The sequence below is a fragment of the Oryx dammah genome, unplaced genomic scaffold, assembly GCF_014754425.2.
Source record: "Oryx dammah isolate SB20612 unplaced genomic scaffold, SCBI_Odam_1.1 HiC_scaffold_3, whole genome shotgun sequence".
In the NCBI taxonomy this organism is placed as follows: domain Eukaryota; kingdom Metazoa; phylum Chordata; class Mammalia; order Artiodactyla; family Bovidae; genus Oryx; species Oryx dammah.
This window is the reverse complement of record NW_024070187.1, coordinates 36060622-36204800: the sequence shown is the minus strand read 5'-3', so window position 1 is coordinate 36204800 and position 144179 is coordinate 36060622. Positions and strand designations below refer to the sequence as shown.

The window sequence follows — 144179 nt, the reverse complement described above, 5'->3', positions numbered from 1 at the left end:
TCTTTAATAGAGGTCTCCTCTTTATCTTTTGGGATTCCTACTATTTTTTTTTCAAATAAAATTTTTTATTAGTTCAACAGTATATACAATCCACATTTTAAAATTCTATTGACTAAATTAGTGTTTTTAAGCATTTAGTACTATGTTATGTTGCTTCAAGACAACTAAAATTAATATGTATAAAACCACATTTTCTCATTTTCTATTTTTCTGCTAAATTTACTCAAACATCTGTAAGTTTTATTAATTTCATAGCATTTTCCCCAGATCTCTCAAATATTTATTATATATTTTTATGTTTCATGGATTTTTGTTTAAAAAAGGAAAAAGACTCCAATCCTTCCTATGAAAGAGCTACACACAGATAGCTTTATGTTCACACATACCTGGTACAGTGGAATAAAACTTAACTGAATTTATTTCCCAATCCTAGTTCTCTTGCTCATGTGGTTAACACTCAGGAGAGAAGATAGGACCACCAGAAATAAATCAGTTGCCCAATTTAATGAAAAACTATGAAAGTAAAATATATTTTAGGAAAATAGACTTCCTGTGTGTATGATTCTTATCTTTTTCCTTAAAAAGAAGTTAAATGCTTTCATTAATTTACATCCCCAAGCATTCAAAGATTATGAGGTTTAAATGAAAGTGTGTCTCTTCCATCTTTCTAAATTCAGAATACTATCACCTCTAAAATACAAACCAGATCCTTAAGTGACCAAGCTTGATGAAGCAAGATATAAGTCTGAAATCTTACTAGAGGTTAAGACACCACAGTTTTACTTGTGTCTGAACCAACTCCACATAAACAAAAATAAAGTGAAACCCCAGCCTGAGACATTCTGGCACTGTCTAAAAGCGGGAAAGGGCTGCTCTCCTGACCCCAGCCTCCACTTCCTCCCAACCTAGACGAGTGGGTGTACCAGCTCTGCTGAGATGCCATATGCCACTTCTTTCTCTGCCTCACTAAGAATTCTGGCTCACCTCCTGGTTAAGCTATGATCCACAGACCAAAAGACCACTACGGTTTGGGGAATATCAGTGAAATATACAGGAAAGTGTCAAAACTCCAGCTCCCAACCATAGACAGTTTCAAACTTAATCTACCGTTTCCTCTAATTATGGTCATCTCTATAGTGGGAACCATGGTAAAATGTTTTAAAACTCTTCAAGTTTCCTCGAATTTACCACTTACACAATATTTAATCTGGTAAAGGCAACTGAAACTAAAATTAATCTATAAATACATTCCTAGCAGTGAAGAGAAGTCATCCAAAACCTTCAGAGGATATGACTTCAAGTCCTCAAATATAACTAGATAAATTGATTTCAATTTCATCCCCACTTGCCCACCCAGCCCTTGATGAACACAAGGCCCAAAAGCAAAAGGTACCCAAACAACACTAATTAGTCATCTAATTAAGAAGTAAAAGCAAATGATACTGTGCAAATAGTCAGAAGTTCCAATATCAATTTATTATTTATTGGGAGATAACTGTAGCCTCTCTCTTTTCACAGGCAAACTAACTGAATATTTAATAGAGCTTGCGGTATAGTTAACAAAGACCTCAGGTTCCCTGGTTTCCAACATCAGACTCTATTCACTAAAACCTGTACCAAGGCTAATCCGCCTCTGTTAAAAGTGGGAAAAACAAAAATAGACAATCAAGAGAAACCTGTTAACCTAATCACTTAAAATATCTACTGATACTACACATCATTTCCTTTTAGAATTGATGTACTTAATGTATAAAGTAATTAACTCCAATTTTAATAGATGAGAATTTCACAAGGACTTATTCAGTGTTTTAGAAATGGGGAATCAAAAATGAATAGAAAATTAAATAAATAGAAATTATAAAATAGAAATCATATATAGATATATATGTATAATATATACATGTGAGTCATGGTATCACAATTTAAATCCAAACTCATGTGTCTAATGATCTGTTAGCATTCAAAAACTATGGACTGAGAATTATGATGTGTACAGAGTTGCATTAATCTGTTACACCTATTATTGTAACAGATAACAGGGATATATGGTAACAGAAACATGTTTTTCCTTCATACAGTATCCAATACCAGGGTCCCTAGTCAACAGACAGTTCAAGCTATCTCCTCCTTGGATTTCTGCCCTCCAAAAATGCTTCATAGTTCTTTCCATTCAGCCAAATAGTGAAGAAGACTATGGAGGAGACATACTTAGTTTTGAGGCACTTCAGCTTGAATGTGAAACACAACTTTGTTTCACATTTCATTGGCAACAGCTAGTCACTCAGCCACACTCAGTTGCAAGGAAGGCTGGGAAGTATAGTTTCAGCTGGTCAGCTGCTTCCCAGCAACTACTTGAAGATTATGAATCTTCAGTGTACAGCCAGCAGTTACTTACCACAACTATTATGGTAGGTATATAAGTGCTTAGTCATTCAGTCACACTGGACTCTGCAACTGTAGCCTTCCAGGTTTCCAGTCCATGAGGATTCTCCAGGCAAGAATAGCAGAGTGGGTTGCCATGCTCTCCTCAGGTATCAGTTCAATTCGGTCGCTCAGTTGTATCTGGCTCTTTGTGACCCCATGGACCACAGCACACCAGGCTTCCCTGTCCATCACCAACTTCCAGAGCTTGCTCAAACTTATGTCCATTCAGTCAGTGATGCCATCCAACCATCTCATCCTCTGTAGTCCCTTTTCTCCTCTTGCCTTCAATCTTTCCCAGCATTAGGGTCTTTTAGAATTAGTCAGTTCTTCGCATCAGGTGGCCAATTTATTGCAGTTTCAGCTGCAGCATCAGTCCTTCCAATGAATATTCAGGACTGATTTCCTTTAGGATTGACTGGTTTGATCTTGCTGTCCAAGGGACTCTCAAGAGTCTTCTCCAACAACACAGTTCTAGAGCATCAATTCCTCAGCACTCAGCTTTCTCTATGGTCCAACTCTCACATCTATACATGACTATTAGAAAAACCATCACTTTGACAATATGGACTTGGTCAGTAAAATAATGTCTCTGCTTTTTAATATGCTGTCTAGATTTGTCATAGCTTTTCTTCCAAGGAGCAAGCATCTTTTAATTTCATGGCTGCAGTCACCATCTGCAGATTTTGGAGCCCAAGAAAATAAAGTCTCTCACTGTTTCCATTGTTTCCCCATCTGTTTGCCATGAAGTGATGGAATTGGATGCCATGATCTTAGTTTTTTGAATGCTGAGTATAAAAGTACTAAATGTAGTAAAACATAAGGCTAACTATGAAATATGCCTTTGTCTAGATTCTTGGTCCCTGTCAAAATATGATGAGTGATTCACTCAAAATTTAGCTAATCAAAACAACTAATATTTAAAGTCATCATATGTATTAAGTATGGGATTCCCAGGTGGCACTGGTGGTAAAGAACCCGCCAGGAGATGTAAGAGATGTGGGTTCAATCTCTGGGTCAGAAAGATCCCCTGGAGAAGTGGGTTGCCTGGCAACCCACTCCATTATTCTTGCCTGGAGAATCCCACGGACAGAGAAGTACAGTCCATAGGGTCAAAAGAGTCAGACACAACTGAAGCAACTTAGCACACACACATGTAATGATATTAACCCACAATCAGTAATCACTGAATTGCTGATTCACAACAGCATGAGATTAGGAGAGATATACTAACCTCCCATCACACTGTGTGGCTCATGACTATACCATGACATTAGCTGCACAGCATATGTGGAAAAATAAAGCTTTACATTTTTATTAGATTTGAGCCTATTAACGAAAATGTTATTCACCCTCTAAAGGACTTCTCATCAATATCATTGTAACTTACAACTTTTGCTGTATGCTTGTTTTTTTTTTTCAAGAAAGATTGGTCAAAGTAGAATGCTTCTAATTATGATTTACATCTTAGAAGTTAGTTTCTCAAAACTACAATTCACAAAGATACATATATACCTATGTTCACAGCAACACTATTCACAATAGACAAAACATGGAAACAGCCTAAATGTCCATCTGTAGATGAGTGGATAAAGATGTGGTACATATATACAACGGAATACTACCTAGCCATAAAAAATGAACAATGCCATTTGAAGCAACATGAATGGACTTAGAGATTATCACACTAAGTAAATTAGAACCAGAAAGATGAATACCATATGATATCACTTATAAGTAGAATATAAAATATGACACAAATGAACCTACCTATGAAACAGAAACAGACTCACAGAGAAAGGCTTGTTGTTGCCAAGGGGGAGGGGGGCAGGGGCGATTGGGAGTTTGGGGTTAGCAGATAAAAACCATTACGCAGAGAATGGATAAACAAGGTCCTACTGTATAGCACAGGGAATAATATTCAATACGCTGTGATAAGCCATAATGAAAAAGAATTTTTAAAAAAGAATGCATAAATATATGTATAACTGAATCACTTTGCAGTACAAGAAAATTAATACATTTTGTAAATCAACCATGTTTTTTTTCTTTAATAAAAAGATGCCTGATGAACTATGGACAGAGGTTCGTGACATTGTACAGGACACAGGGATCAAGACCATCCCCATGGAAAAGAAATGCAAAAAAGCAAAATGGCTGTCTGAGGAGGCCTTCCAAATAGCTGTGAAAAGAAGAGAGGCAAAAAGCAAAGGAGAGAAGGAAAGATACAAGCATCTGAATGCAGAGTTCCAAAGAATAGCAAGAAGAGATAACAAAGCCTTCTTCAGCAATCAATGCAAAGAAATAGAGGAAATCAATAGAACGGGAAAGACTAGAGATCTCTTCAAGAAAATCAGAGATACCAAAGGAACATTTCATGCAAAGATGGGCTCGATAAAGGACAGAAATGGTATGGACCTAACAGAAGCAGAAAATATTAAGAAGAGGTGGCAAGAATACACAAAAGAACTGTACAAAAAGGATCTTCATGACCCAGATAATCACAATGGTGTAATCACTCACCTAGAGCCAGACATCCTGGAATGTGAAGTCAAGTGGGCCTTAGAAAGCATCACTACAAACAAAGCTAGTGGAGGTGATGGAATTCCAGTGGAGCTATTTCAAATCCTAAAAGATGATGCTGTAAAAGTATTGCACTCAATATGCCAGCAAATTTGGAAAACTCAGCAGTGGCCACAGGACTGGAAAAGGTCAGTTTTCATTCCAATCCCAAAGAAAGGCAATGCCAAAGAATGCTCAAATTACCGCACAATTGCACTCATCTCACACGCTAGTAAAGTAATGCTCAAAATTCTCCAAGCCAGGCTTCAGCAATACGTGAACCGTGAACTTCCAGATGTTCAAGCTAGTTTTAGAAAAGGCAGAGGAACCAGAGATCATATTGCCAACATCTGCTGGATCATGGAAAAAGCAAGAGAGTTCCAGAAAAACATCAATTTCTGCTTTATTGACTATGCCAAAGCCTTTGACTGTGTGGATCACAATAAACTATGGAAAATTCTGTAAGAGATGAGAATACCAGACCACCTCACCTGCCTCTTGAGAAACTTATATGCAGGTCAGGAAGCAACAGTTAGAACTGGACATGGAACAACAGACTGGTTCCAAATAGGAAAAGGACTACGTCAAGGCTATATATTGTCACTCTGCTTATTTAACTTCTATGCAGAGTACATCATGAGAAACGCTGGGCTGGAAGAAGCACAAGCTGGAATCAAGATTGCCGGGAGAAATATCAATAACCTCAGATATGCAGATGACACCACCCTTATGGCAGAAAGTGAAGAGGAACTAAAAAGCCTCTTGATAAAAGTGAAGGAGGAGAGTGAAAAAGTTGGCTTAAAGCTCAATGTTCAGAAAACTAAGATCATGGCATCTGGTCCTATCACTTCATGGGAAATAGATGGGGAAATAGTGGAAACTGTCAAACTTTTTTTTGGCAGGGGGGGGCGGGGGGCAGCTCCAAAATCACTGCAGATGGTGATTGCAGCCAGGAAATTAAAAGAAGCTTACTGCTTGAAAGGAAAGTTATGACCAACCTAGACAGCATATTGAAAAGCAGAGACATTACTTTGCCAACAAATGTCCGTGTAGTCAATGCTATAGTTTTTCCAGTGGTCATGTATGGATGTGAGAGTTGGACTGTGAAGAAAGCTGAGTGCCGAAGAATTGAACTGTGGTGTTGGAGAAGACTCTTGAGAGTCCCTTGGACTGCAAGGAAATCTAACCAGTCCATTCTAAAGGAGCAGTCCTGGGTGTTCATTGGAAGGACTGATGCTGAAGCTGAAACTCCAACACTTTGGCCACCTCATGCGAAGAGTTGACTCATTGGAAAAGACCCTGATGATGGGAGGGATTGGGGACAAGAGAAGGGGATGACAGAGGATGAGATGGCTGGATGGCATCACTGACTCGATGGACATGAGTTTAGGCGGACTCTGAGAGTTGGTGATGGATAGGGAGGCCTGGCGTGCTGCGATTCATGGGGTCGCAAAGAGTTGGATACGACTGAGCAACTGAACTGAACTGAAACATCAATTCCTCCTCTGTATTGTATTCCAGAGTCCTTTAGGAAGCCTTCCTACCCAGAATGGTAGAACTAACCATTCCCTCCTCTGGGCCTTTACTTACCCTAAACATATCACATTCAAAGTTTTTGTAAAGAGTGAATATAATCATGTATATAGAAGTGACAACACAGTAGATGTCTTCTATTATAATTATGTGAAAAATTAAGGTTATAATACTGAATTCATAGATTGTTAAGCATATTAGACTTAATATATACTTTCAAATCTAGTACATTATAGGTGTTCCATCAAAATCTATATAATTCCCATTCTAATTATTTTGAATAGCTCTCCTTTTAATGAACAAAGGCAGAAACTCTGGAATTACTCTTTGTTACTACAGAAAAGATAAATTACAGGGAAGTATTTCTCAGAGAAAAAACAAGCAGAAATTTGCTAAGCATGAAATGGGTGAAAAGAGGAGAGGAATAGATCACAAACTTTGATTCTCGAATAATTTCATCATGTACAAAGTGAAATTAGTAGGTTTCTAAACCATTCTCATCCACAGATGCTTGAAAATGAAGAGGATATGAGTGTGGGAAAGGAAAATCTAAAAACATCACTAGATTATGCAGAAGCCTGATGTCCCTGATCTATTTGGCAACGAAATTGCCTCCTAAAACCACAGAGGGCATCTTCCAGGAAAGAAACAAGACAACCTTTTCAGTTACTTTGTCCTTGATCTCCTACTCTTGGTGTAAAAGAATCTGAAAAAAATTCACATAACCCATATTGAGAAAAACGTCTCTAGAAAACTCATTTTGGGGGAGGTAAGAATATAAAATTCTCAGACCATCAAAGATTGATTTATTAGAGTCATATGTTAGGAGGTATTTCTCTACTCTTTAAAAAAACAGAAAGGTTTTACTTTTATTAATATTGTTATAAAATTATATATAAATTTTTATCCATGATTTAAAAGATAGCAAAAAACACATGATAGTTTACTAAAAAACACCTTGAAGACTCTTCAACTTTTCACATTAGGGGTTCTTTGTGTTTAAATCTTCCCTTTTTACTGATGGACCTATTTGCAGGGCAAGAATAGAGATGTAGCCATAGAGAACACACTTGTGGACACAGCAGAGGAAGCAAAGAGTGGGATGAGTTGAGAGAGTAGCACTGATATATATACCCTACAGTGAGTAAAACAAATAGCTAGTGAGAGGTTTGCTGTGTAACACAGGGAGCTCAGCCCAGTGCTCTGTGACGACCTAGAAGGGTGGGATGAGGGGCAGGGTAGGAGCGAGGCTCAAGAGGAAGCAGTATACTTATAGCTGATTCACACTGTTAAATGGCAGAAACCAACACAGCACTGTAAAGCAATTATGCTCCAATTAAAAATAAATTTTTAAAAAAATCTTCTTTTTCTGGTTTTTAACCTGAACTTCTCTTACAAGCTTGACATCATCTCTATTTTTAAAACCTGTTTGTTTTTTCTATTGTTTTGGCAATATTTTATTACTCATGGGCCTATAAAAAAACAAAATTGCAAACTTTTAGAGCTTTTAAAAATCATCTTAATTAACTTTATCAAGAAACCTGAGACCCAGACAAGTTAAAGAGCTTGGCCAGAACCTCTTAGAGAATGAAAGAGGGGGCTGGCTCTTCAAAGTCTGCAATAGCATTTTTAAATGTATATAAAAGTTGTTCTGAGGACCCAGCAGTTGTGCAGCTCTCTGGAGCTGATAGTAAAATTAAGTGTTAGTTGCAGCCCCCATAGGTGTAAGCATTATTAAAGTCATGTTCCTTCATTCACTATTGTCCATTTACTGAGTACTGAGCGACTTCACTATGGCATCACTGACTTGATGGACATGAATCTGAGTGAACTCCAGGAATTGGTGATGGACAGGGAGGCCTGGCATGCTGCGATTCATGGGGTTGCAAAGAGTCGGACACAACTGAGCGACTGAACTGAACTGAATGTTTACCAATAGACTGTTTTTTAAGGAGCTGAATTTTGTTGCCTAATTTATTGAGCAATAGGATACAAAGTTTGGGGGATTTTGTGTGTGTGTGTATTTCTGAAATATTCTAATTTCATGTCTGAACTTTTAAAAAAAACTTCAAATGAGTTCCTTTTTATGGCTGAGTAATATTCCATTGTATGTATGTACCACAACTTCTTTATCCATTCATCTGTTGATGGACATCTAGGTTGCTTCCATGTCTTAGCTGTTGTATACAGTGCTGCAATGAACACTGGAGGACATGTGTCTTTTTCAATTATAGTTTTCTCAGGGTATATATCCAGTAAGGGATTGCTGGGTCATATGATAGCTTTATTCCTAGTTTTTAAAGTATTATCCATACTGCTCTCCATAGTGGCTGTATCAATTTACATTCCCACCAACAATGTCAGAGAGTTCCTTTTTGAGTCAGCTGTAGTGAGGTGGATGAACCTATTGCCTGTTATACAAAGCAAAGTAAATCAGAAAGAGAAAAACAAATATCATATATTAATGTATACATATGGAATCTAGAAAAATAGTACTGATGAATCTATTTGCAGGATAGGAAAGATCCAGACATAGACAACAGACTTGTGGACACAGTGGTGGAAGAGTGGGACAAATTGAGAGGGCAGCATTGAAACGCATACATGACCATATGTAAAGCAGATAGTTAATGGGAAGTTGCTGTATAACACAGGGAGTTCTACTCTGTGCTCCGTGACAGCCTAGAGGGGTAGGACGGGGGAGGGGGAAAGACCCAAGAGGGAGGGGATATATGTATACTTATGGCTTATTCATGTTGTATGGCAGAAGCCAACAAAATATCGTAAAGCAATTATCCTTCAATTAAAAATAAATTTTTAAAAAAAACCTTATCATCAACCCTTGTTTCCCTCCAATAAATAATTCCCTTCTTCCCTAGACTACATTTGAGTAAATAATTGAATAGTAGGCTTCCAATTAAATATAATTCCCAACTTCTCAATGACAGCAATAGCACAAGATCAGCTTTTTATGTGAACCTTTACTCAAGGGAAAAAATATTTACAGAGCCAAAAAGTCAAAATTGTTTTTTATACTTAGTAAAATATAATTCCAAATATCCAAATAAACTAGAAGTCAATATAATAAAGTCCACCAAACAGTTGGACACAAATTTTATTATATGAAAATTTTCATGTAATTTGTGGGAAAAAAAACATAATGTTCTTTATGCCTCCATACATTCTCTTACAGTGTTTATATTTTATGATCACAACTCACTCTTCATTTCACTTTAACACTAAACTTACTCTCTTTCTGGATACAAATTTTACAAGGAATTTGATCATGTTGACCTTTTGATTATTATCAACCAAGGATTAAACTAATTCAAGAATGGAAATAGTGTGGAAATGCTACAGATCAAGCCTTTCTGATTCAAGTCATTCAACATGCTAATTCTGACTGCTGGAAAATCTTACTCAGAAAAAAATAAGTGTCAGCAGCATGTTTGACTATGAAAAGCTGGAAGCAGGAGATTCCTCAGTGTCTTAGTGTCAAGAACCCGCCTGCCAATCTAAGTGACCCTCAGGTTCAACTAATCCTGTGAGCCACAACTATTGAGCCTGGGCTCTAGAGCGGGGGGAACTGCAAATACTGAAGCCTGGGATCTCTAGAGCCCGTGCTCCGCAACAAGAGACGCCACTGCAACGTGAAGCCCAGGCATTGCAACTAGAGAAAAGCCCAGTAGCAACAAAGACCCACCTCGGCCAAAAATAAGTAAAGTTATTCAAAACAATTAGAATGACGCACTATACATCTCATACTTTACAGAACAGTCTCTGCCACAAACCATTTTATCCTCTCATCTCTGAACATGCCAGACGTGTTCTCTAACCATGAATTTACAAGCCTTTATTCTGAGTGAGCCTTGCGATCAGTAACCTCTTGAGCGAGTGTGTTAAACAGGGAAGAGTCCATAGCTTACACCTGGGGTTGCCGAAGACAACACAGCAGAAAAGAATGTTTTTCTTCTCTTGGCCTCTGTGTCCCCTGTTAATGTGTAGCGGGTCATTGTTGGGAAATATATCCTCACCTGACATTCCAAGAAATGGAGGGCCTCACGGTTGTTTTATAGCTCAGTCATTTAAATGCATGAACGTTCCATCCTGCCGGAAATCACTGACGCAGCCAGACTGTGAAGTCCTTCTCAGAAACGCTGCCACCGTGTGGTAGTTTGGAGCTATGACCGGAAGAGCCAATGGGTCATATGGTTCATCTCAAGATGGCTGGGCTCCAGCAGAATCTATTCCTATAACTTTCTAACTTCCTATTAAATCATTCCCGTGGGCACAGAGTAAACCATAGTGAATCCTGTGGAAATCTTGGGTTTTTTTTTTTAGAATGTGTGAGCTTCCCTCCACTACATTGACAATATGACAGTTATGCGGGTAATGTGTTTAAAGGGAAACAACAGTTTTTAAGAGCAGAAATAAGAAATCTGTTTTTACAACTTTATAACCTATGTTTTCATATTTTATAGAGATAGCTGCCATTTGAGTTGTTAAAATGTGTGCTTAGAACCCACAAATCAAAAACATCAATTTATTTGAAATGCATCCAATTTAAAAGAGACATATTCCACCTGCTCCCCACCCTCAGCCTGCCACCAAATACCTACAAACCTATGGATTTAATCAATTAAATTTTGATTTTTTAAAAATTATTTTTTATTAAATAATCAAAACATTATTAATTAATATTTATATTAAAAGGAAAATTGGGGGGACTTCTCTGGTGCCCTGGCATCTAGGATTCCACACTCCCAATGCAGGGGGCCAGGGTTTGATCCCTGATAAGAGAATTAGATCCCACATGCCATAACCAAGAGATCCTACATGCACCTAGGACCTGGTGCTGCCAAATAAAAGTTTTCTAAAAAGCAATTTTGGTAAATAGGAACTGACATCTTACATAGGGCCATTTATAATAAATAGGGCCATTTATCTTTACTCTCACTTTTTACATGATTCTTACAATGGAAGTGTGAGATAAATGAATAGTGCAATCCTCATTTCACAGCTGAGAAAGATAGATGAAGAGGTTAAGTAATCTTGAAACACTATAAAATGTTTAAAATGAACTGAGAGCTCTGCTACCCCTAATTTCTGTTCCAATATTCAACCTTCATCCATAATTTTCTTTCAAACACCTTTTAAATGCCCAGTACAGTTTTATTAATATAGATTTTTATTTTCATATTCAGTAACCAATTTTGTATATCCTGAGAGAAAAATTAGAAAATGACAAGAAATCTAAGCCAGTCCTTCAGAGGCGTGCAAATTATCCTGTTGACATACAGTATAAAAATCTTACATCCGATCTCATTACAATAAACCATTCCATTTAGAGTTGATACAAATCATGACTACTTTCTTCTCCTAAAAATCTTAATAATTCTTAACATACAATTAAATATGGTTAAAATATGCAGGGTATTTGCAAATATGTGGGAGGTATTTTTACTTTTACGCATTCTAATTCACTTAAATCTCCCCCAAACCCCACGAACTCTGCATTTGACCGAGGAAGAAACAAGTATAGATATGCTAAATGATTTGCCCAAGGTCACACAGCTAATTTGTGCCGAGTAGAATTCAAAGCCACATGCTGGCTCCTGAAACAGCACTTTCAAGCAGTAACCCTGCTCTCGGTCATAAACTGCTTTACTTCTGCCACACTGAGAATAAATTACCATTCTTTTATTTTATATAGCAGTTATCAGATCCATCAGCTCCAAATAAGTCAAACCATGCAACAAATATCCATGTCCTTGAAAGTCATTGTGAATCCAATTTAATGAACGTGACTGGGGATTTTAATGTTTCTAATGCCGTTTGTCTAAATGACAAGCTGTTGCACACTTGAAACTCAAAATGAAGCTTAAGTAAAAATGGAGGAAGGGTATCTGAACTCTTTGTATGTATCTGAACGATAGCCTGGTACCTCTTAAATAAGTATAATTCCGTTGCATATATCACATTAATCTATTATTTAAACCAAAAGAAACAAGACTATTCTGTTTAATTTTATCTAGGACTGATTTAGATAATATTTTCTTCTAACTCAGAAATAAACTCTTTTCCCTCCCCCTCCGTTTTCATGGGCCCTCTAGATGCCCTTCCAGGATGCTGAGAGTCAGTGCTATGAACGAAAATGATATTGTACATAAGTAATGTTTTAACTGCTGGGTAGTGGGTGTTTGTGTGTGTGTGCGCACGTGTGTGTGCATATGTTTGTTCTATGACCACAAAACCAGAGAGGGAAGTGTGGGAGCAAGGGGGCTGGGTAGTGGCAAAAGCCTCATGACATATCTCTCCGCCTCCTGTGTAGGTGGAGAGCATCTGGAGCAGCCTTTAAATTCTGCGAGATCCTGGTTGTCAGCAGCAGGGAGAGCAGGCCAGGAGGGCAGCACTGAGCACTGCATCAGCCTCCCAGGGGACTGGACTCTTCTCTGCCGCTGCAGACCAAGGTAAGCCTGCAGTTTGCTACATGACTTCTGTCTTCTCTGGGCGCTGCCTCATTTCACTGGGAAGGTCAGTTTGTAAGGAAAAGAGTACAATGGTAAACGCTGTTAATCAGACTTGAGTTGTTCTTGTCTTTTGAATATGCATGCCAGATCCAGCGCTGATATCCTGCAGGAAAGGTGACTGGTTATTTTGAAAGACAGTCGACTATAAAACTTAAAAATATTTCCATGGAGTCCTCAAAAGAACTGAGACTACATTTTTCAGTCAGGAAATAAAAGAAAAATTCTATGCCCCTTTGGGATGATTGCATATACATCATTTTAAATGGATAGATGACCATGGGACATTGAAAAGGAAAATGCTCTTTAGTATTCATATAAGCTGATGTTAATGCTAATTTTTAATGATTTGATTTATCCCTTTTTCAAGGAAAAAAACCTTTTCTGAATATTTTCACCTCTGTATTTAGCTATTAAAATTTCACCCAAATATCTATATGATACTGTTTAGACTTACAAATAGAAAAGCTGTTGACTTCAGTGTTTTCGTTTTCATTTCAAACTTCTAGAATACCTTGACTTACTAACTTTAGAGACAGCTTCATTTCACCTAAGTAATACCTTTTAAATAATTGAAACTCACATTTGAAATGCATATTGGAAAATGGAGACAGCAAGTTTCTCTTTCTTATATTTATTATCTCACTTTGTGTTTTTCTTCTCTGAAAAATAAATATTCTCATTCTTGCTTTATTATTTTAATTCAATTACTGCTGATCTGTTTTTAGGTTTAGATAGCTGGAGATAGCAGGAAGTAATGGTGTAATCTCTGAAACTCTAAATGTTAAAGTCGAATAAATATAGACTTGTAAAATTCCTTTCTCCCTTGCCTAATAGTGAGAGATGGAAAATAGAGGTGGCAGTACAAATATTAACTCAAAAGATCATAATATTTAAAAGAAATTAGTTGAGTATTTCCACACAAAATACATATTTATTTGTGATGATTTTGTAATGTGGTAGCCTAAAAAAAAGTATCACTGTTTTAACCTTAGAAAAGATAAAATATTTCTTACAAAATATTTTGCAGGAAAAATCATGACCATGAGAATTGCAGTGATTTGCTTCTGCCTCTTGGGCATTGCCTCCGCCCTTCCAGTGAGTACAACTGAATCTTTTTTTTAAAAAAAAAGTCCTTAAAATAAATGAATTGTGTGTTTCAATGTTGCTAGGAACACATTCACACTGTAATCTTTCTTCACCTTTCTATTTCAAAGGTTAAACCGACCAGTTCTGGCAGCTCTGAGGAAAAGCAGGTAAGCATCTTTTCGGTTTATTATATAGTTATTTTTGCAACTGCTGCAAGATGTACTACAAACATATGACAATTTTACTTATTTGCACAAATAAAATAACTGAAAAGTATTTATTGGGTGCCTGCTAGGGTTCTAGTGCAGTACCAAGCATAGAATTGCTTTTAATTAATACAATCTCTTAAAACTAAACTAGATTTCTTAATACAATAAAATGATGCTTTAGGTCGATCATTTCTATCAAATGAGTTCTGTGAAGTTCTGTGACTTTTGTTTCCATGAGTCAACCTAGTTCTAGAAGTAAAAAAATCCATCTTTCACTTTACTTAATGGCAAGCTAAGTATAAAATTCACTTCACGTATTGGAGAGTTGGCATAACCATAATATTCACAGTATCTCTGAAGATATTTGCTAAGAAACCCATTATCTTAAAAAAAAAAAGTATATTTATGCTGTTTGTATCTATTTTGCTTATCAGATGACTTTAGATTTTTCTAACCAAACATAAGACCAAATCAAACTCTTCATAATTATTCCACCCAGCACCATAGATGTACCTGTCCCTCCACAATAGGTGAAACCATGCCAGCCAAACAACAAATGGGTATTGTCCCAAGGAGCTGGAACAAAAAGGCACACAGGGTTCAATTCCAGATAAACAGAATAAAGGCCAATATAGAGCTGTCTGAGGTCACTGCAGTTAGATTGCTCAATGAAGATGTTAGGAGAAGTACTGCAGTGGGTGTTTGGATATGCAAATAGGCATGTGTAAGTGTGTCTGTTTTCCAACTGATCTAAGAACACAAGTATTGAATCACAATAGTAAGCCAGAAAATTAACATTTCCAGAGAAAATAGAGGTCACACTCTTTGAGGCAAGAATTAGTGCCTTTTTAATAGAATAAAATATGGCACATGAAGCTATGGCAGTGTAAGTGGTTAAATGTTAACTAAGAGATAAGTGAAGAGCAGAATCTTCTAGAATCCTAGAAATGTAGAGCTAGTAGGAAGTATGGAAAGTCTATAAAGAGACACCCCTGAAGATGAAAACACTTGTTATCTATGAGTGATATGATTACTGAACAATTTTAGTTTGTTTTTCTTATCTGTATGTTCTTCATATTACTTTTTAAAAATTATAAATTTATCTTATAAATACAGATAAAGGATGATTACATATATCAGGAAAATGTATTAATTATATATCAATTATAACATTTCTGTAAATATTATATATATATTTATATAAATATATATTTTAAAGAAAAAACAGGGAAACTTTGAACTCATCTACAGCAATAGTTTTCACATTTTTTAGTTAAAGAAAACTCTTCTTTCAGCAAAAACCTTCATAGAAGTCCAATATAAAACTGCTCTGGTTAGAGCCAGACATGGGGAAACCCAAAGTGCTACTGACTAGTTTCCTTCCTTTCTTCCCCTCCTTGCCTGTGAAAGAATTCTTGGAACCCCTAGGGTAACTCTTCTCAGTGACAGAGATGTGAAGTGATTGCCCTGGGCCATGCAGCCCACCAGATGACACTTATTTAGAGCAATTTCCACTCCTCTGCACTAGCATCTTATTGCCATTTCCCAGATAAATAATTTGGCTGAGTGAAAGATCATTCCATTCATGTCTTTGGCAGCTTACAACAAGAGAACTTTTATGCAATGGTGTTGATATTATATTTCTGCACTGTCCACAGGTAGCCATAAACACATGTGACTGTTGGACACTCACAATGTAGCTAGTGCCAGAGAAGATAGTTTTCTTTATTAACTTAAATAGCCATGTGTTTCATGGCTAGAGGATACCATTCACGACAGCACAGCCTGGGAGAGTTTCTTGTTACATAGAGGAAGGAAAAAAGGAAGACCAGTGCTAATTAAGGGCAGCTCTGCTTTAGTTGTGTTTCATCTGAGGAATTTCAGCTATCAGACATAGAACAGGAAGGCAGTGTATCATCAGTGTGAGGAGCCATTGGATTTAAACCCTGGCTCTGCTACTTACTATCACTTAACTTTATTGTGGGCTTCCCATCTGGTGGCTCAGATGCTAAAGAATCTGCCTGCAGTGCAGGAGACTCGGGCTTGATCCCTGGATCAGTCAGGAAGATCCCCTGGAGAAAGGAATGGCTATCTACTTGCAGTATTCTTGCCTGGAGAATTCCGTGCACAGAGGCTGAAGGAATAATAATGATGATGATGATGATACTCATCTCAGGATTAAATGAATTAGTATTTATAAGTCACTTTGAAAGTGTGCCTGGCTTACATTAAGTGCTATGTAAAAGTCTGTTAAATGAATCTATCAGAAAGAATAATTATGAAAGACATCACTAGGTTCTAATTGACTAAATAATGCATATTATGCCTATCTGTCAAGATTGGGGAAGAATAGTTGTTATTTCAGCTTATCACTTAGAGACCCCTGTTTCTTTAAAAAACAATAATAATAATGACAAATATGCAACTCTCTTTTGTAGCTTAACAACAAATACCCAGATGCTGTAGCCACATGGCTAAAGCCTGACCCATCTCAGAAGCAGACTTTCCTAGCACCACAGGTATTTTTCATTTTAATTAACTCTAAATATTAAAATTCTCACAATTAAAGAACAACCACTCCAAAAAATAGCCACCAAGCAGGCCATTTGGGCTGGTTAAATGGATCCTTCCTGCCTGTTGCGCTTCCCTGATAGCTCAGTTGGTAAAGAATCCGCCTGCAGTAGCTTCCCTGGTGGCTCAGACAGTAAAGCATCTGCCTGCAAATTGGGAGACCCGGGTTCAGTCCCTGGGTCGGGAAGATTCCCTGGAGAAGGAAATGGCAACCCACTCTAGTACTCTTGCCTGGAAAATTTCCATGGACTGAGGATCCTGGTAGGCTACAGTCCACGGGGTCGCAGAGTCGGACACAACTGAGCAACTTCGCTCCACTTTCCTGCCTGTTTGTAAAAGTGAGCTTAGGACACCAATGGGTCTGTCAGGTCTTCCCGCTTAATCCTTCCAGCAGTGAGGCTAGAAAGATAAGACCTGCTTTGGATGGAAAAAGCTAACTTTTGAATAAAAAGTTAAGTTGTATGGTGTACACTGATTTGTGTCTTTTCTTCTTCAGAATTCTGTGTCCTCTGAGGAAACTGATGACAACAAACAAGATGTGAGTTTTCACTTTGATTCTGATGTCTGTTGTGCCTTAGACTCAGGAAGGCACTCTTTCTCCTAATGACATTGCCCAGGTTCAAATTCTGGCAAAACTCCGTTAGCAAATCCTCCAGGAACTAGTTTTTATTGGGACTATTCATATATTTGCTGAGCAAAGGGATAAGTTAAATTTGCTTTCCTTAAGATTCTATTTGAAGATACTGAAAATCTATAAGAGAAGTTAGAGAAATGACCCAGGATATTGGCAAATCAGAAGTGTAACAGACATTAACTGGTTAACTGAGCTATAGTTTCTACACATGGATAAGAGAGTCACCTTTTGCTTATCCAGGCTAATAGGGAGGTGATTTTAGTTTCCGGGGTGTGCATTAATACATGGATTCTCTGATCCCCTGAGAATTTTCATTTCAAATAGAAAAGGTAATCTCACAATTATGTATCTGTATTTATTGGATCATTGAATTTGGAAATTAGTGTTTAATATGAACCAGGAAAAACAGTATCATTGATATAAGTATTATAACTCATACGTTTGGCTTGAAAATATCTATGAAATTAGTTTTTATGAGAAAGCAAGAAAAATGCCTTAGAATAGGATTCCATTTACCCTTGTGTTAACGGGGAAATTGGAATAAGCTCATTTTAGCGTTTAAAAGCCATTAAGTGCTTTGTTGTGAATACAAAGATTCTAAAACTAAGTAAAGATAGTAAAATGCTAATGCAGTATAAAGACTAAGGGGCAATAAAAACCCTGACACCCATTTTTCTGGCCATCTTGATTTCCAGACCCTCCCAAGTAAGTCCAATGAAAGCCCTGAGCAAACAGACGATCTAGATGATGATGATGATGAAAACAGCCAGGAAGTCAACTCTGATGACTCCGACGACGCTAACCCTGATGACTCTGACCACTCCAACGAGTCTCACCATTCTGATGAGTCTGATGAAGCTGATTTTCCCACTGACATTCCAACAATCGCAGTTTTCACTCCACCTTTCCCTACGGAAAGCACAAATGATGGCCGAGGTGATAGTGTGGCTTATGGGCTGAAGTCAAGATCTAAGAAGTTCCGCCGATCTAACGCTGAGGTGAATCTTGAACAGACACATCAGATGGTTATGATTAGAGCCCAGTTCTAGGAAACGAGAGTCTGCATGCTCACTTTCGTATTCCTTCAGCAAGTATTATTACTTTATGATCACTGAATACAAAACCTTTCCCACTTGGTTTTTGCGTTCAAGTCCACATAATTTCTCCTTAATTTTGTCTCTCAATCACAATGCAATTTTTCCAAATCCTGCTTATAAAGCACTTATTGTATTCACTTTTTTAATTAAAAAAGACCGGAAAAGAGTTATTATTTTCACAATATAGTGGTCATATCTTGAAGTTAAACACATAAGAACTGGAGAGTTGCAAATCACACTGACTTTATAGTCAAAGGATCTGGATATGGCGTATAACCTTGCCATTTACTACTGACCTTACTTTTAACTTTCGATCCATTTTCTCTTTATGTAAAACAGATAATGAGACCTACCTCATAGATTTCCTCACATACATAATTCATGTACTTATTAAACTAAAGGAGATGACATAATGAAAGAACTTGGTTTTTTAAAAGGGAACATGCTAGTATTTTCCTTTTTTGCTTCAGCCAAATTTAGACATTTTTATAGAATACTTCGGTGTGGAAGTTAGAAGGCGTTAGAGAATTACAGTGCTTCCCTCCCTAGCTGTTCACTGAATTCTTCTCCTGTCTGTGCTGTGATTCAGAGTCCAGATACCACAGAGGAGGACTTCACATCACACACAGAGAGCGAGGAGATGCATGACGCACCTAAGAAGACGAGTCAGCTGACTGACCACAGCGAAGAGACCAACAGTAACGAGCTTTCCAAAGAACTCAAGCCAAAGGCCAAGGATGAGAACAAGCATTCCAATCTGATCGAGAGTCAGGAAAATTCCAAACTCAGCCAAGAATTCCATAGCCTTGAAGACAAGCTAGACCTAGATCATAAGAGTGAAGAAGACAAGCGCCTGAAAATCCGCATTTCTCATGAATTAGATAGTGCCTCTTCTGAGGTCAACTGAAAGGAGAAAATACAATTTCTTACTTTGCTTTTAGTAAAAAGAAAAGGATATGTTAAAGCAGGGTGGGAGACAATATGAAATGTGTATTTCTCAGCTTAGTTGGTGAATGTATATGTGTGTAGATCTGGAAACAGATCATGTTTTTGATCATTAGTTTAGTGTGTGGCTTCACGGTAACACCCTTATAAACTAAAAGCTTCAGGGTTTAGTCTATGTTCTTTCCACATAAAAAATGCAAACCATCACAGCATTTTAATGTTTGCTACCCTTTTATGAATAGAAATTCATGTAGAAGCAAACAAAATACTGTTACACACTTTTAAGAAGGAATATAAAATTTCATGTCACTATGATCTTTTGTTTTTTAAATTAGTATATATTTTGTTGTGATTATTTTTTCTGTTGTGAATAAATCTTTTATCTTGAATGTAATGAGAGTCTGGTGGTATCAGTTGTGTTTCTTATTTGGTTTCCTACAGTGGCCTAGCAATTATAAATGTAATCATTTTAATTACATTAACATGCTGGACATAATACAGAGCAATCTAAGACCTGCTGGGTCAATTATACAGACTCTGACTGAGCTAAAGTTCTTGTCGAGGAAAGAAGAGTCAAGCAGGGGCTGATATTCAATCAGGAATGCTCTAACCATGCAAGGGTCCGTGGGTCACTTCCACTCGATGAAAGCAGCCTTTTTCTAATTTTCACAAAGCTGATACAAAAGTTAATAAGGGCTTCCCTAGTGGCCTAGTGGATAAGAATCCTGCCAATGCAGGGGACATGGGTTCAATTCCTGATCCAGGAAGATCCCACATGCAGCCCGAGCACCACAACTACTGAGCCCACATGCCTAGAGCCCGTGCTCCACAACAAGAGAAGCCGCCACAAGAAGCAGTTCCTGCATTGCAACCAAGAATAGCCCCCACTCCCCACAACCAGAGATGGCCCGCGTGCAACAACAAAGACCCAGCAGCCAAAAAAATAAATAAATCTTTTTTTAAGAAAGAAAAGCTAATGAGTGCCTAGATGCAACAACAAATCAATTTTACTGTTTCTTGTCATTCTCCATCAATTCTCTCAATATTGGTTCCTTGCCCTTGGATGACAACTTGGTGGTTCCCATAACTATTCTGATCGTCTGTAGATATTGAACAAATAGTCCTTTTTTTATTGGAAAAAACCTAAATGCAGTTCCAGCTAATACTCAAAATTTTCAACTTCACTCAAAACTAAAAGTTCTGGAAACCTGAAGTGGAGCACGTGCCTTTATTTCATGCTTTGCTCCTCTGCTCTTCCTAAAACTAGAAACCCCATTGGAAAATTTTTAATTCTTTATTAAACAACTCTTGGGATAAAGTGGAAAATTTTTCATTGCAGAATTTCTTTAAAAGTGTTGTAATGAAATGTAAACTCAATAGAGTACAGTTAAACTGGTGATCACAGAAAATCCATAGCCTTAAATTCTTGCAGCAACAACAAAATAAAAGAAGGAAAATAAACATATAAATACATTGAGTTCCCATCTTAAAAATTAGAAAAGAACAACAAAGGAAAAGAAAGCATAAGGAAGGAAATAATAAAGTTAAAAGTAAAAGTAATGAGGTAGAGAACAGAAAAGCAATAGAAACTAATCAAACAAAATGCTGATCCTTTGTTAAAGGAACAAATCAACACAACAGATAAACCACTAGCTGACCCAATAAAGGAAGAAAGGGAGAAAACACAAATAAGAAATAAAAACAATGAGACAACCAAGGACATGACAAAATTTTATAAATCAAAAGCGACTCACTTTGCACAAGTCAAACAGAAAATCTAAGTGAATCGGATTATTTCCTAGGAAAATACAATTTACCAAAATTGACTTTGTTAATCATAGAAAACACAAATGGAAATTTTCTATAGTGGAAAAAGAAAAAGTTATCAAAGAACTATCTATAAAAACTAGGCCCAAATGATTTTACAGTGGAATTTTATCAAAACTTCAAAGACTAGATAATCTCAATACCATTTAAATTGTAGCAGAAAAGGAAAACTCTCAAATGACCTTTATAAAAACAAGTATTACTTTGACACAAACCTGGTAATGATTGCAAACACATACACACACACACAACTATAAATCAGTCTCACTTGTGACTGGCAATGGGAAAATCCTAAATAAAATGCCAGCAAACACAATCTAAAATCAAGTTTAAAGAATGCATCATAATCAGGGGGATTTATTTCCAGAAAATGATGCTTCAGTATTAGTAAATTCATTCCTATAATGGACCATATCATTAAATCTAGATAGAAAGATGTCATATGATTAGATCTCCGTCCGAATACTAGCATCATTATTAATGGAGAAGCATTACAGGTATTTCCATTAAGAACAAGGACCAAGTAAGCTTCTCCTTTCTCTCTGCTATTATATAACATAGCTTTGGAGACATAAGCTAGCAATCATAAGCATTTAGCGGCATAAGAAGTGAGAAATAAATTACATTTTTATGTAAACTAATACTACACCTAGAAAACTCAGAATAAGTACTAAAAATAACAACTAACAAGTTCTGTAAGGAAGCATGATATAAAATTTAGCTGAAAGCATATTTACAAAAAACACTAAGTGATCATTTAAAAGATACAATGTTATTAATATAGAAACAAATAAAGATATAATACTTAACAGAAAATGTGCTAAAACTATTTTGGAAAACTGTGAAACACTCCTGTAAACCAAAAGAAATGAGGCCTGAAACAAATGGAAAGGCTCTGTTTATTCTCACACAGGAAAATCCATCGTTAACATATCAATACTCCCTTCATAATATATAAATGCAATGTGATTCCAAATAAAATAAAAGTCACTTTTTCCCTGAAGCTATACAAGCTAATTCTATAATCCATATGGAAAAGTAAACATACAATAATATGAAGGAAAATCCTGAAAAATAAAAGCAGTAAGCGAGAACTAGCTCTAACAAATATTAAGACCATAAAGCCTTCCTAATAAAAACACTGTGGTATCAGCAAATAAATATATTTGTTGTTGTTCAATTGCTCAGTTATGGCTAACTCTTTGCAACCCCATGGACTACAGCATGCCAGGCTTCCCTGTCCATCACCATCTCCTGGAGCTTGCTCAGACTCATGTCCACTGAGTCAGCGATGCCATCCAACCATCTGTCCTCTGTCATCCCCTTCTCCTCCTGCCTTCAATCTTTCCCAGGATCAGGGTCTTTTCTAGTGAGTCAGCTCTTTGTATCAGGTGGCCAAAGTATTGGAGCTTCAGCTCCTTCCAGTGAATATTCAGGACTGATTTCCTTCAGGATTAACTGGTTTGATATCCTTGCTGTCCAAGGGACTCTCAAGAGTCTTCTCCAACACCACAATTCAAAAGCATCAATTCTTCAGCACTCAGCCTTCTTTATGGTCCAACTCTCACATCCATACATGACTACTGGGAAAACCACATTTTTGACTAGATGGACCTTTGTTGGCAAAGTAATGTCTCTGCTTTTTAATATGCTGTCTAGTTTTGTCATAGCTTTTCTTCCAAGGAGCAAGCGTCTTTTAACTTCATGGCTGCCATCACCATCTGCAGTTATGTTGGAACATAATAAGATAAAGTCTGTCACTGTTTCCATTGTTTCCCCATCTATTTGCCATGAAGTGATGGGACCGGATGCAATGACCTTCATTTTTTGAATGTTGAGTTTTAAGCCAGTTTTTTTCATTCTGCTTTTTCACCTTCATCAAGAGGCTCTTTAGTTCCTCTTTGCTTTCTGCCATAAGGGTGGTGTCATCTGCATATCTGAAGTTATTGTTATTTCTCCTGGCAATCTTGATTCCATCTTGTGCTTAGCATAACGTATTCTGCATAGAAGTTAAATAAGCAGTGTGACAATATATAGCCTTGACGTACTCTTTTCCCAATTTGGGAGCCATTCTGTTGTTCCATGTCTGATTCTAACTGTTGCTTCTTGACTGAAATAAATAGGTAGAGTGAACCAAAAAGCAAGCTATACCAAATCTACTTATGCTTTGATTTTGCACTTTCCAGCCTCCATAACTGTTGGTATTTGTAAGGCACCAGTCCATAGTAGCCCAAACAGACCAAGACACCACCATTAGTCAAGTATATTGGACTCCCAATATACTTGCTTTAATTGTCAGTTCATCACAATAAACTGCAGGTAATATCTTTATTAATTGTTATGGCATACCAAAGAAGACAAGAACTCATTTTCCATTGGTAAGTGGTTTAGCACTATACTCAAATCCAAGGACATGACCAAGTTAATCCTGAAACTGCAGTTTTGATTGCTGGTACCATTAAAGACCATCCTCTGCACTGTATCGGTTAAGATTCAGTGAGAAGACAAGGAACACATCAGTTATTTTAAGAGGGAAAATTTAATATAAAGACTTATTAACAAGAAGCTGGGGATGAACCAGAGGACATTTTTTTTAAAAAATCACCTTAGCAATACCATAGGATTACCTGCTTACTCAGTCATATCTGACTCCTTGCAACCCCATAGACTGCAGCCTGATAGGCTCCTCGGTAGATGGAATTTTCCAGGAAGAATATACTGGAGCTATAAAAAGGAACACATCTGAGTCAGTTCTAATGAAGTGGATGAACTGTTATATTATACAGAGTGAAGTAAGTCAGAAAGAGAAAGACAAATATCATATATTAATGCATATATATGGAATCTAGAAAGATAGTACTGACAATCCTGCTTGCAGGGCAGCAAAGGAGACACAGACATTTGGGGCACCGTAGGAGAAGGAGAAGGTGGCGTGACTTGGGAGAATAGCACTGAAACATATACATTATCATATACAAAATAAACAGCCAGTGGAACAATGTATGATGCAGTGAACAAAAAGCCAGTGCTCTGTGACAACATAGAGGGGGAGGATGGGCAGGGAGGTGGAAGGGTTCAAGAAGAGTGGTTCAGGGTTCAAGGGTGGGAAGAGTTCAAGAAGGAAGGTATATATGTATACCTAATGCCAATTCATGTTGATGTATGGCAAAAACCATTATAATATTGTAAAGTAATTATCTTCTAATTAAAAAATTTTTTTAATTAAAATCTAAAAAAAAGAATACTGGAGTGAGTTGCTATTTCCTCCTCCAGGGCATCTTTCCGACCCAGGGATTGAACTCATGTCTCTTGTGTCTCCCGCACTGGCAAGCAGACTTGTTTACACTGCACCACCTGGGAAGTCCACCCTAGGATTGAGAGTACTCAAGGAACAATTTGGAAAGAGGGGCCCTCTCCCCAAGGCTGAGATTCAGACTTCATTAAAGAGAGTGTAGCTGTAGCGCAGCAGATGACGGAGCAGTCTGTGGTGTTACCCTGGGCCAGACCTGGTCCATAGCTGGTGGGCTGAAGTTGTCAAACAGGGCACTTCCCACTGGAGTGTCCAGGTCTGCGCAGGAAACTGTGGGCCACGACTGAGCAGGGGACTGAGTAGGAACTGCCTGCCAGCATGACAGCAAAACCAGCTGGAGGGTGAGCTGCACTGAACGTTCTGCAAGCACATTACGACAACGGTTCCTTGGGAGCGAAAAGAGAGGACCTACACAAGCACGAGCAGCCCGTTCCTGCGGTGTCCTTCCAGTGCCCTCTGCTGACGAAGCCTGCCATCGTGCCAGCTGGCAAAGGAAACATGCTCACAAGGTCCAACTCCGTTATTACAAAGCAGAGCAGAGGCAATGGACTCAGAAGGACAGCAGTCAACTGAGAGCTGTCACAGGCCATTGGGAGGAGGAAAGGTTTATTCCTGTTCTTAAGCAAAATGAGTTAAAAATAGGCCTGGAAAATTGCTTTGATGATAAAAGCAAGGAATCATTCAAAGACATAGTGAAATCATATATAAGGGACCAAAGAGCAGACTTCAAGGAGACTTCTATTGGCCAAAACTGGAGTAATTTGAGAATAAAAAGAATAATGGAAGTAATAGATTATGACAAATTGAATTTCTTAATTCCATTAGTATACAGTGAGACTGTAAGAGAGCATGAAAGAAAGGTCTTCTTTGTAGATGAATGCCAGTTAATAATAATAAATGTAGAGGAAAGAGAAAATTACAAACTCATTTTGCAAACCACAGTGTAATATTGATTCAGGAAATGATCACTAATGAATGTTAAAAATCATTGCAGAGAAGGTTATTGGGAACAGGAAATTCAGCTTGTCTCAGAACATTACTCCACTAATTACTAATTTCAAAGGAAGAAGATGCTTTTAACTAGAAAGATTTACTACTCACTCTCTTCATCCAGTAATCAGACAGCTTCACTAATGGAACTGCTAAATATGTGTCTTCTGCCGCTGCTGCTGCTAAGTCGCTTCAGTCATGTCCGACTCTGTGCGACCCCATAGACGGCAGCCCACCAGGCTCCGCCATACCTGGGATTCTCCAGGCAAGAACACTGGAGTGGGTTGCCATTTCCTTCTCCAATGCATGAAAGTGAAAAGTGAAAGTGAAGTCACTCAGTTGTGTCCAACTCTTAGCGACCTCATGGACTGCAGCCCACTAGGCCTTCTAATGTGATCCAATAAGAAGATATACCATCACATATGAAAAAATTTTTTCAAAAACTGTTTAACTGATTCAAATCAGAAGAAAACAGAAAAAATCTAGAAACTGAACTGCTCAGTTATACAATAGGCCTCAACTTTCCAAAAAATAGAGTTGCCAGATAAAATACAGGACACTCATTTATATTTGAATTTCAGACAAACAACAAAGCATGTTTTAGTATAAGCACAGGGCATATGATAATAAAAGATGATTCATTGCTTTTCTGACTTTCAAATTAACTGAGCATCCTGAGCATATTTTTATTTTCTAAAATTGCTCAATCCTACCCCTCCAGAAAAAGTCAATATGATAAGAGAAAAAGGAGGAAGACGATGAGAGAGGATGCTAGATTAAAAGTTCAAATAGGCATAGACAAGGGTAAAACAGGAATTTTGACTGACTCTTGGATTAAAATAGAAATAAAGCTACAAAGCACATTTGAGGAACAATTATGGCAATTTGAATATACACAGTATGTTAGGTGATTTGTGGAATTATTAATAATTTTCTTAGGTGTGATCATTGCATTATATTTTTGAAAGTGGTTCAGGCTTTATTCTTAAGAGATATACAATCAAATATTTAGGGGTAGATCTAGGAAAACCTCTAAAGCAATCTTGAGAAAGAAAAGCAAAGCTGGAGGCATCATTTCCTGATTTCAAACTATTTTATGGTACTGGCATAAAAAGACACACAGACCAATGGAACAGAATTAGGAGCTGAGAAATAAATATATGGTCAACTAATCTTTGACAAAGGCACCAAGAATACTCAATAGGAAAAGGATAATCTCTTCAGAAAATGATGCTAAGAAAGCTGGATGTCTACATGCAAAAGAATGAAATCAGATCCTTATACCAAACACAAAAATTAACTCAAAATACATTATACAGTGTATTATAGTGCTGGTGGAAATGTAAATTGGCACAGCCCTTAAGGAAAAAAAAAAAGGAGGTTCTTAAAAAGTTCAAAATAGAATGAACTAAAAATAACCTGTATGAACTAACAATCCCACTTCTGGATACATATCGAAAGGAAATGGGATCAGGATCTTGAAGAGATATCTGTATTTCCATTTTCACAGCAGCACTATTCACAGTTGCCAAGATACGGATACAATATGTCTTTTGACAGATGAATGGATAAAGAAAAAAGGGTATGTACATATACAGTGGAATATTATTGTCATAAAAAAAAAAACAAGGCAATCCTGCTGTTTGCAACATGGATGAACCCAGCTTGGGGAGGGCATGACACCCCACTCCAGTAGTCTTGCCTGGAGAATCCCAGGGACAGAGGAGCCTGGCGGGCTATAGTCCCTAGGGTTGCAAAGCGTCAGACAGGACTGAAGCGACTTAACACATATGCATGCATGCAGATGAACCTAGAAGACATTATGCTAAGTGAAATAAGACAAGACCCAGAAAGACACATACTATATGATCTCACCTATACACGGAATCTAAAAAATCCAGACTCACAGAACCAGCCACTGCCAGGGCTGGGGCCTGACAGAAATGAGATGTTGGTCAATGGTACAAACTTTCAGTCACAAGGTGAATAAGTTCTGGAAATTTGATGCACAGCAAGGTGATTATAATTAATAATACTGTATTTAGTTGAAATTTGCTAAGAGAGTAGATCTTTAGTATTCTCACCATGACACACACACCTACCCACAAAGTAACTGTGTGAACTAGTGGGTTTGCTAATTAACTTGATTATAGTATAATTTCACAATAAATAGGTATATTAAATCATCATATTCTACAACTTTAAAAAAAGTCATATCATACAACCTAATTATATACAACTTTTAATTAAATCAAATCACAATAATGCTGAAAAAAATAAATGTTAATAGATGAAGCCCCTATGTTCAAAGACAGATCAATATAAGGAGAAAAAAGTAATAATCATAAAAAATGCTACATCATTTTTGTTTCTGTTTTATGTGTTTTCCTTATAAACAGATTCATTTTTTAAAAATGATTGCAATGTTATGTCAAATAAGTAGAATTAAAAAGCAAATAGCATGCAATGCAGCTATACGTTTATTCTGTATTATTAAAGGTCTAATAAAAATAAAACTATTATGAATCATTACACACCAAATAACAGGAAGACAAAATGTTCCATAATAAAAACTATTATAATCACAGTAAATAATTGATTAAAACATAATAATAGGAAAACCTAGATGACCTTGGGTATGGTGATGACTTTTTAGATAAGATACCAAAGGTGTGATCCATGAAAGAAAGGATTTGTAAGCTGGACTTTATTAAAACTTAGAAGTTCTGCTCTGCAAATGATAAAGTTAAAAAAACAAGAAGACAAGATACAGACCAGGAGAAAATATTTTTAAAAGACAAATTTGACAGAAGACTGTTATCCAAAATATAAAAAGAACTGTTGAGACTCAACAATAAGAAAACAAACAACACAATTAAAATATGGTCCAAAGACCTTAACAGATATCTTACCAAATAAGCATATAAAAACTTCCATACCACATGTCATGAATTCAGTTCAGTCACTCAGTCATGTCCGACTCTTTGTGACCCCATGGACTACAGCATGCCAGGCTTCCCTGCCCATCACCAACTCCTGGAGCTTGCTCAAACTTATGTCCGTTGAGTTCCTGATTCTATCCATTATCTCATCCTCTGTCTTTCCCTTCTCCTCCTGCCTTCAATCTTTCCCAGAACCAGGGTCTTTCCCAAGGAGTCAGTTCTTCGCATCAGGTGGCCAAAGTGTTGGAGCTTCAGCTTCAGCATCAGTCCTTCCGATGAATATTCAGGACTGATTTCCTTTAGGATTGACTGGTTTGATCTCCTTGCTATCCAAGAGACTCTCAAGAGTCTTCTCCAACACCATCAGGGAAATACAAGTTAAAACAGTGAGATACCACCACACACCTATTAGAATGGTCAAAATCCAGAACACAGATGACATCAAATGCTGGCAAGGATCACTGTTGATAAGAATGCAAAATGGTACAGCTACCTTGGAAGACAGTTTGGTAGTCTCTTACAAAACTAAACATACTACCTGCGTTTGTGCTCAGTAATGTCCAGTTCTTTGCAACCTCATGGACTGCAGCCCACCAGGATCCTCTGTCCATTGGGATTTTTCAGGGAAGAATATTGGAATGGGGTGCCATTTCCTACTCCAGGGTATCTTCCCGACCCAGGGATCAAATCCACATCTCCTGCATTGACAGATGGATTCTTTTACCACTGCGCCACCTGGGAAGGCCCAGTTATTACTCCAGGATACAGCAATAGCACTCTTTGGTATTTACCCAAATGAATTGAAAACATAACCACAAAAAACTGCACATGGATGTTTATAGCAACTTTATTCATAATTGCCAAAACTTGGAAACAACCAAAATATCATTCAGTAAATGAATGGCTAAAGAAACTGTACTTTTTCAGCACTGAAAAGGAATGAGCTATTAAAGCCATTAAAAGACATGGAGAAAAATTTAATGCATAGTACGAAGTGGAAGAAGCCAATCTGAAAAGTGTATGACTCTTAACTAGATGACATTCTGAAAAAGACCAAACTATGGACACAGTAAAAAGATTATCCCTCGTGGAGGGATGAACAGGCACCACTCCGAAGATTTTTACAGCAGGGAAACTATTCCATATATGCTAAAATAGGGATATAATACATGTCATTATGTGTTGTGCTATGCTGTGCTTAATCGCTAAATCGTGTCTGACTCTTTGCGACCTCATGGACTGTAGCCCACCAGGCTCCTCTGTCCATGGGGATTCTCCAGGCAAGAACACTGGAGTGGATTGCCATGCCCTTTCCAGGGGATCTCCCCAACCCAGGGATTGACCCCAGGTCTCCTTTATTGCAGGCAGATTCTTTACTATCTGAGCCACCAGGGAAGCCCAAGAATACTGGAGTGGGTAGCCTATCCTTTCTCCAGGGGGTCTTCCTGACCCAGGAATTGAATCAGGGTCTCCTGCACTGCAGGTGGATTCTTTACCAGCTGAGCTACCAGGGAAGTCCATATGTCATTATACACTTGCCCAAAACCATATAATGTACAACACCAAAAGTGAACCCTAATATAAACTCTAGATTTTGAGTGATAATAGTGTGCAAATATAGGTTCATTAATTGTACTTCATGCATCATTCTGATCACTGTTTATAATTGGGAAAGCTAGGCAAATGTGGAGGCAAGGGTTAGATAGGAACTCTATTTTCTTCTCAACTTTGTGTGAAACTACACTGACTTAAAAAATACAAAGTTGTTGCTGCTGCTGCTGCTAAGTTGCTTCAGTCATTTCCGACTCTGTGCAACCCCATAGATGGTAGCCCACCAGGCTCCTCTGTCCCTGGGATTCTCCAGGCAAGAACACTGGAGTGGGTTGCCATTTCCTTCTCGAAATGGCACGAAAGTGAAAATGAAAGTGAAGTCACTCAGTCGTGTCCAACTCATCACGACCCCATGGACTGCAGCCTACCAAGCTCCTCTGTCCAAGGGATTTTTCAGGCAAGAGTACTGGAGTGGGGTGCCATTGCAGGGAAAGAATATAACAGTAGTAAAAAAATTAATGTATCACTTAGATTCACTTAGAAAACAGATGACATACTCAACAGACTATTTTGACTAGATGTTCTAGGCTAATGGTTTGTAGGTTAATGAGTTGGGGCAAGTTCTGGGAGATGGAGAAAGACAGGAAAGACTGGTGTGCTGCAGTCCATGGGGTTGCAAAGAGTCAGACAGGACTGAGCAACTGAACAACGATGAATCCAGCCCCATTACTGAGACATGAGCCTTCTGAGGTTTCTACTCAACACCCGTGTATTACAAAGTTTCTCTACTCTGAACGTTTAAAGAATTTAAAAAATTCCCCATTCCATGAAAGCACTGAGAATTTTTCTACCTGCTGGTAGTTTAGTTGCTAAGTCATGTCCAACTATTGCGACCCCATGGATAGAGGAGCCTGGAAGGCTACAGTCCATGGGATTCTCCAAGCAAGAATACTGGAGTGGGTTGCCATGTCCTTCTCCAGGGGATCTTTCCAACACAGGAATCGAACCCAGTCTCCTGCTTCATAGGCAGATTCTCTACCAACTGAGCTACAAGGGAAACCCCAAATTTTTATTTATTTTTAAATTTATGTTTTTGGCCACGTGGCATGTGGGGTTAGTTCTCTGACCGGGATCACACCTGCATCCCCTGCATTGAAAGCATGGTGTCTTAACCACTGGACCACCAGGGAAGTCCTGGTAATTTTTCCTGTTGCCTCAGGCAGATTCTTCAAATGCTTTGAAGACTCAAAGGCAACACCTTGGACATCTCTGGAGCTCTTTGTGCAGCTCTCGCCTCTCTGGTACTCTGTCTGTGACTTCCATAAACCTTGGCTTCCCCAAATTCTCAACTTACTCTGCCTTTTCAACTAAGGAAGACTGTACTGTAGCCTGGAATCATGAGTTAGAAAATTACTGGGGAAACCGTAGGAATCGTGTTTGTTTTTCTTCTTTCAAGGATTACTATTCATCACTGTCTATTGTCCAGTGTTTGAAACCATTTTTCATAAGTTTTAATTGGTTATTTATTTCAGGGAAGTGGGTAAATATGCTTTTGTTGCTCCATGAGGTCCAGGAACAGAAATCCTTTAAAAATAATATTAACTTAAAAAAAAAAAGGAATGAAAAAGGTCAAATAAAATATATGGCCATGCAGAAATGAAAAGTGAGCTGGCATAATTCATGAAGAGAATTAAAGATTTAAAATAAATAGCTAAGTAACATTTAAAACTACAAAAATATGAAAGGTGGAGTAAAATGAGGGACAGGATATGTAAAAATCCTATTGAAAACAAAACCAGAAAATGATAAAAGGAGAAACCATTGGAAAGAGGATAATATGTAAATTAAATAATAGCTTCAACATATGCATAATTGGTATTCCTGGATTAATGGAACAAAACAAATGAAACAGAATATTTCAAAAGTATAAAAGTAGAAAGCCTTTCTAAAATACATGGAAATCTTGATTTACTGATTAAATTATACAGTATTTTCCAGAAAAACAGTTATGCAGAATGATTAACCCATATATATATTCTTGGAGCAGAATTATTTTAAAAACTCACTAAACAGGTAACTTTTGGACAGAAAAATCAACTCATATGAAAGTTGAGTTGAGAGAGAAAAATGTGGGTTTAATCGAACCTCCTACTTCTCCATGGCAACATTTAATGACAGAGGAAGGTGGAAGAATGTTTCCAGAATCCTGAAAACAAGAGAAAAAAAAAAAAAAAAAGATTGAGCCAAAAATATTGTGCCCTGCCCATTTGTTTTATGTTTATGGCAACAGAAAAGCAGTCTCAATTTTGTACAGATTCTGGGAACAAAGAAGCATTAATGAGTCCTTCTTTTAAAAACAAAGAAAAGTAAGAAAGAAAAGAAACTACTTAATAAAAAATCTATCCCTAAATGACTAAATTAAGAGAAGTAACCCAAAAAGGGGCAACTCATATTTTAAAAGGACTGGCAATGAGTACTAAATGAGCATATCTAAATACAAAAAATAGATATTATATTTATTATTTAAGGAAAAAATGAAAGTTTATAGACTGGCTACATAAAAGTTACTATTCATTTTAAAAAGTGTTTGTGGAGAGAATACATTTGCTAATATACTTATCTTTCAAAAAAAGAGTCAAAGGTTACTGAAAAATTGATGAATTAAAAAACAATTGCTTGCTTCATTAAAAAAAGGTGATTGACATTAAGAGTTTGTAAATAATTTCAAAATATCATTTAGACAGAAACCCAACATAGATCATTAATGCTCTGTGATAAACTGATGAGCAACAGCCCTTTATGGGTTAGACCAAAGTAGGGACTGAGAGTGTCATTCAGTAAAATTAAACTCTTAAAATTTACAACTTCAAAAGATCTTATATAGCCAGTGAGGGAAAATGTGAGGGTAGCTACCATAACCAAACTAGGAAGGAATTAGTAAAGGTTAAACACCTGAGTCAAAGGAACAGCCCATATCACCTAGAAATAAACTCACGCATATGTAGACCATTGATTTTCAGTAATGGTGCAAAGGTGATTTAATAGAGAAGGGATAGTTTTTTGCTAACAGTGCTGGAACAATTGGATATCCATATGCAAAAAATAGAAACAAACCCACCCTCCATACCTCACATCATAAACAAAAATTATCTCAAAATGGATTATATGCTGAAATGTAAAACATGAAATTATAAAACTTCTAGAAGAAAATATAGGAGAAAATGTTCATGGCCTTCAGTGAAGCAAAGATTTTTAAAATATAATATCAAAGTTTCACAATCCATAGAAAAAAGTCATAAATTGGACTTTAACAAAATTATGAAGTGATGCTATTAAAAATACGTTAAGAATGAAAGATATTTTAAAAAGGCCCTTTGGAAATTATAGCAAAGATTTCAAAGATATTAAAAAAGAAAAGTAGGGTTCAGCATCCCTTCAAGTCTCTAACCTCTTAACCCTTGCAGAGTGGTCTAGCCTACTAGCCATCCTGTATGCCCTACTTAGCCGACTTAGCTCAGATTATCAATTGTTCATATAGCATCTTACTTATATCATTACCACAACCCTTACCAGTCTGTATGATCTACTTCTATTCAAATCTATTAACTAGCACTATTTCAAGTGCAAGAGACAAAAACTCTAACCAAAAATAATCAAAAAAGAAAGTACTGGTTATTAAAGCCCAGGAATAGATCTAATTTCAGTGCAGCTTTCACGGGCTCAAAAGATGTCATGAGAACCTGGTAATTCTCCCCCTCCTAGGACCCACCCAACACACAATCAATCAGAATCCCTAGGAGCTAGACTCCAGACCCTTAAATAGCAACCAGAATAAAAACAACATCAACAACAACAGCAAAAACCTTCCATATAGCACTCACTGAATAATTGCTTTATCTGTGTATAGCTTGTCCCTGCAAGCTAATTACAAATGTTGTGGGCAAGGACAATTTCTTTTGCACTCTAATGATATATAAAATTATGCTAGATGGATATAAAGCATATATTCTGGCAAGTCTGATAAACCTGGGAAAGCTGTAAACATCATCTGTGTTGGCATCAAAAGGCTCTGGAAAAGAATCTGACATCCTTTTGGAAATCGAACTAGTCAAAACAGAGCTATATTCAAAATTTTTGAACAACTACATCCAAATTGTAATAGTGAAGAAGTTTAAACTGGTAAAGAGAAAAGCTTCACACAGTATTCCAAAGAGCTCTATTATTGATCCTATATTATTCAAAATCTTTTGACTGTGGATAAAGACATATATATATATATATATATATATATCTGCATCTGACAAAACTGGAATATAGTAAATTATAAAAATGTATTTTACAAAGTTCTTGAATAGCATGGCCACCCAAACATTATCACCAGTTCAATTTTGGTATTCTTCCAGTCTTCACATTATATATTTTTATGTATATATACTGTTGGCTTCTATTTTCCCCCTGGCATAAACATTTTGGCTGCCAACTTGTCTAGACTTACATCCTTACAACTCCAAATCTAGTGGGAAGAAAAGCTTTTCTTTTCCAAGAGCTCGAAAAAAAATTATGATGTCCTAATTTCCACTGGACAGAACCATCTCCCATGCCTGTTCTTAAATACCTTTCACAGGTGTCAAGGGGATGATATACTCTGGTTGGCCAAGCCTGAGACCCACACCCACCACTTAGGAGCTTAGTGATAGTGTCAGCCACATCTGAGGAGCTCATGGACTCAGAATGGGAGAGATGGTGGCTCCCCAGGAAAATATGATTATTGCTATAATAAGAAAGGGAACTGGCTGCTAGGCTGCTAAACTACAAATGAGCCAGGGTCTCTGCTCCCCAGGGATTACGTTTCTACCTGGAAAAACTATTGTGTTAACAGATAGTTTCAATATAAGTTGTAAATGTTGTAATAAAAGTTTGCAAGGTAGAGGGACAAGTAAACTCAAACAGCAAGGCCAAGGTTGTGCCTAAAGAAGTTTCCAAAAGAAGATGATGCCTGACTAGATTCTTAAGTCTTTACCAGGTTAGAAGAGGACTTGGGAGTGATGTAAAGATGTTTGTTTTGGGGGGGAGGGAGGTGGGAGGGAGGTTCAAGAGGGAGGGGACTTACATAGACCTATGGCTGATTCATGATGATATATGGCAGAAACCATCACAATTTTGTAATTATCCTCCAATTAAAACAAAAATAAAAAATTTTTTTAATGTTTGTTTTGTCTTTTTATTGAGGTATTGTTGATTTACAATTTTATATTAGTGTCAGGTATAAATGGCATCCTTGACTGAGAAGACTTGATCTCCTTGAAGGCAGAAATCATATCTTATCTTTGCCTCCCCAGAATTCCACATGGTGCCTGATGACTAGTCTGTGTTTGATGAATTTATTAACATTCCCTCATTATGTCTTCAACAAAAACTGCAGTAATCTGTAAGGTTGATATTTAATCTCATTATTCAAAGTCAGAAACAGAGGGAGAGATTAGATCATCAAAATCACAGTGCCAACCAACAGTGGTGCCATGGTAACCCCCTACAGAGGTAGGGACATATCCAAACCAAATTCCAGACATGAAGAAGAATACCACAAATCCCAGCCATGCACTAACAGAGGAGTAAAGTGAGAAATTAAATAAAGTAAACATTTTAGTATGCTTGGCAGTTCTTATAAAGCCCCAAACACCAAATTTTCTTCTAATGATTTCAGATGTCAAGTGATAAAATTTTATTTTAAAATGTTCTTGAATAAATAAGGACTGAGAAAAAAACTGAGAGGGAAATATGTTTGTTTGGGTGAGTTGCTAAGCAACCCCACACATGCCAGAGACTCCTTTTGGATTTCCGTCTGAAGGTGGAATCTGTGGGACCGATGGTACTTTGGCTTGTGTCTGTTTCATTGGTTCACACTGGAAAATTAAAGCAAAACAGGAAACAAACAAGCAATTCTAATAGTACTGAAGTCAGAGGTGTGGAGAATACTAAGTATTAAATTAAGCTAGACTATTTTGAAAGTTGCCTTTCAGATGGCTTCTGAGTGTCCTCGGTGGCACTAACATTAATAGGTGAGGTTTTACAAGTGTGTCCCCAGAAGAAGCAACCACACAGATGAAATACAACCAAGCTGCATTCAGGCAATTTATCTATTTATCTATTCCACACAGTGTTTTAGGTCTATATATACCTGAAATTTGTAATATGGCAATAGAACGTAGCAACCAGATGAAGAAAAATATGAGTTGTGCATTTCATTTCATTTAATAAGGGATAGCTTCTTAGAAAAACAGTTTTATACTGGGTACTAAAGGAAGAAATTCTGTGAGAAAAGAAATTTACAACCTCAAGGCCTGCTTGAGCAAAAGCTAGGGAGCTCTGAAGGGGCAAAACATGTCAAGGTAAAAGCAGAAAGAGAATATTGGTAAGCCGGAAAGAATGAATAAATATTTGAGCAGGAAATGTATTCGACAGCTGGGAAGGGTTTATAAAGACTAAGATAGAAATTAGTACTGAAATTCCTGGAATGTAAGATTTAAAGATGCTATGGATCAAATACTATCCAAGCTACATTACACAAATATTGCTGTACATTTTAAATAATCACATTTTTTTCAATGATTTGTGTTTCAAATTTCAAGTAAACACACATCTAAGTTTGAATTCTGTATGTGTGGACACATTTCCAGTCTGTATTCTTTAGAGGATGGGGGTATCATCTTAGAATATTTCAGATTATGTTTTAAATAACTGATACTGTAAAAGGGGATGTATGTTATTATTATTAATTACAGAATAAAGTCTGTACTCCTTATCATGTGTCTAAGGCTTCCCATGATTCAGCTTGCCTACCTGCCCCTCCCACGCCAGCCTGAGTAAGTTTCTCCTCTCATTCCTCCCATGTTGAAAATCTTCACTACTAACCTGATACTAAATTATATTCTCTTGTCTATTGTTATTTAGACTCAGTGTGTGTATCTCTCCAATGAGATTATAGCTCCCTGAAGGATCTGCCCAAATAGTATTTTGTTTTGTATATTCTAACTAATATAATAATGTTACTTACTATGTATAGTTAACATGCAGAATTTGAACCCACAAATATCTTCCTCCTTATGTCTCTGGACTCTAGGCCTGCTAACAGAAAATATTAATAGAAAGAGCAAACAAAAAATGAATAGGCAGAAATTTACTGTCTTCTAAACCTTGAACCCTGGAAAACCAAAATATCCTTGGGGGTCAAATATCACAAAACTGAAAACAGCGTTTTGAGCTGGGACTATGATAGCTTCATGTAGGCATAAGCTATTCCAAGGGCCCTTGGAGCCCAGAGGACAAATGGTGGTCTGCAAAAGTTAAAAAGAGATCTACATGAAGAATTAGGAACTCCCTGTCAGCAGTCTAGCTGTGTGGCTTAAATGATTGTATCTGACTAGATTCATTCATTCCTCCAACCAATCTGCAGGGAATACAAGCTCTGTAAGGGCGGGGCTTTTCACTGGTGTCATTGCTTGCACTCTCTCCTGGTGTTGTGCCTGGCACCTAGCAGATGCTCCCTTAGTATTTGTTATGGAATCCTCTGTCCTGGTCATGGAATGGCCATCCTCAAGAAGTTCACTGTCTGGTTAGGACAAAGAGTTTCAAATATGCAATTATCACAAATGAAAACATTTATCATGAATAAGCTATAAGAGTGTAGAATGCTTACACTTCAGCATTTACCCTGTGCCAGGCAGTGTTCCATATGCCCTTACATGTCTGCTGCTGCTGCTGCTAAGTCGCTTTAGTCGTGTCCGACTCTGTGCAATCCCATAGATGGCAGCCCACCAGGCTCCCCCATCCCTGGGATTCTCCGGGCAAGAACACTGGAGTGGGTTGCCATTTCCTCCTCCAATGTATGAAAGTGAAAAGTGAAATTGAAGCCGCTCAGTCCTGCCCGACTCCTGGCGACCCCATGGACCACAGCCTACCAGGCTCCTCTGTCCATGGGATTTTCCAGGCAAGAGTACTGGAGTGGGGTGCCATTGCCTTCTCCGCCTTACATATATAAATTCATCTAATCTTCGCAACAACCTTATGAGGTGAATACCATTATTATTTCCATATTCACAGACACAGTAAGGTTAAGCCACCTGCCCAAGGTCACAGCTAGGATGCGGCAGAGCAGGAACTGAAGCAGGGTTCATAATTAGCACACTGTAGGCACAAAGAGTCAGACTTAAGGACCACTGATGTTTCTTCTAGACCTGGACTGCAGATGATGGTACCACTGGTGATAACAAAGCACTAGAAATACCAGGGAAATGTTTCATGAAACCCTATCCATTCGGAACATATTGGGACTTCTCAATGTAGGGTGCTCCAGAATTCTTCAAGAAGACACGGAATTTTAGGCCTGAAATTCTGGAGCTTCTCAATCAATAAGGTTGCAGTGGGGACGTAGAATCTATATTTTTAACAAAGCATCATACCAGTGTTAATAATCATATTTTAAAAAATACTACACTAGCCCCACTCCAGTACTCTTGCCTGGAAAATCCCATGGACTGAGGAGCCTGGTAGGCTGCAGTCCATGGGGTCGCGAAGAGTCGGACACAACTGAGCAACTTCACTTTGACTTTTCACTTTCATGCACTGGAGAAGGAAATGGCAACCCACTCCAGTGTTCTTGCCTGGAGAATCCCAGGGACAGGGGAGCCTGGTAGGCTACCGTCTCTGGGGTCGCACAGAGTCGGACACGACTGAAGCGACTTAGCAGCAGCAGCAGCAGCAGACCTATTTGGACATGATTTAGCAGTTCAACAACAACAAGACCTATTCTACAGTAGAACCCTTTGGTTGAGATTCTGCCCTCTTTTTTCAGACCTGGCTCTCCTCTGGCCAGATGTCTGACTACCTGACCTGATAATGCTCTGCTAGGGGCACTGACATCTTTAGAAGCTCCTCAGATGACAGGCATCACAACCCTTACCCAAGACAATTATTTCTGATTTATTTATCTATCTTCTCTTGATGTGGCTCAGATGGTAAAGAATCTGCCTGCAATGCAGGAGACCCAGGTTCAATGCCTAGGTCAGGAAAGATCCCCTGGAGAAGGGAATGGCTACCCACTCCAGTATTCTTGCCTGAATAATTCCATGGACAGAGGATCCTGGTGGGCTACAGTCCATGGGGCTCACAAAGAGATAATTAAGTGACTAACACACTTTTCTTGAGGGCAGGGGCTGTGTCATACTCTGCTTTACATGCTAGCTCCTAATTCAGCAAGATATGTATTCTAAAGGAATTGATGGGTGGCATGAGCCAGGCCAGTAATTCACATCCACCAGGCCTACCCTTGAGACCATCATAGTTAAGTGAAGAACACAGATACCTGCAGATAAACTGCAGGATTAGATGATAAGATGGCTGTGATTATCTAAATACAAATAGCATTTGATGAGGGCACAGGGAACCAGCAAAAGGTGCTGCATAGGTGGCTGTATGGGGTGGGAAGCCACGCTGGAAGAGCAGACTGGGAGCTTTAATGGGCTGAATTGTGTCCCCCTCAGAAATTCCCATGTTGAAGTCAAACACCCTCCCCTCCCTTACCAGGGCACCTCAGAATGTGACTGTATCGGAAATTGGGTCTTTTTGAGAGGTAATTAAGTAAAAAATGAGATCATTAGAATGGGCCCTCATCCAGGAATCTGACTGGTGTCCTCATAAAAAAGAGGAAATTAGGACACAGATGCACACAGAGGTAAGGCATGTGAAGACGCAGGGAGGAGACAGCCACCTACAGCCAAGGAGAGAGGCCTCAGAAGAAACCAAACTTGTCAACACACTTCCAGCCTCTAGAATTGTGAGAAAATAAATGTCTGCTGTTTGAGACACCCGGTCTGTGGTACTTTGTTATGACGACCCTAGCAAAAAATATAGGAGCAGACTGTGAAAATTTACTAAGTCAACCTACAGAAATTAAATGCTATCCTTTAAGCTGTCAGAAGCTCCATAAAGGTCTAAGCATCAATGTGACATGAATAGGTTTGGTTCCAGAACATGATTTAGAAACAGTGGATATCAGGAAGTGGAGAAGGAAGGTGGAGTTGGCAGATCCATTGTTCCAATGAAAAACAAAACAAGCTCTAAGGGCCTGGACAAAAATCATTGACAATGGGAATGAGTATCAGAGGTCCCATCAGAGAGATATTTGTGGGGCAGAAGTAAGATAGTTTGGGGAAAATGAAGTGTAGGACAAGAGTAGGTAGATGAGGATAACATGAAGTGTAGTTTGGGGAGTTGAGGGATGCCTCAGATCTCAACCGGGGATACAGAAGGTGAAGCAGGCTTAGAGAAGATGTGAAAAGATAATAAATGTCGTTTGGGATGAATGAAGTTTGAGACAACTGCAGAGCGTCGAGCTGGACGTGTAGGATTGCGCTAGTCACGGGTGGTGGGGTGGTGGGAAGGGATCGGCGGACCTCACGCGGAGCACCAGCCATTCAGAAGCCCCGAGACCATATTCTTGGAGTCCCCACAAAGTGTGGAGAGAGAAGCCAACCAAAGAGACCATCCAAAAAGCAGCAGAATCGGGGCGAGGAGGGCCGCCCTCCAAAGGCCAAGGAAGTCAGTGCTAGGAGTTTGTCGGTATTTATAGTTTTCAGATGAAGGAAAGATTTTGCCCCTGCTGCAGACATCAGTTCAGGCTGGATCTCGTTTTCTCTCACTATCCCATAAAGTGGTTTACCTCTCTCCCCGCACTTTGGTCAATCGAGGTAGAAGTGGCTGGCGGGTAACGGGGACCCAAGCATTATCTCAAGTCACGCAGGCAGTGACAGCTCCTGAAACCCTTACCCTGCGGGCAGGCAAGCGGGCGGGTCAGCGACTCCCACCCCGCCCGCGCCCTTCCATCCGAATGGAATGCGGGCGCGCGCGCCCGGGCTCTGGCTGCACTTGGAACTGCGACCCGGACGCCGCTCCCCGAGCGCGCAGGCTGCGGGGGCGGCTTCCTCGCGCCTCCCCCTGCAGCGCGCCGCGGCCGCTGGGCGAGGCGAGGCTAGGGGGAGGCGGGCCGAGGGGGCGGGAGAGGGACGCGGGACTGCAGGGAGGTCGGGGGCGGGGACCAGGAGGCGGCGGGCCCGAGGAAGAAAGGAACATGGCTCCTGCGGCAGGCGGCGCCGAGGACAGCGCGCGGCGAGGGCGCCCCGGGCACCAGTGACCGTGATGGTGAACTCGAGCCGCGTGCAGCCGCAGCAGCCCGGGGACGCAAGGCGATCGCCGGCCCCTCGAGCGCCGGGCCCCGGGCGGCTGATGGCGGGCGGCGCGACTGCCGGCGCCGGCCTCGCTGCCCCGGGCGGCCTCCGCGAGCAGAGGGGCCTGGAGATCGAGATGGAGCGCATCCGGCAGGCGGCCGCGCGGGACCCCCCGGCCGGAGCCTCGGCCTCCCCGTCTCCTCCGCTCTCGTCGTGCTCGCGGCAGGCGTGGAGCCGCGACAACCCGGGCTTCGAGGCCGAGGAGGAAGAGGAGGAAGAGGAGGTGGAGGGAGAAGAAGGGGGAATGGTGGTTGAGATGGACGTAGAGTGGCGCCCGGGCAGCAGGAGGTCGGCCTCCTCCTCGGCCGTGAGCTCCGCGGGCGCCCGGGGCCGGGGGCTGGGGGGCTACCACGGTGCGGGCCATCCGAGCGGGAGGCGGCGTCAGCGAGAGGACCAGGGCCCGCCGAGTCCCAGCCCCGCCGGCGGCGGGGACCCGCTGCATCGCCACCTCCCCCTGGACGGGCAGCATCCCCGAGTGGCCTGGGCCGAGAGACTCGTTCGCGGGCTGCGAGGTAAGAGCGCGACCCTCAGCGGCTGATGCACAAACCAGAACTGCGGGCGCTGTCGGAGCCATCCGCGCTGAGGGCAGCTCTCTCGGGCTCCAGCTCGCATCCCCTTTGCGTCCCCGCCTCCCTTGGAAGCGTCTTCCCCACCTCTGCTAATTCTGCTCTATTTCCGGTACCTAGCGCGGAATTCCGCGGCGCCCTTGTTGGTGCAAATTTATTGGATACCTCCTTCTAAAAGAAAATCTGTCATCTTATAAGACAGCTTATAATTGTGGTTGCAACTGCATATTTGCTAATTTCACTAAATAAAAACAAAAATTCTGTGCTAGCACCCATGGTCTTCCACTGGCCTGGATGTCCTGTTGCCCCTTATCCGGTTCTGGAAAGGGTAAGCAACACAGTGTCCCAGTTGTGGGAGGAGTGTCATTGGGAGTCACTGATATTGTTTTGGTGATGTCTGTGGTTGTTTAGGGGAGAGGGAGCTGTTGAGAACGCTACGAATAGAATAAAATGTTTAGGAAAACAGTTACTTGGCCATTTCTAATTTTAGGCATTTTTTCCCCTAAATAGTTGCAAAGTAAATGTTAACATTGTTTGAAAAACTTGAAAGTATGTTTTTAAATAACTAAATTAATGTTCTTTGACATTCCAATGAAACAGTGAAGTCATCAGATACCAGCTGTGTGGAAATATGTCAGAGTTTGTTGCACCCAGCTCTCCAAAGGCAGGAAAGGAATTTTCAAAAATTGCCAGTGCCTTTTAAGAGGACACAAATTTTCCAGGAGCAGATGGGATCCTGTTTTTGCAAAGTTTTGTCAGAGGCATCCTTGGAAAAGAGTTGTATTTGCTCTTACCATCCAAATGATTTTAATCTCTACTTTTGAGAGTTTTTCCAGTCTCAGTCTTTTGAAATTCTCCCTTCCCTTCCGTTCCTGTCAGTTTTGAAAATCTTGCACAAAAAACTATCCAGGTATTTTCATAGCAACATGATTAATACCAAGTCAGGCTTATACCTGAATCCCAATTACACCACACGTTGACTGAATGACCTCTAGCAAACTCCTTAACCGCTCTGATCTCCAGTTTTTTTATTTTGTTTTAAAAAAGAGATAATCATAATACTTAGCTCTTGACATGGGAGAATTAAATGAGATGAGACATAAAATATGTAGCAAGTCTGCCATATTGTGAGTGCTTCATAAGTAGAAATTAAATCATGGATTCTAAAAGTGTACATTTTGGTGCTCTTACATAGTGATTATGCTAGTTTAATTGATTCAGGGCATGGTGGGGACCAAAAGACCCTTTTTAGTCACCTGTGTGAGAAGATTAGTGAAAAAACTCATTAATGCTTTTTTAAGGTTCCAAATTGTATTCAAACAAAGTTTATATTATTTTACTTCATATTAACTGTGCTTTTTAAAACATTCACTAAAATGAGAGGTTTCTTATAAGTTAATAAGCAATGGAAAGTCATGATCCTTTTAACTCAGCTTAAGTGTTTAATAACACATTTCATATTGTCTGAAAAAGCTCAATAATGGAATATAACTACGTGAAATATGTGAGTGCATATGTAAGTTTATTTCTTTTAAAGAAAAGTTTCAAAAAATTTACAGTGAATAAAGTAATAGTAAAACTTCTGGTCCAACCTTATCAATGGTTGATAAGATCTCCTAACCTTATCAATTAGGAGAGCAGAATCATGAGAATCTTTTTTTATAGAAAATTTTAGAAATAAATTGTATTACTTTGTGAAGAAATATAATTGATATCCTTGTCACTTATTAAATAACCTTTGTTAGATAATTAGTAGTACCTACTGTGAAAATAGACTGCTAGTTGCCACCAAAAAAAAAAAGAAAGAACTAAAATAACACATCACCATTTACCTGTGGACAGAAACCCAGAAATGTGAAATGAGTAACCATGAATGAGTTGTGATATTTTTTTCCCTCATGGGATATTGTTGTTGTTTAGTTGCTAAGTCATGTCTGACTCTTGTGACCCCATGGACTAGCCTGCCAGGCTCCTCTGTGCATGGGTTTTCCTAGGCAAGAATACTGGAGTGGGTTGTCATTTCCTTCTCCAGGGGATCTTCTCGACCCAGGGATCAAACCTGAGTCTCCTGCATTGGCAGGCAGATTCTTTACCACTGAACTATCAGTGATCGAACCCCCATCTTGGGATACAATAACAGAAATCTTTACTGCATTTTATAAGTAGCACCCAGGGTCGCAAGAGAGAGAGTGACTTGGAATTTCTAAAGATAGGAGCCAAACTCAAGTTTGGCGTTTTCAGGCACTTCCCTGGAGGTCTCACATCAGAATTCCTAGCCTTTGTTTGTCATTTATAAAATGGAAGAGTTGAACCTAATCTTCAAGATTGCTTCTAGCTTCACGTGTTTAATGACACAAATCTGAGTGGGAAAACAAATGATCATTTCTCCTTGGGCACTGAATAGATCTGTTCTCTTATCAGGAGTAAGATGGCAAAGAAGTTTGAGGCCTGATTATAGAAAGCATTGTGTCTAACCAAGGAATTAAATTATCTCTAAATATTAAGAAGCAGTTGAAAGTTTTTGGGCAGGAGCAGAACATGCCTAAAGGGAATATGAGTCAGGCCTCATGCTGCGCAGGAGCGCTTACAGAGGGAGATAGGGAGGCAGGAGGACGAGGTAGGGGGCAGCCAGTGAAGGCGAGATGATGACCTGGACCAGAGGCAAGAAAAGAAGCCTAAAAGATTGAAAGACTGCTCCAAGCTTAAAAGCATCTCCAACCCAATGATCTTGTTTACTTTTTTCTTAGCAAACACTTTTTAACGCAGAGATAAAATTTGGGAATCTATATGAGTTATCAGATTTTCTGAATTTCCAAAGTTGAATGTGTTTTATGGATGTATCAATTTATTAAAGTCACTTTCTGTTTACTGTTTCAGACATACGTCATCACTATCCGTGTCCAGAACTTTTTCATCATCCCAGACAAGGCTGCCCATTAAATACTAACTCCCAGCTCCCCTTTTCTTCCCTGCCCTGCAACCTCTCTGTCTCAATGAATTTTCCTGTTCTAGGTACCTCATATTAGTGGAATCATACAGTATTTGTCCTTTCACATCTGGCTTATTTCACTTAGTATAATGTTTTTAACGTTTCCCAATGTTGTAGCATGTATCTGAACTTCATTTATTTTGATGACTGAATAGTACCCTCTTGTATGTATACAACACATTTTGTTTGTCCATTCATCAGTTGGGATAAGGCAATGGCACCCCACTCCAGTACTCTTGCCTGGAAAATCCCATGGATAGAGGAGCCTGGTAGACTGCAGTCCATGGCGTCACTAAGAGTCGGACATGACTGAGCAGCTTCACTTTCACTTTTCACTTTCCTGCATTGGAGAAGGAAATGGCAACCCACTCCAGTGTTCTTGCCTGGAGAATCCCAGGGACGGGGGAGCCTGGTGGGCTGCCGTCTATGGGGTCGCATAGAGTCAGACACGACTGAAGTGACTTAGCGGCAGCAGCAGCAGCAGCATTCATCAGTTGATAAACATTTGGGTTGTTTCTACCTTTTGGCTATTATGACTTCCCCTGTATTTTTAATCCAACCCTCACTCCATAATTTTTCCCTTTTTATTTGCACTATAATTGTGAACAAATGAGACTTTGTATTTTCATTGTGAGGGGATTTTGTTTGAGGGAGGGCTGTTAACTCTGTGCGGTATGATAAGACTCTGCTAGTAACAGCATTTGTGCAGTCAACAAACATTTATGGAGCATCTATTTTGTGGTAGGTACTAGGGATACAGAGATGAATAATATTAAGATCCCAATTCCCAAGGAGTTTAGAGTTTAGTAGGGGGATCACAGGTGTAAGTAAATAATTGCAGTGCCAGGTCAGGTACCCAAAGAAGAGAGGACCAGTTAGTTCTATCTGGGGAGGTTAGAAATAAAACTTGAGTTACACTTTGAAGAGTTCAGAGGGGGGAGTTGGGAAGGGAAGAATAGCAGAAGTAAGACCAAGATGGCTGGTACCTCATTGGTATTAATACTTTTTCCTATAGACAGAGACAGTGAGGGCTTCAAGCAGGGGATTGATACAGTCACATGCCAGTCTGAAGATGATTCTAACAAGGATGCAGGGAATCGGGTGAGATGGAGAACGGGTTAGGAAAAGGTGACAAAGGCTGCAGCCAAGGGTTGTGAGCTGGGATGGAAGAAAGCTAGATTAAAGAGAGGCAGGACCCATCAGAATTGTGGACCAGCCCCATGTGAGGGTTATGAAAAGGGCCTATTCTAAAATGAAACCCATGTTTCTGACTTGGTACCGTTAACTCACCTATTTAGCCACAGGGAAAACAGTTTTCTAGACAAAGGAAAAAAGACAGAAATCTCAGTTTGGGGCATGTGAGTGTGAGTTGTCTCTGGAATATGCGTGTAATCTGTGACACATTCCTGTCTTCACCTCAGGAGGAGGCTGCCTAAGAATTGGAGGCTCAAAAGTCAGTATCATTTAAAGTAGCAACTGACTGTTCTATAGAAAATGGACCAATAATAAAAAGTCACTTCCCTTTTGGAAGGTGTCCAAGCAATTCAAATGACTATTGGGAAGGATTGTATTCATCTTTCTAAGCAAGGTCCACATGTGTCCAAGCACAAAAACGGGATTCTTTTATGACATGAATCCAATGAGAATTCAGTCGGGCTATTCACAGTGACTTCAAAGTCTATATGGATTTGGGTCTTCACACCAACTTAGCATCAGAAGTAGGATGTCTCACAAATTTGAACCTATTTCTGAAACTATAAATGGGCCTCTTCCAACCACTCTAAATGTTGTACACATATAAAATTTCTTATTCCCAGAACAACCCCACAGAGAAGTACTCTTATCCCCTTTCCAAATGAGGAAGTGAAGGCTCATGGTTTGAGGTAAGGTCTCATAGCTCCTAAGGGCTGATGCTTCATTTAAACACAGCTCAGACTCCAGACAGAGAAGGCGCGAGCAACCCACTCCAGTACTCTTGCCTGGAAAATCCCAGAGACGGAGGAGTCTGGTGGGCTGCTGTCTATGGGGTCGCACGGAGTCAGACACAACTGATGCGAGTTAGCAGCAGCAACAGCAGCAGCAGACTCCAGACCCCCCACCACACCTTGTCATGATCAAGGAGTTCTGAGGGGTCCATGCATTTCAGATGAGACAGGGTTAATGTGAGGCACGGAGAAGGAAATGGCAACCCACTCCTGTACTCTTGCCTGGAAAATCCCATGGATGGAGGAGCCTGGTAGGCTGCAGTCCAGGGGGTCGCTGGGAGTTGGACACGACTGAGCGACTTCACTTTGACTTTTCACTTTCATGCACTGGAGAAGGAAATGGCAACCCACTCCAGTGTTCTTGCCTGGAGAATCCCAGGGACGGGGGAGCCTGGTGGACTGCCGTCTCTGGGGTTGCACAGAGTCAGACACGACTGAAGCAACTTAGCAGAATGTGAGGCAAAAGATCCACACTGAATCTTTTTACCATAGAACTGAGAGATAGTATATTAACAAGATGAGTTGATATGATCACTGCAATTAGTTTCAAAATAATTGAGGAGGACTTCCTTGGCAGTCCAGTGGTTAACGTTCAGTGCTTCCAATGAAAGGGGCGTGGGTTCAATCCCTAGTCAGGGAACTAAGAGCCCACATGCCCTGTGGCAGGACCAAAAAGAAATACAAAGAAACAAAAAAATTGAGGAGTCAGTGAGGGTTTTGAAGAATCAAGGTTGGTGTGGAGTTGATGGTAATTGTTAAAGCTGGGTGAAGGATATATGAGAGTTCATTATATCATTCTCTCTGTGATATTTTTTATAAATTGCAAAATAAAAGGGCTTAGAAGAATTTGGGCTTCCCTGATAGCTCAGTTGATAAAGAATATGCCTGCAATGCAGGAGACCCAGGTTCGATTGCTGGGTTAGGAAGATCCTCTGGAGAAGGGACAGGCTACCCTCTCCAGTATTATTGGGCTTCCCGTATGGCTCAGCTCGTAAAGAATCCACCTGTAATGCAGGAGGCCTGGGTTTGACCCCTGGGTTGGAAAGATTCCCTGGAAAAGGGAAAGTCTACCCACCCCAGTATTCTGACCTGGAGAATTCCTTGGACTGTATAGTCCATGGGGTCGCAAAGAGTCGGATATGACTGAGTGACTTTCACTTAGAAGCATTTGGATAAAAGAGTTGCAAAATGGCATTTTTTCAAAATCTTTTTTTTGGCAGTGCCACACAGCCTTTGGGATCTTAGTTCTCCAACCAGAGATCGAATCCATGACCCTTGCATTGGAAGACCTGTAGTTTGGTGGTTTTTTTTTAAGATTTTTTTTGTAGACTTTTTTTTTAAACATCTTTTATTGAATTTGTTATGATATTGCTTCCATTTTATGTTTTTTGACTGCAAGGCAGGTGGGATCGTAGCTCCCCGACCAGGGATCAAACCCACATCCCCTGCATTAGAAGGCAAAGTCCCAACCACTGGACCACCAGGGAAACCCCATCAAAGTCAGTTATGTTGGAGACATTTTTGGTGTTTTGGATTATCCATCTCAGAATTCCCCCATATGCATATTAATAAGGAACACTATTTAGGTAATGTGCTCTGACTTTGGGCTCTAGCATTGACTAAGCACCTTCTTTCACAGGAAGGAAATTGTGTATTGTCCCCTGTCCTCTCAGAGCACATTCTTCTAACAGATGGAGACACATTATCTACAGAACGTGAGTGCCTTCAGGTACTCCCTCCACAGCTGGGACAATGGTGGGAAAAGACAGTTATTTTTGAAGAATGCTGCCACTTTGGACTTGAACTCTACCCTTAGCCATTCCTATTGTATCGTTCCTGCTAAACGTGGGAAACATGTTGGCTATAGGACAGCTATTTTTTCCATTTGTAGTTGCAGCCATTTCTTACCCATCAAGATGTGAGGGAGTCCCTGTATCTGAAGACTGACCCTACATATACACCCAATGGAGAAACTGTATGAATTTTTTATAGCAATCATATTTGAGGAGGTAGCTAGAGTAATTTAGAAAAAGTAAATCCATAGAAATACGTTTTTATAAAATATAAATAAACGGGCTTGTTTCTTTTTGTTTGAAATGTTTCCTTCAAGGGCTAGAATTAAATTACTATCGACCATTGCAAATTCAGTTTAAAGAAAATTTGATAGGAGTTTGGTTTTTCTATTTATAGGTCAAGCAAAACCATTTGTAAATATTAAGAACTATGACTTTTCCTTGGTGCATAATTGTTTATAAACCATGGGAAAGAGTGAAATCACTGACCAAGTGAAGCAAGGCAGCTGTCTGTCCTGATGGTCAAGGGACTAGCAATTTCCGCTTATGTGTATATTTTAGGCCTGGCCTCCAAAAGAAATACACCCAAAGAAATGGTGTGGTTGTGTCCAGGGCTACTGAGCCTAATATTTGGCTGGCTCTCTGTTATTTTGAGTTGTAATTTTCCATGTCATCTAAATTTGTAATAATTCTTTAATATGATAGAGTTTCAGCGAACAAACATTCTACTTGCTGCATTTCTTCTGAGTGAGTAATTCCCTGACAACTACCAGATCTTGGCAGAAGAAAACCTGGTCATAAGTTATGCTCCACTTTCGGCGTGGTGAAACCTAGGATGCGTAACACAGTGTCTTTGAAGGCAGATGCTGATTTTTCCAAAAGAAATTTGGGAGAGAAAAAGAAAAGGAAATGAAATACCCCAATTTAGGAGTAAAACTAATGTATGATTATAAGACTTAAAAAGTACATAAACACTAGAGATGAAGTCATTTCTTCCGAGTGCAAGACCATATACCATTTCCCCCCGTTCTCTGTGGCTTGATTGTGGCGTCAGTGGCTGTGTGAGTTTCCATGAGGAAGGGGTTAAAGTCTGTGGACTCAAGTGTGAGGCAATTTGCCATTAACAGCCGAGTTAATCTAACAAAAAGGATTGAGAGGTTTGTCTTTTTTGGAAAGGCTCTTCCAAGTAACCAGTAATGTGACTTGACCACACTGTTCACTAGTGGGGGTTTGGACGGCCACCATGTCTGTCTGCTGGCCGCATCCAAAACTGCGGGATCTCTCTCCAGCCAGCTCACCAAGGCTTATGTCATCTTTGCTCAGCTGGCCCAACACTTTTTCCATCTGCTAAAATATGGAGCATGGTTGCTGATTTTACTCTTTCTCCAAAGAGAGAGAGAGAAGGCGGATGAGTTGTTGCTTTTAATTTAAAAATCATATGCTAATTGAAATTTTAAAAATCTGTTCGGCTAAGCATGTTTAGTGTAATTACTCAGCGTTGAATTTCCTAAAAGGCAAAAATGGGTAGAGAGCAGAGATTTTACACCAGTGTGTTAGAATATTGATAGATGTTTCCACGATGAAGTGATGCTCCAACCAGGACTTCTTTTTATCAGAGGTGACCTAAAAGGTATCATTTACAATGTAGTTACTTAAGAGGATAATTAATTTAGTAGTACGATAATTCCTCCTGCATATAGGCAGAGCTGATATGTATGCACAATTATTTAACCTCTCGTAAGCTGCCCAAATTTCCTCTTCTCTTTCTAATTTTTTACTAAGATATTTTTTAATGAGGTTGGGAGCTTAGACAGTGATCAGATTGTTGCCTTGTGTTTTGCACATCTTGTGGGGGTGAGACAGTGGAGACTGATGTATTCCCAAATTAAAGGTACTTCTACTAAAACCCTTTCTCAGTTGTTTTTAGAGCATGCTAAAAAAAAAGAAAAGAAAAACAGGAGAACCTCCCTGAAAGTATACTATTTTGTATGTGTGTTTTTCTTTCACCATTCATGAGATTTTTGAAAAATAAAATGACATCTTTTATTATTATTTTAAAGGTCTCTGGGGAACCAGACTCATGGAGGAAAGCAGCACTGACCGAGAGAAATACCTTAAAAGTGTTTTACGGGAACTGGCCACATACCTCCTTTTTCTCATAGTCTTGTGCATCTGTAAGTAGAACATTTCCTTCCAATAGAGGAAAAGTTTTGAAAATATTTGACCTGTCAAATCATGACTAAAAGGAACTACGGAGGCACCTAAACAGTTACTTCAGAAGTTCTCTTCTCTGTTTAGAATTTGGTAAAGTTCTCATCTCTCCTCAGATAAACGTTGATCAAACTTTGGCATCATCTGATTGACCACTTTATTACCAGCTGTGACCATTTTTACTATGACATGCACAGAGCAGACACCAAGACTCACAGACATCAAGACACCAAGTTAAAGGGCTTCTGTATCAGGTGTTTTAGCAATAATTATAGTGTCAGTATCATTTCATCAGTTAGTGTAAAGTCTATATAGGAATGAAGTATAGTATGTAGTTTAACTTTCAGAAAATACACACAGTGTCACCTAATATTGCTTTTATGGCTCTATATATTTAAAAGTCCCCTTTTTCTGGATTTGGATGTGTTGTGTGAATGCTTTCGTTCTCATTATTTCTTCCAAACCTTCAGTAATTGTGGATTTTCACTCTACAGCAAACTTACTGCAGACTCATCTCCTTCTTCTTTCAATACATACCCACATCCTCTGAGAACTGGGGAGGAATGCCTTAGCTAAAAAACATGTCTTTGAAACCATGTGCCTCAAAATCCAGAAAGTCATGGGCCATGGATTCCCTCTGAAGCAAAGGATGTTGGTTGATGGAGTGCTGTCCTGTCCCATCTAAAGCCCTTTATGAGAACAGAGAGGAAACAAGTTTATGACCAAAGGCCCTCTTACTGTATTCCTCAGGGAGAGGAGTTTGTTCTTACAGTGTCCACTAAGAATTGCTTAAAAACCAACACCACCCTTCGAAAGTGTCCTCTTCTTTGTAAATGGAGACAGCTAGGATTTAATCAATACTTTAATAATGCCATTCTTATTATATTAAAATTGACCACCTTGAATTTAACTGAGTGCTAAAAGCTTCCTTAAAAAATGTTCTTTTTTACTAGATTTATAAAAAGATGTGTAAGTTGAACATAAAAGATTAAGGAGACATTTAAGTTTTGATATTTATAATTTTAAGAAATTAAATATTGATTTATTTAACATCCCCACACAGGTTTTTATTAATACTTGTAAGCTTTTAACAGAGCGTGACTTCTTACACTTTCTGAGACTTTGCCTATCTGCATGGGAACTTAGGTGAGGTGAAGTCACTCAGTCATGTCCGACTCTTTGCAACCTCGTGGACTGTAACCTACTAGGCTTCTCTGTCCATAGGATTCTCTAGGCAAGAATACTGGAACGGATTGCCATTTCCTTCTCCAGGGGATCTTCCCAACCCAGGGATCAAACCCAGGTCTCCCACATTGAAGGCAGACGCTTTAACCTCTGAGGCAAAAAAAAAAAGTTAGTTAAGCTAAAAAGTGTATATGTATGAGGGGCTTCCCTGGTGATTCAGTGGTAGAGAATCCACCTGAAATGTTCGATCTCCGGGTCAAGAAGATCCCCTGGAGAAGGAAATGGCAACCCACTCCAGTATTCTCACCTGGGACATCCTATGGACAGAGGAGTCTGATGGGCTATAGACCATGGGGGTCACAAGAAAGTTGGACACGACTCAGAAACTAAACAACAGCATATATGTCTGAACAACATCCATTTTCTTGCTTTTTTCTACCTAATTATCTGAAAATTTCTGTTATTTGTTTAGGAAAAAAATCTTTCATTACTTCTGAAAACATATGTTATCTAGGCAGTGCTGAAAATCTAGAAATGATCTATTCAGTTCTTTAAAGGTTATAAAGCAAGAGATGGGATATTTTGAACTTTTATGTTCTATGTTGTTAGAACTTAGAATAAATACTAAAGGCAAGTTTGCTTCCACTATAGAAATGGTGCTTAAATATTAAACTATGTTGTTTTTGTCCAGTCACTCAGTCATGTCCAACTCTTTGCATCCCCATGGATTGCAGCATGCCAGGCTTGTCTGTCCTTCACCATCTCCCAGAGCTTGCTCAAACTCATGTCCATTGAGTCGGTGATGCCATCCAACCATCTTATCCTCTGTTGTCCCCTTCTCCTCCTGCCTTCAATCTTTCCCAGCATCAGGGTCTTTTCCAATGTGTTGGCTCTTTGTATAAGGTGGCCAAAGTATTGGAGCATCAGCTTCAACATCAGTCCTTCCAATGAATATTCAGGACTGATTTCCTTTAGAATTGACTGGTTTGATCTTGCAGTCCAAGGGACTCTCAAGAGTCTTCTCCAACACCACAGTTCAAAAGCATCAATTCTTTGGTACTCAGCTTTCTTTATGGTCCAGCTCTCATATCCATACATTGCTACTGGAAAAACCATAGCTTTGGCTAGACAGACCTTTGTAGGCAAAGTAACATCTCTGCTTTTTAATATGCTGTCTATGTTTGTTATAACTTTTCTTCCAAGGAACAAGTGTCTTTTAATTTCATGGCTGCTGTCACCATCATCAGCGATTTTGGAGCCCAAGAAAATAAAGTCTGTCACTGTTTTCATTGTTTCCCCATTTATTTGCCATGAAGTGATGGGACCAGAAGCCATGGTCTTCATTTTTTGAATGTTGAATTTTAAGCCAGCCTTTTCACTCTCCTCTTTCACTTTCATCAAGAGGCTCTTTAGTTCTTCTTCACTTTCTGCCATTACGGTGGTGTCATCTGCATATCTGAGGTTATTGATATTTCTACCAGCAATCTTGATTCCAGTTTGTGCTTCTTCCAGCCCAGCATTTCACATGATGTACTCTGCATGTAAGTTAAATAAGCAGGGTGACAACACACAGCCTTGACGTACTCCTTTCCCAATTTGGAACCAGTCTGTTGTTTCATGTCTGATCTAACTATGGCTTCTTGACCTGCATACAGGTTTCTCAGGAGGCAGGTAAGGTGGTCTGGTATTCCCATCTCTTGAAGAGTTTCCACAGTTGTGATCCACACAGTCAAAGGCTTTGGCATAGTCAATAAAGCAGAAGTAGATGTTTTTCTGGAACTCTCTTGTTTTTTCTATGATCCAACAGATATTGACAGTTTCATCTCTGGTTCCTCTGCCTTTTAAAAATCCAGCTTGAATATCTGGGAGTTCTCAGTCCATGTACTGTTGAAGCCTAGCTTGGATAATTTTGAGCATTATTTTGCTAGCATGTAAAATGAGTGCAATTGTGAGGTAGTTTGAACATTCTTTAGCATTGGCCTTTTTTGGGATTGAAATGAAAACAGACCTTTTCTAGTCCTGTGGCCACTGCTGAGTTTTCCAAATTTGTTGGGATATTGAGTGCAGCACTTTAACAGTGTCATCTTTTAGGATTTGAAACAGCTCAGCTGGAATTGCTTCATCTCCACTAGCTTTGTTCATCGTGATGCTTCCTAAGGCCCACTTGACTTTGCCTTCCAAGATATCTGGCTCTAGGTAAATGATCACAGTTCATGGTTATCTGGGTCATTAAGATCTTTTTTGTTTGGTGTTCTTCTGTTTATTCTTGCCACCTCTTCTTAATATCATCTGCTTCTGTTAGGTCCATACCATTTCTCTCCTTTATTGTGCCCATCTTTGCATGAAATGTTTCTTTGGTGGTATCTCTAATTTTCTTGAAGAGATCTCTAGTCTTTCCCACTCTGTTGTTTTCCTCTGTTTGTTTGCATTGTTCACTGAGGAAGCCTTTCTTATCTCTTCTTGCTATTCTTTGGAACTCTGCATTCAAATGGATATATCTTTCCTTTTCTCCTTTGTCTTTTGCTTTGGGCTTCCCTGGTGGCTCAGAGGTTAAAGCGTCTGCCTTCAATGTGGGAGACCTGGGTTCGATCCCTGGGTCGGGAAGATCCCCTGGAGAAGGAAATGGCAATCCACTCCAGTATGCCTGGAGAATCCCATGGACAGAGAAGCCTAGTAGGTTACAGTCCTCGGGGTTGCAAAGTCGGACACGACTGAGCGGCTTCACCTCACCTTTCTTCTTTTCTCAGCTGTTTGTAAGGCCTCCTCAGGCAACCATTTCGGTTTTTTGCATTTCTTTTTCTTAGGCGTGGTTTTGATCACCGCCTCCTGTACGATGTCATGAACCTCCGTCCATAGTTCTTCAGGCACTCTGTCTATCAGATCTAATCCCTTGAATCTATGTGTCACTTCCACTGTATAGTTGTAACGGATTTGCGTTATGTCATACCTGAATGGCCTAATGGTTTTCCCTACTTTCTTCAATTAAGTATGAATTTAATTAATTTAAGTAGTTCATGTCTGAGCTACAGTCTGCTCCCAGTCTTGTTTTTGCTGACTGTATAGAGCTTCTCCATCTTCGACTGCAAAGAATATAATCAATCTGATTTTGATATTGACAGTATGGTGATGTCCATGTGTAGAGTCATCTCTTGTGTTTTTGGAAGAGGATGTTTGCTATGACCAGTATTTTCTCTTGGCAAAACTCTGTTAGCATTTGCCCTGCTTCATTTTGTACTCCAAGGCCAAACTTGCCTATTACTTTAGGTATCTCTTGACTTCCTACTGTGCATTCCAAATACTAAACTATAGTGGCCTTAAATTTTAACAGGTAAATTAGAATCATTATTATTACTGTTTTTTTCAACATGACACATATTCATACACATATATTATACAAAATACAAAAATTTATATAAGTAAGTCTAAAATTCCAGTGTTCCCCCAAATTGCCTGAACATCAGAATCACTGAGAGAATTTTTTTTATAATTACAGCATGCTCAGATCTGTGAGGTCAAAGCCTTCCAGCTGTGGCTCAGAGAAGTGAGTTTTCAGATACACTGACAAGGTTTGGGAACCAGGCCAGATACATAAACTAAATAGCTAGCTAGAGTTTTAGGGAACAACCTTGTCGTATAACTGACTTGTCATTTCTTGTTTATTTTAGAATTTTTATGCTTTTTGTTCTTTTTCATACTCATCACATTTTTTTTCTTATATCAGCTACCTTTTTTTCTACATCAAAGTTTTATTTTCAGAATATTGTAGAATCTCTGGTAAGAGGGAATTTTGGCAGTCATGGATCAAACCTCCTCTGAATGGTAAAATTCCCTCCTCTGCCTGGCAACATCTTTCCCAAAAGGTCAGTCATCCTTGCCTCTGACTGACCAAGAGTTCCAGATTAAGGAATTGACTCCTTTGAAATAGTCCATTTCATTTTTCTGTGGCTGTGTTGGAAAGTTCTTCCTTATGCGAAGCCAAAGTCCATCCTCATCTGACTTCCTCTCTTAGTTCTACTCTCCAAGCCCACCTAATACCAAGGACTTTTTCCTTGTCTCTCCTCCAGCCCATCAGAAGTTTGGAGACAAACATTCGATCACCTCCAGGTCTGCTCTAAGTTAAACCTTTCCAGTTCTGTTAACTATTGATCATGTGGTTGGAGACATGCTTTTAAACAACCCACGTGATAGAAATTCCCTCCAGTTTATCGTAGTCTTTGAACGTACAGCAGGAGCCTCACCATGAAAGAGTGGGGCCATGGGCATTCTCATCCAAACACTACCCTGCAGTCCGTGCATCCCACCATGGCCTGACTCTTCGGATACATCATTCCTTAGTCTCTTCACCACAAACTATAAAGCACTGTGTCCCCCAGCTAGTATTTGAGTATTTTTTCTGGAATGTAATGAAGGCCTTCCCTTTCAGCTCTGTTCAATTTCAGCTCATTAGGATCAGCTCATTCCAATCTGTTGAAATTATCTTGGATCTAGATTCATCCATCTCATATATCAGTTAGCCCTCTCAGCTTTACAGCATCAACAGAGTTGATATTATCCAAGTCCTTATCCTAGTAAATTAATAAATCAAAAAGGTTTGGTCTAAGAACATCAGTCCATTAGTCAAAGCTCTTTGGGTAGAGTTCACTGAATTATATTATCTTCTAGCTCAAACTGCTCATGAAATAAGATAAAGATTTTTTCAAATGCTTACCTGAGGAACTCCAGTTCTTCTGATCTGTCAGCTGGACTCTCAGCTGTTGACCAAATTAAAAAGGAAATAAGGATAAGTAGGCATGATTTACTCCAAGCAGAGCCTTACTGGCTCCTAGTGATTGAGTTCTTTCCCTTTTGTTCAAAGTCATCTTTTAAACTACCAGTTTTAAAATCTTACCAACAGTATCAATATCAAAAGACTACTAATAAAGACTATTATCCATCTCATTACTCTGTGCATAAATAAGATAAGTACTTATCCTTGTGCCTTGCATATTAGAAGCCCTTTATATGAAGTAGATAGGGTTCGAGAGTAGGTAGGTGAAGTCGCTCAGTCGTGCCCGACTCTTTGTGACCCAATGGACAGTAATCTGCACCAAGCTCCTCCGTCCATGGGATTTTCAAGGCAAGAGTACTGGAGTGGGTTGCCATTTCCTTCTCCAGGGAATCTTCCCAACCCAGGGATCGAACCCAGGTCTCTCGCATTGTAGACAGACACTTTACCGTCTGAGCCATCAGGGAAGTCCAGGGTTCGAGAAGGCAGCCTAAATAGTAGGAGATGTGATTCTTTGGCATCACAGAGATCTAGGTTCAAATCCCACCACTTATACACTAGGTGAACCTGAGCAAGTTATTTAACCTTTCTGAGCCTTCATTTTCTCATCCGTAGAGTACTTATTTTGAAAGATTCTTATTTTAAAAGTGACAGGAGTAATACACAAAAAGTTCTAGGATCTGTCTGTCATTTATTATATTAATAATAGTAGTGGTGGTGGTGGTTTAGTTGCAAAGTCGTGTCCAACTCTTGCGACCCCATGCACTGTAGCCCGCCAGGCTCCTCTGTCCATGGGATTTTCCAGGCAAGAATACTGGAGTGGATTGTCATTTCCTTCTCCAGGGGATCTTCCCAACCCAGGAATCGAACCCAGGTCTCCTGCATTGCAGGCAGATTCTTTACCGACTGAGCTATAGTAAATAAGAGCAAAATTTGTCCCAAAGATTGTTGACAATGGCTGACTTCTCGCATCAGTAGGTTCTACAGAACTGTAGGTTCTAAATGATTGAACATTCATTTGGAGCAGTTAAGTGCCCATAAAGAGCTTATTTTCCACCTTAGCAGTGTTGGTTCTAATCTCTATGGCTTTAAAATCAGTCTGATTAACCAAGAGGATAGGAATACCATGGAAATACCAAGTATTCCCACTTTCCCTGTAATTTAGATTTTGTTCTTACTTGAAACCTAAGACTCCTATGAATTGATCATCAAAGTACTTACATATATGCTGTTGTTCAGTCCCTAAGTTGTGTCTGACTCTTTGTGACCCAATGGATTGCAGCCTGCCAGGCTTCCCTATCTTTCATTATTTCCCAGAGTTTACTCAAGCTCATGTCCACTGAGTCAATGTTACAATCTAATCACCTCATCCTCTGCCTCCCCTTCTCCTTTTGCTTTCAAACTTCCCCAGCATTAGGGTCTTTTCCAATGAAGTTGGCTCTTTGCATAAGGTGGCCAGGAATTGGAGCTTCACTTTAGCATCAATCCTTCCAATTGTTCAAATCTCCTGTGTTTAAACATAATAATAGAAATCACACAAGAAGTTGCGTCAACATCATAGAAATTAATAATTTCTATACCTCAAAGGAACAGACAGAATTAAAAGGCAGAAAACAGTTATAAAGAATACTTACAAGAAATACGACAGAGGATTAACATTTTAACATGTTTACTGTCCATCAGTCACTGAGAAAAACACTAAGATTACACTAGATATTTTACAGGATAGAAAATAAAACCTATTTTACAGAGTAGAAAGTATAAACAGTTAGCGTGGGAAAGTCTTTAATCTTAACTCTCTAGTAGCTAAAGAAGTAATGAAATGGAGAGAGAAACAACATAATCATAATCCAGTGTGATATGTCCCAGGGCTTCCCAGGTGGTGCTAGTGGTAAAGCAGCTGCCTGCCAACGCAGGAAACGTAAGAGCTGAGGGTTTGATCCCGTGGTTGGGAAGATCCCCTAGAGCAGGACGTGGCAGTCCGCTCCAGTATTCTTGCCTGAAAATTCCCCATGGACAGAGGAGCGTGGTGGGCTATAGCCCATAGGGTCGCAAAGAGTCGGACACGACTGAAGCCACAGCATGCACACATGCATGTCCTAGGACAGGAAGGGCCCTTTTAAGAAGAAACCTGGGAACCTCCATTTCTTTATCTTCGAAAGAAGGAGACTTTGCCTTATATTCTAAACAGAGAAATAAATAGTATCAAATCCACACATTGTACACCTTAAACTTACCCTATAGTATTTGTTAATTATATGTCAATTAAAAAGGGAATGAATGTTTTATTTTACTTGTAAAAATCTTGTAAGCATGATAGTATACAGATAGGTTTCTTACTTCATAAGAGAACCCATGCAGATTAATTGTTGACAACCTGGTCAGTGAATTGGAAGTCAGTGGGTTAATCATCACACTGGCGGGAGCTAATTCCATTTCTGGTGACAAACATTCAGCTCCCCATGGAGGTCCCCATAGCAAACATGTGCAGTTTTAAGTTCACAGGCTCCAGTCTGTGTAACTATTGAAGAGCCACTGTGGCTGGAAAGCTGTTTGTCCTTTTTGGTAAACTAGACAAAAGCTACAACAGCAAGAAATGTATATCCACATGTAAATATTACTTTAAGCATGGCCTTTATGTGCATAGCTTTCTGTTTATTTCTTTGTGGTAACTTCTTTGTAAAAATCACATATCCTCTCTTGCTTTTTTTTTTTTTTTTAAGTTACACTACTTAATACAGGCATTCACTAAAGCACTGCATTAACAACCTCTGTCCCTCAGAGATTTCCATCACAACTTGTTACTTACAAGTTCCTTTGAATATTAACCAAAACTGGATTAAAATATTTGGGAGTTTTACTAACTTTACTTCACTCACTTTTTAGTGACTAAATTTTACTAACTTTTTCCACAGCCTCACTCTGCCTCCTGAAAGGCCCTCACCCAGGTCACCAGGGACCTCTTAATTGCCAAATTTCGGGGGCTGCCTTTCTCTCACATGGTCCCGTGGCATTTGGTACTTTAGAAACGTCCCTCTTTGGCATCTGTGACTCTGTCTCTTTCTGTATTCCTCCTTGCTCTATTCATTTTCTTAATTTTTTTCTTCCCAGAATGTGTCTAGACAGAGGATTTTCTGTGACTGAGTCTTTGGCTTTCTCTTTAAGGCATCTTTTCCACAGCTTCAAGTGGTCCTGTGGGCTGCAGCTCCCAAGTCCCTCTCAGCCTCTCGCGTGAACTACAAACCTCACGCTGACTTTCACTGGACCCTCCCCTGCTGCGTCTCACAGCCATCTCATCCTTAACATTCCTCAACCTGCACTCATTATCCTGCCCTTCCAAACATGCTTCGCTCACATTCTCTAACTAGATGAAAGTTAATTAGATTACTTAATATTAATCTAATTGGATTAATAATGCTCAAACATGGGCATCAGCCTAGATGCTTTCCCTCACTCTTCTCGTGAGATTGTTCCACATAATTCTTCCTCTTTGGTGCTTTTCAAATCTGTCTTCCTTCATACATTGCTGTTATCCTTTTTAACCTTAATCATCTCTTTCCTCACTTATTCATTTATTGATTCAATGGACTGTTCAGTAATTTAATTTAAAAAAAAAATTAGCCCTAGCTTTAGAGGTGGTAGTAAGTGATAAGAAAGACAATTGGGAAGAGGGTTTTCCTGCAAGGAAGGCCTCTCAGACCTGAAGCAAGAATAGGAGCCAGTCAGTTAAAGAAGGGACAGCAAGAGTGAAGAGTATGAGGCAGGATAGGATTCAGAACATTCTGGAAGCTGAGTGCAGTGACTGGAAAGAGTGCCATCAGATGAGTATGGAAAGGTGGTCAAAGGTCAGGCCCTGTAGGTCCAGTGGACTTTGGTAAGGGGAAACCAGGGTTTTGAGTAGGGGGCTGATAAGATATATTTAAATTTTAAGAAGATGTCCTTGAACACCATTGGACCACAGACTGGACAGCACCCCATCTCTGGACTTTCAGCTCCCAGGTACTGCCTCCAGACTTCCGTCTCTGACACAGATTAAACCAGGTCATTCAACTGTCGAACATGCTATAATCACCTCAATTTCCAGATAAAGTCTGAATCTTTATGTAATAGATTTCACTATATGGTCTTTGCTTACTTTTTCCAACTTTCTATTCCTTTTGAATATCTGGTACTTTCTGTTCAGTTCAGTCCAGTCTCTCAGTCGTGTCTGACTCTTTGCGACCCCATGGACTGCAGCATGCCAGGCCTCCCTGTCCATCACCAACTCCCAGAGTTTACTCAAACTGATATCCATTGAGTCACTGATGCCATCCAACCATCTCATCCTCTGTCGTCCCCTTCTCCTCCTGCCTTCAATCTTTCCTAGCATCAGGGTCTTTTCAAATGAGTCAGCTCTTTGCATCAGGTGGCCAAAGTATTGGAGTTTCAGCTTCAACATCAGTCCTTCCAATGAACACCCAGGACTGATCTCCTTTAGAATGGACTGGATGGATCTCCTTGCAGTCCAGGGGACTCTCAAGAGTCTTCTTCAACACCACAGTTCAAAAGCATCAATTCTTCGACACTCAGCTTTCTTTATAGTGCACCTCTTACATCCGTACAAGACCACTGGAAAAACCATAGCTTTGACTAGACGGACCTTTGTTGTCAAGATAATGTCTCTGCTTTTTAATATGCTGTCTAGGTTGATCATAACTTTTCTTCCAAGGAGTAAGCATCTTTTAATTTCATGGCCGCAGTCACCATCTGCAGTGATTTTGGAGCCCCAAAATAAAGTCTGAAACTGTTTCCACTGTTTCTCCATCTATTTGCCATGGAGTGACAGGACTGGATGCCATGATCTTTGTTTTCTGAATGTTGAGCTTTAAGCCAACCTTTTAAATCTCCACTTTCACTTTCATCAAGAGGCTTTTTAGTTCCTCTTCACTTTCTGCCATATGGGTGGTATCATCAGCATTTCTGAGGTTATTGATATTTTTCCCAGCCATCTTGATTCCAGCTTGTGCTTCTTGCAGCCCAACGTTTCTCATGATGTACTCTGCATATAAGTTAAATAAGCAGGGTGACAATATAAACTCCTGATGTTCTCCTTTTCCTATTTGGAACCAGTCTGTTGTTCCATGTCCAATTCTAACTGTTGCTTCCTGACCTGCATACAGGTTTCTCAAGAGGCTGGTGAGGTGGTCTAGTAGTCCCATCTCTTTCAGAATTTTCCACAGTTTATTGTGATCCACACAGTCAAAGGTTTGGCATAGTCAATAAAGCAGAAATAGATGTTTTTCTGGAACTCTCTTGCTTTTTCCATGATCCAGCGCATGTTGACAATTTGATCTCTGGTTCCTCTGCCTTTTCTAAATCCAGCTTGAACATTTGGAAGTTCACAGTTCACGTATTGCTGAAGCGTGGCTTGGAGAATTTTGAGCATTACTTTACTAGCGTCTGAGATGAGTGCAACTGTGTGGTAGTTTGAGCATTCTTTGCCATTGCCTTTCTTTGGGATTGGAATGAAAACTGACCTATTCCAGTCCTGTGGCCACTGCTGAGTTTTCCAAATTTGCTGGCATATTGAGTGCAGCACTTTTACAGCATCATCTTTCAGGATTTGAAATAGCTCAACTGGAATTCCATCACCTCCACTAGCTTTGTTCTTAGTGATGCTTCCTGAGACATTCCAGGATGTCTGGCTCTAGGTGAGTGATCACACCGTCATGATAATCTGGGTCATGAAGATCTTTTTTGTACAGTTCTTCTGTGTATTCTTCACCTCTTCTTAATATCTTCTGGTTCTGTTAGGTCCATACCATTTCTGTTCTTTGTTGAGCCCATCTTTTCATGAAATGTTCCCTTGGTCGTCTTTCCCATTCTGTTAATTTCCTCTGTTTCTTTGCACTGATCACAGAGGAAGGCTTTATTATCTCTCCTCACTTCTCTTTGAAACTCTGCATTCAAATGGGTATATCTTTCCTTTTCTCCTTTGATTTCTGCTGCTCTTCTTTTCACAGCTATTTGTAAGACCTCCTCAGACAGCCATTTTGCTTTTGGCATTTCTTTTCTATGGGGATGGTCTTGATCCCTGTCTCCTGTACAATGTCATGATCTCTGTCCATAGTTCATCAGGCACTCTATCTATCAGATCTAGTCCCTTAAATCTATTTCTCACTTCCACTGTATAATCATAAGGGATTTGATTTAGGTCATACCTGAATGGTCTAGCAGTTTTCCCTACTTTCTTAAATTTAAGTCTGAATTTGGCAATAAGGAGTTCATGATCTGAGCCACAGTCACCTCCTGGTCTTGTTTGTGCTAACTGTATAGAGCTTCTCCATCTTTGGCTTCAGTGGATATAATCAATCTGACTTTGGTGTTGACCATTTGGTGATGTCCATGTGTAGAATCTTCTCTTGTGTTGTTGGAAGAGGGTGTTTGCTATCACCAGTGCATTCTCTTGGCAGTACTCTATCAGCCTTTGCCCTGCTTCATTCTGTACTCCAAGGCTAAATTTACCTGTTACTCCAGGTGTTTCTTGACTTCCTACTTTTGCATTCCAGTCCCTATAATGAAAAGGACATCTTTTTTGGGTGTTAATTCTGGAAGGTCTTATAGGTCTTCATAGAACCTTTCAACTTCCGCTTCTTCAGCATTACTGGTTGGGGCATAGACTTGGATTACTGTGATATTGAATGTTTAATGAACAGAGATCATTCTGTATTTTTTGAGATTTCATCCAAGTACTGCATTTCAGACTCTTGTTAACTATGATGGCTACTCCATTTCTTTTAAAGGATTCTTGCCCACAGTAGTAGATATAATGGTCATCTGAGTTAAATTCACCCATTCCAGTCCATTTTAGTTTGCTGATGCCTAAAACGTCGACGTTCACTCTTGCCATCTCCTGGTGATCACTTCCAATTTGCCTTGATTGATGCACTGGTCATAGCAAACACCCTCTTCCAACAACACAAGAGAAGACTCTACACATGGATATCACCCGATGGTCAACACTGAAATCAGATTGATTATATTCTGGTATGACCTAAATCAAACCCCTATGATTATACAGTGGAAGTGAGAAATAGATTTAAGGGACTAGATCCGATAGATAGAGTGCCTGATGAACTATGGACGAAGGTTCATGACATTGTACAGGAGACAGGGATCAAGACCATCCCCATGGAAAAGAAATGCAAAAAAGCAAAATGGCTGTCTGAGGAGGCCTTACAAATAGCTGTGAAAAAAAGAGAAGCAAAAAGCAAAGGAGAAAAGGAAAGATATATGCATCTGAATGCAGAGTTCCAAACAATGGCAAGGAGAGATAAGAAAGCCTTCCTAAGCAATCAATGCAAAGAAATAGAGGAAAACAATAGAATGGGAAAGACTAGAGATCTCTTCAAGAAAATTGGAGATACCAAGGGAACATTTCATGCAAAGATGGGCTCAATAAAGGACAGAAATGGTATGGACCTAACAGAAGCAGAAGATATTAAGAAGAGGTGGCAAGAATACACAGAAGAACTGTACAAAAAAGATCTTCATGACCCAGATAATCATGATGGTGTGATCACTCACCTAGAGCCAGACATCCTGGAATGTGAAGTCAAGTGGGCCTCAGGAAGCATCACTAAGAACAAAGCTAGTGGGGGTGATGGAATTCCAATTGAGCTATTTCAAATCCTGAAAGATGATGCTGTAAAAGTGCTGCACTCAATATGCCAGCAAATTTGGAAAACTCAGCAGTGGCCACAGGACTGGAATAGGTCAGTTTTCATTCCAATCCCAAAGAAAGGCAATGGCAAAGAATGCTCAAACTACCACACAGTTGCACTCATCTCAGACGCTAGTAAAGTAATGCTCAAAATTCTCCAAGCCAGGCTTCAGCAATATGTGAACCATGAACTTCCAGATGTTCAAGCTGGATTTAGAAAAGGCAGAGGAACCAGAGATCATATTGCCAACATCTGCTGGATCATGGAAAAAGCAAGAGAGTTCCAGAAAAACATCTATTTCTGCTTTATTGACTATGCCAAACCTTTGACTATGTGGATAACAATAAACTGTGGAAAATTCTGAAAGAGATGGGACTACTAGACCACCTCACCAGCCTCTTGAGAAACCTGTATGCAGGTCAGGAAGCAACAGTTAGAACTGGACATGGAACAACAGACTGGTTCCAAATAGGAAAAGGACTACGTCAAGGCTGTATATTGTCACCCTGCTTATTTAACTTCTATGCAGAGTACACCATGAGAAACTCTGGGCTGGATGAAGCACAAGCTGGAATCAAGATTGCTGGGAGAAATCTCAATAACCTCAGATATGCAGATGACACCACCCTTATGGCAGAAAGTGAAGAGGAACTAAAAAGCCTCTTGATAAAAGTGAAAGAGGAGAGTGAAAAAGTTGGCTTAAAGCTCAACATTCAGAAAACGAAGATCATGGCATCTGGTCCTATCTACTTCATGGGAAGTAGATGGGTAGATGGGAAAACAGTGGAAGCAGTGTCCGACTTTATTTTTCTGGGCTCCAAAATCACCGCAGATGATAATTGCAGCCATGAAATTAAAAGACACTTACTCCTTGGAAGGAAAGTCATGACCAACCTAGATAGCATATTAAAAAGCAGAGACATTACTTTGCCAACAGATGTCCGTCTAGTCAAGGCTATGGTTTTTCCAGTACTCATGTGTGGATATGAAAGTTGGACTGTGAAGAAAGCTGAGCACCGAAGAATTGACGCTTTTGAACTGTGGTCCTGGAGAAGACTCTTGAGAGTCCCTTGGACTGCAAGGAGATCCAACCAGTCCATCCTAAAGGAGATCAGTCCTGGGTGTTGTTTTGAAGGACTGATGCTAAAGTTGAAACTCCAGTACTTTGACCACCTCATGCAAGGAGTTGACTCATTGGAAAAGACTCTGATGCTGGGGGGATTGAGGGCAGGAGGAGAAGGGGACGACTGAGGATGAGATGGCTGGATGGCATCGCTGACTCGATGGACGTGAGTCTGAGTGAACTCTGGGAGTTGGTGATGGACAAGGAGGCCTGGCATGCTGTGATTCATGGGGTCGCGAAGAGTCAGTCATGACTGAGCGACTGAACTGAACTGAACTGAACTGTGGTCCATGTGATTAGATTGGTTCGTTTTCTCTGATGGTGGTTTTCAGTCTGTCTGCCCTATGATGGAGATGGATAGGAGGCTTATGAAAGCTTCCTGATGGGAGAGACTGACTGAAGGGGAAATTGGGTCTTGTTCTGATGGGTGGGGCCATGCTTAGTCCTTCTTTAATCCAGTTTTCTGTTGATGGTTGGAGCTGTGTTTCCTCCCTGTTATTTACCTGGGGCCAAACTCTGGTGGAGGTAATGAAGGTAGTGGTGACCTCCCTAAAAAGATCCCAGGCATGTACTGCTACAATCTGTACCCCCAACCCTGCAGCAGGCCACCACTGACCCACCCCTTTGCTGGAGACTCCCGGACACCCACAAGGCAAGTCTTCTGTGGGTTCACTATTCCTTTCTCCTGGGTCCTGGTGCACAAGAATCTGTTGTGCCCTCCAAGAATCTATCTCCCAGTCCTGTGTAAGTTCTGGCAGCTCTATACTGTGGTTGATGGCGACCTCCTCCAGGAGGATTTATGCCATACCGACACCCAGAGCCACTGTCCCTGTGGCAGACCACTGCTGACCTGTTCCTCCACAGGAGACACTCAAACCTAGTTCTGTCTCAGTCTCTGTGGGGTCCCTGGGTCCTGGTGCACACAAGGTTTGTTTGAGCCCCCTGAGCGTCTCTGGCGGGAGCAGGGTTTGATTCTAAATGTGAATTCGCCCCTCCTACCATCTTGCTTTGGCTTCTCCTTTGCCCTTGGATATGGGGTATCTCCTCACAGCCGCTCCAGTGCCTGTGGTCTTACTGGGTATCTCCTCACGGCCGGTCCAGTGCCTATGGTCTTACTGGGGTTTTTCTGACCTTGGACATGGGGTATTTCCTCACGGCCGGTCCAGCAAAGCGCAGCGCCTGCTCCTGACCTTGGACATGGGGGTGGGGGCTTCTCTGGTACTTTAACCACATCAGACTACTTACAAGTCTCAAAAGGGTGTGGACTGTGCTGTCCCCTTCCTGTTGGTCCCTTTAGTTCCTCTTCATCCTTCAAGATCAGCTTGAGAGCCAAATCTCTAGAGAAGCCTTTATCAACCAGCCCCCCTCCCCCAAGTGTGTGCCCCTCAGGCTGGATTCTCAGACTAGTTCATGCACCTCTCCCTCAGTGCCAGGAGGCAGCGAGGCACCGGGAAGGTGCATCTCAGAGATGGCACGTCAGTGTTCCCACTCGGTGTGGATGACTTTGCCCATTTTCATTTTCTCTCACATCCATTAGTAGTACTTTTCCTTCACTGCCTGCTAAGTCGCTTCAGTTGTGTCTGACACTTTGCAACCCCATGGACTGTAGCCCCCTAGGCTCCTTTGTCCATGGGATTCTTCAGGCAAGAATACTGGAGCAAGTTACCCTGTCCTACTCCAGGAGATCTTCCCAATGCAGAGATCAAACCGACATTTCTTACGTCTCCTGCATTGGCAGGCAGATTCTTTACAGCTAGTGCCGCCTGCGAAGCCCCTTTCCTTCACTAATACAGAGCTTTTCCTAACATGACAACTGAAACTGTGCAAGCCTAAACTTTCTTTGATTTCTGTGTAGTACTTTGCGTGTGTAAGCACTTTTTAGCTTGTAGAGACCCTTCAAATATCTGTTGCTATTTAATTTCCGCCACAACCCTGTGGCGGTACAACCAGAGCTAGCAGAGAAGTCAGGTTTCCTGTTAATCATGATGGCGTTACTCCCTCTGTGGTAGGTGATCTGGAATACTGAGACTAAGGCACATAGACATTACATCTGGTATATTTATATTTGTGTGACAGTTTTTTACTTCCCCTTAGGCTGGCCCAAGAATTATTAAGAGAAAACATTTTAATTTCTACATGGTTGGATTTTATCTGTATCTTTGTTCATCCTTTAAAAACAAATTTCTGCATTTATGGTTTAAAAACTATGGTTGGTTTTGGGAGGTTTCTTTGATGGGGGGGGTTGTTTATTTTAAAGGTTTTTGTTTGCTTTGGGTTTTGTGGCTTTAAACAACAAAAATACTCTGGAGGATAGAAGTCTGAAATCAAGGTGCCTGCAGAACCATGCTCCCTCTGAAACCTTCAGGGAGTTTCCTTTGCCCTTCCCTCACTTACGGTGGTTTGCCTGCAGTCTCTGGTATTCTTGGTGTATAGCTTTGTAATTCTAATCCTCCATTTTCACAGGCCTTCTCCCTGGGTCCTTCTTTGTTCACATGTCCATCTCCTTATAAGGACACCTGCCTGGTTGATCTTTAATTTTAAGGATTTGCAGCTGTTTTCTTTGTGGCCTAGAATATTCTTAAATGTTCCATGGAGATTCAAAAAAGAACGTGAGTGATCTCCTTTGACACAGTATTAAGTGTGATATATATACATTAGGAATTCTCCAGGCAAGAATACTGGAGTGGGTAGTCGTTCGCTTTTCCAGGGGATGTGCCCAACCCAGGGGCTGGGATCAAACCCAGGTCTCCTACATTGCAGGCGGATTCTTTCCTGTCTGAGCTCCAGGGAAGCCCATACATTAGGTCATCTATTCTATTAAAACCCCTACTATCCCTTGATCACTTTTATCTTTTTTTCTCTGACAAAGTTTGAGAGAGATAAATTTAAGTTTCCAACTACTATTGTGGTTTTGGTAATTCCCTTCTATGTTTCTTGATATTGTATCTTAGGTATATTGATATTGTTATTCAGTACATAAAAGTTAACTGTAGTTAAATTATTGTCTAAAGTATCAATTATCAACATAAAATAATCTTTCACTTTAACTCAGTACTCACCTTATAATCTCCTTATCAGATTATTGTACCACTTCACACCTTTTGTATATATAATATATATTTTCTCACTCTTTAATTTTTTAATTCATTTTGAATGGGTCTGATAAAAATTCTAAAGATATATTTTAAAATTTTAATTCATATTTAAGACTTTGTCATCTAGTAAATTTAACCTCTTCACATTTCATGCTTTTGTCCAGTATTTCTCCCATCTTATTTTTTCCTCTCTTTTTTATGCTTTCCTTACTTTTCATTTTCTTTTCTTGTTGCTGTTGTTACACTGGAAATTTTCTCTTTGCTTTTTATTCCACTGATTTGGCGTTTATACAGTGCCATCCCCTTTATATAGTTTTTAGTATTTGAGCCAATATTGTTTCAACCATATTAAGAATAAAATGATATTTATAGCCTATTTTGAAATGCAGCCATGTTTTAAAAGAGCTTCAGTTAGTTTACATGCTGATTATTTGGTGATACTGTGATAGTCTTTTTTATTCTGGCTTATTTCTTAGAAATTGATTGAGACTAAATTGAGTTAAGGACTAAATGGCAGAAAAGGTGCATGCACATGGGGTATATATGTGTTCTTTACCTTATATTTTAAAATATTTTTCTCCCTTTTCTGAGCTTCATTTATGGTTGTTTCATGCTATAACTTTTTTTCTTTACAATTCAGTTCACTTAAAGAGCATATGTTACCTTCCAAGTGGGCTTTCCCTATCAGAGACTGAAAGGAGAAATGATGTAACAGTCTTACATTTCTGTTATATTTAACAGTATGCAAAACGTGTGTTAACATGCATTATTCCAAGTAGGCCACACAAAAAGCCCTAGGTGTTATTATTCCTAATTTCTAGATAGTAAAACTCAAGCTCAGTAAAGTTTAATACTTGTCCAAGATCCTAAGATACTGAAACCCACAATTAAGAACATAGAGGCTGACTTAAGGGTGAAGCAAATCTGAAAGTCAAACCCAAATCATTCTAACTCCAAATGCTAAATGTCCTTTAGCTACAGCCTAGGTAGACTAATGGTCATGTACGGATGTGAGAGTTGGACTATAAAGAAAGCTGAGTGCCAAAAAATTGATGCTTTTGAACTGTGGTGTTGGAGAAGACTCTTGAGAGTCCCTTGGACTGCAAGGAAATCCAACCACTCCATCCTAAAGGAGGTCAGTCCTGGGTGTTCATTGGAAGGACTGATGCTAAAGCTGAAACTCCAATATTTTGGCCACCTCATGCAAAGAGTTGACTCATTGGAAAAGACACTGATGCTGGGAGGGATTGTGGGCAGGAGGAGAAGGGGATGACAGAGGATGAGATGGCTGGACAGCATCACCGACTTGATGGACATGAGTTTGAATAAACTTCCGTTGTTGGTGATGGACAGGGAGGCCTGGCGTGCTGTGATTCATGGGGTCGCCAAGAGTCAGACATGACTGAGCGACTGAACTGAACTGAACTGAGGTAGACTTATGGTGCAGCTGACCCCTGGAGTGTGTGGAGCTGTCACTTGAAGATATCCCTTGGACCAGCCCACTGCCTGGCACAAAGGAGGGGCTGAGTTCCTGTTTGCTGATTGAATGTGTTAGAATCATCATCCCCTTCAATGCTAGGTGGCCTTGTGCCTCTGGATGTCCAGCAGGTGGCGCTGTGTAGCCAAGAGGCTGTGTCACTTCCCTTTAGTGAAGCTCTTAGATTCCATAAGGTCCTGAGAATTTCAAAAGCAGTCTATTAAAAATAGAGGCCAATAAAGGAGATACATTTAAAAATCAGTGGCTAAAATATATACATATCCATTTATGTGTATATTGGCACCCCACTCCAGTACTCTTGCCTGGAAAATCCCATGGATGGAGGAGCCTGGTAGGCTGCGGTCCATGGGGTCGCATAGAGTCGGACACGACTGAGCGACTTCCCTTTCACTTTTCACTTTCATGCACTGGAGAAGGAAATGGCAACCCACTCCAGTATTCTTGCCTGGAGAATCCCGGGGACGGGGGAGCCTGGTGGGCTGCCGTCTATGGGGTCACACAGAGTCGGACATGACTGAAGCGACTTAGCAGCAGCAGCAGCAGTATATATATGTGTGTGTGTGTGTGTGTGTATATATATATATATATATGATATTTATAAATAAAAGCATTTAAATAGTTTGTCATAATTCTTTTTCAACAACCAAAAACCCACAGGTAAAAAATTTAAGCATGCTCCACATTAACCAGCCAATCCAAAGCAAATTGTGATTTCAAGTTAACGGAAAAAAAGTCAGTTTAATAATTGTTTAGTTGACTTTGGGGAGTCTCCACACCTCCTCTTGAGTGTGGTATCTGACTTGGATCTGAAGGCCTTTGTAGAGTACATGGTACTTTGTTCACCCCTGTGTGAACTGGACTGGTAAGCAGCGTGCCCCTTGGGGACACCATGAGCTCCTCTTCTTGAGGACAGAGATCACATGTTGCTCGTCTTCATGTACAACATCTTGTCCCATCAATGTGAGTGTATTAAAACCCGTAAAACCTGTAAACCTGTAACTCCGGTCCAATGTGGTTTTAAGAGGTGGCAAGCCACGTTACACTGAAAGAGGAGTATTCTTGTCCTAAGTAGTGGGTCATAGGATGACATGGAGGGAGACTAAGGGAAGGGACTGGAAGATGTCTCTACCCTTCTTGATACAGCACACGAGCAGTGTGGCTGTCTGTGTTCATTGCTCCACTGACTGCTCGGGTTAGACTTGCAGACTCATTCATGTTTGGGTTACTATTATCCACGCTTTCTTTAATTCTCTGGTATGCTTGGGTGGGAAAGGGGACTAGGTGAGGGAAAGATTTTACTAAATATCATTTAAACCCCAAATCACTTACTAGGAGGTTGTGTTTTTTTCTAATATAAATTTATTTATTTTAATTGGAGGTTAATTACTTTACAATATTGTATTGGTTTTGTCATACATCAACATGAATCTGCCACAGGTATACACGTGTTCCCCATCCTGAACCCCGCTCCCTCCTCCCTCCCCGTACCATCCCTCTGGGTCATCCCAGTGCACCAGACCCAAGCATCCAGTATCATGCATCGAACCTGGACTGGCGATTCATTTCATATATGACATTATACATGTTTCAGTGCCATTCTCCCAAATCATCCCACCCTCTCCCTCTCCCACAGAGTCCAAAAGACTGTTCTCTACATCTGTGTCTCTTTTGCTGTCTCACATACAGGATTATCATTACCATCTTTCTAAATTCCATATATATGCGTTAGTCTACTGTATTGGTGTTTTTCTTTCTGGCTTACTTCACTCTGTATGATTGGCTCCAGTTTCATCCACCTCATTAGAACTGATTCAAATGTATTCTTTTTAATGGCTGAGTAATACTCTATAGTGTATATGTACCACAGCTTTCTTATCCATTCATCTGCTAATGGGCATCTAGGTTGCATCCATGTCCTGGCTATTATAAACAGTGCTGTGATGAACATTGGGGTACACGTGTCTCTTTCTATTCTGGTTTCCTTAGTGTGTATGCCCAGCAGTGGGATTGCTAGGTCATAAGGCAGTTCTATTTCCAGTATTTTAAGGAATCTCCACACTGTTCTCCATAGTGGCTGTACTAGTTTGCATTCCCACCAACAGTATAAGAGGGTTCCCTTTTCTCCACACCCTCTCCAGCATTTATTGTTTGTAGACTTTTGGATCACAGCCATTCTGCCTGGCGTGAAATGGTACCTCATGTGGTTTTGATTTGCATTTCTCTGATAATGAATGATGTTGAGCATCTTTTCATGTGTTTGTTAGCCATCTGTATGTCTTCTTTGCAGAAATGTCTATTTAGTTCTTTGGCCCATTTTTTGATTGGGTCATTTATTTTTCTGGAATTAAGCTGCAGGTGTTGCTTATATATTTTTGAGATTAGTTGTTTGTCAGTTGCTTCATTTGCTATTATTTTCTCCCATTATGAAGGCTGTCTTTTCACCTTGCTTATACTTTCCTTTGTTGTGCAGAAGCTTTTAAGTTTAATTAGGCCCCATTTGTTTATTTTTGCTTTTATTTCCAATGTTCTGGGAGTTGGGTCATAGAGAATCCTGCTGTGATTTATGTCATGTTTGCCTATGTTCTCCTCTAAGAGTTTTATAGTTTCTGGTCTTATGTTTAGATCTTTAATCCATTTTGAGTTTATTTTTGTGTATGGTGTTAGAAAGTGTTCTAGTTTCATTCTATTACATTGGTTGACCAGTTTTCCCAGCACCACTTGTTAAAGAGATTGTCTTTTCTCCATTGTATATTGTTGCCTCCTTTGTCAAAGATAAGGTGTCCATAGGTGCTTGGATTTATCTCTGGGCTTTCTATTTTGTTCCATTGATCTTTATTTCTGTCTTTGTGCCAGTACTATACTGTCTTGATGACTGTGGCTTTGTAGTAGAGCCTGAAGTCAGGCAGGTTGATTCCTCCAGTTCCATTCTTCTTTCTCAAGATTGCTTTGGCTATTCAAGGTTTTTTGTATTTCCATACAAATTGTGAAATTATTTGTTCTAGCTCTGTGAAAAATACCGTTGGTAGCTTGATAGGGATTGCATTGAATCTATAGATTGCTTTGGGTAGTATACTCATTTTCACTATATTGATTCTTCTGATCCATGAACATGGTATATTTCTCCATCTATTAGTGTCCTCTTTGATTTCTTTCATCAGTGTTTTATAGTTTTCTATATATAGGTCTTTAGTTTCTTTAGGTAGATATATTCCTAAGTATTTTATTCTTTTCATTGCAATGGTGAATGGAATTGTTTCCTTAATTTCTCTTTCTGTTTTCTCATTATTAGTGTATAGGAATGCAAGGGATTTCTGTGTGTTGATTTTATATCCTGCAACTTTACTATATTCATTGGTTAGCGCTAGTAATTTTCTGGTGGAGTCTTTAGGGTTTTCTGTGTAGAGGATTGTGCCATCTGCAAACAGTGAGAGTTTTACTTCTTTTCCAATTTGGATTCCTTTTTATTTCTTTTTCTGCTCTGATTGCTGTGGCCAAAACTTCTAAAACTATGTTGAATAGTAGTGGTGAAAGCGGGCACCCTTGTCTTGTTCCTGATTTTAGGGGAAATGCTTTCAGTTTTTCACCATTGAGGATAATGTTTGCTGTGGGTTTGTCATATATAGCTTTTATTATGTTGAGGTATGTTCCTTCTATTTCTGCTTTCTGGAGAGTTTTTATCATAAATGGATGTTGAATTTTGTCAAAGGCTTCCTTTGCATCTATTGAGAATCAAATGGCTTTTATTTTTCAATTTGTTAATGTAGTGTATTACATTGATTGATCTGTGGATATTGAAGAATCCTTGTATCCCTGGGATAAAGCCCACTTGGTCATGGTGTATGATCTTTTTAATGTGTTGTTAGATTCTGATTGCTAGAATTTTGTTAAGGATTTTTGCATCTATGCTCATCAGTGATATTGGTCTGTAGTTTTCCTTTTTTGTGGCATCTTTGTCAGGTTTTGGTAGGAAGTTTACCTTCCTCTGCAACTTTCTGGAAGAGTTTGAGTAGGATAGGTGTTAGCTCTTCTCTAAATTTTTGGTAGAATTCAACTGTGAAGCCATCTGGACCTGGGCTTTTATTTGCTGGAAGATTTCTGATTACTGTTTCAATTTCCATGCTTGTGATGGGCCTGTTAAGATTTTCTATTTCTTCCTGGTTCAGTTTTGGAAAGTTGTACTTTTATAAGAATTTGTCCATTTCTTCCACGTTGTCCATTTTATTGGCATATAATTGCTGATAGTAGTCTCTTATGATCCTTTGTATTTCTGTGTTGTCTATTGTGATCTATCCATTTTCATTTCTAATTTTATTGATTTGATTTTTCTCCCTTTGTTTCTTGATGAGTCTGGCTAGTGGTTTGTCAATTTTATTTATCCTTTCAAAGAACCAGCTTTTGGCTTTGTTGGTTTTTGCTATGGTCTCTTTTGTTTCTTTTGCATTTATTTCTGCCCTAATTTTTAAGATTTCTTTCCTTCTACTAACCCTGGGGTTCTTCATTTCTTCCTTTTCTAGTTGCTTTAGGTGTAGAATTAGGTTATTTATTTGACTTTTTTCTTGTTTCTTGAGGTATGCCTGTATTGCTATGAACTTTCCCCTTAGCACTGCTTTTACAGTGTCCCACAGGTTTTGGGTTGTTGTGTTTTCATTTTCATTCATTTCTGTGCATATTTTGATTTCTTTTTTGATTTCTTCTGTGAGTTGTTGGTTTTTCAGCAGTGTGTTGTTCAGCCTCCATATGTTGGAATTTTTAATAGTTTTTCTCCTGTAATTGAGATCTAATCTTACTGCATTGTGATCAGAAAAGATGCTTGGAATGATTTCAATTTTTTTGAATTTAGAAGGCTATGTTTATGGCCCAGGATGTGATCTATCCTGGAGAAGGTTCCGTGTGCACTTGAGAAAAAGGTGAAATTCATTGTTTTGGGGTGAAATGCCTATAGATATCAATTAGTTCTAACTGGTCTGTTGTATCATTTAAAGTTTGTGTTTCCTTGTTAATTTTCTGTTTAGTTGATCTGTCCATAGGTGTGAGTGGGGTATTAAAGTTTCCCACTATTATTGTGTTATTGTTAATTTCCCCTTTCATACTTGTTAGCATTTGTCTTACATATTGTGGTGCTCCTATGTTGGGTGCATATGTATTTATAACTGTTATATCTTCTTCTTGGATTGATCCTTTGATTATTATGTAGTGTCCTTCTTTGTCTCTTTTCACAGCCTTTGTTTTAAAGTCTATTTTATCTGATATGAATATTGCTACTCCTGCTTTCTTTTGGTCTCTATTTGCATGGGATATCTTTTTCCAGCCCTTCACTTTCAGTCTGTATGTGTCCCCTGTTTTGAGTTGGGTCTCTTGTAGACAACATATATAGGGGTCTTGTTTTTATATCCATTCAGCCAGTCTTTGTCTTTTGGGGCATTCAACCCATTTAAGTTTAAGGTAATTATTGATAAATATGATCCCATTGCTATTTACTTTATTGTTTTGGGTTCGAGTTTATACACCCTTTTTGTGTTTCCTGTCTAGAGAATATCCTTTAGCATTTGTTGGAGAGCTGGTTTGGTGGCACTGAATTCTCTCAGCTTTTGCTTGTCTGTAAAGCTTCTAATTTCTCCTTCATATTTGAATGAGATCCTTGCTGGGTACAGTAATCTGGGCTGTAGGTTATATTCTTTCATCACTTTAAGTATGTCTTGCCATTCCCTCCTGGCCTGCAGAGTTTCTATTGAAAGATCAGCTGTTATCCTTACGGGAATCTCCTTGTGTGTTATTTGTTGTTTTCTTCTTGCTGCTTTTAATATTTGTTCTTTGTGTCTTGGGGTGTTTCTCCTTGGGTTTATCCTATTTGGGACTCTCTGCGTTTCTTGGACTTGGGTGATTATTTCCTTCCCCATTTTAGGGAACTATTATCTCCTCAAGTATTTTCTCATGGTCTTTTCTTTTTGTCTTCTCCTATGATTCAAATGTTGGGGTGTTTAACACTGTCCTGGAGGTCTCTGAGATTGTCTTCATTTCTTTTAATTCATTTTTCTTTTTTCCTCTCTGATTCATTTATTTCTACCATTCTATCTTCTACTTCATTAATCCTATCTTCTGCCTCTGTTATTCCACTATTTGTTGCCTCCAGAGTGTTTTTGATCTCATTTATTGCATTATTCATTATATATTTACTCTTTTCCCTGGTGGCTCAGAGGGTAAAGTGTCTTGCTTACAATGCGGAGACCTGAGTTCGATCCCTGGATTGGGAAGATCCTCTGGAGAAGGAAATGGGAACCCACTCCAGTACTCTTGCCTAGAAAATCCCATGGACAGAGGAGCCTGGAAGGCTACAGTCCACTGGGTCACAAAGAGTCGGACACGACTGAGCGACTTCACTTTCACTTTACTTTCAGATCCTTGTTAAACCTTTCTTGCATCTTCTCAATCCTTGTCTCCAGGCTATTTATATGTGATTCCATTTTGATTTTAAGATTTTGGATCATTGTCACTATCATTATTTGGAATTCTTTATCAGGTAGATTCCCTATCTCTTCCTCTCTTGTTTGGTTTGGTGGGCATTTATCCTGTTCCTTTACCTGCTGGGTATTCCTCTGTCTCTTCATCTTGTTTATATTGCTGAGTTTCGAGTGGCCTTTCTGTATTCTGGCAACTTGTAGAGTTCTCTTTATTGTGGAGTTTCCTTGCTGTAGGTGGAGTTGTATGGGTGGCTTGTCAAGGTTTCTTGGTTAGGGAAGCTTGTGTCGGTGTTCTGGTGGGTAGAGCTGGATTTCTTCTCTCTGGAGTGCAATGAAGTGTCCAGTAATGAATTATGAGATGTCAGTGGTATTGGAGTAACTTTGGGCAGCCTGTATATTGAATCTCAGGGCTGTGTTCCTGTGTTGCTGGAGAATTTGTGTGGTATGTCTTGATCTGGAACTTGTTGGCCCTTGGGTGGTGCTTGGTTTTGGTGTAGGTATGGAGGCGTTTGATGAACTCCTGTCAATTAATGTTCCCTGGAGTCAGGAGTTCTCTGGTATTCGCAGGGTTTGGACTTAAGCTCCCTGCTTCTGGTTTTCAGTCTTATTTTTACAGTAGTCTCAAGACTTCTCCTTCTATACAGCACCATTGATAAAACATCTCGGTTAAAGATGAAAAGTTTCTCCACAGTGAGGGACACCCAGAGAGGTTCACAGAGTTACATGGAGGAGTGAAGGAGGAGGAGGGAGTTAGAGGTGACCCGAATGAGATGAGGTAGAATCAATAGAGGAGAGAGCAAGCTAGCCAGTAATCATTTCTTTATGTGCACTCCACAGCTGGACCACGCAGAGATGTTCACGGAGTTATACAGAGAAGAGAAGAGGGAGGAAGGAGACAGAGGTGGCCAGGAGGATAAAGTGGGGAATGAAAAGGAGAGAGACAGATCCAGCCAGTAATCAGTTCCCCAAGTGTTCTCCACCGTCTGGAACACACAGAGATTCACAGAGTTGGGTAGAGAAGAGAGGAGGTAGGGAGGAGACAGAGGCGACCTGGTGGAGAAAAAGGAGAGTCCAAAGTGGGAGAGAGCAGTCAAGCCAGTAATCTTGCTCCCAAGTAAAAATGGGTACTGAAGATTGGGTTCTTAAAGGTACAAAATTGATAACAAATACCAAAAAGCAAAGATTAAAAATCTAGAGTTTGGAGTTTCAAAAATACAATATTAAAGAAAAGAAGAAAAAAAAGAAACGAAAAAAAAGTCACAAAAATTATTAAGAATATATATATATGAAGTTTGCTTTAAAAAAATAGGGTCTTTTTGTTTTTTTTGCAAAGTAATAGTAGGTTATAAATGTGAGAATTAAAGGAGTAATAGATGATTTAAAAATTGAAAATATTAAAAAAAAGAATGATCATAAAAATAGTAAAAATATATCTAGGACTTTCTCTGGTGTTGTTATGGGTATTGTGGGGTCAGTTCATTTTCGGGTAGTTCCTTGGTCCGGCTTATATTTCTCAAGATCTATAGGCCCCTTCCTATGTAGTCTGTACTAACGGACAGGGTTTTAATCTGTTGCACCTGTCCCTTCCAAGGCGTTTCCCTCTGTTTTAGCTTCTTCTGTTTGCTGGTCTCTTCAGTGTCTGATTTCCACCCTGACACAAAGGGGGCGGTGGTGGACACTGTTTTTAGGCTCACTTGTTCAGTCATGCTGTGGGGAGGGAGGGACGCTGCAAACAAGTAACACTGGCCTGTGCTTGCAGTGTCTCAGCCACACTGGGCCTGCCCTTGCTCACGGCGGGTGTACCCTCCCTGCTCACACTGCTTAGGCTCTAGGTTGCTCCACCAGGAACCGTCCAAGGCCAGCTCTGGGCTGCATGCACCTCCCAGGTCTAAGCCGCTCAGGTTCAGGCACTCAGGTAGTCCTCAGAGGCGCAGACTTGGTTGGGCCTGCGTTTTGTGCCCTTCCCAGGCACCCCACTCCAGTACTCTTGCCTGGAAAATCCCATGGATGGTGGAGCCTGGTAGGCTGCAGTCCATGGGATCGCTAAGGGTCAGACACAACTGATCGACTTCACTTTCACTTTTCACTTTCATGCACTGGAGAAGGAAATGGCAACCCACTCCAGTATTCTTGCCTGGAGAATCCCAGGGATGGGGGAATCTGGTGGGCTGCCATCTATGGGGTCGCACAGAGTCGGACACGACTGAAGCGACTTAGCAGCAGCAGCAGCAGGTCCAAGCAGCTCAGGTGATGAGGTGTTTGGTGAACGCGGTTGCTGCGACTTATTGCCTCCTCCATCCCTGCTGCTTGGTTTTCTGGGTGTACAACCGGTGCACCTTCTCAGGTGGATGTTGACTGTCCAGAACCCCAAGAAGTCTTAGCAAAGAAGCCTGCTTGCGGTTTGGTAGATAATGTCTCTCTGGGGCTGCAATTGCCCGCTTCCGGCTCTGGCTGCCTGTCACCGGAGGGGGATGGTCTGCAGCTGGCTAGTTCTGTTCAGTCCTTTGTTCTGTGCGCAGGCCTGGCGGTGTCTTACAGCTTTTTGCATGGTAGCTATCCCACAGTCTGTTTTGCTAGCCCAAGTTAGTTCACTCAGATTGCCCTCGGGGCATTCAGGCCAGCTCCTTATTCTAAGCAATGCAGCCCTTGCCTCCCTGCCCAGCCCCAACTTGCTAGTGGTGAATGCAGGCGTCTGTGGGAGTTGAGGGAGTTACCGTTGGACTCGTAATCTGTGGGTCTTAATTATTTATTTATTTTTCCTCCCTGTTATGTTGCCCTCTGTGCTTCCAAGGCTTGCCACGGACTCAGCAGTGAGAGTGTTTCCTGGTGTTTGGAAACTTCTCTCTTTTTAAGACTCCCTTCCTGGGACAGAGCTCCCTCCCTACCTCTTTTGTCTCTTTTTTTGTCTTTTATATTTTTTCCTACCTCCTTTTGAAGACAAAGGGCTGGTTTTCTGGGTGCCTGATGTCCTCTGCTGGCATTCAGAAGTTGTTTTGTGGAATTTACTCAGCGTTTAAACGTTCTTTTGATGAATTTGTGGGGGAGAAAGTGGTCTCCCCATCCTGTTCCTTCACCATCTTCTACTATGAGGTTTTAAAATGCATTTTATGCTGTCCCAAAGATTGTTACAGAATCAACTAAGTATTCATCACTTCCTGAGTGTTGAGAACTGTGGTCAAAAGATGTATAAAACCTCTGTGATCAAAAGAAACATAAGAAGAAGTATTTCCTTCTTCTTGAAGTATATAGGCATGCTTAGGTATTATAGTGTATTATGTGAAGTGAAGTCCCTGTCGTGTCTGACTCTGCGACCCCATGGACTGTAGCCTACCAGGCTCCTCTGTCCATGGGATTCTCCAGGCAATAGTACTGGGGTGGATTGCCATTCCCTTCTCCAGGGGATCTTCCTGACCCAGGGATCGAACCCGGGTCTCCTGCATTGTAGACAGGCTCTTTACCGTCTGAGCCACCTGTAGTCATTAGAGTTCAGCACAAGACAGCACTCATTAAAGTGTTGAGATTTTGAATAGATTTGTTGTAGTGGTTTGGTTAGGGAGGAAGAGTCACCATTACTAGACTCTTAAGTGTCAACCATTGTATTGGATAAATTTTAGTAATTTTTTTTAAGTACCAAAAACTCCCATGAAATAACTCATTACCTCCATCTTATAGAAAAGGAAACTGAGGCTTAGAAAGTTTAAGCTACTTGTACAGGTTACAAGCAACTTGTACAGGTCACAGACCTGATCTGTACAGATCAAATTCAAATCCTAATAATCTCCTGTGACCTACTCAGACTATGATCTCCCCACCTTTCTCCAAGACCATTCAGAATGGGCTGGTAAGATTGGCAAGTCTGCGTGGCAGAGCTGTGGCTTGAGTTTAGAGTGTGCCATACAAGATCTGGTGGGTGGGTGGGAGGCAGATGTGTCTGTGTTAGTCAGCATCCCAGAAGGAAAGAGATGGGAGATACAAGTGGTAATTAAAGAAAGTTTAATAGAGGGGCTGTTTACAGAGGTGTGGCAAGGTTGCAAGAGTCAGCAAGGGGACATGAGGTGCTGGGAAGGATTCCCACTTGCAGGCCTGAAGGGACAGGAGAGGGAGTGGCATGGTGTGAGGCCAGTGTGACTGGAGAAGAGATACCCCAGCAGCTGTGGCCACAGTTAGAGGGTCCCACCAAACTGCATCCAGGTAGTGAGGGAGAGAGCGGAGGGGGAAACCCGACTCCTGGGCCCCCAGATCCCCTGTCCTGCCTCCTGTTGACTGAATGCAGGGGAACCCAGTGGCATGGTCTGTAGGGGTCAGCTGTGAGGCTCAGAGAAAAATGGAGAATTGATCTGAGAATAAAGTGAGAATGGCCTACCCATCCTATTGTGGAGAGAGTGAGCAGCGGCCCACAGCAGGAGGATGAGAAGCTCCAGGTGGCCTCTGCTGGGGGCATCAGATTCACTGGTGGGGAGAGTGTTCTGGGAGGTGGTAGAAGTGAAGTTGAAGGGCACATTGGAAGTCGCAAGCATCAAGATCAGAGACGCCTGATCTTAATCTAATATTCAGTAGTAAGCCAATTCTGTTTCACATAAGCCAATGTTAATTTATTTCTTTTATAAGCCAGAGAACTGGGGAGGAACCCTGGAAGAATGATGAAGGGAAGGCAGGCAGGATGGCTATCTGCGTGTCCACTGGGATGGTGTGAGTGAGTGTGCCGGGCCCTTTGCACAGTTCATTTGGCTTGTTCTGTCTTCCAGTGACCTATGGGATGATGAGCTCCAGCGTGTACTACTACACCCGGATCATGTCACAACTCTTCCTGGACACCCCAGTGTCCAAAATGGAGAAAACTAACTTTAAAACTCTTTCTTCAATGGAAGACTTCTGGAAGGTATTTGCAAATGACCTCTTTATCATTGAAAATTGTTCATTTGGCTTCATAACTTCAATTCAGTGGTGTCTACAGATCCTGCTGTGCACTTAACGCTGGGTGAGGTGCTATAAGTTATGGTGAGTTGTTAGCACTTCTGTTGAGAACCTTGCATGTGCCTTGTCTCATACCTCACCTTATTTAACCCCCATTGTAACCTAATAAGGTAAGTACAAAAATCATGTCCCAGATTGTAAATGAAGAAACTAGCATTCAGAGTGCGTACATGTGGCTAAGAAGTAAGAAGAATGGACTTCTCTCTAGTGTGACAGAGACTTCCTCACCCTAGGTTGTCATTCATTCAGTCATTCATGATGCAGTAAATATCTGTTGAGTATCTCCCAGGATATAAGGCCCATGAGGGCAGAATTTGATTGTTTTGTCTTGTTTCACTTCTTTTTTTGTCTCTTTTGTTGATGGTGTTATGTACTCCAGAACAGGGATTCATGTGCCTAGTACAAGGCAGGCACATTGTTTCAAAGATCTCTAATGTAAAATTCAACCCAGCTGCTCCTCAAATTGTCACAAATTCCAACATTAACATTAGAGGATAAGCAAAAAGTGATATCATAGGAAAAATATTAAACTGATCTCGAAGATATATACAGAATCTAAGAATATGGGAAGGGAATTTGGAGAGAAAATGCTTGTTTCCTCCTGGGGAAATACTTTTTAACATTCTTCCTAAAGTCTGGCGTCACAGCTGTTGATTTTAAAGATAGGGGAAATGGATCACAAGAACCAGAGTGCACTAAATAATGCCTAAAAATTCTTGGAATCAAAATCCACATATATAAATCTTCCCCATTTTAAGAAAGCAAAGCATTCTATCTCAGTTGACCATCTGATAAAGATATGACACTGAGAAACAACTCAGTGTGACAAATGTGAGTTTGTCATCCCTAGAGGCAAACTAAGAAGTCTCACATATACACAGTTCTGTGGTGATGAAAGCCAAACTCTAAAAACAGAGAAGAGGAAGAAGGGGTGGGGGGCTAGAGAGTTCACAATATGGCAGAAATCTCCAGACAATTAAAGATCCACCAGATAGCAGACTGGTCATCAAAACGATAGTCTTTTATCTCTGCAATGATAATGAACCATGATTACTATGTGGGATGCTGTTTTAATAAGGGAAAGTGAAATTGATCATGGTTATAGATTTATGCAAATGGCACCACCATCCCCCACTGCCCACCCCCTCCACCCCCCGCCTTTAGAACTAGGGTAAAAATCCGAGTTACTATTTATGAAGTGCCCACTCTGTGCCAGGTATAGCAACCACACAAACGATAGATATTATAGGGACTTTCCTGGTAGTCCAGTGGTTGGGACTCCACACTTCCACTGCAGAGTGCGCAAGTCTGATCCCTGGTTGAGGAACTAAGATCCCACATGCCACGTGATGTGGCCAAAAAGTAAAATTAAAAAAAAAGATAGATATTACAGATGCTCAGGTCCTCACAGCTAGCAATTAAATGGTGGAGCACAATTGGAGCAAGATCCAGTTCCTCTGACAGCAAAACCCACCCTTGTCACTCTGCCCAGAGTTGTCAAACTATGGGTAACACAAGCATTCCAGGAAGAAACAAGGCAGCCTCTGAGCTTGGAGCTTTTCAAAAATGTTGCCTTTGCTTTCAGTTCACAGAAGGCGCCTTGTTGGATGGGCTCTACTGGAAGACACAGCCCAGCAACAGAACAGAAGCCGACAACCGAAGCTTCATCTACTATGAGAACCTCCTGTTAGGGGTACCACGTATACGGCAGCTCAGAGTCAGAAATGGGTCCTGTTCCATCCCCCTGGACTTGAGAGATGAGATTAAAGAGTGCTATGATGTCTACTCTATCAGCAGTGAAGACCGGGCTCCATTCGGTCCTAGAAATGGAACTGCGTAAGTGTCTGTGGCTTGTGGACCTGGGCCTTGGCTTCTCATGGACATTCATTCCATCATTTTCTGACCCTTCACCAAGGAGAATATGCCCTTAATGCTTATATTTAAGGCTGTGGCCAAACTTTGGCTTCTCAGGTTTTCTCTACTTTTTACATGCTTCATCTTCCACATATATATTTTTCAAAAGGCTTAATTATTGACCACATCCCCATAGGCAGAAAGCTACCTGGGCCTTCAGAGGTTTCTTTTAAGATGCCTGGATCCTATGTTTATAGATCCAGTGCCATGGTTCACTAGGTTGTTACTAGGAAGTTCTTTTGATACAGAAATTCTTTTTTATTAGCTGTTAGAAATAAATTTGTGTTCAGAGTACAATTATTTAAAGTGTATAATAAGTTTTTGAGGCGGTTTTTCTCTCTGGTTTAAAATCTGTCCTCAAATGTGTGTTTATGATTTTGAGTACATATCTACATTGTGTGTATTTACAGGGATTTTTTAGTGTTCTTTGATAACCATACTTAAAACATCTTGTGTATCGAGGGAGGGCAGTCATTATTTCTAGAATTATTATAAAAAGTGAGAAGAGCTCTCAGGCTGTCCCAAGGTGGATCTCTTGGGTCATGGGCCCTGGGTAAATCACTATGGTTAGAATTTTCTTCTAAGCTTTATTAAACTCTTTCAGTTTATCTAGATCCCTTTGTTGGGAACTAAGACACCAGACTCCATATTAGTTGACACACTTGAGGGCAAACACCTTTTCAGTAACCGGGTTCTTTGTCTGTCATCCAGTGCACACCCTCTTTAATGCCCCGGCCTGTAAGAAACAAACTTATTACACATCAGACTTAGAGTAAAGGGACTGAATCCTCAAAACACAATTTTTCCAGGTTGTGAAAAATGATTTTGTTCTCTAATGCTCCATTTTCTAGTTCTCGCAAAGTATAAGAAAGAAAGAAAGTGAAGTCGCTCAGTCATGTCCGACTCTTTGCGACCCCATGGACTGCAGCCTACCAGGCTCCTCTGTCCATGGGATTCTCCAGGCAAGAATACTGGAGTGGGTTGCCTTTTCCTTCTCCGAAGCACATGTTTAAACTGCGGCTCCTTATCTCATATTTTTATTTATTTATTTTTTCTTATCTCATATTTTGTTTCATGTCTTGATAAGAGAGATGTATACAGCCTCTACTCCATGCCAGATGCTATTTAAAAAGTGAATTCGTGCATTATCTCCTCTACTTTTCACAGAACAACTTTGAAATAGGTGTCAGTTCCACTTTATAGATGAAAAGATAGAGGCTCACTTACCCAAAGCGTTTCTGTTAGTAAATGGAACCATGCTAGGATTTAACCAGCTTGACTCCAAAGCCCATGATTCTTCTGTGATACCACATTGCTTCTTCCATATTAATTATGTTACTCTGATGGCCTCTTGTTGCCCTAAGCTTCCTGTCAGAATTCAGGCTTCTTAATGGCAGGGACTCTGTTTTGTTCAACCAGTATATTTCCAAAGCTTTGAACGGTACCTAGAACATCCAAAATGTTCAGTAAATACCTGTTGGATAACAATGAATTAGTGATCTTCCATGCAGGGTGGGCTATGAATGGGTCCTTCCTGTGTGTATTCTAGACCATCCCTGGTCCTGCCAGAATCTGAGTTATTCCCATTTCGCCTTCCCTTCATCACCATACTTCTTGAAAGAAGAGTCTTCACTGCTTCTTCCTTTGCGTTACCATTGATTTACACCTTAATGCTTAAGCCTTTGCTTTTGACATCTCTCTTGGAAGCTACTAGTGGGTTTGTTCTGTTTGCGGATCCACTGATCCATTACCAGCCTAATCCTCATCAACCCCTCTGCAGGATACGGTCTTGTTGATTGCTTGTTCTTTTGACTTTGGTGAGTGATAGTGAAATTGAGTTTCTCTTAATTCTACAACCCCCTTCCTCTCTCTTATTTCCAGGTTCTATATTCAGATCTCTATCTTTTCTTTCTTTATACTCTCTCCTTTGGTATTCAGATGGCTCCCATTCTCGCCTCTGATGATTCATTGTTTCTTCAACAAATATACTGAATGTTAACATGTGCCAGGCATGTTCCCAGTGAATTCTCCCTTTTCTAGAAATGCCCTTGGTGCTGGCTGGAGTGAAGAAGCAATGTTCTATCACTGCTAACATTCGAGTGATAGAAGATGAGTCTGCATGCCACCTGGAGCTCCCATCATTGAAAATGCCCCAAACTGAACTCATCACTTTCTTGTTGGATCTGAACTCCCTCCTGTACATGGCACCACCATCTTTGAATTGCCCAAAAAAAGACTCAAGTCATTTTTCAGAGGTCTCCTCTCACTTGCCCCAACCTCCAAATCAGTGCCAGGTCCTGTTGACAGTCACTGCTGTGACCCTGTGTCAGTTCTCCCTTTTCCTTGCCACCTCACTGCTCTAGTTCAGGCCTCGTCGCCTCTTGGTTCTTGTAGGGACAGCTGACTCAGCTGTGTTGGGGTCTGCGGGACCACCCCTAGGTTTACCGAGTCGCTTGAAAAGCTCCCTGGATTCAGAATATATTCACAGCTAAGGTTTATTGCAATGAAAGGATATATGCAAAAGCAGAGAGAGGGACAGGCACATGGGGCAGAGTCTGGAGGAAACCAGGTGCAGTTTGCGAAGGTCCTCTCCCAGCGGAGTTGCGCGGGACATGCTTCCTTCCTCCAGTAACACACTGTGACGACTCATAGGAAACGTTGTCTGTTCAAGATGCTCATCAGAGACTTGGTGCCTGCCCTATTTTACTGGGTGCTGGTCACATAGGCAGGCTCTGCCTGGCACATCCTCAAATCCCAGACTCCCAGAAGCAAAGCAGGCATGCAGCATAAGCCACCTTGTTTGTATGGAAGCCTAGGTACCTCAAGCCACTGTTTCTGATCAGTGAAAGTGTTTTATCAGTGTCAGTTCAGTCACTCAGTTCAGTCGCTCAGTCGTGTCCGACTCTTTGCGACCCCATGAATTGCAGCACGCCAGGCCTCCCTGTCCATCACCAACTCCCGGAGTTGACTCAGACTCACGTCCATCAAGTCCGTGATGCCATCCAGCCATCTCATCCTCTGTCGTCCCCTTTTCCTCCTGCCCCCAATCCCTCCCAGCATCAGAGTCTTTTCCAATGAGTCAACTCTTCACATGAGGTGGCCAGAGTACTGGAGTTTCAGCTTTAGCATCATTCCTTCCAAAGAAATCCCAGGGCTGATCTCGTTTGGCATGGACTGGTTGGATCTCCTTGCAGTCCAAGGGACTCTCAAGAGTCTTCTCCAACACCATAGTTCAAAAGTATCAATTCTTCGGCGCTCAGCCTTCTTCACAGTCCAACTCTCACATCCATACTTGACCACTGGAAAAACCATAGCCTTGACTAGCCGGACCTTAGTCAGCAAAGTGATGTCTCTGCTTTTGAATATGCTATCTAGGTGGGTCATAACTTTTCTTCCAAGGAGTAAGCGTCTTTTAATTTCATGGCTGCAGTCACCATCTGCAGTGATTTTGGAGCCCCAAAAAATAAAGTCTGACACTGTTTCCACATCTATTTCCCATGGAGTGATGGGACCGGATGCCATGATCTTCGTTTTCTGAATGTTGAGCTTTAAGCCAACTTTTTCACTCTCCTCTTTCACTTTCATCAAGAGGCTTTTTAGTTCCTCTTCACTTTATCAGTGTAGGGAGCTATTTATCACCTAAATTCCATATACCAACTGGAGGACCAACCTTGCAAGCAGGGCTTTTTAAGAAACGGTGGTCTAAGACCCACTATGTTGACTCTCTTCTGCCCACGAATTCTCTGTTCCTCCCCACTTCAGGCTTGTCTGCAGCCACCAGAGTAAACCTGTTCTATGCCTCCCAGAAACCTTCTCTTCAGTGACCCTGTGAGGCCTGCCCCTCACTACCTGACCACAGTCTATCTTTCAGCCTTCTCTTCTTCATCATATGGGAGCCAAACCAAACTACTGGCAGATACCTTGTACTTCCTTGGCTCTGCCAGGCTCAGGCTTAAAAACACCATCCCCATCTCCCTGTGTAAGTCTGAATCTTGCTTACCTTCCACAGCCTATGTTCAACATGTTTTCTTCCTAAATCCTTCTCTGATTCACATTTCTCTTCATCACTGAAACTTCAAAGAAGACTAGCTTCCCTCAGATTGGTCCAAGCAATCTCTCTATGTTTCTTCTTTGGTTCTTATTATCTGCTACCTTGTATTTTCATGGTTTAATTACAACTTATAAATTTGGGAGAGAAAGGATCTTGGTTCATCTTTCTATCCTCGTTAATGCCAAAGGATCATATGCTTCCCGAGAGCCTCTGTAAATGTCTGTGGATTAAATTCCCAATGCTCTGTGGAGTCTCACTTAGTTCGGTTGCTGCCAGTGGCACTTGATGAATTTGTACCCGTTTTGGCTGGAATTTTTGGGAGGCCTCAAGTCATCTAGACCCAAAGTTACCCTGGGAAGGCAACCATATCAGCTGAGGACTAATAGAATAGACCTCTGAATACAGACAGTTCTGGGATAGGTTTCTGACTTTACTGTAAAATATTTGAGACAGAGCTGACCTCACTAAGCCTCAGGGCCCTTATTCCTAGAAGGGCGATAATAGCTATTTGAGAATTATGTAAGAAAATGCAAAGCTCTGTGGAAAGCACATTACCTAGCTTGATGAGACTTGCATTTATTTTTTATCAATACCTATTCTATCTTACCAGGAACCAGTTGTCTCTGTAATTGCTCCAAGTGTTCCATTGATTTTACTTGTTTGTTTTGTTTTTTAATTAGTTGGATCTACACAAGTGAAAAAGACTTGAATGGGAGTAGCCACTGGGGAATGATTGCAACTTATAGTGGAGCTGGTTATTACCTGGATTTGTCAAGAACGAGAGAGGAAACAGCCGCTCAGGTTGCTAACCTCAAGAAAAACGTCTGGCTGGACCGAGGAACCAGGGCAATTTTTATTGACTTTTCAGTGTACAACGCCAACGTTAACCTGTTCTGCGTGATCAGGTGTGTATGAAGGGCACTCATTCCTTCCACTTCTGTGTATTGGTAAATACATCCTAGTCTGGATTTTAAGCCAGAAAACCATTGCCTGCAGTTGTCTGCATGAGAGTGTCAAGGATCAGAACTGATAACAAGGACGGATGAAAACCAAAAACTTATTGGGATGGGGCCATTTAGGGGAAAGGAGTTAGGTTCCCTGAATTGTAAGTTAGGAAGAACCTTAAGTCAGATCCAAGTTCATCCCAAAGCTGGAACTTTCTCAGATAAAGCATTGTGTTTTGCTGGCATTTATCCTTTCCCATTATGAAGATACTCTGTTACCAAGGAGCCCTGGCATCAAATCTTGTCTCACTTTCCTGAGTTTCCCAGTCTCATACGATGCCCCTGCTACCAGAACACAAGCACAGTAGTCAGGGGCTATGCCTGGGTTTAGCAGGGTACCTAGGTATCTGCTCACACTTAAAAAGGTTTACCAAAGATACATAAAGTTCCTTCTACCAATTCTGTGACGTCGCCATCATGACCACTCTGCTGATAGTGAGGAAACTAACAAAAGATCTCACTGGCTTGTTTGGGCCTCTCATTCATCCATTCATTCAACAAACCTTTATTAGACACTTAGTATATGCCAGGCACTGTTCAAGTCTTTTGGCGTGCATCAGTCAACAGAATAAATTTCCCTGTCCTTGAAGAGCTTGCATTCAATCAGGAGGAGATAATGAATGATAAACTAAACAAAAGAAACAAATAGCATGTTAGAGGGTAGAGTGCTGTAAAAAAGCAGAACTCTGGAGATTCAGCATCCACCCACTTTAATCCTCCTTGTGAACACTGTGGCAACATCCAGACACTGCCAACATGAATTACTTGCACATACATTTGTGTTGTCTGTGTTGTGTGCTCGATCGCTCAGTCATGTCCAACTCTTGTGACCCCACCAGGCTCCTCTGTCCTTGGAATTTTCCAGGCAAGAATACTGGAGCAGGTTGCCATTTCCTACTTCAGGGGATCTTCCCAACCCAGAGATCGACCCCCGTCTCTTGAGTCTCCTGCCTTGGGAGGCAGATTCTTTACCACTGTGCCATCTGGGAAGCCCTGCACATATGTTTACCCACCAAATAATAAGGATAAATTGTTGTAGTAGCTTTATTTTTGAGACTGAACTCAAACTCTACATTATATAGCCAAGTGGATTTTCCCAGTCTTTATATCTTAACTTTTATCACATTAAATCGCATTGTGATTGACATTAAATCAAGTAATAGATATTACTAGAAATGAACGAAAATTTGCTGCCATTATTACTGAACATCTGATTCTGGTGAGAACAGAAAGAGGATAAACACAAAAAAGCAACTCGGATTGACATTTAAGGAAGTAACATATATATAGAAGGTATAAATGAATATGTCTCACTTCCTCACCATACTTCAAGAGTGAATATTGTCAAGGCAGTTGCTTCATTCTTCTGCATTGTTGCCTCAGTATCTGGAGGGGTTGACCATGCAGAACCAGAATGGGCAGAGAGAGATGACTCAGCACACAGAGGCTGCTTCCTGCCCTTGCGAGTTACACTGAGGCTGTCACAAGGCTCTTCATTTCAGTATTGCTCTCTGGTTTCTGGTTCTCACTCCTACTCTCTAGCACATCAAAGAGGAAGGAAACAGAATACTGATACTATGAAAGAAGGAAAATGTTTCACGCTTTGACCCATTCTAATTTGCTGTAGACCCTGCGTGTACTTGAGTGTTGCTCATGCTTGAGCCTGATACTCAGGTTCTAGAGGTCCTGTCCTGTCCGTCCTGTAATGGGAGAGATAGTTATGCCTAATAGTTGACTGGAGGTCTTTTAAAAAGTCTTAAAGTTAAGGGTCTAGAGAGTCTATTTCTAGTGTGAAGGGAAATTATACCATTAAGTAAATCATTTAACCTTCTCACTGTGACACCTGCAAAGGTGAATTTGGCAAGAAGCATCTTCATTTCCATTATGATAAAGCACTAAAGACCAGTGCCTTCAGTGTGAATGTAAAAACATATGTTACTGTTTCAGACAATCAGACATTTACTAAGCACCAATTAATTCACTATAAGGTTCTAGGACATTCCAGTAGCAGAAAGGCTTTCCTAAGCAAATATTCAATGCTGATTCACCAAATGCATGAATGAGAAACTCGTTCCCTATCTTTATCTGTATACAAAACAGACATCCTACTTCTCAACTGGGCCATAGGTGTTTTGAAAGATGACACAAACTTCTTATGTCCTTCATTGCCTAGTTGAATGACTTGCATTTAATGGAAGTCTGAGAAAGGCTTGTTTGATTAATTTCTGCATTTGAAAAACAATTATACAGCATTCAGAGTAGTATGACTACCAGAAAAGTAAATGGGAGACTGAGGAGAAATAATCTCTTTGGTCTGGGAGGATTTGGGAAGACAAGATTTGTTCTTCTTGTGACACAGAATTCTACAAGGAGAGGGTTACTGGCTGTGATAAGAACATTTTGTCACTTGTTTGGAGTGACTGGTGGTGGTCATCCCAAACTAGGGTGACTGGGGCTTCCCAGGTGATGGTAGTGATAAAGATCCCACCTGCCTGTGCAGGAGATATAAGAGTTGCAGGTTTGATCCCTGGGTTGGGAAGATGCCATGGAGTAGGAAATGGCAATCCACACCAGTACTCTTGCCTGGAAAATCCCATGGACAAAGGAGCCTGGTGGGCTACAGTCCATGGGGTTGCAAAGAGACACGATTGAGCGCACAACGCACAATTGGGGTGACTTGTGGTTGCGGTTTTATTACCTTCTAGTGCAGGGGCAGAGTAGATGATGTTCTTCCCTGACTGCATCCATGTGGTGTTATTGATGTTATTGTTTTAATTGTTCTTATTACAATGCAGGTTACTGATCGAATTCCCAGCAACAGGAGGTGTGATCCCATCTTGGCAGTTTCAGCCTGTAAAGCTGATCCGCTATGTTACAACTTTTGATTTCTTCCTGGCAGCCTGTGAGATTATCTTTTGTTTCTTTATCCTTTACTATGTGGTGGAAGAGATATTGGAAATTCGCATTCACAAGCTACACTATTTCAGGAGTTTCTGGAATTGTCTGGATGTTGTGATCATCGTGGTAGGTTGGAGAACAACACCAAATCTCTGTTATAGAAGCGTGTTAGAGTCTCTGCTGTCCTCACTGTTGTGGGTCTTTATCTTCCTGAAGGAAAATCTAAAGTTCTCCTCTGTGATAACAGCTTCAGTGTTCCTAATTGTCTCATTTTGCATGAGTAACCCTTCTGCATATGAACTGGAGAGGCATTTACAATAGGCTATTGTTTGGCCACACTAATAATAAGAATAGCTTAGTAATTCATATTTGGCTTTGGCATGCCATACGAGATGTGGGAGAGGTTACAATGTTTTGTTTATTCTGTTTTGGTAGTGGTGTAATAGGTACATTTGCAAAATCCTACACATCATAGAATTTTAAATATTTGGATAAAAATAAATACAAACAGAATTCTAACACGTTCTTATCAGTTGCGTAGGAGTTTTAATATTTTCTTTCTTGTTGATATCATGGAAGTTGAGGCTAGTTTTTTGGCTCAGCAGCCACGGAATTTTGCAAGTATTTTCTTGGAAACTTGCTTCCCTATGCTATTGTTATTTTTTTTAACTCTTAGTACTGATAAGACAACAGTTCAGACAGTGTGCTTTTGTAAGTACAGGAAACAGTTACTAGAACCCTACTTCTCCTTTGAAACCTTTTCTGACTCTGTAGAAATAGGGCATACTTTCTGTGAAGCTTATATCAAAAAAAGAAAATTCTTCGGTAGATAGAGATGAGAGTCTCAAAATTCGGAGTCACATAATGACCCAAACTCTCATAAATTCTCTTTCTTCTCTTTTCTCTCTCATTCTTTGTTTTGAAGGAAGAGTCTCAAGGAAATTCATTGTCTTTCTATGATATGACATTGATGCCTTCCCTGGTGACTCAGCTAATAAAGAATCCACCTGCGTTGCAGGAGACCTAGGTTCGATCCCTGGGTTGGGAAGACCCCTGGAGAAGGGAACGGCTACCCACTCCAGTATTCTGGCCTGGAGAATTCCAGGAACTGTATAGTCCATGGGGTCGCAAAGAGTTGGACACGACTAAGTGACTTTCACTTCACTTTATTTCCGTATTTTTATAAACATTTGCCCTGGGCAGAGCTAAAACAAAGGGTACCTAGTGAGAGTTGGTAAAAGTTATTTTTAGATTCAGTCAGTCAGCCATTTTCTTTCAGCTAAGTCTATGCAGAAAACACTTATCAGTATATTCCAAAAAGCTCAAAGGAAATATTCCTACCACCAGTGCAAAAAATGCTAGGTTAAGACTGGGACTCCTTTACAGAGAAGAAAAGGAAGGCGGTGAGGTGTTTTTCATCTGTGGTTGGCAGTTAGTCAGGTCTTGACTCTGATAATCACCAAGACAGCCATCCCAGCAAGGGCTGATGAAGTGGTCTGTGACCATGAGAAAGAAAGAGAATGAACAGCAAAGGTCACGGCACTTGCCACAGCCCAGCTGCCATGGATTCACGATCTACATGAGGGCCAGACATTTCTGGTTGACCCTTAGCAGTTTCCACACATACACGTTCATCCAGTGGTGATGGATGCAAGTAGGGCCCAGTATTACCCTCAAACCTGGTTTTATAGCCCAGAACCAAAGCGGATATGAAGAGTTGTATGGTCATGAGTTAAAGGACAGAAACAAGGGGGACCTCTGGGCTACGTCTTCCCACTGCAAGCCTTCTCAAGCCCTCCGTGCCCATCATTCCCACCATCTAAGACCAAGCTCCTTCTTTTTTCTCACAAGCACTCCTTTTAATACATCTCGATTCACCCTTCACCGGTGTTGTGTGATGTCAGCTTCTTCAAAGGTTTTGGTACTATTTGTCTTTGTGTGTTTATCTGCTCTTGAACCAGAGTAGAAGTTTCTCGAAGACAAGGTTTGTACTTCTTACTTCCATTTGTTCCTCTTGATCCTTACCACAGTGCTGTATGTGCAGATATCTATGTATTTGTTGAATAAAGGAAAGGATAGATGGCTAGAGAGTGAGGAAATAGCCCCACAAATGAAAACAGAGAGTGAGATGAGGCCTGAGAAAGCAGAAGAGTAAGTGATTTAAAGGAAGGTAGCAGAAAAAACAGAAGGCATTCCTGTGTGATTTGTTTTGTAATAAAGTGACATCTCGGGTGTGTGCGCACACACGTGCTCTCACTGAATTCTGTTTCTAACTAAGGAAGTGCAAGCAGTGTATTGTTTCACTTTTTATGGCAGTGCTTAACACTTTCTGTCTGGGTGTGTGAGTGACTTTTATGAATGCCATTGGGTGAATAGAGTGGTGAGCCCTAGAACTAATACACTGGTGAAGGAAAATAAACTAGTCATTTTAAGGTGAGCTATAGATTTCTAGAACACTGTAATAAAATATTTAATCTTTTGTTTTCCAGCTATCAGTGGTCGCTATAGGAATTAACATATACAGAATATCAAATGTGGAAGTTCTGCTACAGTTTCTAGAAGATCGAAATACTTTCCCCAACTTTGAGAATCTGGCATACTGGCAAACACAGTTCAACAACATAGCTGCTGTCATAGTGTTTTTTGTCTGGATTAAGGTAATTTATAAATTTCACATTCAGATTTTTAATACTTTTTCTTCTTTTTGGTAGTGTGAGTCACAGAAAGTGTTGAAGGACCTGAATTTGCTTCTGTGGCAAAATTGAAGTAGCCAGAGCTGCTCCGTGTATTATGACTGAAACAAATGAGCAGGACTCTAGTGATCTTTTATCTCACTGTTGAATGGGGCTCCTGGTTGCTTGCACTCTTGCAAGAACTGTCTTCATAGGTTTTGTTTAATAAATGCATTATGAGCCCCTTTCAGTGTGTCTGCTGGCCTAAGGCCCCTGGCTATACGGAGACAGAGACGGGTTCGAATTTTACCTGATATGGGGTGACCCGGTGAAGGAAAAGAAACTAAGAAGGGGGAAGGGTGGGGAAATGGAAGGGAGATAGACTGCACTGGAAATGTTCTCTGGAAACATCGCCTCCTTTCCAGGTTTTAGGGAAGCTTTACCTAGAATTGAGATTGGACAGACACCTCCTCCAAGTAGTGCCTTCAGGACTCATTTCCTTCTTCTCCTAAAGCATCATGTGCATTTCCTTGTATGTGAAAGTGTGAGTCATGTCATATACAATAAGCCTCAATTCTGGAGATGCAGGAAATTTTAGTTCTTAGACAGCTGTCACACTGTCACCAGTTAAGTTTTGTGATTGTGCCATCCAGATAGTAACTGCTATTAGTCACAAGTGACTAGATTTTAATTTAAATTTTAAAGTTGTGTTGAAGAGCACCTTTATAGAAGGGACTTTCCAACAGTTACTTATTTTTCAGAATGATATTCATAGCTGGAAGGCCTGAGATTTATCAGGGGGTTTAGACCTTGTCCTGAGTCTCTCATTCCATTTTTTTATTTACATATTTGTTCAAGAGAAACCATCACTAACATACCAAGCCATTATCACAAACTGTAATAATAATCACAATTTCGTAGAAATAGTGCTGGGAGCTGTATTAAGTAATGTTACAACAACCATCAAAAATGTCTTGTTATGGCCAGAAACAGTTTATAAGAGGTCTTTAAGTAAAATGCTAGATATTTGCTTTCAGTATGTGCCTCAGGCTGAGTGTTTAATTTAGTGCTTCACCTGTGAATATTTTACTCCCAAGACCATGGGAACCGTTAAGTTCTTTAAGGCGGGGATCAGACCTCTACTTCTGATCGACCTCTCCACGTCCTTCCACCAGGGCTCCTAGCGAGAACTGTGTGGGATTCATGCCCTCTGGGCTGGAGCTGCCCAACTGGGGCTGCATCCTCAATGCCTTGTCCACAGAAATGCACAACGTGGCTGTGCAGTCAGAGCCTGGTACAGATCCTTACTCTGTACCCTGGCCAATGCCTGGCACACAGTTGATGCCCAGTAAATAACAGTTGATAATATTCAATAAGTATTTTCTGGAGTTTTTTTAACTAGTGTTTTTTTTAGGTTAATTCTTTTTGTTTTTGTTGGACTATAGTTAATTTACGGTGTGTTAGTTTCAAGTGTGTAGCAAAGTGATTCAGTTTTTTATATATATATATATATTCAGATTCTTTTCCATTATTCCTAGAGAAGGGAACAGCTACCCACTCCAGTATTCTGGCCTGGAGAATTCCATGGACAGAGGAGCCTTGCAGGCTGCAGTCCATGAGGTTGCAAAGAGTCAGACACAACTGAGCAACTTCCACTTTTCCATTATAGGTCATTGCAAAATACTGAGTATCGCTCCCTGTGCCTTACCTAGCTAGTTTCTATTTGTGGGTTTTTTCTCTTTTAGTCTTTCTAGGGGAGAAATATCAATGATCATTTTAATTATAATTAAACTTGTTTTCTCTGTGTTTTAACCAACATGTGAAATATAAGTGACATGAGGGCAGGGGCTTTGCTCTGTTCACTGGTGTATTCCCAGCTCCAAGAACAATGTCTGGTATTCACTCACTTCGTGAATGTGATAAGTTGCTGGATTTGAAAAAAAAAAAAAATCTTTTTGTCTCTCTCTATTTTTGCTGTAAAATATATGTAGAAAGTTTACCATTTAAACTACTTGTAAGTGTATAATTCAGTGGTATTAAGTATCTTCACAGTGTTGTGAACCATCACCACCCTGCATTTCCAAAACTTTTTCATCATCCGCACCGCAACCTTTTTATCCGTTCAACACTAACTCCCCATTTCCCTCTATCCACTCAACACTATTTCTCACTTTCTGCAGCTCCTGGGAACCTCTATTCTCCTTTTTGTCTCTATGAATTTCCCTACTCTAGGTACCTCATATAAGTAGAATCGTGTAATATTTGTTTTTTTGTGTCTGGCTTATTTCACTTAGCACAGTGTTTTCAAAGTTCACTCATGTTGTAGTATGCATCAAAATTTCCTTCCTTTTTAGGGCCGAATAAATATCCATTGTGTGTACATACCACATTCATCTGTGGTATATTTTGTGGTAATGGGTAATGTGGTATATTACCCATTCATCTGTGTATATTTTCCCTCTCTTGTGCAGCTCTTCAAATTTATCAACTTTAACAGGACCATGAGTCAGCTCTCTACAACCATGTCTCGATGTGCCAAAGACCTCTTTGGCTTTGCAATTATGTTCTTCATTATTTTCTTAGCATATGCTCAGTTGGCATACCTTGTCTTTGGCACTCAAGTTGATGACTTCAGTACTTTCCAAGAGTGTATGTAAGTATATATGAAATTAAGAAGACAAATTTAATCAGAGAAAACACTGCCTTCTCAAGGGTAAAGAAACCTTCATCGGGGCTGGGTAACTACCAGATATTTAAAAGTAGTGGTTTAAAATGAGAATTAATTCTCTTTCCAAAAACATTAACCCACCAATGCAATTGTGACAATAATTTCTGAAATGCTAATGTTTAAAATAGAGCCTAAAAGTACCATAGTAAGATATAGAATAATAGTTACCATAAACCAGCTCTGTCCCAAAGAATCAGGTCTTCTCAGCACCAAATGCAGATGGTAGCATTTAAGACACAATTAGCCTCTATTTTTATACCTATCAAATATTGTTGCCATACATTTAAACTTCAGCTTATTTTCTAAGAAAAAAAAAGCTATTTCTAATATTCGAGGAGAAGCACAAACCAGTACAGGAATTTTCAGGTTTTTTCCCAAAATTCATAAATATGTTAGAAACAGGTAAAGTAGCCACTATCAGACTTCCATGGCCTATAGAAAGAAGTTAGTTAGGAAAGATGATGGTCATGATAATATAAGTTAATAGGGCTTTGTGTACAAGAATGCCTAAATAATGTTACTGTTTCATGAAAGTTGGGAATGGAAACAGTTTTTTACTGATTAAGACCCAGCATCTGGCAACACACAGCAGTTCTTGACCCCACTTTAAGTGCATTGAGAATATTGGATCTTCAAATACATACAATTTTGGCTATCCTTCAAAAATCTTTTTTTGTTAAGAGATTTTAAATTCATATGCAGGGTGACCATTGTGAAGATTTAGAGTTATCATCTTTTACCCAGATTATGTATTAAATTCTTATAGTCAATTGCTTTATAAGTCATCTAATAATAATTACTATGTTTTCTTTTTAACGAAATGAAAATAACATATTTTGCATGAAAGCATATTATTTTTATTCTAGAAGGCTTTTAATTGCTCATATAAGTAGCAAGAGTTTTCCCAAGGGGTTGACAATTTTCTGTTATTTGGCAGCTTTCCACATTGATTTTTACAAAAGGTCCAAAAGTATGAAATTATCTTTTGAGCAATGTTATGTCAAAAGAATGCTGGACACTCTTTGTTTTTGTATTGTGGTGTTGTGTTTTGTTTTGTTTTTATAGCTTCACTCAATTCCGTATCATTTTGGGTGATATCAACTTCGCAGAGATTGAGGAAGCTAATCGAGTTTTGGGACCGATTTATTTCACTACATTTGTGTTCTTTATGTTCTTCATTCTTTTGGTATGTACACTTTTGTTTATAGTGAGGTGATTTAAACTTCATAAATCACCATCATAAATCATCATCTTTTCTTTTCTCTCACACTTTATTCTCTATCAGTTTTTTAAAGACCTGGGAAGTAGAAAAAAGTAGATATTAAAAAACATGTTTTGTTTTATTTCTCATTCATTCACAGTTTTAAGTCTTCACCAAATATCTTTTCCATGATCTTTCATCTATATATATGTACTCAATTTTAAAAAAAAGTAAATCAAGTACAGATTTATAGTTACCTAAGATAGTGCTTTGCCTAAGAAGTAGAATTTGCTTACATGCTTTTTTTTTTAACACAAATGTCAGCACTTTCATGATCGCTTGCTTGCATGACTTTTCATTTCTCTCCTTCTTCTTTTCTTTTTTAAAAATAGAAAATGACAGAGCAAGCCAGATGCAGGGTACCAGGAGTGACCTTTGAGTGAATTGTTGTTTGTTGAGGTCAAGATAGGTTGTTTTAACTTATTCATATTTCATATATCTAGAGACTGCATGCAAAGAATATTTCAAAGTTTAATTTAAAACTAAATCTCACAATGAATGGAAGTTGTTTTAAATTTTATTTTCAAAAATATTCCTCTTATTCTCTTGGTTTGGTACAAATTCAGGGTTTTAGCATTTTGGTCTTTAATTAAGTTTTTTTGAAAGGCATTTTGTTCTTTATCTTAGCATTTATACATTTATTTGTCCACTCCACTAAGTATTAAGTTAGCTTAACCTGGGCTGTGTGTATTTTTCATTTTAAACACTATCACTTAAGATTTTCCTTACATTAACTATATCTTAAGAAAAAAACAATGTTTCCATTTTTAGTTGATTTTGTAAAGATCCTTTGTATACAGTTCATTAATTCAGTTGTAGGAGCTCCAGAGTTGGTCCAGGTATTTAGTGGTCAAGTATATGGTATTTACTGATTGAGAATTAGATGTATTTTAATTGGACTGAAAGAATCAGGAATAGCATTTATATCTTGCTGTCTGTATGTATCATGATTAGTTTTAAACTTAAGCCTCTTAAAAGTTTCTGTTTCCTGTCATATATTAAAGAAAAAAATACAAGAGTAACCCTTTGTCACTCTCTTACATTAGTAATATTTTGAATTCTGAAGCATCTGAATCCCAGAGTCTCTACTAAGAGAACAGAAATCAGGAATTGAGAGTTCTGCAGCAGACCCTTTAGTTGACTTCAGGCCGCTAAGTTTTCTCTGTACATCAGTCTGCCAGAGAGAGACATGATCATAGCAATTGGAAATGCTCAAACACGGACATTTTTGAATGTTGGCTTCTAACAGGCAGTGCCTCCTAAATTGTTCAGTCATTTTATCAGATCAATGCCTGGAACATGAAAAGCTCTTAGTTTTTATCTTTATACTGAAATATTTATTTGTACTACTTCACAAAAAGGAATTGTTCTCCCTGTACCCTCCAGAGAGAGGGGAGGCTACTATCAATACAAATCTTTTTGTTGTTGTTCCTTGTAAATGGCAAGCCAAGGGCAGGGCTGGCCATTGTTCTGAGATGACTGCCAAGTGTTAATCTATTGCCCCCACTTAAGAAACCACAGTGGTATGAACTGCCTTGGCTTAGCCAGGAGCAAAAGCCCCTCCATCAACAGGGAAAGACCTCCTATTCAAAGTCCACCCCTCAGTCAAGAGACACAGAATGGAGAGGCCGTGAACTTCCTCTCCCCACACCTTCAAGAACCATTCTAGCCACTTTCCATTTTTTGAAATCTCTTCAGAAGAAGAGATTTCACTATAATCCATTTCAACTGACATTTGCAGGCATTAGTTATTGATCATTTGGAAAAGAGACATAAAGCATTAGATGCCTGTGTGGGAAGAACGAAGCTGGGTTACAGTCACTGACTGCAGCTGTCTGCCCTTATTATTGAACATTAAGCCACAAACTTCTGTGTATTTTATATTCTGCTCTCATTTCTGATACAGAATCCTAAATGATATTCCTCCTTAATTCATAGAGATTTAGTAGCTCATTAAAATAATGGAGCTCTGATTTGTTTATTCATCAGTCATCAATAAATATTTATGGAGCCACCACATTTCAGGCTATATACTGGGTACTGGGGATGCAAGCTCTTGCCTGGAAAATCCCATGGACGGAGGAGCCTGGTGGGCTGCAGTCCATGGGGTCGCCAAGAGTCGGACACGACTGAGCAACTTCACGTTCACTTTTCACTTTCATGCATTGGAGAAGGAAATGGCAACCCACTCCAGTCTTCTTGCCTGGAGAATCCCAGGGATGGCGGAGCCTAGTGGGCTGCCATCTATGGGTCGCACAGAGTTGGACACGACTGAAGCGACTTAGCAGTAGCAGGGGATGCAAGTAGTAAGGAAAATAGATACCAACCCTCCTCTCATGACGATTCTGTGGACTTGTATGGAAAGCAGACATAATACACAACTGTGTAGTCACAAACCGTAGTTACATGCTAGAAAGGAAAACCAAAGGAAGAACATGTTAAAGAAGGACCTTATCAATTAGGTGTGATACTTTGAGAAAATCCACTGGAAACAGGCATTGGAAATGCAAATCATTATAGTGGGGGAGGGAAAAGTCAGGAAAATGGACTAACCACTACTGAATGATAATAATAGCTATAAATAATGTAGCACCTGCCATCTGTTAATTCTGTCCTAAGTCCTTTACATAGATGAACTCATTAATCCTTACCACAGATCTGTAGTGGAGATACTACTATTTCTCCCATTTTATAAATGCAAAAACAAATAACTTTTAGAATGAAGAATAGAAGAATGAATATAGTGTGGCAGTGCCAAGGTAGAAACCCAAGTTTGCTTGACTTCAAAGTCTCTGTCTTTTCCACTGAGCTTTTCTTGACTATCTTTTCTGCTAGACCTACCATGTTTCTGTTTGCGGAGGTCTTTTTAACCACTTAAAATATGTTCTGTGAACCTCAACTATTATAACAGTATTTGAAATAAGCATAGACTCCACTTGTCTGGCTTGACTACTGAAATTTGAGAACCTGTTTAGAGTTCTACACCTCTAATAACTTATGTCAAGTGAAAAATGTACAGAACACAGATAAGCAAAAGTAATAAAATACCCCCACCATTCCTAGGTAAATACGTTAATATTTTGTTGTATTTCATTCTTGTCTCTTTTTGGAAAATATTGCATTTGTAAGTAAGAATATATATTGCACTTTTATTTGCCATAACAAAGGAAAAACTAATTTTCCCAAAGAATTTGGTAGCAAAATTATTAATTGATGACTTCATGAAACAGATTGTTTTTTAAAAAAAGGTCAAATGTGTCAAATTTTAGATTGATGTTTACAAAATATATTTAGGTTTCTTCTTTAATCTCTAAATTTCTTTGATTTACAAACAGAATATGTTTTTGGCCATCATCAATGATACTTACTCTGAAGTTAAATCTGATTTGGCCCAGCAGAAAGCTGAGATGGAACTCTCGGATCTTATCAGAAAGGTATGACAAGCCCTAATTTTCAGAATCATTTTATTTTCTACATGAAATAAACGTTGTTTCAGCCAGATTGCCAGATCAACATGATCCACTGACAACATTTAAAATAAAGAATAGGTTGCTATGTTCCAGGAATAAGTTAAATGTTCTCTACGTTGGAGATAGACATAGACACACTGCTATCTTGGATTTAAATTCTGGTAATCCTTTAATGCCCTAGAATTGAATTCTCAATAATCTCTTGCCTCTTAAGAGCTTAGCTGCTAGGTTCATCCTCTTTATTTATTTTGACACCTTCTCTAGTCAGCTCTCACTTTTAGATTCAGAGTAAATGGGAAGAGATTATATAAAGACATTTTCCCTTCTTCTATCTTAATTTTGATTTTTTAAAAAAGCAAAGAAGTTTTAGAGGCAAATATTTTGTTGTTCACAATTTACCCTTGACCTTCCAGGGAAGTTTTAAAAGTCAAAGGAAGAAGTCCTTGGATCAAGTCCACAGCCTAAGGTCCTGAGAACTTTCACTTACGCACCTTCTCAGGAAGTGTTTAATTGTTAAATGGAAGGGCAGGACAGGAAAGCTGGGCAACTTTGTTCTTCTCCATGTGACTTCTTTACTTGATTTAAAGTATAAAACTTCAGCAACAACAAATAACTACATCTGAAGTACACAGCTTGTTGCCAGTCATCATTCTGCAGGATACAGTCGTTCCTTGACCATAATATTTTTCTGTTTGGTTCAAACCACAGGACAATGTTGTCTGTGAATCATGTTGAAACAGAGAACTTCCGCTTTGTAAAACAAAGACCCCTGGACAAGACCTAACATTTGTCTTGTCCTGAATTTTACATAACAGTTGATTATATTCCAGCAAATCCCCAGGGTAATTACAAGCAGTCTTTACTTTGCTCTTTTTGGGTCTGATGTGCACAATTTCAGTGATTTCAGTTAAATAACACCAGCCTTTCAACACAGTTCAAATTTCAGTTACTGCAGTATACTGACTATTAGTATACAGTACAAACTTCACTTTCAGTTATCACAGTATAGTTCAGTTATCGTAGCATATTAACTGTGAGTAATAGCAGGAAGGACAAACTTCACTACCAGCTCTGTAAGTCATTACACAAATAACAAAGCTGCATCGTCATCAGTGACTCAGAATGTCACTTCTTTCAGAGTCAAGGGTTGGTCCCTGAGCGTCTGCTATTCAGCTTATGCACAAAATTTATAGTCATATTGCCTCCTTATCTCCCAGTGATAAACCCATGTGACATTTTATAAATATGCATAGTTAAAGGAGAGAATAGGCCAGCAAAGAAGAAACTATAGCAAAGAAACAAAGAATGATCATACTGGAAGTGAAATTAAAAACAGACAATGGATTTTTAGAAGAAATACATAGCTGGCCATGGGAGTGTTGACATTGCTACCTCTCAAGAGCTTGAGAGAAGCCAGATGGTACTAGTGAAGGCATGTTTATCAACATAAATGAGGAAAGAGATTGTGACAAATAAGATGAAGATGTCTTGATGCTGGCAACTAATTTCACATTAAAGGGGCTTCGGTACTCTTGCCTGGAAAATCCTATGGACGGAGGAGCCTGGTAGGCTGCAGTCCATGGGGTCGCCAAGAGTCGGACACGACTGAGCGACTTCACTTTCACTTCTCATTTTCATGCATTGGAGAAGGAAATGGCAACCCACTCCAGTGTTCTTGCCTGGAGAATCCCAGGGGCGGGGGAGCCTGGTGGGCTGCCGTCTATGGGGTCGCACAGAGTTGGACACGACTGAAGCGACTTAGCAGCAGCAGCAGAGATATTTCACAACTTCGAAAGGGCAAGGGATAAAATATTGGAAGCTGATCCAGGTTAAGAAAGGATTATAACTCATCAAGACGTAGAAAAGATGCTCACTTAATAGTGTATGTTATACAGTAACAAGAAGAAGGCAGTTTACTCTGAAGAAGGCAATTTACTCTGAATAAGTTTCTTACAAAGAAATAAAACTTCAGTTTTCAATGTTTCTACTGTTTAAAATGTCAGTGTACTAAAATAATCATTTTACTCTTTTTAAAATCTCCCCATAGATTTGTAGCCTACACCGAGGGAGTTTTTAATGTTTTAACAAAAGTTTCAAAGGTCACAGAACAGTCATACTTTTTCCCATTGATTAATTAACATTGCTTCACACAGTTGCACTGTCTTTTGTACAGCCCCACGCTGCCATGTATAGCAAGGACTGCAGTGTATAGTGAAAAATCCTCATCTCCTTGTCACTGAAGTGTTTTTTACACTCATGACTTAGGAAAGGAAATTATCAACTGTAAGATAATGTAGAAAATAATTAATCTATGACTCAGGTTTCTTCGTTTTCTCAAGAAATATTGCACATTCCTACATACTCTGAGGCAGACAGCTGTGGAATGTACTGACTTTTGTCCTGTACACTAAACTTGAATACAAACCAAAAGATCCCTAGTTCTTCTTCATTTACTGAAAGACCTGACTCTTCCCACATGCTGCTCCTGCTGCTGCTAAGTCGCTTCAGTCGTGTCCAACTCTATGCGACCCCATAGACGGCAGCCCACCAGGCTCCCCCGCCCCTGGGATTCTCCAGGCAAGAACACTGGAGTGGGTTGCCATTTCCTTCTCCAATGCATGAAAGTGAGAAGTGAAAGTGAAGTCGCTCAGTCGTGTCCGACTCTTGGCGACCCCATGGACTGTAGCCTACCAGGCTCCTCAGTCCATGGGATTTTCCAGGCAAGAGTACTAGAGTGGGGTGCCATTGCCTTCTTCCTTCCCACATGAGCTTCATGGAAAACTCAGGATGCGTCTGTCATTTATCCAACCTGCACCTGTTTTGTGGTCCATTTATGTCAGATACTGTTCTGGTCACTGCATTTACAGTAGTTACCACTGTAATTGAAAGGCAGAACAAATGAAAAAGGAGAATAAACTAAAACAGTCTTTCTTTCCGGCAGGGTTACCATAAAGCCTTGATCAAACTAAAACTGAAGAAAAATACTGTGGATGACATTTCAGAGAGTCTGCGGCAAGGGGGAGGCAAGTTAAACTTTGATGAACTTCGGCAAGATCTCAAAGGGTAAGAATCTCAATTTGCCAGTGCTGGGAAAGTCCTTATGTAAAGATAAATCCTTAGTGCTAAGTCTCCTTCTAGCCCAAGTGCTCATAGAGACGCGTTTGTTTCAGGGGTGGGTGTCTTTCTGGAATGTATTCTAAGAGGAGGACGGCCCTGACTCAGCAGTTTCTCCTTTCCTCCCACATGTCAGTGTGTCTGTGTTTGGGATGGATCATGTGCACGGATGAGTTCATCTGTAACCTCTCACTAATTTCAGGAAAGGCCATACTGATGCAGAGATTGAGGCAATATTCACAAAATATGACCAGGATGGAGACCAGGAACTGACTGAACATGAGCACCAGCAGATGCGAGACGACTTGGAGAAAGAGAGGGTGGGTCTGGTTTAGGAGAACATGATTGGTTCAGCACCTGCAATATTTCAAACAGCTTATTAAGTAGTGGGTTGTTGGGAGCATATGTGTGTCTCTCTCTCTTTCCCTCTCTCTTTCTCTCTCTCTCTCCATTGATGTAGTAGTACCCTGCCTACTCCAAAAAGGATATATAATACCATAATATATTGAAATGCATTAAGTTAGCATAAATGTAGGAAAAAAAGAGTGAAGCAGAACAAAACTGAGATTTAAAGGCAAACCTGAATGAAACTAAAAAATGCACTTCACAAAAAATATAAACTTTTTTAATTTTTAATTTATTTTTAATTGGATGATAATTACTTTATAATGTTGGTTTCTGCTGTACAGAAACATGAATCAGCCATAAGTATACATATACCCTCTCCTTCCTGAACCTTACTCCTGCTACCCACATCCCACCCCTCTAGGCTGTCACAGAACACCAGGTTGAGCTCCCTGTCATGCCTAATAAGATTGAGCAGCAGATTTAGCCCTAAGCTTTCTAGTAACCCATTTGACGAAAAGTTTGAGTAGTTATATACTTCACAGTGTCCATGAGAATAAGGAAAAAAGATTTCTCAGAAGAGATAAATTTAGTTGTTCTCTAAATTATCATGTATAATAAAATAAAACCAAAGCCTTCCATTTGAATACTTACTATGAAACTGTTAAAAATAAGCTTACATGAGCTTTTATAATCAGAAAAAATAATTTAAAATTTTAACATTAACTTTAAAAATAAATAGCTGAACAAACCCCAGAAAATCCATGCTAATTGAAATACAGAGAATGCAAATGAACGTTACACAAAAGTTCGTTCCTATGAGGAGACAATATAGAACAGTGGTTTTGAAATGCTGCTCCCCAAGACAATGCCCTTAAGTGGAAAAACTTAACTAGTCATAGTGAAATATGAGCAAGAAGACAATGAATAATATTTTCATGTGGCTGTATTTAGCCAAAATTCTTACTCTGAGATGGTATCCTTCCTTCCTTCGTAGCTATTAACATGTGAAAGGTGAAAAAGGTGAAAACATATTTCTTCATTTACTTTTTTCTTTGCTTTTCTGTATTTTTGCTGTTCTTTCTTGTCCAGACAAGGAGTTGGCGACTTCTTGCTGGTCATTAGAATCTCTTTTGAACATTAGCCAGCATGTGAAATTGGAAAGTGTGAGGATCACAGTCTGGTGTTAACCTCACAGGCACCCTAGGTGAATGGCACACACGCACTTCCCGTTTGTCCCAGTGCTCCATGACGCTTCTGTGGGCCGAGGGGTTCCCGCCCGTCACTCAGCGATCCCGTGTTCTCCAGGAGGACCTGGACTTGGACCACAGCTCTTTACCCCGTCCCATGAGCAGCCGAAGTTTCCCTCGAAGCCTGGATGACTCTGAGGAGGAGGATGACGATGACAGTGGGCACAGCTCCAGAAGGAGGGGCAGCGTCTCCAGTGGGGTTTCTTACGAAGAGTTTCAAGTGTAAGTACGGAGGAAACGATCGCTCGGGTTAGCAAGGGGCTTCCCGTGTGGCCCAGCTGGTAAAGAATCCGCCCGCAATGTGGGCTACCTGGCTCTGATCCCTGGGTTAGGAAGATCCTCGGGAGGAGGGCCTGGCTACCCAGCCCCGTGTTCTGGCCTGGAGAACTCCAAGGACTGTGTCCTCTGCGGGGTCGCAAAGAGTCAGACACAACTGCGTGGCTTTCACTCACTCATTCGCTTGAGTTGACAAGAATCAAAATGATACTAACTAGCTTTCCCCACCTCTCTCATTTTGTCTTTTCCATGACTAATTGTCAGTTCTTTTTAATAAATATTATTGGTGTTCTTTCTCTTTATGAAAGTAATTTATTATAGGAATTTTTCATTTCATTTATTCTTTTCAACTCCAGAATTTCTATTTAGTTTTTTTTTTTTTTAACAATTTCTCTTCTTTTATTGATATTTTCTATTTGATGAGGTGGCATCATCACACTGCCCTTTCTTTTTTATTTTTATACATGACTTAATTTAGTTCTTTGGATATATTGATAATAGCTATATGGACTGCTTTGTCTACTGAGTCTATCTGGGCCCTCTCAAAGGCAGTTTCTGGTGCCTGCTTTTTTTCCCTCCCTGTGTTTGGGTCACATTTTCATGTTTCTTTGTGTGTCCTCATAATTTTTTTGAAAACTGGAGATGTTAAATAATATTATAAATACTTATAAATGCCCCTTCCCCTCAGAGCTTGTTTTTGTTGTCATTTGTGTATTTGTTTTGTAATGACGTCTATTTCCCCCACATTGTGAACCTCCAGTGTCACTTCTCAGAGGTCACAGCCCGGACCACGCACACAGTTATCCTGGGGAGACAGGACTTGCAGGTCTTCCCCTGGTCTCTCTGTTAAGCCTTCTGCCTCTGTTGATCCTACATCTGCCTCTTCAGTTCTCATAATTGTTGGCTGATTGGTCTTTGATTTTCATCAGTGCCTTGGGATACAAATTGCTCCACAGTCTGATCCAGTGAAATTCAGGTGCCTTCTCAGGGGGAGTTTTTGAAGCCAGTCTTTGGCTGACTTCTCTCTCCTGGTTCTCTCTGGTAAACTAGCTGGTAAATGGTTTAACTTGATGATCTCATGGAGTGACCAGCCTCCTCTTAACTGCTTATCCCACAACCTCCATTGTTTTCAAGAATACTCTTAGGCTTGAATTTCCCCAAAGTTTGTTCCAAATAAAGCCAGTTCACTTGGGGAAGCTGCTTTGGAGCTCTGTTCTGTGGCCTGACTCTCCTTCCAGGCGAAACCTTGGTGTCACTGCTCCAGAGCTAGTGGGCCATTTCTCTCACAGTGACACCCCTGCTTCATGAATAAGGCATGAGCCTTTGGTGTTCTCAGCTTGCCTTTCCGGGCATGGAAGAATCTACCCTTCAGCTGGAAGTTGAGTGGAAGAAAAGAATCCCATCTCTTCAGCCATTCTTGTCTGAATTAGAGTCTCTGCAGTGTAGATTTGGAGGTGGAGGTACAGGAATGAGAAATACTGACAGCCTGACCCTTCCTGGGAAATAAATATAGCCCTCCAATAGGAGCTGACAGGAGAGGGCTGGGTGTTCTTTTCTGACCCACCCCTGGAGGTGGTAAAGAATCCCGTTGCTGATTCATGAGACGCAGAAGACACAAGTTCAATCCCTGAGTTAGGAAAATCCCCTGGAGGAGAGCATGGCAACCCACTCCAGTATTTTTCTTGCCTGGAGAATTCCATGGATAGAGGAGCTTGGCAGATTACAGTTCTTGGGGTCGTAAAGAGTTGGACACGACTGAGTAAGCACGCATACACCCCTAGAAGAGCTCTGTCACACTGAGCTAGGGAGCAGGAGAGAGAGAGCAGATTGTAGTTCAAATATTACTCAAAAAAAAAAAAAAAAAGCTTCTTATTGTATGCCCTTAAGAAAATTTCCAGAAATTTTTTAAAAATTAGTTATTTTCAACAGTTATGGTTGTTTCAATGGGGAGAGGCCCTCCAGGGCCCTCATGCTACCATTCCAAAAGTTTTGTCTCCTTTTTTAAAAGTATTTATATAACATTGTGTTTATTCAAAAAAATGGGATCATAAGTGAGCATACTGTTTTCTAACTGCTTTATTTACATTATAAATAATGTCATTCTATTTCATGATTAGAATGTAAACATCATTCTATTGCATGAAACATTCTGTCACAGTATAATTTCTGGTGTCTTTGAATTTTATTGTGTAAAGAAACAATAATATATTTCAGCAATCTTCTATTAATTTTAACCATTTTAATGACCTACTATTACTAAGCAGAACCCCAGAGAATACCCTTATAGTGAAAAATTACACACATACTTATTTCCTTTAAAACTTCTCAAAGGACAGCCTGGATGGGAAGAGAGTTTCAGGGAGAATAGATACATCTATATATGTATGGCTGAATCCCTTGCTGTTCACCTGAAACTATTACAACATTGTTAATTGCCTATTGTTGTTTAGTCACTAAGTCATATTGGACTTTTTTTGTGATCCCATGGACTATAACCCATCAGACTCCTCTGTCCATGGGATTTCCCAGGCAAGAATACTGAAGTGGGTTGCCATTTCCTTCTCTTAGGGGATCTTCCTGACCCAGGGATCAATGCCTTTTCTCCAACATTGGCAGTTCCCCCAATATAAAATGAAAAGTTAAAAAAAAAGTTTTCAAAAAAAATGGAATATCTGAAAGATAGATAGGCATACCTTTTATGGTAGACATACTTCTGATAAAATTTTGACTCACAAAAGAACTGTGCCAGTTGGCATTCCCACCAGCAGTGTATGAAAAAATCTCTAAAGTTCTAGACTATTTAGAAAGTGTTTTAGATTATAATATTGTTTAAGAAAAAAATCTTAGCATTTCCATTTGATAAGCCAACTGGGCTGAAAAGTCAATGACACAAGATGTTTTTGTCGCTCTCAACTGTGGTTCCCTGCAGCCTAGTGAGACGAGTGGACCGAATGGAGCACTCCATCGGCAGCATCGTGTCCAAGATTGATGCTGTGATAGTGAAGCTTGAGATCATGGAGCGGGCCAAACTGAAGAGAAGGGAGGTGCTGGGAAGGCTGCTGGATGGAGTGGCTGAGGTTAGTGGTCATCTGAACCAGAAACACCCTGGTTCTATAAAATATCAAGGTCACAGTGTAAGTAACCCTTAATCTAAGAGGATGTTTTCCTCCATATGTGCAAATCAGTGCAGATAAAATGATAATCCAGAGCTGTTGCTTTCTTAATACTCTTCACCCTGATGATACTGCCTTCACTGGAACCTGCCCTCAAGAAAAAATTGCTCCAGTGATTCTGAGAATTGTTGTTAAGACTGGTATTGTTCTAGCCTTACTGAAGTGGGATTATTGGATCCCCAGATTTCCGAAGGCAATTCCTAAATCCACGAATATACATCAATCCACCTCAAAACCTTATTTTCTTTTTCCTTCATTAGGATGAAAGGCTGGGTCGTGACAATGAAATCCACAGGGAGCAGATGGAACGGCTTGTGCGAGAAGAATTGGAACGCTGGGAGTCTGATGATGCAGCTTCCCAAATAAGTCATGGTTTAGGCACACCCTTAGGACTGAATGGTCAGCCACGCCCCAGGAGCTCTCGCCCTTCTTCCTCCCAGTCTACAGAAGGAATGGAAGGTGGAGGTGGAAACGGGAGTGCCAATATTCATGTGTAGGACATGTGTTGTTAATAGGTGAGAAGGTGCCTGTTCTGAGTTGCCATAACAAGTACACTATTTATGTGCCCTGACCACCATATGATGCTGGTCTTTGTGACCAATCATTAATTCTTCTGCACTTTAATTTATTTTTGATAAACTTTGCCCATGATCAAAGAAGATGTTTCTTTTTCTCATATAAGAAATTCAGGTGTAAATATTGAGTACAGAAGAAAATTCTTTGTAAAGTATATTGAGTGGTGTGCCCACTTGGTACCATGACTGAGTCTCCTCAGTTGACAATGAAGTAGCCTTTTAAAGCTAGAACTGTCAAAAGGCTTCTGAGTTTTATTTCCAGTCACAAAAATCAGTATTGTCTTTTTTGCTAAGTGTGTGAAGGAAAATAGGGGCATTCCTTTCCACTCAGGCTTAGCTCATAGGCTTAATGCATAGCTTTCTTTTAAGAAAGGAGGCTTCTATTTTAACTACCTTCCTGGGGTACACTTTTCTAAAAGATGAATTGGAAAAGAATCCCAAACCATAGAATGGGTATGTAGCCATTATGCTAAAATTTGTATGAATGGTTATGATAAATGTTGAACACTATGTTTTTTTGTTATTTTATCATATCTAATGCCTGTGGGACTAACCATTTCACTTAATTTTTACACTATTTTCACTCTCATTTGAAATGAGCTGCATGAAACATCAAAGATCATTTGTGAGTTAAATGTCATTTCTCACAATAACTGGAGAATTGGAAAGAGCCAAATCACTAAATTTGATGTTTTCCTAATAATTAGTTTAATATAAAGATTTATCTGTATAGTCTTTTGCTCATGTGGCTGAACTTATTTGCAACTAATCTAGGAAGATAAACTTACTAAAAATTTTAGGATGTATCAGAAGTTTTGATTCAGCAAATATGTTCATTTTAAACAAAATATTAAGAAATTTGGAAATTCATATAAAATATTATAAAACTAAGACTTGAGTTTTAGACTGTTTTAAGAATACAGAACTCAAATACTCTTGATCCTGCATTTCAAAATTAGAATTTATAACCTAAGTGGGATTCATTTTAATGAAAAAGAGTTTTGGTTATTGCAAGTTCAACCATCATCAGAAGGTATCAGCCAAAGTCTGAGTTTGCAAGGGTTTTTTTCACCTCTTTTATTCATTAGGAGAGGGGCTCACCAAATTTATGGGGAAGAAATCTATTTCTTAACAAAATCTATGCCAAAACCAATACAGAATTGTAAAGTAAAAATTAAAAATAAATAAATAAATTTAAAAAAAAAACAACAACAACAAAAAAAAAAACTAAATATCTTATTTTTCAAAACTGTTATGTATGCTGACCTTTTGAGAGCTAATGAGACAAGCAAGAGAGAATGCACTTGTGAGTAATTCTCACTTGGAGAATAGCAGAGAGACCTGTTTCTCATACTATAGCTTAAATTCACATAGTTGCTTATTTAACTGGTACACTTTGTCAGTCAAATTTTCAAAGAAAACGAACAAAAAAACCTTTTTAAGCTGTCTTCTCCAGAAGTGATACAGATTGCATTTCTTTAACAGTTATTTCCTATGGCTCGTCTCCATCTTTGCTTTCTTTTGAATATTTTTTTTGAATAAAGTTCTTTATTATTAGGTACTAAAATTTGCATTCCAGGGATATTGAGTGTATGTATTTATGTATGTGTACCATGTTGTTACATGTAAACAAGCTTCCATTTGAAGTGCAGCTATTATGTGGTAACCATGTGTATTGACCATGTGCCATATACCAATTATGGTCACTAGAAAGTCTTTTTATGATACTTATTATTCTGTTTCTTTATTTCACCTGTAAAAATTTGCAGAGTTCTTTATTTTTACCCATAAGTTACATTTTTTTCTTCTTTAGTCATGAAGAATTCCCGCCTCATCCCTCCCCTATCATCTTCCTCTTTATATTGGTACCATTAAGAAACTGTTACATATGTAAGTCTCAATAATTGGGAATTTCATTAATGTGTAATACTGAGCACTTTACTTCTTAATAAAGACTTGATATAATAGCAGATATAAGAGTTGGTCTGTTTCTTAAGTAGAAGCAATTGGGTGATTTGTTTTCTGTCATGAAACTAATAGTAAAAGCTTAAACCTTGAAAAAGGTATCTTTTTATGTTCAAACACAACAATGGACACATTACTTTTTCTGTAGGATGTACCTCTAGTAAATTATTCTAATGATGACATAATATTTCCTAGTATACAGCCACCACATTGTACTTAACCATTCTGATTCGCTCCAATATTTCTGCTGTTTCAAAATCTTTGTTCATAATTCCCTTGCTGACTTTTCATTCTTTCCTCAATGGGTACATGAAAAAAGTTAGAATGTTGAGTCCCTGGCACATATTTAATTTTACCCAAGACTATCAGGTTGCTCTCCAGAATAATTGCAGCAGTCTACAACTTCACTACCTGCATCAAAGTACCAGTTCTACCCACACCCTTAACCAGCATTGATACCGTCCAGCTTCCCAAAATCTTTGTAATGGAATGGTTTTGAAATAAGGTCTTATTCTATTTGGCATTTCTCTGATTCTTAGTAAGACTGAACACTGCCACTGAACATTTGGATTTCCCTTTTTGTAAATTGCCTGTTCACATCTTTAAAACAGTATACTTTGATCTAACAGGAAACAGGTGTGTTTTTGTTCAGTGCCCATTTTTCCACTGAGTCATGATCTTTTTTGTTGATTAGCATAAGTTCCTCATGTGGCTTAATTATTAATCCTTTATTGGTTTTGGACTCTTACTGTCTCTCATCTGACTGATAATTGTTTCGAGGTTTCCTTAGTTTTCATGTAGTGATACTTGTTACTTATTTGTTAGTTGCTCAGTCATGTCCAACTCTTTGTAATCCCATAGACTGTAGCCCACCAGGCTCCTATGTCCATGGAATTCTCCAGGCAAGAATACTGGAGTGGGTTGTCATTCCCTTCTTCAGGAGATCTTCCCAACTGAGGGATCAAGCCCAGGTCTCCCACACTCCAGGCAGATTCTTTACCATCTAAGCCACTAGGGAAGTTACTTATCATTACATGCAGTGATATCTATCAAAAACAATTTTTTTTTTTTGCTTTATTGTGTTTGGGGATTTTAAAGAGACCTTTGTAAGGTCATAAACTTATTAAACTTATAATTTTATTTTCACATTTAATAAATCTTAAGAGTAACTTTGCATAAGGTCCATAGGAAATTTTTACCATATAACTGAGCCAGTTTGTCAACACTCTATTAAATAAGTCATTTTCCTCATTATTTCATGGCATCACTGATGTATTTCAGGTCATATTAATATACATGTGTCTATTTTTTAATCCTTTAAACTGATCTATGAATGTTCCTATACAGTAATTTTATTATTGAGTTTGTAGTGTGCCTTCATATGTGCTAAAGTTTTCATATATATTCTCCTCTTTGGCCCTCATTTTATCAACTAGGCTATTTTCATCAACAGTTATTTTTCCATATAAATGTTAGAGTTTGATGGGTTTCTGGGCATGTGAGTGGGGGAGGAGGAAAGAGGAAAAAAAGTCCTGCTTAAATTTAATTGGAATTGCATTGAACTTATTGATTAGTTTGGGGAGAATTGGCCTCTTTATAGCATCAGAAACATAAGTCTTCATTTTTATTTATTTATTTGGCTGTTCCAAGTCTTAGATGTGGCATGTGAATCTAGTTCCCTGACCAGGGATAGAGCTTGGGTCTCCTGCATGGGAGCACAGAGTCTTAGCCACTGGACCACCAGGCAAGTCCTGATGTAACTCTTCATTTATTCAGAACTTCCTTAATACCCTTTAAGTGTTTCTTTAAATTTCTTAAAGATTTTATGTACTCTTTAATGATTTTATTGCTACCATGAACAGTATCTTATCTTCCATTAAATTTTCAAGTTTGTTAATGATGAGATAAAGGAAAATTGCTACTTTTTTACAAATTAATCTTACATATGTCATACTTGTTGAACAGTTGAGGCACTCTTAAGTTGAATGCAGGGTCTGTACACTTTTCTTAAAGGGCCACATAGTAAACATTTTAGGTCTTATAGGCCATAATGTTCTCTCCATTGCAACTACTTTGCCATCATGGTGTGAAAGTGATCACAAACAATACAAATATGAATGAGCAGAGCTATGTTCCAGTAAAATTTTATTTACAAAAAATAGGCAGTGGGCTGGATTTGGCCCTGATTTGATGCATAGAACACATCCTGGTGGATGGCACTACTCCAGTCTGCCACAGAGGTCAGGCATGATCTGGCACTAGCATGATGCCAATAACCACTGTGATGTCCTATGGAATATGACAGTAATCACTAAAATGTATTGAGCACATCCTATGCGCCAGGTACTTCTAGTCACTTAACATGTATTAATCTTCACACCTCTATGGAGGTAGATGCTATGAGTATTCCTATTTCATGGATCCCTATTTCATTAATCAAATCCACAGACCTGATAAATGGAGAAAAGGGGGAAGTAGTGGAAAATTTTGCATAAGTAACTGTAAAGATAAACAGTTTTGCACATGTGTGCCTTCTGCACATGTTTACAAAAGCGACACCCCACCCCACAGTTTGGGTGCTGGTACTATTGTAGTATGTTCCAAATCTCAGCAAGGAAATATTACTCATCTGTCACAAATTATTGGGCTAGTCACAGTTTCTGAAACTCAAGTTTCCTCATCTGCAAAATGAAGTCAGAACAGTTTGAGATTTTTTAAACAGTGTACAGCCAAGCCCAAAGTCCTTAAATCATTCCCTTTAATCATTGAGATGATGCCTCAGCTTTACTGCTTGGAAAGGGGGGCAAACCGAGAGGCCACATCCTCACTGGGCTAGAGCAGTACTCCTTTCAGCTCTTATGATCAGAAACCCATGCCCACTGTTCTGTGGGGTGGCCAGGTGAAAGAATGATTCTGCAGGTTAAAAAGCTTTCAAGATCCAGTGATGATAGTGAGCTCATTTAGTTCTAAATGTGATTCTGATATTTAGGTGGATACAAGATAGATGGCTTAGAACACAGACATTACACAGTGATTCTTGCATCAGGATCAAATCATCACAAATGTAGATTAAATGGTCTTAACTCCTTATTACAACCCTCAGTATTTCCCAAAGAATCACCTGGAATTTCCAGGTCCACTCCTCAGAGATTCTAAGTCAACAGGGGAAAAAAAACAATAGTTCTTCCTTCCTTTTTTCCTTTCTTACATAAGCATCTCAGATGATCTTGATTCTCATCAGGCAAGCTTGGGAAACCCCACCCTGCTGCTCCTGCGTCTCTTCAGTCGTGTGCGACCCCATAGACGGAAGCCCACCAGGCTCCTCTGTCCCTGGGATTCTCCAGGCAAGAATACTGGAATGGGTTGCTATTTCTTTCTCCAATGCATTCATCATGCTAAGTCGCTTCAATCGTGTCCGACTCTGTGCAACCCCATAGATGGCAGTCCACCAGACTCCTCTGTCCACAGGATTCTCTAGGAAAGAATACTGGAGAACCCAGTATTCCCCAGTTTTTGTTTTTTTTTTTGCTGTTACCCTAAGTAACAGCAAAAAAAAAAAAAAAAAAGTGGAGAAAATGTCTAGAAAATGAGTTACTTTGATTTAGAACATAAGTATTTTATGTTCATATTGCTCAGTGGCAACGAAAGGTTACAATCACCATGTGAGTCAACCACTTTTTAAAAAATGTGTATATAGAGACAGAAGGCCAGGAGGTGCATTAAGTTGGTAGCCACGTTTGGTGGAGTTCCAGGTATTTTTCCTTTGGGCTCTTAAGTCCACTGAGGATAAACACATATCTTTGAGAGTGAGGTGAGGATACTGATTTTCTCCTGCACTGTTTTGTTTTTTTTTTAATGCTCAGTTGTGTCCAACTCTTTGCAATCCCATGGACTGTACAGTCCATGGAATTCTCCAGGCCAGAATACTGGAGTGGGTAGCCGTTCCCTTCTCCAGGGGATCATCTCAACCCAGGGATCGAATCCTGGTCTCCCACATTGGAGGTGGATTCTTTGGCAGCTGAGCCACCAGGGAAGCCCAAGAATATTGGAGTGGGTAGCCTATTCTTTCTCCAGCAGATCTTCCCAACCCAGGAATCAAATCAGGGTCTCCTGCATTGCAGACAGATTCTTTACCAGCTGAGCTACCAGGGAATCTGTTGCAACTACTGAGGTTAGCTTAACGAATTCCTATGAATGGAGTAGATATCCTTTGAATTAGTCTTTTTTAAAATTAGTCTTAAATCCTCAGGTGGAGAAGACAATGGCAACCCACTCCAGTACTCTTGCCTGGAAAATCCCATGGACGGAGATCCTGGTGGGCTGCAGTCTATGGGGTTGCACAGAGTCGGACACGACTGAAGCGACCTAGCAGCAGCAGCAAATCCTCAGAAATAAATGAATGCTGGCTATTATTTTTACTCCTTCAGTTGCTCTGTGGGGCTTTCAAAGAAGAGTGCAAGACGATTTGCTCTGGAAGATTCTGTGGCATCTTGGATGTTGTTATAAAAAAGGATGGAAGGAAGGCGGCTATTTGTGGGTTTAACAACCTGGTGAAAGTAATTTATTTATCCTTTTCATTATGAACTAGTTCTTCTGACATGCAAGAAAATAAAATCAAAATGCAAAAAAATATAGACATATTCTGAAATAAATCTCCATAAAAAAATTTTATTTTCTACTTTATAAGACTTAGCCTTTCATTTACATTTTTAAAAAGTATTTATTTGACTGCATTCGGTCTTAGTTGCAGCCTGAGGTATTTTAATGGTGTGCAGCTTGCTGGTTTGTGGGATCTTAGTTCCCTGACAAGGGGTTGAACCCACATCCCCTTCACTGGAAGGTGGATTCTTACCCACTGGTCTACCAGGGAAGTCCTATACTTTTTAAAATGTTCCTCAACTTAAAAATGGTTAAGATGGTAAATTTTATGTGTTTCTTACCATAATAATTTAAAAAATAAAAAAGATAATTGTAATACAAAGGGAGGGTGAGTGGGACAAGATATATTTAAATTCTTACTACTTTTAGAAGTAGGTATTAATATTTTGGCTTTACTATCTCTTTTGTTAAGTGTATTTTGTATATAAAGTATAAATATGTATTTCTGTCTGTACACAGAGAACTGTGTAACATGTTTCTCCCTGTGTAAGGAAGAGTATATATAGAGAACTGTGAGTAAGCCAGGATATGTAAAAAGAAAGAACTATACCAAGAAGAGGAAAAAACTCACTAACCCTATCAGTTCAGTTCAGTCACTCAGTTGTGTCCAACTCTTTGCGACCCCATGGACTACAGCACGCCAGGCTTCCCTGTCCATCACCAACTCCCAGAGCTTGCTCAAACTCATATCCATGGCGGCAGTGATGCCATCCAACCATCTCAACCTCTGTCGTTCCCTTTGCCTCCCAACTTCAATCTTTCCCAGTCAGGGTCTTTTCTAATGAGTTGGTTCTTTGCATCAAGTGGCCAAAGGATTGGAGCTTCACCTTCAGCATCAGTCCTTCCCATTAATATTCAGGACTGATTTTCTTTAGGATTGACTGGTTTGAGCTCTTTGCACTCCGAGGGACTTTCAACAGTCTTCTCCAACACCACAGATCAAAAGCATCAATTCTTCAGCACTCAGCATTTTTTATAGTCCAACTCACATCCATACACAACTACTGGGAAAACCACAGCTTTGACTAGATGAATCTTTGTCAGCGGTCCTATAGTCACAAAATAATCAGGTAAAAAGGGGGTGTGATGATGTATTACAAGATGATGTATTAATCCAATGTCATAAAACAAGAAAAAATGTTCCTTAAAGTCCAAAGATGAAACTATAATGCTATGCCCCTGGATCGATGTTGCAACAACATGGCAGGGCACCCACTGACACGAAATGATATTCCAAGATGACCGGCCATAGCAGGTCTACACACTGTTTCCTCAGCTTCACTTACTTCCTCTAATACTGAAAAGTATTTACTTTTAAAAAGGGAATAAATTAAACAGAATATCCTGAACTGCATCCTAGAACAATTAAAGAATATTGATGGAAAAGTAGTGAAATCTGAATAAAGTGTATAGTTTAAAAGTAATGTATCAATGTTAATTTCTTAGTTTTGACATGAATCATGGTACACAAAATGTTAACATTAAAGGAAACTTGGCAAAGGATATACAGGAACTTTCTGCATGATTCTTGCAACTTTTCTATAAAACTAAAATAATTACAAAATGAATAGCTTATATTCATAAGCTATTCCTTTAATAAGGAAGTGGGGGGCTTAATTAAGGATATATTTATACACACAGACACACAAAACTGAGCTGTAGTGATAATCTGATAGTAGCAACAGACAGGAGTGCACAAGTGTCATTTCAAAAATAATCCAGAGAGAAAGGAGAAGTAGTCTTGGGAGAGAAGCCCAAGGGAGGCTTCTGTGCACTGATAATGTTCTATTTCTTGATATGGATTAATGGTTGTACAGTTGTGTTCCTTTTATAATTCACTGGACAGTACCTTTTCTTATAAAAAATGTTTAAAAACACTCCCCTATTACTGGTAAATGAATAAAGAGAAGATGTGTAAATAAATGAATAAAGAGATGTGTAAATATATGAGGTGTAAATGTAGGAAAGTAAAAAACCTGTATAGAGCCAGTTATAACAGTTCTTCTGTCATACATCTAAAATTGTCAGAACTGGGAAAGATCATGGGAGTTACCAAATCCTGCCGTGGACAGCTCTTTACACAGGTAATCCTGGCGATTACAATGCAGTAGGGCTCATAGGACCCTGAAATCTGTGTTGTAGCAAAATTCCTCAAGAGATTATGATGCATACCAAGATTACAGACTACTGAACTACTCAAGAAGGGTAAGTCACCAGAATCCTGGCCCTCTATACCTGGCGGGGGTGGGGGGGGTCCAAAACCCAGCTAAGACTCTTGAGATACTCTAATTCCGGCTAGAGGGAAACCTCAGTAAATTCTAATAACCTTAAAAAGCTTATCAAAGTGCTTTCTATTATAAAGGCTTTTTTATCTATATATGACACCGTGTTTTTCCAGCATAGTTTGGATTTCATACTTTTACTACAGCATCAATATATTTGTTATTTATTATTTATAAAATAATGGAGGACATAGGTTTATATAATACTGAAACTGGAGGGCAACTAACCTGCCTATTCATTTTAAAGGGAAGGACACCAATACCAGATATATTAGTAACTTGACACAAGTTTCTAGAACTCATTTCTTTTTCAGGTCAATAAATTAAACTAGATTTCTTTCCTATGGTTACCATCTGACAAGAGGAACTAATACGTAGTACATAATATCACTAGTTTATGACTTGGGGTTTTTCAAGTATAATTTAGTTCATTGTGATTTCTATAAATGTTTCTTTTGAGAATAATTCTTGCTGAACAGTAGTGTGAGGCAAGTGAAAAGAAGACAACCAAAAATAATAAAACACATTGGGATAATATAAATAAATAAAAAGATGAAAACAACCAAAAAAATTTCATTGGATATGAAAATCAAGACGTCCCTTTTTAATGGGGGGTAAATCATTGAAATTAAAGAGGAATTTAAGAAAATTTTTTAAGGAATAACAATTTCAGGTAGGCAATTGTAAGGAAAATAACAATCATGCATGTCAAGGCTACGTGATTCTTCCACAGGCCCCAAGGTGAGATATCGATGCCCTGGTTTGTCAGAAATTCTTCACCAGTACATCTGAAATTCAACAGAAAAAGAATATGACTTCATTTTTAGCATATGTCAAATTTTATTCAGTATATTCACTGTTCCTTAAAGAAACCTACAGGTTACCAAGTCTTAAATAACCATCCCTTCATTTATAATAGAAAACAGTTTTAGAGGGTTTTTGTGGTGTGAGTGTGTGTACGTGTATGTGGTTTTAGCTTTATCACTCTATTTTATTGGGATATAACAGGTTCATAGGTCAGTCATATGCATCATAAAAATACACAGAAAACAGTCACTGAGTGCTTACAATTCTGTTAGATACAATGAAGCAACCTGCTTATAATAGCTTGTGTGTGTATGTGTTTAGTTGCTAAGTCATATCTGACTCTTTGCAACCCCATGGACTGTAGCCCCCCAGGCTCCTCTATCCATGGGACTTCCCAGGCAAGAATACTGGAGTGGGTTGCCATTTATTTTTCTAGGGGATCTTCCTGACACAAGGATAAAACTCACATCTCTTGTGTCTCCTGAATTGGCAGGCGAATTCTTTATCAGTGTGCCACCTGGGAAGCTCCCATATAATAGTTTAGTTAATCCCTAAAACAACCCAAATTTGAAAGATGAGGAGACTAAAGTTTAAGGAACTTGGTCAATTTCATAGATTCACACTTTGAATCAAGTTGCTAGTCTCCCCAACTAGGTTGGTTTCCATGTCTATGATGCTGCTTCTCTTCAAAGGACAGAAACATTTATCAAGTAATTTTTCACCTATGCCTGATGGGGAAAGTCTCAGCTTTAGCAGATGATACTGAAGGCACTTACAAAGATGACCAAAGCCGTTTATAGGGCTCATTACTCACAAATCAGCCATACCAAAAAAAGAAAAAACACAGGCTGAGAGTTCTAAAACTAGGGAAATAGGTGAATAGAGGTTTCCTACCAGAATCGCACTCTGTCAGCTCTTACACCAAGACTGGAATGAGCATCATAGATGCTCGGCTCTAAGACATTACCAGCAGGTCAAATTATCAGGTATGCCTTAGTGGGAGCTGGAACAGAGCAGAAGAGGATGGAGTAGCCCTGATTAGAAAAGCACCTGGTATTAAAAATATCTGGCACAACCATAATTATTACCTGATTCCATTTTTCTGCTACTCTTGGAATTTAGCAGATTGAAAAAAAAAAAATGTTATACTCAGATCAAAAGAAAGGGAGTAGGCAGGATAAGGAAAGCTTCTCTTCATAGAGGTTTTCTGGCAATACTTCTAAATAGCAATTTGTCCTATTATTAAGAATTACTTCTAACCCACTTGAATATTCATGAGATTTAGGATACCAGGATTCTCTTTTCTCTCATTAATTAACATATCAAAATCAAACCATTAACAGCAATCATCAAAAGGAAATGTTACTTAACTTTAAAACAATACCTTTATTTCTTTTAAAATCTGTTTTTGCTTATTATGCCAAAAAAAAAATGAGATTTCCTTCTCAAGCTTACTGAAATATATGTTCCTTTCTTTAGAGGAAACATCCTTCAGTAGGGAGTATTCCAAGTCAGTCAAAAAAAAAAAAGGTTGTGCAGACTTTGATTTCATGTTGTCTCCTGGATACAGGAGGAAGTGGCAAGAGCCAGACTGGGGCAGGAAAATGTCCCCTCCCATTCCTAATGCCCTTTTAGCTCTTATTACTAGCCATGGGTTGGGCTTCCCTGGTGGCTCAGATGGTAAAGAATCCATATGCAATGCAGGAAACCTGGGTTTGATCCCTGGGTCAGAAAGATCCTCTGGAGAAGGGAATAGCTACCCACTCCAGTATTCTTGCCTAGAGAATTCCATGGACAGAGAAACCTGGTGGGCTACAGTCCATGGGATCGCAAAGAGTCGGACACGACTGAGTGACTAACGCTTTCACCCTGGCCGTGGGTTGAGCTCACAGGAATCCTAAATTCATGGGTCCATACACTTTATATAATCCATACAGTTCCAGTACTGTCAAGGCTTGATAAAAATACCAAAGCGGCTCTCATTTCAAACTCAAATGTTCTGAAAAATAGAAATCCAAACTGCAAAAGGATCTTTTAAAAGACCCCAAACAAATAAATAACACATAAGAAATGGTTCTCCAAGTAAAATACAATTTTGACCTAGACAGAATACCCAGAAATTGTAGAGTACTTTCACATGCATTAGTGTATAACTCACTTTATAAATGAAAATATTCAGACTCAGGAAGTCAGTGTCCATGAAAGGATTCCTCAGCCCAGTGGTATTTCTGTATCACACCACAACAGTAAGCAAACCCATTATGACACTGAACACAAACTTACATTGCATAGCTACAGGTATTGTTTGTTGTTACATTGAGTCCTGGGCAGAAGTTTTGTCCCAAAAATTCATTATGCTGCAAAGCCTATAACATAAGTGGGAGCAGGATAAAGAAAATAGTTTTAAATTTCAAAAGGTTTCCAAAGAATTATTACAATTATGTCCACTAAGTTTAATCTCTGTTGTTCTCTCTAAAAACAAAGTTTCACATTCACAGTCTTTGTCATACCAAAGCAACTAAAATTATTTTTCCTGGTAATCAAGAGGCCTAGGGTTGGGATTTGGGGCTCTGATACAAAAACCAAGAAGAGAGATCTCTGGCTGTATTATCCCATAGCTCTTTCCTTCTTCTCTCCCCATTTTTATAACCCTATAGTACTATAATTAAAATGATACAGTGATACTCAATGACTATTGTTAATTTATAGTAACAATCTTTGTATTTTTCTTTTTTGTTCTCATCAAAATCAGTTATAATTCTTAGGAGTTAAAAATTTAATTTTACTATATTAAGGCACATTTTTTCTCTGGAGTTGATTAGCTTTCTAAAGTCAATAGTAGCTGTGAATATGACATGATTTTTCTTCTAATTTCCCTTTCAATTTAAAATATGTATTCTAGGCCCTCATCTTCTCATTAATTTCTTTGATGAACTGAAACACTGTATTTTTTATATCAATTAGTCGATCTTTGTCCTTAACTATGAGTTATCTGCCAGTCCTTCAGCTCCTTCAGACGAAAAGGTGACGGGAGAAATCCCAGCTGATCATCAAGTTGACCCAAGGCTTAATAGGAAACTCTCCTTCATGTCCTAAAACTTGCACAGCTCATGGCCAGGGACACGAGAGCCTTTATTCTGGTTGTTTCCAGCATGGGGACAATGAACCAGCACAGTGACAGATAAGGAGAACATACCGCATAGCCGTATCGAGGAATGCTCAAGTACTGAAGCCATGACAACCAAGACCCAACGGTTTTGAGATTTACCAACAGCCCTGAAAATATCTACAAAAAACAAATACCAAGAATCAGATCTGGTGCCGTGATTTCATGAAGAATTCTAGCAAGTAGCCTCTTTAAGTCCCTGACAGTCTAGTGAATACTTCTGCTAAGGCCAAGTCTTCTTTGAAATTCTTTCCACTACTCTGAAGACTTACCCTATCCTCTGTACATGTATCTCTCTGGAGCTGAGGCTGTTTAGGGATCTAAATATATTTATAATATACATTTTATTTAATTGGGAGCTTTCTAATCATTGAGGCTTTTACTTTCTCTGTAACTGCACACAATGGAAGGTGAATAGTACTGATTTGGAATGATACAACCAACTATATATTCCCACCAATAAACACACCTGAATGTATCCTGAGTACCTCATGCCCCAGTTTCTATAACACAGTAATATTTGTTATTTACAAGGGTTTACATTATATCTCTGTATGACCTTAGGAATAATTTTGGGTTCAGTTCACATGCTTAAAATAACCCAAAGGCTGGAACTGATACACAGCATAATGCAGTAAAGCACAGCATAAAATATGGCCAATTCCTTCATTTAAAGCTGCAAAAAGGAGCATTACAATGAAGATTCCAGAAATGACCACTCCAGCAAGAGATGGCTACCTGAGAAAATGTTCACATAAAACACTTTCTAACTGGCACAAGGTATGCTGGGATGGATGTAACAATGACAATGTTCCTGGTGTGACCACATAGCTTTAAACTTGACTTAACCAAGTGCTTAATGCATAACACACAATATCTGGGTAAAATATAGTCTTATGACTAGTTTCTAAAGTTTTATATATAATACAAATCCTTAAATAACAACAAATCAAAGTATCTAATATATAAAATAAAACATTTTAATTTTGAAGAACATCTTATGTATTATATGACACTATAGAAAACATATAACGTTGCCCGTTTTCTCAGTAATGGTTAGATTGGCATTTTCAAACTCAGTAATGGAAGAATTAAACTTTGGCAAGAGTTTGTGCTAATACCTACCTTTTAAAGACATGTACTGCTACTCTAGCAGAAATGGCATGTGTATGAAGTAAAGAGGCTACACGTTTCTGTTTATTTGATGTTTGTGGCAGAAAGTAGTAACTGGTTCCCTTCGCCTACTGATTCATCTTTGTGTGTGCAAAATGTAGGGCCATGTAAGGTTAGGATTAAGTAACTATTTTTAAATGGTAAAGAGAAGTATATTGATATAAAGAAATGTCAGAAAACCAGAAAGGAGAGGTCCTAGTACTGGAATTTTTCAGTATTTTTAAAACACTCCTTTTCAAAATACAGGAGGGGCCCAAGACAGACCCATGTTGATCTATTTTCATGGAACTTAGGTTTCCCCTTGAAGAGTAGTAGATCCAACCAAACCATCTCAGCCGCCAATTAAACAAGCCAGCAGTTCTCTCCCACCAGCAGGAAAGTCAGACAATAGACCTGTCATTTTAACAGTTTTTTTAAATTTTAAAAACAAAAATTTGGGGGGTTTTCAAAGTTCTAGTTTATCAAGCTTTGATGGTTTGTCAGCAAGAGGCCTCTTTTTAAAGCTCATCAGTAACAATACATTGACTAAGGTTCTAATTACTGTATTAGAACAGTAGCAAAACTAGCTGGGTGAGATCAAGAGAAAGCTGATACATTCTCTAATAATATAAGCTATATTTCAATATACAGCTTCCTTGAAGCAAAGAGCCCAATGTACAGAATCCTCAAGCAGATCTTACAGGATAGGCAAGTTTGGGGCTAGGAATAAGGGGAAATCATAATGCCTCAGAGAAGCACAGTTTGTACTTACCATCATAAACACAAAAGAGATGGTCATGAGCAGAGTTGCTATAGATACCACACTCTGACCTGCTGCTATAGCCAGTGCCATTGAACTAGCTGAATAAGCCACCATCATCAGGGTAAACATCATGATGAAGAAGGCCTCCACTGTTGGTTTCAGTCCTTAGGGAACAAAGAGGGGGTTAACCCAACACTGTGTATCAGGGATTGTTTATTATGCAAAAAACATTGTAATACTTTGAGAAACTACTATCACAGTGAAAAAACTCACCCTTCATCCAACCACCCAATATAACCGTGCAAAGTTATATGCAGTTTTCTTTTTTATGCTCACTGTATAAGCACTTTTCCATGTAATGCTCTTGCTTCTTTATTTGTAATTATTATCAGTTTCTGAGTGCCTGGGATGGAGAGCTGTAGACAACTAGCCAGAATTCTACTGCTTTCTCTTCTAGGAAGGAAACTTGCCAAGAGCACATTCACTTTACCTAGACATCACATTACTCACTCTTTGCTATAAAAGCATTAGTGAAGATAACTGGTAAGGTCAGAATTATATGACCACTCAGTGGTTTTAAAATCTGGAGGAGTAGGTCCATAACCCAAGTCTCCCAAGACAAATCACCCTATAACTCTGGGATTGAGGATGGGGTTAAATAAGCTTCATAAAACTGCTTTATAAACTAAAATGGGCTAATACTACGGGTCAAACAACAATCTGAAGACTTCAGAATAGCCATAAGAACACCAGATAGGAATTTAAGACTCTAAGTTCTACGCCTGATTCTTTATGATACACCCTCTTATTTGTAAAACAAAAGTTTAAACTCAATCAGTAGTGCCTTGTCAAAAAAGAAATATTTTTGGAGTGTGTATATATCTGTGTTTGTGGGCATCTGTGTTTGTGAGAAATAAAAGAATTCTGATACAGTGAGCCTGGGATATAGTCTAAACAAAATGCACAAATCAATCTTTCTACATCTATCAAACAAATATTTTATTACCAGTAAGCCCCAGAAGTCACTATCTTCATTATCTTTATATATTCATAAACAAAAATAAAAATATAAATAGGTAAGTAATAAATATCCCAGCTCCAGCTCCTCCTACATAGTGTAAAGTAGTTTTAGGAATCATTTCCATGTTTGTTGTATATAACACACAGTATGTCTATATATATAGTTTTATAAACACTTTTAAAAGTTACTTTGGAGAAAGCCTTGACAAAAATCTCCTCGGAGAACAGTTATTTCAGACCATGCATAATGAACAGATGCTTCCTAATCTCAGGACTTGATTTATAGTTTTGAGAACCAAAGCATGTTTACAGAAAGTCCCCTCCCACCCAAGACTAAAGACACACATCTTTTGTCTTATTGCTTACCTAACAAGAAGTATGTTATACAAGTAAATATAATACTTGGTAACATCCTCATGGGGAGTAAGTCAGATAACAGTTTTCCAAAGAAGTAAGATGACACTCTATAGTATCCACTGATATATTCATGTCTAGAAACAAAAATTCACATCATACATCCTACATTAGTTTAAGACCAGGAGATTAAACCATTTGCTATACAGATGTCCTCCCTGATATACAGATGGGATTGGTAAAGAATCCGCCTGCAATGCAGGAGACCGGGTTCAATTCCTGGGTCGGGACGATCCACTGGAGAAGGGACAGGCTATGCATTCCAGTATTCTCGGGCTTCCCTTGTGGCTCAGCTGGTGAAGAATCTGCCTGCAATGCAGGAGACCTGGGTTCTGTCCCTGGGTTGGGAAGATCCCCTGGAGAAGGGAAAGGCTACCTACTCCAGTATTCTGGCCTGGAGAATTCCATGGTCTGTATAGTCCACGGGGTCACAAAGAGTTGTACACGAGTGAGTGACTTTCCCTTTCATACAGATTTCCACTGCTACCAGAGGTCTAACAGCTACCATGTCCCCATCTTCGAGGTTAGCCCACCACCCTTCTTCCCGGTCAGCATCAGGCATGACTCACCTGTGCGCCTCCCCTGGGATATCATCCTCCAAGGCTCTGTGCAATGACCCCTCTTGTCATTGCAGAACTCCCTCCGAATGCTGGCCAGTTTGCCTCTGAAAACCCACTCTGGGGGAACAGGTCCTGCATCACTTCCCTTTCTCCTGACACTGGCTCTCTTTGAAGGCCAGCCTGTCAGGAGCTCATTTCAGTGGTTCCTTTCTCCCTGCTTCTAACTATGAAGAAGGTGCTGTTGCTATTCTCTAAGCCTCAAATGCAGCTTTGGGTCACTCATCTCTTTTACTTCTTCGCCTCTCATGATAAAAAAAGAAAATGGCACTTCTTTGCATGATCATGCCTGTCAACCACAGTGCCTGCCAACCTGTCAGTGCTCAAAGTCTCTTTTCACCCCTCTTAGATTCTAGATCCCTCCTTTTCCTGAGATCTTCCTCCTGTAATTCCAAACTATCCCACCAAGATCTTCATTCTTTCCCTCTCGAATGATTCCTTCCCTCAACATGTAAATACGCAAATCTCTTCCAACTATGAAAAACAGAAGAAACGAAACAGCTTACATTTATTATGGCTCCTTCATGCCCCCTCCCACTGAAGACTTGGTCTGTGTTCTTGGTCACCTTTACCTCCTCATCTTGAATATACTGTTCAACACACTGCCTTCTCTCTACCAAGTCCCTCAAACTTTTCTTGTGAGTCATCACAACTTCTTATTTGCTAAAAACAAAAGATCCTTTTCAGCCTCTTATTGCTTGCTTTCTCTGCAGCATGTAGATTTGTGGATGGTGCCCTAATCTTGAAACTCCCTTCTCCCTTTTGTATCAGGCCCCACGTGCTCATGGTTTTCCTCCCAGACTCTGGCGGCTCTTTCTCTTTTTTTTTTTTTTTAGGCTGCTCTTTCTCAATCAACACTGGTAACCCCCAGGAACCAAGCCACGGCCCAGTTCTGGATGTGACCAGTCTGAGCAGCAGCCCCCTTCCTGAAACAGAGACCCACTCACATAAACAGCTTCTTCTCCACCACCAGGAGCTCCACGGCTGACACACTGCTGAAACACTGGTTGGTCGTCAGGAAGAAGAGCACCCCGGCTCTGTGATGTGAGAAAGGGAACAAAAGCCAAAGCACTGCAGTCAGTTAAACATTCTCGGGTCATTTTTCTCCCTGCAAAATTCTTCCCTCAAATGATATCTTAACACATTAAACACACAACCGTTCTGGTTAAAACAGAGAGGGAAGCATGAGCCCCTGCAGGTCACTCCCATACCCCTGCGTCTCCACAGTGGCACCCTTGGGACTCCACATAGCACAGTCTGAAATTCATGACCAAGTTTGCTGTAGATTGAACTGCATCCTCCCCAGGTCCTATGCTGAAGCTGGAATCCTCAGTGTGATGGCATTTACAGATGGTGACACTGGGAGCTGGTTGGGTTTACATGAGGTCATGAGGGTAGGGGCTTCACTATGGATTAGTGCCCTTAGAAGAAAAGGGAGAGACATCAGAGCTCTCCTTCTCTGCCATGCAGGAACATAGCAAGAAGGTGGCAAATAAGAAGAGTATCCTTTTCAGAACCCGATCATACTGCAACCTTATCTCCAGAACTGCGAGAAATGAATTTCCGTGGTTTAAGCCACCGGGTCTGTGGGTCTTTGCACCAGGGCTTCCCAGGGGGCGGGAGTGGTAAAGAACCTGCCTGCCAATGCAAGAGATGTAAGAGACATAGGTTTGATCCCTGGGTCAGGAAGACCCCCTGGAGGAGGGCATGGCTACCCACTTCAGTATTCATGCCTGGAGAATCCCTGGGTCAGAGGAGCCTGGCAACTAGAGTCCATAGGGTCGCACAGAGTCAAACACAACTCAAGCAACTTAGCAAGAACACACAGTCTGTGGCAGTCAAGCCGACGATTATGTATTCCACAAAAATACTATCACCTTGGATTTTAACTAACAAAACGCCAATTATAGTTCTTAAAGTATGAACAGAGAAACAGTGAGACAAATAAAGCCTGAAAAGGTTAAAAACCTCTACAGTATACTAACACATATATATGGAATTTAGAAAGATGGCAATGATGACCCTGTATGCAGGACAGCAAAAAAGACACAGATGTGTACAGTGGACTTTTGGACTCAGTGGGAGAGGGGGAGGGTGAGGTGATTTGGGAGAATGGCATTGAAACATGTATAATATCATGTAAGAATCGAATTGCCAGTCTATGTCCGATGCAGGATATGGCACGCTTGGGGCTGGTACGCGGGGATGACCCAGAGAGATGTTGTGGGGAGGGGGGTGGGAGGGGGGTTCATGTTTGGGAACACATGTACACCCGTGGTGGATTCATGTCAATGTATGGCAAAACCAATACAGAATTGTAAAGTAAAATAAAAAATAAATTTAAAAAAAAAAGAAAAGAAAACTGATGCTATGCTAAAAAAAAAAATTAGAATGAAATACGACACAATGTTATATGAGCATCTGTTACATTTTCTGCATTTTTCTGTATGTTAAAATGCTGAGAATAAAAGATGGATAAAAAACAAAGTGGAAGGAATTAAAAAAAAAAAAAACCCTCTATCAGCCACTTTTTAAAAAGTCAAGTAATGAAAAGACTAAGACAAGGCAAAGTGAAAGCCAGTGGAGGGAAACGCTGACCAACACCTGATCATATACATCCATTGCACAACCACCAGCACAGCCTTGAAACTCTGCTTGAGCACCCCCTGCTAATGGGGTCTCTTTCTAATGAGCTCAAAACAGAAAACAAAAAAGAAAGCTCTTAAAAAATTAATTTGTGTACCTGGGAGAAAAAGAAGACTATTAATGCTTCTCTCTCAGTAAAACAATCGAAGTTTAAAAAGGAAAGTACTCAGTTAATCCACGCTTGGATAGATATATGAATTTTATGAAAGCATGCCAATACTCCTGAAACACTGCAGAGCTTTCCTTTCTAACCAAGTGATTTAACTGACATTGAGAATGTGAGTTGAAACTAAAAGAGATGCGGTGGCACATCATTTTAAATGATACAAGAGCATTTTTTAAAAGATAAACCCAAGTGTACGCTGCTGCTGCTGCTGCTAAGTCACTTCAGTCGTGTCCAACTCTGTGTGACCCCACAGACGGCAGCCCACCAGGCTCCCCCGCCCCTGGGATTCTCCAGGCAAGAACACTGGAGTGGGTTGCCATTTCCTTCTCCAATGCATGAAAGTGAAAAGTCAAAGTGAAGTCGCTCAGTCGTGTTGGACTCTTAGTGACCCCATGGACCGCAGCCTACCAGGCTCCTCCATCCATGGGATTTTCCAGGCAAGAGTACTGGAGTGGGTTGCCATTGCCTTCTCCAAAACCCAAACGTATAACCTTCTTAAAAAAAGTCTGTAGACAGTCAGTAATTCTTTTTAACCCTTCCTCCTCCCAAAATAAAGAACTTAGGGAATAGGTTGTTTTAAAAGTAAATGTTTATACACTAAAGAAATGGGAAATAGCCAAGCCTACAACACAAGCAACTATGCTACTTGTGAAGCTAAGTGTGCTACTTGCTATACACAAATAAGCCTAACATCAACATGAAAGGTGATTTCAGAAAGTGGGACATGGCAATATTCAGCTCATTTGTTAAGTGTTACATCTAATAGTACAATAATGTTCACAGTGATTTTGAACTAGCACATAATGAAATTTCTTCTAAATCACAAGACAACTTATTTTATACTAAGTAATTTTATTGTTAAAGAATTTAATGTATTCCAGTTCTTTCCAAGGTGGTAATTCATGTCTGTAATATCTATCTATTGATTCAAATATTCTTAAAGTAACCTTTTCCTTAATTAATTATGATTTGTTTAGGCTATCTCCACAACTCTGTAAGGTAGTTGTTAGGTCACAGAGCTCATATTCTATATATGATTATACAGGTTAAGAAAAAGAACACAGAGAGCATTTTTCTGGAATAATTCACTCCCAAAAAGGAGAACTAAACCACAGTGGCCTCCAGGGCAACTTCAAATGATAAAAAATGGCAGTAAGCATAGGTAAAAGATACAAATTAAAATAGCTCCAATGCTCTATTTTTCCAGAAAACATTTGACAAAACAGTTAAGGATATTCTATATTTCTCTGGATTCTTTTACCAAGAACTTTAATAACCAGATTTCTTAAATTCCACTTAAGGACAGGTTTCCCAACGTTCTTTTTCCAAATGCTTTCTGTTACAACAACACAAAAGCCCACAAGCTCTTGATTCCTGCGATTACAGGAATCTGTGCTCTGTGCTTCACAAACACATGGCATCTACAAAGGGCACACACTGTCTATTACTAACAAGTTTCCAAACAGGTCAGAGAAGAGCACATCCTTCAGGAAAGATAAAAAAACAATGAGATAACTCTGAAAAAAAGAAAACGAAACTCCAATAATTATCTCATGATCTGCTGCAACATAGGAGATATTTTACTTTACCTGAAGCACTAACTTTTATGCTTGTTCTTTCTTAACAGTCACCCTTTCCCAAATATCAAAACAGATTCAACTTAAGCTACTGCAACTTTGCCCAATAGTGAAATGGGGATAAAACCATCCAACCTTCTGACTGGAAGGGTAACCTGAGGACCCCAGATGTAAAGCCCAGAGGAAAATGCCTGACCCAGAACAGCTCTCAAAACACAAAGTCAAGAAGAGTTCTACAGTCTTCCACTCTGCTCAGCTCCTTTATTCAGACTATACGGCAGTCCATTACAAAGCTTCATCAGGAAATGTAGCTTTAACAGCATGTTGTAATCAAAACCAGGTAAGGTAGTACTAACCTTACAACAGAAAAAACTTGAGTCCCAAACACCACCCCATGTCAAACAAATCAAAAATCAAAAAGAAATTAACTCACATGAAACAAAAGAAAAAAAAAACAGATAAACTGGACTATGTCAAATTTAAACTTTTGTGCATCAAAGGACACACCAACTGAAAGAAAAGACAACCCACATAATGGCAGAAAATACATGCAAATTTATATCTGTTAATGGTTCATGTCTAGTACATACAAAGAATTTTACAGCTCAACAATTTTTTAAAAGCCCAGTTAAAAAGATGGTTAAAGAACTTCAATAGGGCTTCCTTGGTGGCTCAGTGGTAAAGAATCGGTCTGCTAATGCAGGAAACACAGGTTCTATCCCTGGTCTGGGAAGATCCAACATGCTGTGGAGCAACTAAGCCCATGCACCGCAACTACCGAATCTGTGCTCTTGAGCCCAGGAGGCACCACTACTGCAGCCCAAGTGCCCTAAAGCCCACGCTGCACAAAAGTGCCCTAAAGCCCATGCTGCACAATAAGAGAAGCCACTGCACCGAGAAACTCGTACGTCGCCACCAGAGTAACCCCACTTGCCGCAACTAGAGAAGACCCAAAAGAGCCCAAATAAATAAATAACTAAAAAGAACTTCAACAGACATTCTTCCAAAGAGGATACATAGACGGTTAAGGCACATGTGAAAAGACGCTCAACAGTACAGTAATCATTAGGGAAATGCAAATCAAAACCACAATGAAATACCATCTCCCACTAATAAAAACAAAACAAAAAAATAAGTGTTGGTGAGGCTGGGAAAAAACTACAAGCCTGAGCACTACTGATAGAAATGCAAAATGGTATACCTGCTATAGAAGAGAGGATGGCAGCTCCTCAAAAAATTAATGGAATCACCAAATGATCCAATAATTTCACTTCTGGGTGTATATGCGAAAGAATTTACAGCAAAGATTCAAACAGATATTTACTTGTATATCCACATTCATAACAGCATTAATCACAAAAGCCAAAAGGCAGAAACAACCAGTACCCATGGTCAGATAAATCAATACATAAAATATGGTATATCCATACAATGGATATTATTCAGTCTTTAAAAAGAAATTCTGATACATGCCACAACATGGATGAACCTTGAAGACACTATGTATGCTAAAGACAATAAGGCAGTCACCAAAGGAAAAATACTCTAAGACTCCAATTATATGAGGTACCTAGAATACTCAAATCTAGAGACAAAATGTATAACAGTGGTTTCCAGGGGCTGGGGAAAAATAAGGAGCGGAGAGTTGTTGTTCAATGAGTACAGAGATTCAGTTTGGAAAAATAAAGAAGTTCTAGCATTGGGTGGTGGAGATGGTTGCACAATAATGTAATTAATGCCACTGAATTGTATACTTAGAATTGGTTAACAGGGTAAATTCTATGTTCTGCCTAGTTTAGCATGATACACATATATATGTTATATATGAATATGGAAACTCTCATTCAGCTTTCAATTCACTGACTTGGCCGAGTCCTCAGTGTACCCTGTGCTTGTTTCAAATTCAAATTCTTAATGTAATTTCATAAACTTGAAAGAAAAGGAACCACACGCTCTCAAAATCAAGACACAGATTTACTCACCTGTTCTGGATTCCTGAAGGATCATTTTTTAGATCATAGAAAATGGCACCTATAACCAGTCCCAGGAAGACTGTCACAATTAACTTTTCAAAAAGAAAAAAAAATTTCAATTAAAGGTAAAAACTTAATACACCCTTTATTATTAAAATATATCTGGCTATATAATCAAATCTCTCCACTGATACAGATATTTTAAATGGCTTGAACACAGTCCTCAGGAAAATATAAAATGTACATGTTACTAGACTGCTTTTTAAGTTAAAGTAAAAATAATTTATCCGTGTGTTCAGGAGACTGACAGGAAGACAAAGTTGAAAAGCTACAATTCCCAGCGTTTTAGCAGGCACTGCCAGTTCATGGTCCAGTTCAGGCTCTGGGGCCTGGGAATGACATACAGTGAGGCAGAACAATGCAAGCACCCAGAAAAGTAGTTTGGGGGCAAAATAAAGCCCAACTGGCTAAGAGTTCTGGCCGAAACTCTCAACCTTTGTGCTAATGAACATGCATAGTGTGATATTTCAAGAGGTTCCAATAAAAACAGGATATCCTTACTCTTAACATGAAAAACCAAATAAAAATAAATACAAAATTTTAAAGTACACTTTAAAAAATTCTAACAATGGAATTTTACACAATAAGGAAGTAGGGGTAAACTGAGGTCATCTATCCGACCTGCAGAGTCCACGCCTACAGTGGAAAAGTGCACTGTCTCTGTCAGCAAAGCATTCAGCCAGCTCTCGCTGAGGCACCCGAGGGCTTCCATTACACACCCTCCTGTTACTGCTCCTCCCGAAGCCTCAGCCTAGAGGGTCTACCACCAACAGCTGGACAAGCTGCCAAGTCTTCCCCATTCTTACCCACCTTTGCTGACTCCTAAGAGTGTTTGATGACTCCTAAGAAACTTCCAAATGTTCAAGCAGGTTTTAGAAAAGGCAGAGGAACCAGAGATCAAATTGTCAACATCCGCTGGATCATCGACAAAGCAAGAAAGTTCCAGAAAAACATCTATTTCTGCTTTATTGACTATGCCAAAGCCTTTGATTGTATGGATCACAATCAACTGTGGAAAATTGTGAAAGAGATGGGAATACCAGACCACCTCACCTGCCTCTTGAGAAACCTATATGCAGGTCAGGAAGCAACAGTTAGAACTGGACAGGGGAAAAAAAAAAAAAAAAAGAACTGGACAGGGAACAACAGACTGGTTCCAAATAGGAAAAGGAGTATGTCAAGGCTGTATATTGTCACCTTGCTCATTTAATTTATATGCAGAGTACATCATGAGAAATGCTGGGCTGGAAGAGGCACAAGCTGGAATCAAGATTGCTGGGAGAAATATCAATAACCTCAGACAGGCAGATGACACCACCCTTATGGCAGAAAGTGAAGAGGAACTAAAAAGCCTCTTGATGAAAGTGAAGGAGGAGAGTGAAAAAGTTGGCTTAAAGCTCAACATTCAGAAAACGAAGATCATGGCATCCAGTCCCATCACTTCATGGGAAATAGATGGGGAAACAGTGGAAACAGTGTCAGACTTTATTTTGGGGGGCTCCAAAATCACTGCAGATGGTGATTGCAGCCAAGAAATTAAAAGATGCTTACTCAAAAAAAAAAAAAAAAAAGATGCTTACTCCTTGGAAGGAAAGTTATGACCAACTTAGACAGCATATTAAAAAGCAGAGATATTACTTTGCCAACAAAGGTCCATCTAGTCAAGGCTATGGTTTTTCCAGTGGTCATGTATGGATGTGAGAGTCGGACTGTGAAGAAAGCTGAGCACCGAAGAATTGATGCTTTTTAACTGTGGTGCTGGAGAAGACTCTTGCAAGTCCCTTGGACTGCAAGGAGATCCAACAAGTCCATCCTAAAGGAGACCAGTCCATCCTAAAGGAGACCAGTCCTGGGTGTTCATTGGAAGGACTGATGCTGAGGCTCAAACTCTAATACTTTGGCCACCTCATGTGAAGAGTTGATTCATTGGAAAAGACTTTGATGCTGGGAGGGATTAGGGGCAGGAGGAAAAGGGGACGACAGAAGATGAGATGGCTGGATGGCATCACTGACTCGATGCACATGAGTTTGGGTGAACTCCGGGAGCTGGTGATGGACAGGGAGGCCTGGCATGCTGCGATTCATGGGGTCTCAGAGTCGGACACAACTGAGCGACTGAACTGAAGAAGATTGGATAAACATCACTTTCGTTTTTAAGATTGATAAAATGTCTCTTAAAGATACTTTTATAAACAAATATTTAGGGTTATGTTATAACTTATAAAAGGAAATTATATTTACTATACTTTTAATTAAATTTTATTAAATGTATAAACATAAACATATAAGAGATGATCATCCAAAGAAAACAAAATATCCTACCATATACCTTGGAATCTTCAGAGTTAAAAAAAAAAGTACCCCAGCACTACAACAGTGCAATGGTATCAAAGCTTGTAGTAACTTGTCAAGACACTTTCGGCAAGAGGCAAACAAAACTGGAAAACAAGATCATGATCTGTGAAGACTAGCTTGTGAAGACCAGAGTCTGGATAAAATGTGATTTAAGATGTACTTAAAAACTGCCTTGCTAAAAAAACACAGTCAGAAATTTGAAAAAAAAAAAAAATTACTACCCTGGCTTATCTTAATTACCTTCAAAATGTACTATACTTCATGTCAACAGATCAACTCCCAAAATAAATAATGATGATCCCATTAGCATGTGTGCATGCAGATGTATACAAATCTATACTTTCACACTGTAAAACTCCAAGAATATTCAGACTTTTAAAAGCGGACACTACATGCTTTGCTTCTTTTGCATTCTTTTGCATTCTGTTAATAACATATTAACAGACTGTCAGTTTTATCATTAAGATGTTTCCTAAAGGTTTCAAAGCGCTAAAAGTATTCTCAAGGAAAGTTTTCAAACACTGACAAAGTGATTAATCTCATAATTTTAGCATGCTTTTACAAGGTGTGTCTATGATATCCCTTTTACCATTAAGCAAAAGAAAACAAACAGGAAGACTAAACTTTTCTCATTGGAGCAAAGAGACTCTATCCTATGAATTCTATGCAGCTGGAGTCTTTTGAACAGAAGGGGAAAAAAAAGGAAATTTCCTAAATATGTAACTCTAATTTTGTTCAGTTGTGTTTAGCAACATTTTTCAAGGTGAATTCTAAGGGATGTTTATGGCTGTTGCTGAAAAAATTGATCCATAGTCAAATGTTAAATGTGCTAATAGAAACTATGACTTTCCCAGAGACATGATAGTATTTTCCAAATTGATTTGACCAGGAAAACTTTGGGACATTAAATGAATATTAAATCTTATACAGAAAATCCATTCATTCCAAGACCTTCCAAAGACAACCTTCGGTTAAATGCATTACCAGAAGCAAAGTCTAGCTCATGTAAATGACTAGTTCAAAACTGACAATGGCTATAAGACTATCCACACCAGATTTATCAACAGGAAGCCATAAAATATTTTAATAGCTCCACATTCAAACACTTAGAGAAGTAAAAGACAGACTCCCAAGATGAAAAGACCCTAAAGTGAAGTCAGCAAGCTATGGCCCTAGGCTTATTTCTGTTCAGTCCATGAGCTAAAAATGGTTTGTGGGTTTCTTGGACCATTTTTTTAATGGCAAAAATACATATACATATTTCCTGTCATGTGAAATTCATATACAATTCATATTTCAGTGTCCATGAAAAAAGCTTTATTGGAACACAGTCGTGTTTACTTTTTAAATGTATTTATGGCTACTTCCTTCCTAAAACGGCAGGGTTGACTACCTAAGACAAAGACCACGTGACTCACAAATCCTACAGTATGTACTCTTTGATCCTTTACAAAATAGATTTGCCTATTTCTGGCTTAAGCTAACTTTCCAGGACTGACTCATCTGAAAAAGAGTTTCCCCCCACAGGCAGATGCTCAGGGAAAAACAATATTCTGTCCTTGTTCTGTGAGATTATCACTGCTGTGAACATTGTTGGGATTCCTGTGGCAGAGGTTGAGTTCACTGAGGACGAAAGTAGCTGAACACGCAACCTGGAGGCACTAGGCCTGCCTGGAGCTGGAATCTGAAGAAAATCCAGCACCAAAAGACGCAGAAACCTGGTGTACTATTAAAAATAGCCCCACATTCTAATCACCCCTGCCCAGAACTACCACATAGCGTCATTTCCTGGTATTAGCAGGGGGATTCCCTTTGATATCAAAATCTACAGATGTTCAAGCCCTTTATGTAAAATGGAGTCATACAGTCAGCCCTCCACATCTATGAGTTCCTCCAACCTCAGTGGGTGCAGAACTTGTGGATACTGAGGGCTGACCATATGTGACTTGGACAAGATATTTAGAAACCACTTTCAGAAGCAAGAGAAATTTCTTTTCCAAATAAATAATCTAATGCATAAATCACACTAAAGAATCAACACTCATATCATTTTACTGCTGAACAATGGATAATGAGGTTGACATTGTTTACAGAAGTTATTTCCAAATAACATTAAATCTACTAAAAGAATTAAAAAGTACCCTTGACTGAAAGTACATAAAACTTTTCATGTTCTGACAAACGCCAAATAACAAGTAAAAAGTGTCTGGATTAATGAGCAGTATGTCTTGAAGGATATAGGCTCTCAAAATTAATACTTAAAAGGCAACAGTACCAGAGTATGAAAATGATGGCATGTATAGTAAGAAATCAGTGATATTTCATTAGCGCCAACAACACGCCATCTTTCAGCACTCAGTAGAAATTCAATGAAAATAAAATCAGCTACTCCTAAAATAACTGGTTAAATTGACTTCCTTAGAAAGGATGAAAAAATGAGGGTTTTAGATGACAGAGGGCTTAAGAATAACAGAAAAATCATAAAGGAGTAATCATCAACAACTATCAATGAGAAAGAGAAAAAGGAACATTAATTCACCCTAATTAAGAGAAGGTCAGTCAGTGAAGGGTCTTATTGAACAGAATTCCAATCTCCTTACTACCTTTGTGTTAACTGCACACTGTTTTAGGTATCTAGTGCTCTCCTAAGATCAGAACCCGGAAATGAGGAAGGTTGATTAGAAGGGACAGCATCTGTAAACAGGCTCTTCAAGAAAACAGTGAGAGGCCCTACTGCTTTCAGGCGCATTCAGCGACACCAAGCTGAAGGTGTCCCTGGCCACCTGGTATAAGATGCAAACCAACCAACCTCTTTCCTTTCTTTCCCTCTTCCCTTCTTCCCTTCCTTTCTCTATTTCTCTGCCTAAACTCTCTTCCCAGCCCCTTTTACCATCTGACATGCTATTTATTTCTATATGAATTTATCATCTGTCTCTCCCCATAAGAAAGCTCCCCAAGAGCAGGGATTTTACTTTTGTTCATGGCTATATACAAGCTCCAAAATGCAGCACATAATCAATAAGAACTTATTGAATGCATCAGGAAATGAACATGTGCAGCCATCAGAAAACCACAAATGTGATCAAACATTTTCTTTACTTCACAAGTTTTGGAAAAAAAATTTTTTTTCTACAAAGATTATCCATTACAGCTTGTCTAAACCAAAAAAATTCTGAGTGGGTGATCCAAAAAAACCCACTAAAAAATAAGTCTTTCTAAAAGTAAAAACCTAATTAGGTTTTGCTTGTTTCTATACCTTAAATGGAATGGGGATAAATAAATATAGTGTGGGCAGAAGATAAGCATAATGTCCCCAAATGAGTATTTTACAGCATAATTAGAAGAGTCCAGTAGGTTACCTGAGCTATAGAAGCCTGGGGATTACCCAGTAAATTTTTGAATGAACGCCTGGAAATCCATTTGAGCTGATGACAGAAGGAGGTGGCATAAGTAATCTCCTTGTAGGATGAAAGCTTCTTCCTTCTCTGCTCCCCTGAGAATTTATCTAATTCAACTTTTGTTTCCTTGAAGAAGGAGGACTTGACATAAAACTCAGCTAATTTTTCTATGAGTGGAGTATCGTTTTCAGAAGGCTCTTCAGTCTCCGTAGCTGTGGAATAAAAGCAGATAAAACGGAAACATTATTTTAAAAATAACAACAGATTTAACCCATTTTTCTATAACCCCTTTCTTAGATTTTACTCTAGCACCTTCATCTAAAGCTTGAGTATAAAAAAATTATGGGTTCTGTCACTGATCTACAAGGTAAGAAAACAGACTAAATTGGCCTCCCTCCATAAACTTAGGGATACAGCAAATTCACTGACCTTTTCCTAATTATAATATTTGGACCCTAAATCTTTCAAAACAGACTTCTCACAATTTGGAGTTATAATTCCTAAAAAAAAAAACAAAACATGGTCCTTGCTTTTTACAATGAATAAATGCATAAATTGCCAAGTTTCTTATTTCAAAACACTACACAATTGGCCCTCTGAATCTGCAGGCATGGAACCCAGGGATATAGAGGGCCTATAAAGAGACTTGAGCATCCTTGGATTCTGGTATCTACAGGGCATGGGGGGAGGGGGTTCTGAAACCAATCCTCCATGGAAACCAAGGGACCACTCTGTAAACAATGGGCACTTCTTTTAAAATGGAACTCTTCATTCTTTTACAAGTGGTTGACCAGTTTTCCCAGCACCACTTGTTAAAGAGATTGTCTTTTCTCCATTGTATATTCTTGCCTCCTTTGTCAAAGATAAGGTGTCCATATGTGTGTGGATTTATCTCTGGGCTTTCTATTTTGTTCCATTGATCTATATTTCTGTCTTTGTGCCAATACCATACTGTCTTGATGACTGTGGCTTTGTAGTAGAGCCTGAAGTCAGGCAAGTTGATTCCTCCAGTTCCATTCTTCTTTCTCAAGATTGCTTTGGCTATTCGAGGTTTTTTGTATTTCCATACAAATCTTGAAATTATTTGTTCTAGTTCTGTGAAAACTATCACTGGTAGCTTGATAGGGATTGCACTGAATTTGTAACTTGCTTTGGGTAGTATACTCATTTTCACTATATTGATTCTTCCGATCCATGAACATGGTCTATTTCTCCATCTATTAGTGTCCTCTTTGATTTCTTTCATCAGTGTTTTATAGTTTTCTATATATAGGTCTTTAGTTTCTTTAGGTAGATATATTCCTAAGTATTTTATTCTTTTTGTTGCAATGGTGAATGGAATTGTTTCCTTAATTTCTTTTTCTACTTTCTCATTATTAGTATATAGGAATGCAAGGGATTTCTGTGTGTTGATTTTATATCCTGCAACTTTACTATATTCATTAATTAGCTCTAGTAATTTTCTGGTAGAGAGGATCACTTTCTAACACTGCACACAAAGGTAAACTCAAAATGGATTAAAGATCTAAATGTAAGACCAGAAACTAAAAAACTCCTAGAGGAGAACATAGGCAAAACACTCTCCGACATAAACCACAGCAGGATCCTCTATGATCCACCTCCCAGAATTCTGGAAATAAAAGCAAAAATAAACAAATGGGACCTAATTAAAATTAAAAGCTTCTGCACAACAAAGGAAAATATAAGCAAAGTGAAAAGACAGCCTTATGAATGGGAGAAAATAATAGCAAATGAAGCAACTGACAAACAACTAATCTCAAAAATATACAAGCAACTCCTGCAGCTCAATTCCAGAAAAATAAACGACCCAATCAAAAAATGGGCCAAAGAACTAAATAGACATTTCTCCAAAGAAGACATATGGATGGCTAACAAACACATGAAAAGATGCTCAACATCACTCATTGTCAGAGAAATGCAAATCAAAACCACAATGAGGTACCACTTCACACCAATCAGAATGTCTGCGATCCAAAAATCTGCAAGCAATAAATGCTGGAGAGGGTGTGGAGAGAAGGGAACCCTCCTACACTGTTGGTGGGAATGCAAACTAGTACAGCCACTATGGAGAACAGTGTGGAGATTCCTTAAAAAATTGCAAATAGAACTGCCTTATGACCCAGCAATCCCACTGCTGGGCATACACACTGAGGAAACCAGAATTGAAAGAGACACATGTACCCCAATGTTCATCGCAGCACTGTTTATAATAGCCAGGACATGGAAACAACCTAGATGTCCATCAGCAGATGAATGGATAAGAAAGCTGTGGTACATATACACTATAGAGTATTACTCAGCCATTAAAAAGAATACATTTGAATCAGTTCTGATGAGATGGATGAAACTGGAGCCGATTATACAGAGTGAAGTAAGCCAGAAAGAAAAACACCAATACAGTATACTAACACATATATATGGAATTTAGAAAGATAGCAATGATGACCCTGTATGCAGGACAGCAAAAAAGACACAGATGTGTATAGCGGACTTTTGGATTCAGAGGGAGAGGGAGAGGGTGAGATGATTTGGGAGAATGGCATTGAAACATGTATAATATCATGTAAGAATCGAATTGCCAGTCTATGTCCAATGCAGGATACGGCACGCTTGGGGCTAGTACACAGGGATGACCCAGAGAGATGTTGTGGGGAGGGGGTGGGAGGGGGGTTCATGTTTGGGAACGCATGTACACCCGTGGTGGATTCATGTCAATGTATGGCAAAACCAATACAGAATTGTAAAATAAATAAATAATACATAAAATGGGACTCTTGTTAGAACTGACATTGTCCTATCAATGCTCATTTACAGATTAAATAAATACCACTCTCACAGACAAAAAAAAAATCTGTGTTGACTGATGTTATTAGATTGAACATTTGTGTGTCCCCAAAATTCATATGCTGAAACCCAGTCCCCAGTGTGATGGTATTTGAATGGAACGACTTTGAGGGATGATTAGGTCATGAGGCTGGAGCCCTCAGGAGGTGGGATTAGTGCCCTTATGAAAGAGGCCCCAGAGAGCTCCCTCCCGACTCCCACCACCTGAAGAAGCTATAATATGGTTGCCCATGTATGAACCAGGAAGCAGGTCCTCAACAGACACTGAATCTGCTGGTACCTTGATCCTGGACTTGCTGTCTCCAGGATTGAGAGAAAAAAATGTCTATTGTTTAAATCATCTGATCTATGGTATGTTTGTTGCAGCAGCCAAACAAACTAGTACAACCAGTATCAGAGGATAGCACTGATATAAATTCAAACAGCCATGGTTTAATAAGCTACCACATTGCTAAACTTCAGCCAACTCAATTAGAAAATAATCTGCGATTCTCAACAGATTTGCTTACCTTCATCACCTGTGTCTTCTCTATTTAACACCACAGCAGAAGAGTCTCCATTAATGATGTCCAGGAAGAAGTCTGCAGGGTTATTATAGGGCTCACAGTGGAAACCTGCAAAAGAAGGTCACTCAGATACACAAAATTGATAGTCCCAGTAAATAAAGACTGTTTTAGAGAGCGAGGGAGGTGCTGGTAGGGAAGACAGAATCTAATAATTTCTCTCTCATTTTTCTTCTCTCTTCTCCCCTCGTTAATTTATATTTTCTTTTTATATATTTAATCACACAATATTTCAACAATTTTCTGACTCTTCGCAAAACAACATACTCCAAACCAACCTTGGACTATTATAAAGTCTTACATTAGAGCTTGGTAAGGACCCATCATAATTCATGAGACCTGAAATAGCTAACAATATGCTCTGGTGCTTATCAGAACTTCTTCAAAAATCTAGACATGGGTCTAAGAAAAAAAAAAAAACACATTGAAATAAAAACCCACGGAAAGACTAATGTTCTTTAAAGCAAGGCAACAAGCAAAGCCAGCTAAGGCACAGAAGGACTGTGTTTGGGATAGGCCTGGGGCATGTTCTGCTCTTCAAGTTCACTAAGAGACTGCTAGAATGCTAGTACCTACTTCAGCAATGATTATTTCTGCCCCTACTAAATTCAGGTCCAAATGGTTATTTATTATGCTATTGTAATTCCAATATAGATAACAAATCACCAGAACAGCATTCTCAAGAGAACGTAGCTGGCACAGCACAGTTGAATGCTTATCTTGACCTCTCCTGGCACTGTAACAGGGAAGAACAAATCTGACTCCATACTGGATCTGTTTCTTTTACTTTAACCTTTGTATGCTATTTCTTTTGCTACAAGTTAAGAATGTTGCCTGTAGCCTGAAATATATGGGATAGCTCATTCTCCAGGGTCTGATATCTAAAGGTGTAACACTTTTCCATTCATATAGAGATAAAAAGTTGCAGAACAAAGAATAACATTTGTCTTGTTGGAGGTTTATAGGAACACCATGACCAGACCCACACAGGCAGATGCAAGAACAAAGGATTCCAACACCAAGTTTGCAGTAATCAACCACACACCCTTTCCTTTTAGTATAAAAGAAGCCTGATTTTTAACATGGGTAGGATGGTTCTTTGAGATGCTAGCCCATCATCTTCTTGATCTGCTTGCTTTCCAAATAAAGTCGCTATTCCTTGACC

The 144179-nt window shown here is 39.6% G+C and overlaps 3 protein-coding genes across 6 annotated transcripts in view; 2 read left to right on the top strand and 1 right to left on the bottom strand.

Annotated features, from left to right (window-relative positions):
* The window catches only part of SPP1 (secreted phosphoprotein 1), a 58450-nt gene extending 38463 nt beyond the window's left edge, over nucleotides 1–19987 (top strand). The window contains exons 2-8 of the mRNA XM_040237891.1: nucleotides 12848–12986; nucleotides 14074–14141; nucleotides 14261–14299; nucleotides 16780–16860; nucleotides 17409–17450; nucleotides 18242–18544; nucleotides 19233–19987. Of these exons, the coding sequence (XP_040093825.1) occupies nucleotides 14082–14141; nucleotides 14261–14299; nucleotides 16780–16860; nucleotides 17409–17450; nucleotides 18242–18544; nucleotides 19233–19550 (843 nt within the window). The 5' untranslated portion in view covers nucleotides 12848–12986; nucleotides 14074–14081 and the 3' untranslated portion in view covers nucleotides 19551–19987. The remainder of the gene's footprint in view (nucleotides 1–12847; nucleotides 12987–14073; nucleotides 14142–14260; nucleotides 14300–16779; nucleotides 16861–17408; nucleotides 17451–18241; nucleotides 18545–19232) is intronic.
* A 21323-nt stretch (nucleotides 19988–41310) lies between these two features.
* On the top strand, nucleotides 41311–111698 carry PKD2 (polycystin 2, transient receptor potential cation channel). The gene is made up of 15 exons (XM_040237890.1): nucleotides 41311–42002; nucleotides 50884–50997; nucleotides 81607–81740; nucleotides 83421–83671; nucleotides 88481–88705; nucleotides 91600–91828; nucleotides 94192–94359; nucleotides 96846–97027; nucleotides 98168–98288; nucleotides 101699–101797; nucleotides 104775–104896; nucleotides 105150–105267; nucleotides 106601–106764; nucleotides 109748–109895; nucleotides 110252–111698. Exons 1-15 carry the CDS (start codon nucleotides 41402–41404, stop codon nucleotides 110486–110488), a joined length of 2913 nt encoding a protein of 970 aa, XP_040093824.1. The 5' UTR covers nucleotides 41311–41401; the 3' UTR covers nucleotides 110489–111698.
* Nucleotides 111699–120048: 8350 nt separating this feature from the next.
* ABCG2 (ATP binding cassette subfamily G member 2 (Junior blood group)) overlaps nucleotides 120049–144179 on the bottom strand; it is a 138821-nt gene continuing 114690 nt past the window's right edge. For 2 of the 4 annotated variants that reach the window (XM_040237885.1, XM_040237884.1), the window contains exons 8-16: nucleotides 142961–143065; nucleotides 139548–139798; nucleotides 133783–133865; nucleotides 128359–128448; nucleotides 126747–126871; nucleotides 125370–125524; nucleotides 123476–123565; nucleotides 122563–122645; nucleotides 120049–120260 (exon numbers count right to left, since the gene is read on the bottom strand). In XM_040237885.1, coding sequence (XP_040093819.1) covers nucleotides 120113–120260; nucleotides 122563–122645; nucleotides 123476–123565; nucleotides 125370–125524; nucleotides 126747–126871; nucleotides 128359–128448; nucleotides 133783–133865; nucleotides 139548–139798; nucleotides 142961–143065 — 1130 coding nt within the window. In that variant the 3' untranslated portion in view covers nucleotides 120049–120112. The remainder of the gene's footprint in view (nucleotides 120261–122562; nucleotides 122646–123475; nucleotides 123566–125369; nucleotides 125525–126746; nucleotides 126872–128358; nucleotides 128449–133782; nucleotides 133866–139547; nucleotides 139799–142960; nucleotides 143066–144179) is intronic. The other 2 variants (XM_040237887.1, XM_040237886.1) reach the window with 1 other exon arrangement.

Coding starts and splice junctions, on each gene's coding strand:
- PKD2 (XM_040237890.1), top strand. CDS start 41,402: ATGGTGAACTCGAGCCGCGTGCAGCCGCAGCAGCCCGGGGACGCAAGG. Junction 50,998..81,606: donor TCTCATAGTCTTGTGCATCT/GTAAGTAGAACA, acceptor TCTGTCTTCCAG/TGACCTATGGGATGATGAGC. Junction 105,268..106,600: donor ACGACTTGGAGAAAGAGAGG/GTGGGTCTGGTT, acceptor CGTGTTCTCCAG/GAGGACCTGGACTTGGACCA.